At 33.2% G+C, this 139323-nt stretch overlaps 20 protein-coding genes, 1 long non-coding RNA gene and 1 pseudogene across 25 annotated transcripts in view; 10 read left to right on the top strand and 12 right to left on the bottom strand.

Annotated features, from left to right (window-relative positions):
- The window catches only part of LOC123011199 (insulinoma-associated protein 1-like), a 1933-nt gene extending 1572 nt beyond the window's left edge, over positions 1 to 361 (bottom strand). Inside the window, exon 1 of the mRNA XM_044408538.1 lies at positions 1 to 361. This exon is cut by the window's left edge and continues 1572 nt beyond it. Coding sequence (XP_044264473.1) covers positions 1 to 330 — 330 coding nt within the window. The 5' untranslated portion in view covers positions 331 to 361.
- Positions 362 to 27740: 27379 nt separating this feature from the next.
- On the bottom strand, positions 27741 to 31881 carry LOC123010810 (claspin-like). Its single transcript, XM_044407945.1, has 11 exons — positions 31425 to 31881; positions 31239 to 31376; positions 30969 to 31192; positions 30409 to 30918; positions 29984 to 30356; positions 29526 to 29936; positions 29374 to 29469; positions 28611 to 29323; positions 28450 to 28565; positions 28135 to 28403; positions 27741 to 28087 (listed from the first exon to the last, which is right to left on the bottom strand). The coding sequence occupies exons 1-11, from the start codon at positions 31830 to 31832 to the stop codon at positions 27809 to 27811; spliced, it is 3537 nt and encodes a 1178-aa protein (XP_044263880.1). The 5' UTR covers positions 31833 to 31881; the 3' UTR covers positions 27741 to 27808.
- Positions 31882 to 32033: 152 nt separating this feature from the next.
- LOC123010812 (serine/threonine-protein phosphatase 5) lies at positions 32034 to 34308 on the bottom strand. The gene is made up of 9 exons (XM_044407947.1): positions 34125 to 34308; positions 33719 to 33960; positions 33522 to 33669; positions 33352 to 33473; positions 33030 to 33300; positions 32840 to 32982; positions 32486 to 32793; positions 32358 to 32439; positions 32034 to 32305 (listed from the first exon to the last, which is right to left on the bottom strand). Exons 1-9 carry the CDS (start codon positions 34216 to 34218, stop codon positions 32246 to 32248), a joined length of 1470 nt encoding a protein of 489 aa, XP_044263882.1. The 5' UTR covers positions 34219 to 34308; the 3' UTR covers positions 32034 to 32245.
- Positions 34309 to 34366: 58 nt separating this feature from the next.
- Positions 34367 to 37097, bottom strand: LOC123010811 (dihydroxyacetone phosphate acyltransferase). The gene is made up of 8 exons (XM_044407946.1): positions 36702 to 37097; positions 36479 to 36655; positions 36294 to 36423; positions 35254 to 36243; positions 35093 to 35172; positions 34867 to 35028; positions 34653 to 34822; positions 34367 to 34604 (listed from the first exon to the last, which is right to left on the bottom strand). Exons 1-8 carry the CDS (start codon positions 36885 to 36887, stop codon positions 34466 to 34468), a joined length of 2034 nt encoding a protein of 677 aa, XP_044263881.1. The 5' UTR covers positions 36888 to 37097; the 3' UTR covers positions 34367 to 34465.
- A 782-nt stretch (positions 37098 to 37879) lies between these two features.
- On the top strand, positions 37880 to 38788 carry LOC123011384. The gene is made up of 4 exons (XM_044408786.1): positions 37880 to 38075; positions 38128 to 38313; positions 38360 to 38470; positions 38513 to 38788. The coding sequence occupies exons 1-4, from the start codon at positions 37926 to 37928 to the stop codon at positions 38660 to 38662; spliced, it is 597 nt and encodes a 198-aa protein (XP_044264721.1). The 5' UTR covers positions 37880 to 37925; the 3' UTR covers positions 38663 to 38788.
- A 294-nt stretch (positions 38789 to 39082) lies between these two features.
- LOC123011237 lies at positions 39083 to 40185 on the top strand. Of its 2 annotated transcripts, XM_044408592.1 has the most exons (3): positions 39130 to 39177; positions 39230 to 39385; positions 39442 to 40185. In XM_044408592.1, the coding sequence occupies exon 3, from the start codon at positions 39457 to 39459 to the stop codon at positions 39994 to 39996; it is 540 nt and encodes a 179-aa protein (XP_044264527.1). In that variant the 5' UTR covers positions 39130 to 39177; positions 39230 to 39385; positions 39442 to 39456; the 3' UTR covers positions 39997 to 40185. The 2 variants fall into 2 exon arrangements, with proteins under 2 accessions (XP_044264526.1, XP_044264527.1); XM_044408591.1 differs by having other exon boundaries at positions 39083 to 39381.
- A 78-nt stretch (positions 40186 to 40263) lies between these two features.
- On the bottom strand, positions 40264 to 42015 carry LOC123010958 (DNA polymerase iota). The gene has a single exon (XM_044408178.1). The coding sequence runs from the start codon at positions 41935 to 41937 to the stop codon at positions 40318 to 40320; it is 1620 nt and encodes a 539-aa protein (XP_044264113.1). The 5' UTR covers positions 41938 to 42015; the 3' UTR covers positions 40264 to 40317.
- Positions 42016 to 43744: 1729 nt separating this feature from the next.
- LOC123011383 (pheromone-processing carboxypeptidase KEX1-like) lies at positions 43745 to 44933 on the bottom strand. The gene is made up of 2 exons (XM_044408785.1): positions 44823 to 44933; positions 43745 to 44737 (listed from the first exon to the last, which is right to left on the bottom strand). Exon 2 carries the CDS (start codon positions 44696 to 44698, stop codon positions 43871 to 43873), a length of 828 nt encoding a protein of 275 aa, XP_044264720.1. The 5' UTR covers positions 44699 to 44737; positions 44823 to 44933; the 3' UTR covers positions 43745 to 43870.
- A 665-nt stretch (positions 44934 to 45598) lies between these two features.
- On the bottom strand, positions 45599 to 46626 carry LOC123011780 (annotated as a pseudogene).
- A 364-nt stretch (positions 46627 to 46990) lies between these two features.
- LOC123011252 (protein mono-ADP-ribosyltransferase TIPARP-like) lies at positions 46991 to 48442 on the bottom strand. The gene is made up of 2 exons (XM_044408610.1): positions 48302 to 48442; positions 46991 to 48246 (listed from the first exon to the last, which is right to left on the bottom strand). The coding sequence occupies exon 2, from the start codon at positions 48233 to 48235 to the stop codon at positions 47330 to 47332; it is 906 nt and encodes a 301-aa protein (XP_044264545.1). The 5' UTR covers positions 48236 to 48246; positions 48302 to 48442; the 3' UTR covers positions 46991 to 47329.
- Positions 48443 to 48836: 394 nt separating this feature from the next.
- On the top strand, positions 48837 to 50648 carry LOC123011335. Its single transcript, XM_044408722.1, has 4 exons — positions 48837 to 48991; positions 49040 to 50038; positions 50083 to 50249; positions 50294 to 50648. Exons 1-4 carry the CDS (start codon positions 48955 to 48957, stop codon positions 50456 to 50458), a joined length of 1368 nt encoding a protein of 455 aa, XP_044264657.1. The 5' UTR covers positions 48837 to 48954; the 3' UTR covers positions 50459 to 50648.
- On the top strand, positions 50601 to 55827 carry LOC123011332 (beta-mannosidase-like). The gene is made up of 11 exons (XM_044408719.1): positions 50601 to 50792; positions 50836 to 50982; positions 51030 to 51178; positions 51230 to 51435; positions 51483 to 51747; positions 51793 to 52226; positions 52272 to 52570; positions 54568 to 54993; positions 55040 to 55251; positions 55301 to 55507; positions 55553 to 55827. The coding sequence occupies exons 1-11, from the start codon at positions 50684 to 50686 to the stop codon at positions 55793 to 55795; spliced, it is 2697 nt and encodes an 898-aa protein (XP_044264654.1). The 5' UTR covers positions 50601 to 50683; the 3' UTR covers positions 55796 to 55827.
- LOC123011331 lies at positions 55817 to 61953 on the bottom strand. Its single transcript, XM_044408718.1, has 7 exons — positions 61612 to 61953; positions 61313 to 61555; positions 61070 to 61262; positions 60809 to 61007; positions 60654 to 60763; positions 59633 to 60227; positions 55817 to 59580 (listed from the first exon to the last, which is right to left on the bottom strand). Exons 1-7 carry the CDS (start codon positions 61779 to 61781, stop codon positions 58082 to 58084), a joined length of 3009 nt encoding a protein of 1002 aa, XP_044264653.1. The 5' UTR covers positions 61782 to 61953; the 3' UTR covers positions 55817 to 58081.
- On the top strand, positions 61732 to 63265 carry LOC123011339 (probable 28S ribosomal protein S16, mitochondrial). The gene is made up of 3 exons (XM_044408725.1): positions 61732 to 62817; positions 62870 to 63029; positions 63077 to 63265. The coding sequence occupies exons 1-3, from the start codon at positions 62704 to 62706 to the stop codon at positions 63208 to 63210; spliced, it is 408 nt and encodes a 135-aa protein (XP_044264660.1). The 5' UTR covers positions 61732 to 62703; the 3' UTR covers positions 63211 to 63265.
- On the bottom strand, positions 63249 to 64482 carry LOC123011338 (receptor expression-enhancing protein 5). The gene is made up of 4 exons (XM_044408724.1): positions 64096 to 64482; positions 63806 to 64038; positions 63621 to 63756; positions 63249 to 63571 (listed from the first exon to the last, which is right to left on the bottom strand). Exons 1-4 carry the CDS (start codon positions 64223 to 64225, stop codon positions 63543 to 63545), a joined length of 528 nt encoding a protein of 175 aa, XP_044264659.1. The 5' UTR covers positions 64226 to 64482; the 3' UTR covers positions 63249 to 63542.
- Positions 64441 to 64923, top strand: LOC123011340. The gene is made up of 2 exons (XM_044408726.1): positions 64441 to 64600; positions 64654 to 64923. The coding sequence occupies exons 1-2, from the start codon at positions 64462 to 64464 to the stop codon at positions 64851 to 64853; spliced, it is 339 nt and encodes a 112-aa protein (XP_044264661.1). The 5' UTR covers positions 64441 to 64461; the 3' UTR covers positions 64854 to 64923.
- Positions 64924 to 64937: 14 nt separating this feature from the next.
- LOC123011334 (PX domain-containing protein kinase-like protein) lies at positions 64938 to 67778 on the bottom strand. The gene is made up of 7 exons (XM_044408721.1): positions 67675 to 67778; positions 67397 to 67570; positions 67163 to 67351; positions 66547 to 67114; positions 66253 to 66492; positions 65767 to 66201; positions 64938 to 65545 (listed from the first exon to the last, which is right to left on the bottom strand). Exons 2-7 carry the CDS (start codon positions 67496 to 67498, stop codon positions 65382 to 65384), a joined length of 1698 nt encoding a protein of 565 aa, XP_044264656.1. The 5' UTR covers positions 67499 to 67570; positions 67675 to 67778; the 3' UTR covers positions 64938 to 65381.
- A 26-nt stretch (positions 67779 to 67804) lies between these two features.
- LOC123011336 (translin) lies at positions 67805 to 68746 on the top strand. Its single transcript, XM_044408723.1, has 3 exons — positions 67805 to 67983; positions 68030 to 68123; positions 68172 to 68746. Exons 1-3 carry the CDS (start codon positions 67906 to 67908, stop codon positions 68684 to 68686), a joined length of 687 nt encoding a protein of 228 aa, XP_044264658.1. The 5' UTR covers positions 67805 to 67905; the 3' UTR covers positions 68687 to 68746.
- Positions 68747 to 69813: 1067 nt separating this feature from the next.
- LOC123011333 (enhancer of polycomb homolog 1) lies at positions 69814 to 85312 on the bottom strand. The gene is made up of 7 exons (XM_044408720.1): positions 84732 to 85312; positions 84311 to 84449; positions 79525 to 80378; positions 76025 to 76572; positions 73974 to 74578; positions 71098 to 71230; positions 69814 to 70776 (listed from the first exon to the last, which is right to left on the bottom strand). Exons 1-7 carry the CDS (start codon positions 84882 to 84884, stop codon positions 70623 to 70625), a joined length of 2586 nt encoding a protein of 861 aa, XP_044264655.1. The 5' UTR covers positions 84885 to 85312; the 3' UTR covers positions 69814 to 70622.
- A 1471-nt stretch (positions 85313 to 86783) lies between these two features.
- On the top strand, positions 86784 to 87580 carry LOC123011234 (digestive cysteine proteinase 1-like). 2 transcript variants are annotated; one of them, XM_044408587.1, is made up of 3 exons: positions 86784 to 86928; positions 87117 to 87246; positions 87297 to 87580. In XM_044408587.1, exons 2-3 carry the CDS (start codon positions 87148 to 87150, stop codon positions 87501 to 87503), a joined length of 306 nt encoding a protein of 101 aa, XP_044264522.1. In that variant the 5' UTR covers positions 86784 to 86928; positions 87117 to 87147; the 3' UTR covers positions 87504 to 87580. The 2 variants fall into 2 exon arrangements, with proteins under 2 accessions (XP_044264522.1, XP_044264523.1); XM_044408588.1 differs by having other exon boundaries at positions 86811 to 86928; positions 87123 to 87246.
- Positions 87581 to 87755: 175 nt separating this feature from the next.
- Positions 87756 to 89050, top strand: LOC123011422. Its single transcript, XR_006413142.1, has 3 exons — positions 87756 to 87844; positions 88585 to 88653; positions 88706 to 89050. It is a non-coding gene; the product is annotated as an uncharacterized LOC123011422 (long non-coding RNA).
- Positions 89051 to 113042: 23992 nt separating this feature from the next.
- The window catches only part of LOC123011550 (rhophilin-2), a 29889-nt gene continuing 3608 nt past the window's right edge, over positions 113043 to 139323 (top strand). For 2 of the 3 annotated variants that reach the window (XM_044409039.1, XM_044409041.1), the window contains exons 1-4: positions 113043 to 113319; positions 129439 to 129683; positions 135752 to 136289; positions 139109 to 139323. The exon at positions 139109 to 139323 is cut by the window's right edge and continues 155 nt beyond it. In XM_044409039.1, coding sequence (XP_044264974.1) covers positions 113239 to 113319; positions 129439 to 129683; positions 135752 to 136289; positions 139109 to 139323 — 1079 coding nt within the window. In that variant the 5' untranslated portion in view covers positions 113043 to 113238. Of the gene's footprint in view, positions 113320 to 129438; positions 129684 to 135633; positions 135658 to 135731; positions 136290 to 139108 lie in introns of those variants that run through there. The other variant, XM_044409042.1, reaches the window with a different exon arrangement.

Raw genomic sequence — 139323 nt, 5'->3', positions numbered from 1 at the left:
GTCGAAGTTGAGCTTCCGCGTGGCTTTGGACTTCTTCGGCGTGGGGTTACTCGGGGCCTTCTTCTTGGGCGAGATTTCAGCGGGTGACTGCGCGCGTTTGACTCCCGGGGACGGCGTGCAGGGTGGCGTGATGGGCGTCTGGCTCTTGAGACTCAGGTCCAGGGGGTAGGCCAGCTCTAGGGGTTCCGCGTAGCGCAGGTACTGCTGCAGGTGCACGGTGGAGGACAGCAGATGGGGCTCCAGGCCCAGGCGTTGGAGGACAGTCGGCTGGCCAAAGCCGGGGCGAAAAGCGGCGAATTCCATCTCATGGTGGTGATAGACGCGAGGCATCCCTCGGGGTGTGCGGCGGCCGACTGACTACCGCGAGGTCGCATCGCTTTGTGGACTCCGGAGCCTCCGGATTGCCCCCAATCAGGGCTGACTCCCCGCCTCGAGAGCGAAGGGAGTTTGCGCGGGGTGGCGCTGGAAGCCCCTCCTCGTCTGGCCATTGGCTGGGAGAAATCTGGAAGTTCAGTTACCCGGAAAAGCTGGCACTAACGGATTTTACATGCTCGATCCGGAGACAATATAGTGGTGTAACGGTCTTCGACAACAAATCATTAGCAGGATTCCCCTGCAGATGGTCATCAACACCCTCGATGGTGCGATTTGGGGGTGGACGAGTCTTGTGGGATTTTTTGTTAATTGCTTTAACCGTCGATTTTTTCACGAGGTTTGATCGGGGGGTATTGGATGTTATTGCTTTGCCACCCCACAATTTCATGTTTTCCGTTATTTTATTCGAGATTTATTGATGTCTCATTTCCGGTGGCTTAATTAAATGGGCAATGTGCACGACTGGACACTTTTCATGGTTCTTCCCTTTTTGTTAACACATTTACACACTTTATTTCACACACTTTATTGTCATGAACACTGAAATTTAGTTAAATCAAGAAGGTATCCAACTATAAAGCTTGTATTTCTTGAAAAGAGACTTTTTTCAAGTGAAAAATGAATAAAATCATTGTAAACATAAAATAATTTTTTATTTCTGCAAACCTGAAGGAATCAAAAGAAAAGACACTTTTTTACATATTATCTGCTAATATAATCTTCTCAGCACCATGTAAATTCGGAAAATTAGCTTTTACGGTATATCAGAAGCGGTGAGTGTAACGAAGTAGGTACGACTTACCGTAAATAAGACTTTATTTACAACAGCATTTCCCATTTACAGTAAATTCAACTTTTTAACTACAGTGGAACCTCAATAAATCGAACCTCTAAATTTCGAAATTTCGATAGGTGGAAGTGATCAGACGATCCCGAGCATTTACTGATAGAAATTAATGTAATTTTCCGTCTGTTTACACAAAATTTAAGGCCTGTGAAAGCTTTTTCGAAAAATAGGAAAATTGTATCAGACAGTCTTCAATAAAAGGTTTACTTTGTCACCTCGAAGACAAATGAATAAAATCTATATTTACATACATATGCAATTTCAAATTTTTGTTGTACTTGTACTGAATTTAGGTATGTTTATTTATATTTATCATAAGAAGTATTTTTTGTATAGATTTTATAATTTTCAAATAAAACAATACATATACTTATTAGAAATCATCAATTCAACTTATTCAAATCAACAATAACACGAATAATTTTTTTGTACAGTTGCGGCCCTTGAAAACTAAGACATACACTTTTGTCATATAGGGTAAACCAGGGTGAATCGGGTGAAATGGTGACTTACGCTATTTCTTTTTCGGGCAGAGATTTCTATACTATTTGCTGTTTTCAAAATTCGTAAAATGTAAATTGGGTTTTCATTAACGATGACTATATCAGTTTCAAATTTTCGTATTCGGATGGTGTTGCAATAAAATATTAGTTATTTTTGTGTACAAAATTTAAGTTCCACTCTACGACACTGATTTGTATTATTTGAATGACATTTTAGAAACTTCAGTTTCAAGATAATTTACAACGACAAAATTCTGAATTTGTTAAAGTGTCTTAGTTTTTACCGTCCACAACTGTACATACTTCGACTTAACGAGGTTCCACTCTACAATAAAATGTGAAATCATTTTTTTTGGCAAATCTTCTTAAAACAGTATGAAACAAAATACGTTACAATATACCTACTTACAGGGTGTTTTATAAAAACACAAAAAAAAGAAAAATGCCAAGTAAAATAAGATACCAAGAAGATGAAAAACTGTTAAAAAATATTATCTATAAGCATTTTAAAATTATGGAGGTTTAGATTTTGCATTTTAACTCTATTTGTTGGAAAAATAATTTTACATGTTCTTTTGCTACAAAAAAGAAGCTAGGTATATCCTGAATTGAAACTATATGTTTAACGTTATTTGTAGCTTTTATTGACAAAGTTTTTGTACCTTTACTGAATAATTATGAAAAAACATACCTATACTGGATCATCGGGAACAATAGACATAAAAAATGTCAAATGTCAAAAAATAAATATCAAATATTTTTGACAGACTTAGGATTTTTTAAACATGTTCCTGGTATCTTATCTTAATGAGCATTTTTCTTTTCTTTATTTTTATAAAACACCCTGTATATCTGGTAAACCTCTTACAGTATATAGGTACTCATTTCGATATTATTATTTTATTAAATATCTAATTCGTCGTCTAATATTTGACTTATCGGACTTAATGATATCTAACGTAAATTCCTATTAAAAACGTAGATAAAACTTTTTGAACTTTCGCCTTGCAGGTAGATACTCTTGTATTCCACCACTTTTTCAATAAAAATAATCACTTTTCGTAGCCTTCCCTTTAATTTTCTTCATTTCAAACCCTGTCGTCGCCATGTTTCGTCACTTGTCACTTTCACTTTGCCGGTGGATGAATTTTAATGAGGTAAGCTTAAAGACTGTCTCGTTTCCCCATTGTGTCGTCGTAAATCTCTAAGAACAACCCCTCAAGTCACCGACCATTGACTGTTCAACATCCGTGTCTCCACAAGTGCAGCCCGAGCTACTTAACAACCCCTCAGTAGGTCGCCGTGATTTCAAAGGAACCCACCTTAAAGGAGGGTGTCTTATTATTCCTGAACTACATTCACATCAACAACACGACACCTGTTGCCAATACATAATTTGACACCTGTTTTACCAGCTCTTATCAGGTGTTCCAGACGTTGATAACGTCTCAGGAGAAGCCAATTACCCATTTCATAAAAATCACAATGGAAATAAGCCGACTTGACGTAACAAAAAGACCGGTATTTAATTAAACGGTTCGGTTCACGGCAGAGCTTAGTTCATTAATCGGGTGTATGCAGGTAATGCACCGGAGGGCAAAGGGGTGTGCAGACGCGTGCCCTACACCCTTTACCTTTCGCCCCTTGATCGGCACAAAGGAGCCGCAGCTGCAACTAAGACCCGGTGTGTCTGCCTTCCACCCTGTCTTCATGGCAGGGGGTCAACACTCTTACTTATCATCAGCGGTTCTCAATAAAGTGCATTTTTTACCCGAGAGGGAATCCACGGGTGGACCCCTATGAAAGAAATTACCCAACAAATTGAGCTGTTACAGCACAGAATTCCGATCCTTATTGGAGAATTTCCCCTAGCAATATTTACGTTATGGACCAACATTATCAAGTGTTCAAGAAAAAATCAACATTCCAAAAAAATTTAAGAATTACACTAGTTTACACGATTTTTATACCTTACCTGGAAGTTATAATTTCTTATAGATTTTGAGGCACTGAGTTCAAAAAAAATATTTAAAAAGTCCTCCACGACACGTTTACGAAATACAGGGTGTCCCAGCAAGTTGAAAAAGTCCATTAGTGACTAATCTAGTCCATCGCCTAAAATTATTATTTTTAACTAAGTATTCCGCCTGTCTCAAAAATAAGTTATAATACAAACTTGTGTTTTTTTAAATGAAACATCGTATGTTTCTTAGCATTTTTGGATGTAGATTTTTATGACAATGTTTCTAAGCTAAACTTTTATTTGTCGGGTTTGTTTAGTTTTAAAAATAAGACGGTTTTTTTGACGAAGACATCATTTTAAAAATTTATTACACAAAAACTAAGACATCTAGAAATATTTTTTTACTACCACAAAGAAGAAGGTACAAGCTATAAGGTTGTAACATTTTTTAGTGTGTTGCATTTGCAAAGATATAAAAAAATTAAGGCGTTTGTTAAAAGTTTAATAACTTAAAAAATTCAAATGGAATTGGTAAATCAACAGATAAGTGATCCCTGGTGGAATTACTAAGGTTGCCATAGTATCAACAATACTCGGATATTGTTAGGCATTGTTGCTACAATCTATATACAATTAATATTAAATGTTAAATATCTTTTTATTTATCAATTCTAGACATTAAAAATTAATTTTTTTAGAGAGACAATTTATCAATCTATCAGAAGCAAAAATAAAAAATAGGGTGTTTATTTAAATTTTTTAAGTTATTTAACTTTTAACAAACTTCTTAATTTATAAATCTTTACAAATGCAAAACACTAAAAAATTGCTACAACTTTAAACTCTGTACTTTCTTCTTTGCAGAAGTAAGAAAAAATTTGTTCTAACTGTCTTAGTTTTTGTGTAAATTTTTTAAAAAGTGCATGTTTTCGTCAAAAAAAACATCTTATTTCTAAAACTAAACGAAATCGACTAATAAAAGTTTAGCGTAAAAACATTGTTTTAAAAGATTAGATCCAAAAATGAAAAGAAATATACGGTGTTTCATTTAAAAAAACACAAGTTTGTATCGTAACTTTTTTTTGGGGACATGCTTTATGGTTGAAAATAATTTTAGGTGATGCACTCGATTAGTATCTATCAATGTCCTATACAATATTTTTTTTAATTTTACCATTTAATAATATTTTCATCCCAAAAACCTTTGCGCGGATCTTCGAAACCATTCAAGTCGCTCGGCTCGTCACTCATGCTGCCTAAGTTTTTAGTAATTCTTTATGTTTTATGTCCAAATACGGGTTAACAAAATGTATTTTAAGACCCATTAGACCTATCTGGTGATAATTTTATTTATTTTATTTTATTTATTAATTTTATCAGCAACAGTTTGAATTTTAAATATATTTTAAATTATTTGTACAGAAAGCAGAATAATTATCGTTAGTAACACAAATCTGTGACGTAATTAAAAAAAATTAACAAATAATTTTGTTTAATTAGAGGCATATAAACATAAAAATAATAATTTCACTAAAAGATGTATTACCTAAACAAGTTATTATTTGTAAACTAGTATCATTTAAGATGCATAGGGGGGCTGAGTCGTGTTGCTATTAGCCGATAATTACGGGCCCCTCGATGAAAATAAATTGTGAAGAATAATTTTGCACATTTTGGGTTTTCAACCGTTTCAAATTTATGCACACGGGCAATTTTCTGCGCGTCCAATAGCATCGCCGATCGTCGATTGGGGGTGAAAATTCAACAAAATTGACTCCTTAAGTGTTATCAGTTTATGAATATAAATCGATTCGCTTGAAATTTCCATAATTCGTTTAATTTTTAATTAGTTTTTTCGACCAGAAGGACAATCAAAGCACGCAAATGCCATTCGCGACACATGTGACACTGTTAATAATTCCACATCGTGGCATTTGTCTCGAAAAACTCGTTATTGAAACGGATAATTTCCGTATCTTAATATTAAAGTTTCCATTAAATTTTTAATAAACCGGGACACTTGAAATTTAATAAAGGCGATGTTTACAAGAACGAATAATTTGCCTTCGTGAAAAGTCCTCTCCTGTAAATTACTTGTTTGGTAAATTAAAATTGTTAATTTTTACAAGGGCTCGACTCGGCGGAGGAATTTCTTCGGATATTATCATGTTACGTGATAATGGGGTAGCCCCGGGTCGGAGTGCATTAAAATATCAAGTGTCTGTAACATATTTACATCAACATTTGCATTCCGGTTTCGAAACAAACAACAAATAGTTCCGTTCTAGTTTCAAATCAATAGACAACTAAAATCCCTGATGGCAAATAAAGCGGGGGATTTTCTAACGGCATGGACAGGTGTGACGACCTGATCGATAATGAATCACCCCTAATTCCCGATCTAGCTGAATCACTAGCTTTTTACCAAACGAGAAATGTAATTTTTATCGGGCGTAAACATGGTAACACTACTCGAAAAATTCTCATTTAATTTTGAACGGCTTTGAAACAAGCCATTAAAGATTAAAGAATTCAAAAATAGTAATCCAATCTTGAGAATTATTGGAACCCATTTTCCGTAGAATTATTTTAAGATCACACTTTTTCCAAAAATTTTGCAGATGTCGATTTTAAATTTTTTAAAACGTTTCCCAAAAACTGCATTGAAACCGAATTTTACACCAAAATTTACTGACAAAATTTTGATTAAAATTGAGTAAATCGCAATACAGGGTGTGTCAGAACTCACACCTTAGAGAAAAATTTCAAGTAAGATAAGATATGGAAAAAATATTTAAAAAATTATATCTGCCAAACAATTTTGACATTTATTTTTTAACGTTTCACATTTTTTTTGCAAAATAAAAGCCACAAATAACATTAAACGGAGTTACAATTTAGGATACAGCTTCCTTGTTCCGTCTTCTAATAGGATGTAGCAAAAAAACTTGGAAAATTATTTGTCCTAAAGAAATAAAAGTCAAAGTGCAAAATTTAAAGTCTCATGACTTCGGAATTTTTAAAGATAGATTTTTTTTAACATTTGTTTCATGTTTTTGGTATCTTACCTTCCCTGCTCTGGGGCGAATACAAAAAATTTGAAGGGCCATAATGCCAGAAATAAGTTTATTGTTTTTTGGTATTTTTATATTTTTTGTCGTGACTAAATCGAGTTTAAAATTTTTGCATAATGCAGTTTGGATTTGGGCATTGTGTTGGGTCTGGTTTTTTGTGCCTGGCTGTACAGCGTGCTGGTGAAGCCTTGCCCAGCAACAATGGGTCTAAGACCCATTTGCATATTTACGAAGCTGACAATATGCGTATGAAGGTGACACATACGCGCACATACGTCACGGCATGTGTGCTATAATAGTAGATGGGGTGGCTCCCCAGCCAGCTGCTGGGCACGTGGAAGCCCCCCTCTTGCCAACGCGCACCTGGTCTTCTACAACAATCACTCCGTGATTACCCAACATTCTTAATACCATCAACTGTTATAAATTTTCTAAAAAAATGTGAAATTCCGCGATTTATACTGAAATAATGAGTAAGCAACTTCAGGGGCGTATTGAGTGTCTCAAAGGCTTAATCGTCTAACATCCGGGCTAATAACAGACCCTCGGGAGGATTAAGAGAAATTTATGATTATTAAAACCAAATATTAAAGGCTTTTATTATAAGTAATTGAATTCTATTCGACTCTTCGCGTAATTGTCTTAAGTCACGTTATTTCATCTTATTAAAGTTTAAATACCCCACCAAATGGTAAAACTCAGGTGAATAGCTAGCTATACCACCATGAATGAATGACGTCACACTGACGTCAACTTCTTTATCTTGAAGGCCCTCCTTGAGACCTTGTCATAATAAAAGACAGGTGCTTTTGCTTCTTCCGATATTTAAACCTACTATTAACCGAATGAGTCACTTACAACCAAGGGGCTGTTTTTAAACTTGAAGGGTTGGCTCTGCATACCTTAAGCCACGTGCTGATTCCGGCACGTGCATTATTCTAAGGCTTTATTGTTGTTGTTCACGAACAATGTTAAAATAATTCCGCACGAGTTGTGTTGTGATTTTGTGCCAGATTTTGGGAATTCTGACAAGGAATCATCACATATGGCGAGGAAAACAGCGTGTCGCTGCGCATCAAACCATAACCAATGGGTGCATTTTTCACCAAGTAAAAACCCTAATCGAGAGACATATCAAAAATAATTTCACTTAAAAAGGGGATGGTACGGATGAGAGGCCTAATCAGGATCCATTCGGCCGTTGCTAATGGATCATTTCAGGGGACTGGGTTTTGGCACCGTGATGGGTTTGATTAATTGGGGATGATGGAAGAAACTTGTTGATTAAAAAATGGAGTTTTTCACTTGTACTTGAGAAAAATTTGCGTTCCTTTGAATTACAAAGAAAAAAAACCTGAAATCAATATATTCTTAGCCTTTTTGGCTAGTTTCATTGCGTTTACGACAATGTACCAACAATTGAAATCGTTCAACATGTTTTCCCTCTTTTTCTTCTTTTTTGAAGTTCTGAGTTTTTTTGTGGTGGTATTTATGGCACTCTCCGGTTCAGAAATAAGATCAAAAACAGGTGGTCTCTATTGATTTGTTCACACAGAATCCATTTGTATCGGTTTTACTTTTTCTTTTCAAAGCACTCTTCGCAAAAACGATTTTTTGCCAATTTTGATCAGCATGTAAGATTCGATCAGTAAAAAAAAGACTTTTCAAAAATACAAAAATCCAATATGGCGCCCATAAGAAAAACAAAAGTTAAGTGTTGTAACTCTAGCATCAACAACGCCTTGTTTCAAAAACGTGCTAGTTTAAAACGTCTAGTTCTTTTTGTTTTCGTTGAAAAATTAAAAAAACTACAAATTTACCTTTTTTTTCAATAATTAAAAACTAAAAATACCATAGGTACATTCTTTCAGCATGAAAATGCGCTACTTTGCCCTGAATAAACCAACCTCGTATTTCCTATAATATCCCCATGTTGGACCTCGAAAAACGGACACCCTGTATTAGTTTGTGAAGATTTTAAACTGAAATTCAGTTTGAATGAATGAAAAATTAGCTTTTTAACATGTTATTGCAGTAACTCATTGAATGATGACAATTTATGAAGTTCTACTTAGATCTTTTTTTTTCATAATTTGGTATTGAAAAACGTGATGTTCACAAAAAAGTATGAAAAAATCAATAGAAACCACCTACTTTTGGTCTTTTTTGAGGGAAAAGTGCAAATGAAACACTTAATAATGCCCAAAAACCATTTTCATAGTTTCAAAAACGATCTTTCCAAAATCCCTTCAAAGAATGTTACAAGGAAGTTTGAATTTTGGTGTTGTATAGTGTAATATTTTCCCTTTTATTTTACATAAAACTGCGGTTGGTATTTCTTCTTCCATTATTTTTCCCTTATTCAAGCTTTTAGTTCCCGATCACCCCTTTCGTTTTCGTGCAAATCATTCCCTATGCATGGACTTCGCTATTGTCTCCAAAACGTACATGCAACCCCCTGTAAATAATAACCGAGGCTCTTTGCCACACCATCAATATTCCATCATCGTCTTAATATTTTAAATGTTGGCGACCGTCCTGTTGTTATCAAAATAGAACTAGCTGGATATATAGGTGCTCCAAAAGACACCTGCGCTATCTTTCGACGGGTTAGAACCGAGAGTTACCTGGGCAGCTGTACATGACGTCACGCGACAGATGTGCACCCGACACGGCTGGTTTCCTACATGGGGTGGTGGATGTCCATAGATTAAGACCACTAGCACGATAACCAAAGCCACGCGAATTTATTTATATGGCCCAATGCCCATGCATTTGATTTGGCCTGGTGTGAATGTGTAAACATTTGTTTTTCCCTTTTTTTACTAAGACCACTATCACAGGGTATATTTTTTGCACTTACATAGAAAATAACTTCGTACCTAATTGTTAAAAAACAAACTACCTTCAAAATGTGTTTCAAAATTTATTGGGATTTTTTTACTTTTACTATTATTTCCTGGTGCAATTGTGATGCTCCTGTCAGAAAATAAACGTAACCACAATTTTAACAATACTTTTCTGGACATTGGTTACATTTTTGTGATTTACAACACTGTTTTTAAAATTCCTTACAGTGGACAATGTTGTCTTTGACACCCTTATTTCTCTAAACTAAAAAATCAAAGTTTAATAAAGTCTTCCAAAAGAAAAATTTGTTTGAATCACTTGATTGATTGATGAATTGATTAATGATTTTTTTTTTGGTTTCATACTTTTTATTCGTTCACCCTGTAGATGCCAGATTTCAATGAAAACATTAGAAAATAAACTCATTTGGCTTTTTTTTTATTTTTACTATTATTTCCTGTTGCAATTGTTATGCTCCTATCAAAAAAATAAACTTAATCACAATTTCAATGCTTTTCTGGACTTTGGTTACATTTTTGTGATTTACAACAATGTTTTTAAAATTCTTTACATTGAAATGTTGTCTTTAACAACCTTATCTCTCTAAAACTAAAAAATCAAATTTTAAAGGTCTTCCAAGAAATTTTTTTTTGAATCATCTGATAAATGATTTTTTTTTGATTTCATACTTTTTGTTCGTTCACCCTGTAGATGCCTGATTATAACGTTTTCTCAATGAAAACATTAGAAAACAAACTTTTTTTTTCTCTTTCTCTATTTTTACTATTATTTCCGGGTGTAATTGTCATGTTTCTATCAGAAAAATAAACAACGTCAATTTCAACAATGCGTATATCTACACTTTTCTCGACTTTTTTTAAATTTTTGTGATCTACAAATACTGTTTCTAAAATTCCTTCTAGTGAAATGTTGTCTTTGACACATTATTTCTCTAAAACTAAAAAATCAAAATGTAATGGTTTAAGAAATTGTTTTTTGAATCACTGGATTAATGTTTTTTTTTAATTTTAATTAATAGATAGTATCTATTGGTTCACCCTGTAGATGCCAGATTATGACTTTTTCTCATTAAAAACATTCGAAAATAAATTCGTTTGGCTTTTTTATTTTTACTATTATTTCCTGGTGAAATTGTCATGCTGTCAAAAAATAAACTTAACCATAATTTCAACAATGCTTTTCTGGACTTTAGTTACATTTTTGTGATTTACAACACTCTTTTTAAAATTCCTTATAGTGAAATGTAGTCTTTAACACCCTTAAAACTAAAAAATCAAAATTTAAAGGTCTTCCAAGAATTTTTTTTTTTGAATCATCTGATCAATGAATTTTTTTGGTTTCATACTTTTTGTTCGTTCACCCTGTAGATTATGACCTTTTCTCAATAAAAACATTAGAAAACAAACTCATTTGTCTTTCTCTATTTTTACTATTATTTCCGGGTATAATTCTAATCCTTCTGTCAGAAAAATAAACTTAATCACAATTTCAACAATGCGTAGCTACATTTTTTTTTGGTTGTTGGGACTTTGGTTACATTTTTGTAATCTACAAACACTGTTTGTAAAATTCCTTCTAGTGAAATGTTGTCTTTGGCACCTTATCTCTCTAACACTAAAAAATCAAAATGTAATGAAGAAATTGTATTTTGAATCACTGGTTTCATACTTTTTGTTGGTTCACCCTGTAGATGCCAGATTATGACTTTTTCTCATTAAAAACATTCGAAAATAAATTCATTTGTCTTTTTCTATTTGTACTATGATTTCCTGGTGCCAATGTCATTCTCCTGTCAAAAAAATAAACTTAACCACAATTTCAATAATGCGTAAGTACACTCTTCTCGACTTTGATTACATTTGTGATCCACAAACACTGTTTTTAAAATTCCTTCTAGAGAAATGTTGTCTTTGGCACCCTTATCTCTGTAAAACTAAAAAATCAAAATATTTTGATAAGGTTATCTTAGTCACTTGAGTGTCTCCCATTAAATTCCGGGCCCCTCAGCTCATTGAAAATTTGATTGTCTTGCGTCCTAATCGCGTACTCAACGCTGTAAAATTGCCCGCATTATAATTATCTTCGAATTTTAACACATGTCCTTCTAGTGCTGGAACAAAATAAACCCTAACAGTGCGCTATTTAAGAGCCATGCAGGTGCGTATTGGCCCTAAATGACGAATACCCGCACGACAATGATCTTGAACTTGTCGAACATTGAATAACCTCCTGTTTTATCTATATCTATGAATATTTCTGTCTGCGAAAAGTGATAGGGGCGGTGGCGGAACAAAGAATTATATTGCGAATCAGTGCCATTCCCGGCCAATTAAGCATGGTTGAAGAGGCCATATGGCCACACTGACACCATCTATTTGAATTCCCCTTCATATTTTTTGTATGGAGGTCCCTTGTAGCGGTCCATCAAACAGTTCCTAAACTGATCCGCATTGTTTGCTCGGTTATGCTGCTTGCGCGCAAGAGATCAATTTGCAAATGAGTGATTGTTTTTGTGCATTATCTAATCATTCCAGCACTGCGAATTTACACGCATTTTTGCACAAGAGCGGTAATAGTTATTTACGTGGTAACTGACATTTTACAGGGCGAAATTAATTTAACACACGATTCGCAGCGGAGCCCTGTGGATGGTTAACCCAATATTTGTATTAAAATTTTTACCGAAGACTTTTATTGAAAAATTCGAGGGGCAGTTAATTTGAAAAAAATGTGTAGGTACAACTAATTCCAATTCCAAAAAACCCACTGAAATTCCAGTTTTTTCAAAAACATTTCACATAAGTTCCAGTAATTCCATTGTTTCCAGTTTAATCTCTATAATTCCAAAGTTATTCCTGTAATTCAAACATTGTTTCCGTAACTGCAACTTTATTCCTGTAATCTCAAAAAAAAATGCGACCAAATACCTGTATTTCCATCGTAATTTCCTTCTTTCAGATTAATTCCTGTAATTCCAAATTAATTCCTAATTGACTGACTTGTATGTAAAATTGTCTGGAGAATTTACCTAAGTCGCCTAGTTTAATTTTTTTTCAAAAATTAAAAAAACAAAAATTTCTTTCCTATGCGAAACTATAACTCCGATCGACTCCGCGTTTTCGCCATTCGATAGATAATTTAAGGCAGATTCTGACAGCTTTTTTTAAACTTTTTTGTGAATCTCACAATTGTTGTAAAAATTTCGTTTCAAATTTCAAAAATACAGCTGTCCCAGCGAGTTGAAAAAGTCTATTAGTGGCCTTTAAATGGTAAAATTAAAAAAATTGTATAGCACATTGAAAGATACTAATCTAGTGCATCACCTAAAATTGTTTTCAACTATACAGCATGTCCAAAAAATAAGTTACGATATAAACTTGTGTTTTTTTTTTAATGAAACACCGTATGTTTTTTGGCATTTTTGGACATAGCCTTTTAAAATAATGTTTTTACGCTAAATTTTTATTAGTTGATTTCGCTTAGTTTTAGTAATAAGACGTTTTTTTTAACATGCACTTTTAAAAAATTTATTACACAAAAACTAAGACAGCTAGAACAATTTTTTTCTTATTTCTGCAAAGAAGAAAGTACAGAACTTAAAGCTGTAGCAATTTTTTAGTGTTTTGCATTTGTAAAGATTAATAAATTAAGAAGTTTGTTAAAAGTTAAATAACTTAAAAAATTTAAATAAACACCCTATTTTTTATTTTTGCTTCTGATAGATTGATAAATTGTCTCTCTAAAAAAATTAATTTTTAATGTCTAGAATTGATAAATAAAAAGATATTTACCATTCAATTATTACCTAATCGTAGCAACAATGCCTATCAATATCTGAGCATTCTTAACCATAGTAATTCCACCACGATCACTTATCCGGTGATTTATCTAGAGATTGTAAAAGTCCCTATAAATACTGAAATTCGAATTATTTTATTGCAAAAATTAAGAATAATGGATTCCGTTTAACACAAATGTGGTTATTACTGATTATTAAGTGATATTTCTTCCATCTCTTGTGCAACTGTGCACTTTTTGGCTACTGAAGCAATAGTAATTATTTTTTTAATGTTTACCGTTAATTTTTTTTTTGTTATTGATTATGAACACCTAAAAGTAAATAATTTTAGAAAGACAATTTAATAATCTTTTATATGCAAAAACAATAAATAGTTAATTTAATTTAATTTAATTAATTTTTTTAAGTTATTGAACTTTCAACGCCTTCATTTTTTATCTTTGCAAATGCAACAAGCCATATCTTAGTTTTTGTGCAATAACTTTTTAAGAAGTGCATGTTTTCGTCAAAAAAACCGTCTTATTTTTAAAACTAAGCTAAATCGACCAATAAAAGTTTAGCTTAAAAACATTGTTATAAAAATCTACATCCAAAAAAGCTAAGAAACATATGGTGTTTCATTTATAAAAACACAAGTTTGTATTGTAACTTATTTTTGAGACATGCTGTATAGTTAAAAATAATTTTATGCGATGGACTAGATTAGTATCTATCAATGTCCTATATATTATATTATTTTTTTAATTTCACCATTTAAAGGTCACTAATGGACTTTTTCAACTTGCTGAGACACTGTATAATTTTTGACTTTTTTGCATTTCTTTTTTTTTCTGGGTAACCACGCGTAATGATTAATTTTTTGTAAGAAGGAAAATTAAAAGTGCTTTCCAACGGTACCAAATAAAAGGGCCTATGCCAAATAATTCCGGAGTTATGGACGAAATTCCGTTCCGAGTACTGAAAATCCTGTAATTCCAAAATAATTCCTATAGTTCTAAGAAATTCGTTGTAATTTTCAAAATAAATGATCTCTGATGATTAAAAAAAAAATTTTTTTTAATAATTTCGATTGATTTTCAAAAATTTGTACAACTAATTCCAGAGTTAACGGCCCCTCGGAAAAATTAAAGTGTTTTTTGAAAATTTTGTGTGTGAAACAGGGTATGTTAATTTAGGAGGCAAAAAATACAATTTTAGAAGTCTTTTTAGATTTAGATTTGTGTTGTGTTAATTGAATACATTTTCCCTCGAGTCGCTAAACCCCTCGAATTATTTTCTATTAATTCCGGATTCGGACTTAGTCACTGATGCGTTTATCATATTTGTAATAATAGATTCGAGCAATTCCCCCTCGCATTAGACATTTATGCGTCCTTATTCCGGATTTTTGAGGTAATGATCACGCAACACAAGTAAGGTTGGTTCAGGGCAGTAAAGGGTCCTGTTAAAATATCCACGTAAATCGCTGAACTGAGGGGTAAAATGTCGTGGTGATTCACTCATTTTCCTGCAATGCAACACGCACAGAAGGTAGACGGGGGTGGACTGGAATAAATTAAGGTAGTTGCGCGTTTGAATACCCTTTTTTAAAACTCGGGTAATTAAGTTAAATATAGACGTTTATTTTTATTACGTGGACTATTTTCGTTTGAAGAAAAATTGATTTTTATCTTGTTACCGTCGCTATTGTCGGCCCAAATTCGGAAAATTGGATGTGAATTGGATTTTTCTATAAGAGGTGTGAAAAGTGGAGGAGCATCTTCTATTCACGTGGGAGTTGCTTATTGTAAAAGGAAATACTGATAACTTTTAACATCCGAGAATGTACTTTAGATATATGATAAAGCGATTTTTTGAGGCAAATCCTATTAAAATCAATTCAAAATAATGGAACGAATTTTATTTAAAAGAAAAAAATTGAATTTCTTAGTGGTTTGTGATCTGAATACCTGTATTAAAAATGTACAAGGATAAAGTATCACACTAACTAATTCTATAAGTCCTGGAAAATAGATCAGGAAATGTTGAAATTAGTAAAATTGATAGGTTTTAACTTTTTTGCGATTATTCTTTTTAAACTAGTAAAGTTGTTTATTTGACAGTAGCACAATCAATACTTGATGAAAATTGCGACTGTAAATAATTAACAGTCTTCAAGTGTATGAAATTTAATATTATGTTTCAGATATCATATCGAACACGAACGCTGAAATTAACTTAAACATTCACGTTACAATCTGATTTAAATTACAGTTTGAATAGAAATAATTATCAGCTGCAGAGGGTTGCTATAATTGGAAAATTAAATTATCAAAGCATTTATATACTTGTAACTCTATTACAAGAGATTAAATGATTTTAAAATTTTATTATTTCAGCCCCATGTAAATTTTTAATTAATTCGATGTGTGGAATTATTCAAAACGTTATAATAGCTCACACAGGAAATCCGATCAATTGTTAATCAAATATGCCAATACCTAGTTTAAAAATTATCAACAGTTGAAAAAAACGACTCAAATAGAATTGAAAGGCAAAGAGAGCGCTAGTATTTGTAATGCACAATTTTAACAAAATTGCAATAATGCATAAATTGAAAAATTTAAACAAAAAAGTTCACGTTTTAACATCTCACTCAACATTAGTTACTACTCTGTCCAATATATCTTCAATTTTTTCTCTTTTTTAGACAAGGAAATAAGGCCTCCAACCTCTATAAAATTTTTGAGTAGTTTTTTTACGCAAAAAGAATTCATAAAAAAATGCAATAAATAAAATTTTAATAATCAAGAGTCTGAATTTTTAGTCATTAATAGTTATTTATTTGACGAGTTTGAGTGTAAATCGGACTCCTTATTTGACCGAGTGGATTTTTAAACCACGAGTGTAACGAGTGGTTTACCATCCACGAGGTGGAATAAAGTGTCCGATTTATACTCAAACGAGTGGAATACAACATTTTATTGTCGAATTAGAGTCAACAAGGCTTAAACTTGCTTTAAATCTGTTAAAAATAATTTGAGAAATGCCAAACAGTTGTCAAAACTTCCTTACACGGGAGAAAAACCGTAAATTTTGACAGTGTCGAAGAATAAAAAAAATTATTCTGATCACTATAAAACACAACATTTTATTATTTGACTCGAATAAGAGTAAGTAAAAAAGAGTACAGTTGTCCAAGAAATAATTGGAAGAAATTAAAAAAAGCAGATGCGAGTGGTTAAAAAAGATACAAAAATTAACGCCACAATGTAAAAAATTCAGTGCAGTAACCAATCTATTGTAATTATACCAGTTTTTTAAACAAGAGATGAACTATTTTTATTTTTATTTTGACTTCAGTAATCCACTTGCAATATTTCGTTAACTTTTTAATTGGCGCAGTCTGTAGGTTTCGCAGTAGTATTTTGTGACGGCAAAATTCGTACGTTTAAACTGCAATTTCAAAAAATTTTAAATTTTCTATTTTGTTATATCGTTAGAGGACATAAATAAGTACTCCTCTCGACTGGAAGCAAAAAATTGTCTTAGACTTGGTTTCTATCTTTATTCGTTAAAGAGTTACAGCTTAGCAAAGCATAACAATGAGTTTTGTACAAGTCGTAATCAATTAAAAATTATGACATTTATGCAGCAATTGCTTAGCTTTAAGTCTCATTGAGGCAATGGAATTCATTTTAAGCCATTTTTGTATGTAGTTATTATGTCTTTAATTAAGTCTTAATTTTTTTCCAACATACGTTTCTGTCACATTGGTAGCATCAATTAAATGACACTTGAAACTAATCAATTTATAGTTTCATAAACTTTTTTTAGAATGACGTTTTCTATCACTGGTTGTCTTTGAGACACCCTGAATTGTAAAATATCACTGGTGTGGAGAAAAACAGGTATGGTCTTTATACCAAGAATGACATTTTTTTATTTTTTAGATGTTAAGGCCAAAAAAATTGTATCATGTTTTAGATTTAACTTTGATATCTGTGACCTATTTTAGAACTTGAATGAGTATTTTTAGTAATTTTGTAGACACAATGTAAGCAGCGTCGAGCGTCCCTTTTTCATGTTCGAAAAAATGTTGGGGGCCCTAAGGGCGAGTCAAAAAACCGCGGTTCAAAGCAAACAAGGGCGCAGTTAGGTAAATGTGTGGGAACAGCTTTGGCAGTCACCGTCCACGAAGATTACAACACTCCCGAGAGTCGGGGGCACGTGACGAACGGCGGGCGTCCCGTCGAAGGGCACGCGTGCGAGCTTACGTTATCGAATTGTACCAAAAGGCCCTTTGTACAAATTATAATAGCGATACTCCCCATCAAGGCTCGGATTCTCATGGTCGTCGGATAATAAATTTGGCTCATGAATCGATCTGTCGTCACGGCGGATTTTTCTTCTTGTCGGAGGAGGAATTTTCCAAGATTTATTTTGTGTGATCGCGCACACATCAAAGGACCAATCTGATCGGCTTTCGGAGCGAGCTCTTGATAGATATTTGATATAATTTATTCATGGGACGAGTGCAGCAGCAACAGCACCAATATGCCACATAAGAGGCTTACGACTCTAGACACATTAAAATCGTATCAAATATGCATATCGCTGGCTGCATTTACCTCAGGATTTGGACCCAGACTGACAGTTTTCACCAAAGGAGATGTTTATTTTCCACTAAGGAACATAATGGAACCAAAAGACAAATCCGGGAATCCGACGACAAACGTTCTGTTTTTTGATAAAACGATGCTCTTTTAATAGAGTCAAACAAGTACCAGAATTAACTTATCTACACTTCACCCCAAAACTATTTTTTTTTCGAACCGTAAAACCCTTTATCGGATTACCACTGAGTTTTTTTGTATTTATCAAGCATATGTTGGCTATACTTATTATTAGTTTAATATCAATAACTGTTACACATTAGTTATGTAATTTCTAATATAATGTGATTTATATGTGATAGGATTTACATATGATTAAATTATGACATTTATAAATATTTGTCGTTTTTATTAATGGTAAGCTTTGATGACAGCCAATCCATTTTATTTGAAGAGGTAACCAAAATTTTATCCTCTCATATGGCGTAGTTACATCAAATTCGTACAAAAATAAACAGAAATATTTAAACAGTATATTACATCATAAGGTAGAGAAAAGGTGCGCAGCACGGAGGGAAAAAAATGCCGGATTCCACCGTGTCTTATATAATTTTTTTTCTAGCTCATTTATTACCCAGAAATACAACGGTGAAGAATATAAGTTTACTTAGTGGGCATGTTGCCATATACGTAAAATAATGTAATTCACAACTATTATTTTTATTAATGTGTTATTACTACAGTAATTAATAGTTAATAAGGAATAATTTTAAATAATAATATTCTACATATATTTGTATCAATGTATAATACCCTCCAATTCCGGTATTTACCACCTCTAATCCAGTGGCGGATCGTCAGGTGAGACCTCACTTAGTAAATTTAAACGTATTGTTACATACCTAAATTAGTTTTGAATATTATTATCAATTATTACTTAGATTCAAATTGCTTTCAACTGCAGAGAATTTTTGTTGAAAAAATGTTCCAACGTTCCCTTTGACGTTTCAAACCCAGGAGGCCCAATTTTCAAAGCCTCAGTTAAAGCGTTTTGAGCTCTCTCAAAGCGAGAGGAAAGACACATAGATGCAAAAACTTGCATGCTTTATCTTTATGAATCAAAAAACCAAAACATTCCTTTTTTTTCCTTAGTAGATTTATCGCGATTTTGATAAAAAATTCTTTATGCATTTTTAATACAATTAAATTCTATTTATCTAAATGTTTCCGATTTGCACAGTTTAGAAAATGAGCACTCATTTATAGAGATTCTCAGTTTTCAAAAGCAATAACAGTATTGGAACCCATTCACGCCAACTTTAAAGACATTTTTTCTTTAAAACTAATTAAAATATTGTTGCGAAATTACAGAGGACCAGATCATCTTAACGATTTTGTCAATAGAAAAACTTTTATGACGAAAGCATTGACAAAGTTTCCAACCTAAAAGACCATAGAACTGATTTAATTTATAAGAAATAAATGTTTTACTTGTATGACAGTAATTTATATTTAGGGTTTTGTTTTATTTCTTTGTCTTCTTGTTTTTGTTTCTGATTTTCATTATTTTATTTTATAGTTTTTTATATTTTTTTTAATTTTATTTTAATGTCAATAAAAAAATATGACCCTAAAAAAGTCAGCGTGTCGAACTGATTGATTACCTCATGGGTGACATGGAAATATCTGAATTTTTTTTTGTTGATTCTGGATTCTCCTAGTCTCACCTGACTACGAGCCGCCACTGCTCTAATACATTATTGCTTTTGGTCAATAATGAAAATGATTATTGACCACTAGAAGAGTAAAACAACTTCACAACCAACATTTTATAACTAGTAGTGAAAAAAATACAGGGCGATTCAGATAAGGTAATGAGCCTAACGATCTGGTGATGCAACCCAAAAAACAAATTTCATTTACGCCTTTGATTCAATTTAAATTAGGATTTGCAAATTGAATTCAAGTTTTCACCTTATGTCACTCTGATCAGCGCAGAGAACGATCATTAGTTTTCGCGGAATGATAGAGAAATTAGAGAAGTCTTTTCGGTGTAAACTCAATACAAAATGTATCACCCTGTATATACACCGCTCCTTGAAGCTCAAAAACAGCAAATCTGTTAGACTTCATTCACATCACAGTTTTCAAGTTTTTTCTTATTTTATGTTTCAATTGTACGACTTTTAAAAATCAATTTCGCTGTTGTGACAAAAGGAAACTAGAAAAAACGCTACATTTATAACAATTCCTCTAGATCGTTAATAATTTGTGTTAACATTGTTTAATAAAGAATGAAAATTTTCCGAGACAAAGAGAGGACTCTGCCCGTGAAAATTTAATGGCATGGCTCGTGCCATCGAAAGCGAAATTAAAGAGCAATTCGTTCGATTGCGTTATGCAAATTACTGTAGTAGAATCGTCGATGTAGTGGTAGATAAAAGTCGGCGTCACGACGCAGGTATGAATGACGCCACACGCGATCGACGCTCCTGCATTCCCTCGTCTCGACCGAAAATCCCTATCCAGCAGCAATCTTAATGAGTGACATTAACAGCAACAAAGAGTTTAGCGCCTCGTGAAGCCTCGAGCACCCGTGATAATAAAATTCGAGAAGTATTGCACACCTTGTTTTAGCCGGCGCCTGGCGTCACCTACCTGGCGTCGTTAAGGTGAGTCATTGCGATGCCTCCCGTCGCGACGCCTTCGTCAGACGTGTGCGTATTAAATATTTCCGAAATGTCCAGTTTATCGCACAATTGTGACTATTTTATGACTTAATTTAATGCATTGGAGGGAATTTTTTGCACGTGAGGTGCCGGTTTATCCACAAGGGGGCTGCATTTTTGCATAAATAGACAGGGGGGAAAAATGTTTTTGTTTAAATTTTATTTATTTCGCAGCGAGGAGATAAAATAAGCTCCACATTCAACAAGTACTTGAATTTGGCGTTGAAAGTCTTGGCTCTGTTCGTTTTGCTACAGCTTATTAGATTCTCTCTCTCCAGACTATATCTTTTGAACACATGGGAAATTACATTAGGGGAACTTGAGATTCGCTTATGCTTTATTCTCCGGATTATTTTATAAGATTTTTGCGCACCTAGGTCATAAAAGCGTTTCATTCGATCTTAGCCAAAAAAGAAATGAAATTATTTCTTTCAATAGTTTTAATCGAACAAAAAATAAAACCCTAAGATGAACACGGAGACGCCATAATCCCTCTAAATATCTTGATCTCTTAACAAAGCCGCCAAAGAAATACAGAATCCCTTCGGTTTCTGTACACTCGGAGGCAGAAATAATGACGTGGAAACAGGAAATTTTATGGTATATGGTCATGACGCACGATTTGAAATGATTCATGAGTGAATGTGTCATAAAAAATCCAGGTACAGAGAATTAAGTATTACCTCACTCAATAAAAATTGCAAGCAAAATATAATCTAAATCAAAAACTTTTACACGTAGTGCCTCTCGTCGAAGGACTACGTTTTTCGTGTTTTTTTAATAACATTAGTACTAAATAAAGTAAGTAATTTGGGAGCAAAATATTGCGATGATAAAAGGTGAGGATTTTTTCTTTTATTTTTATTTCTCTCTTTTTATTTATTTTCTTTTATATTTATTCTTTTATAATTCAAATACTGTGTAATTTTTCATTATCGTATTATTGTCGTATAAAGTCAAAAGAAATATTTTTAAGCAGTGCCTCCTTTGTCGGCAACGGCATTGACGCTGTGGGCGGTGGCACTGGTGACAGCATTCGATCTGTCAACTACATAACATTAAAATATCAGAAGCTGGAGACAGGTTTTAAGAATTTAATACTCCTTTGGCAAATCATTTTTAAAAGCTTTTATTTAGCTTGCTTTGTCTTGTCTTTTACGAATCAAAGAAAGAGCTACTCTTTTCTCAACAAGCTGAAAGCTAAAAACTGCAAAAATACAGCTAGTGAAATTAGCTGCAAAACCTAAAAATACTAGCCGGCAACCAGTACGGGCGCCGTTGCCGGTAGCGGAGGCACTGCCTATTTTTCAACATTCTATAAGCATCAAACTTTGTTTTTATGAAAAAAGAATTCTTTTGGTAATTCTAGATCGTTTACTTAAAAAATAAATAAAAAATAACCCAGTACATAGGTAAACAATTGATTTTTTTAGGTGTTAAAACATGGCCTTGGCATAAAAATAATTCACTCATTTGAGAGATGATATAAGTCTCAAAAGTTAAAAATCAAAATAAAAGGTAGGTACACAAACATTTGTAAAAATAGAATGAATTTATAATTTTAAATAATCTTTTTTCTGATCATTAAACTGAATGCAAGATTATTTAATAGCATTGCTAAAGACGCAATATAGAAAAAAAACTTTCTGTAACACCAAAAATATAGGTATACAGGGTGACTCAGGGGCACGTTTCTATTCAAGTTATCGACTTGATTTTTTTTAATGGTAGGTCCGATAATGAAGCACATTTAAAAAATATTTCTATTTAATCCTGGGTGTTCCAAAATAAGATACACAATTAAGTTCGTTTTTTTTTTTTAATGAAAACCGCCAATTTTTGTTACATTTTTGAATTCGCCACTAAATTGTCTAAACAACGCACTCAGTTTCTTAGAATTATCTGCAATAGTTTAAGTTGACTTATGTCAATTTATGTGTCAAAATAGCGTCGTGCATAGATCCAGAGAAAAATTCATAACATCAGAACCATTCAAGATAACGTAACCAACCAATTTTTTTCAGTCGATTTCTCAAATTTCGCGCATCTGTTGAGCTAAAGGCGAGCTCTACAATTTTTTAAAAATAACAAATTACAAATGGCAATAACTCGACTTTTTCAAATACAACACCTTATATTTTGTTGCATCATTGCTAGGCATTTTTTATGAGCTTTTCGTCGATATAGGGATTGTGGAGTCTATTTTGTAAAATTTGTGAGATTTCTGCAAAATGAGAAATGTTAATGGTTTTTTTTTGAAAAAAAAACAAAAAGGAATCGAGTAGGCCGATGTCGTAAAATTTGACACATCCATATACAATTCTGAAAAGAATATGTTTTAACAAAATGAAATTGTAATAGAAATAGGAGTAAATCACAAAGGAAATAATTATAGTAATCTTTACAAGAACATAAAAGGATGATTGACAGGAAACAATATGAAAATTTTGAGAAAAGTCTTCTTATAGAAAATGAAACAAGCGTTACTTCATGAAAGGTTTCCGTCAAATTTTACGACAGCGGTCTACTGGATTCTTTTTTTTTATTTTGCAAAAATCTCACAAATTTTAAATATAAAGTAGATTCCACAAATTTTATATTGGCAAAAGCTTATAAAAAATGCTACGCAACGGTGCAATAAAATATAGGGTGTTGTATTTGACAAAGTCGAGTTATGGCCATTTGTAATTTGTCATTTTCAAAACATCTTAGTAGGAACATTGACTCTAATTTCGCCTTTATCTCAGAGGCTGCGCTTAAGAAATCGACTGGACAAAAGTTGGTTAAGTTCTCTTGAATTAACTAAAGTTATGAATTTTTCTGTGAATCTATGCACGACGCTACTTTGACACATAAACTGATATAAGTCAAAAACTATTGCAGATAAGTGTAAAAAACAGAATGCGTTATATTGACAATTTATTGGATGCAAAAATGTACCAAAAATTGGGGGTTTTCATTTAAAAAAACAAAACTTAGTTGTATATCTTATTTTGGGACACTCTGTATTAAATAGAAATATTTTTGAACTGTGCTTCATTATTGGACCAACCATTTAAAAAAAAATCAAGTCGATGGCTTCGAAAAAAAAAGTTATAGAGCTTGCACGCACCCCTGGGTCACAAATTCTCAATTTATTATAGTTAAGTTGAAAGCTTTGGTTTCAGAAATGGATTTTTTTGATCTTGTTTCAAATATAATTTATAAAAGTATAAAGTATATGTTTTAATTGGATGCTAATTTTCTTAAGTGCGTGTGAATAAATTTGCCGAGACCCACAACAAAGCATGTTGAACAATTTTGTTAAAGCTTTGTAATAACACTATTCTCAAAAAAAAATCATCAACACCGATAGATAGTCAAGACGCGCTTCCAATAAATTCAGAGTTTTTACTTTTGTATCCAAGTGTACTCGCGTCCACTCCTAATATTCCGTCAAGGATCGAAACCGCACCGCACCTAAACAAAGTCCTTTCAGGACGCGGCAGGATCAGAGAGAGTGACCTGCGGACGGTTCGTATTAAGGATGTCGTTTCCATTGTCATCTTTCACAAATTTAATCAAAACTGCGGAGCGGAAATTGCATTTGGCTTGTATATGCTTCTTTAAAATGAAAGCACCGAGCTTTTGATTATTGCTTTCATCATTTTGTAATTCAGTTTGCGATGCGGCGGACATTGGATTAGACATTTGAAAGAAATTTGAATCGAAAAATTAACATCAGGCCATTTTTGTCGAATATTACCGGAAGAATCGAATAATGAAATTCCAAAAGTTTAGCGGCGCGTGCAGAGGTGTCGTAATGACTCAAAGCTTTGCTAATTGATAAAGCATTGCGTCCTGCAATATTGGCATATTTCATACTTGCGCATCGGGCGTTAATAGCACAATTATAATAAATTTGATTGCACTGAATGGCAAAGACACGTTAAAAAAATCTAAAAGCAATTCATTATTTCGCTCATTCGAGTGGACTTATCCAAGAAGCGTTGCAAAAATGGCCGCAACCACTTCAAAGCAACTCCTGCTAACGACGCGGTCAGTGTAACTGTAGATAAAATAAAAATAAGGGGCGTCTAAAGTGACGTCATTAAATGGGTGAAATCGGAACGTTGTGTATAAAGTCGTCAAATAAAAAACCATTGCCGGCGACGACAACCGGAGATTGTCTCTTGTTTGCACAGTGGCCACACTACGCCAGATTTAATAAAGCACATGTCCGATGTTTGTATTTCACATCTGCTCGTCAAAAGATCCGTTTTTGTATTGTTGATTTTTCTCGATTAATTAAAATGTGCAGTTTAGATAAGTGTTTGAGCAATTGAGGCATTCGAGGACTTGTTGCGCCCTCGAGTGTAATCAAGCGAATTGTTCGCCTGCCTCCTGTAGACCCAAATTGAGGCAGTGGCGCCCCCAAATCTCCCCCGAACAAAATCAGGCAAAATTAATTTGTAGTAAAAACTAAAATTATATTTTAGAAACAACAAACATGTTTTTACTTTTTTTATTTTGTAAACTGCGGCAAAAACTGTACCTTAAACGTTGTAATGTTTTTATGCACATGTACAGTGTTTCGAGAAATCGATTGGCATCGAGAAAAATGCAAAATTCTTGATCGTTTAGAAGTTATAGTTGAATTAATATTTTGGATATTTTTGACTTTATCAGCAATTTTCTCAATAACTACCTATTTAACGTAAAGCAATTATCTTTTTTTTATATGATAAAAAAATAAATTTGCTTTCCAACGGTACTAAACACAAAAGACTAGCGTCAATTTTGACAAAAATCGAAAAAATTAAAAACTTCAAAATTGAACAATTTGCACTCTAGAGGGTTCTAGAGATTTGATTTAAAAAAGTACAAAAACGTTGTAAAGACGCAAAAAATAAATTTTTGATAAATCTGTAAATATAACTATAGAAATTAAATATTTTTTTATTAATTATTATTATTAAAATGTAATACAAATAAATTTAAAAGAGCACCAGAGCTTTTTACATGTACATGTACATGTACACATGTACATGTTTTTTTATTTGCTGGTGAAGGTAGTGTGAAACAAGAACACGACATGACCTCCGTCTGTTTTTTTAAAATTTGACAGCTTTTGACATTTTGGTACTAAAGTCAAAAATTAAAGCTTCTCCCTGGCATTAGGATTTTTATAGGACTTGAATTACGATTATTATGATGATATAAAGGTTATAAATATTAGCTACAAAATAGTTTTCCCCATTAAAAATGAAATTACCTACAAATGACCTACGTGACAGTAAGACACACTTTTGACGTACGTCACTAGCTCTGCGTTACTTTAATCGCATTTGTTAAAATGAGATAAATAGCGTGACCGACCTTACGCAAATACGTAGCGAGAAACAAACAAGGCTATTTACAAATGCTGAAAAGAGTTAGCGATTTGGTACGTCTTTCGAATTAATTGATCCACACGCATAAATAAAAAAACGGACTTTACATTAGTAATAATAATTTCAAAGTGAAGTTATTATCCACGGCCCGTTATGCATGAAATGTCAACCGAATTACACTGCTGTTCCATTTTTCCGGACACCTTTAAAATTAGTCAAATCCTTTTTTTTTTTTAATTTGGTCGCAAATTTAGTAGGGACACGGAATTTTTGACATCAAATTTATGTCAGTTCAAAAAATGTCAATCTAAGCCATTATGATTGACGTTTGAAACTAAAATTTGAAAGTTTTAGTTGAAATTTATTGTTGGCGTCGATTTTCCGAAACAATAATACCAGCAATATGTGTTTTTATATAAGTTTAATAAATTATTTTGACTTGTTCTCATTTTTTCTCTAGCTATCAGGACAAAAATTACAAAAACGTAAGTCATCAGGTTAGTTGCCTAAGGCCCGTTTTACATTTTTGTCAATCGAATAACAAATCGTCCAAAATTTCGGGTCCGCCACTGTGTCATTTCAAAAATTAATACCTAATAAATGAATATTAAATGATTTACATTTTCACAACGAAATTGTTTTTTTTTTATAATATAATTTGGCCTGTTAATAAATGCCAGTGTTTTGACGTTGTCTTTGTCACAATTCACAATTTCGTAATTGTCAGGCACTTTCAAACTTCTATCAAGTTTGTCATTTCAAAAATTAATAATAAATGAATATTATAAATGATTTACATTTTCACAACAAAATTGATCTGATGACAAATTAGGTACACTTGAGTGCAAAAAAACGAAAATTTCATTTTTTTATCATGTAATTTGGCCTGTTAATAAATGCCAATTTTTTGACGTTGCCTTTGTAACAATTCACAATTTCATAATTGTCACGCGCAATTTCAAACTTCTATCAAGTTTTTCCATTTCGTTTTTAACACTGACTATGACACTGCACTGGCAAGACCACCAAGTACGACATTTTTTTTGATAGTTTTTTAACCTTTTTGGAAACAACCTTTTTCACACTATATTATGTAAATCTCTGAAAAATTTGACAATTTCGTTTTTGACAATTTACGTTTTTTTGCACTCAAGTGTACCAAACTTCATGATGCCAAATAGTGTATTTTTGTAAATTTAAGTACTCTCATTTACACAGGAATAATTAATTTTGTATACCAAATGTAACAATGACGACCACTTTTTTGTATTTGACTGTACGTGTGCAACATCCTTTATAACCGTAGACATATTCATGTTATTTGTAATTAAAAACATCCGTCTTAAAGAGTTATGAGAATAAAGCCCATACCACATCGTATTTTTTAAATAATGAGTGCCCGAAATTTTTTACAAACCCTCCCCCTAAACTCTACGCCATTGAATTGAGGTCAAGACAGCACTAGTCGTCAAAACGAATTTTCGCGGAAAGTCGACACTAATCCCATTTAGCGGACAGCCCCCGCAATTATGTCAAATCCTCGGAGGACGTGAAGCCCGTTATCCACCTTTGATAATTAACTCGGCATTATTTTTCTCAAGCCTCAACAATTTCACGATAATTAAACGATTTTTTTAAGAAAAAGAAAACTTTATTTAAACTATAATTATACAAGAAATATCACCAATTTCCAAACAATTTCTTCCCTCGTGAGTTTTTCCCTTTTTTATCAACAGCCGGGCTTAAATCATCGAGTCGCAACTTTTTGATTGCAATCGGCGTACTTTCGGCCGCTTTTCTTTTGTTATTATTGACCCTAACTGTGCTAGTTTCTGCCGTTTGGAACACAAAACATTTGGAATTTTTTACCGAACTTCCTATACTTGTTGTTACTTTATTATACTCGGCTAGTCTTTGTAAAACATGGTCTTTTCGGGTTAAAAACGACCCTCTCTTGCTCTGAAATATCGTTAGTTTTTCTTAAAATAATTAACTTCGCCGCTTACCAATAATAGACCAAACGGTTCTTCAGTTTCCTTGTTAACAGGTGTGTTACTTTGAGACGTTGATGATTTAATTTTTAACATCTTTTGACCTAGATTTAAAATTTGACTATCACCTAAAATAGAGTCATCATCATCCGTATCAACTTTCTTCTTCAAAAACATTTCTCTCTTGTGGCGCATTTTTCTGAAATGTTCTTCACTTTCTTCTTCTTCGTCCAGAAATATATCGTCGTCGTCTCGTTTATCAAACTCGCCGTTGTCTTGTGAATCTACGATCGGATTTTTTTAAATAATTAAATTATAAATAATTTTTACCAAGAGTTTTCCAACGGAATTGTCTTTTTCGCCCTGTGCCATGTAACTCGCCGTCTTCTAGTAACAATTCTTGGAGCAATTTCACTTCCCGATTGTCTTCATCCAACATTTGGCGCCTAAATTAGAAATTAATTGAAAGTCTCAATTTCCTCGACACTCACATGTGAATTCTCTCTATTTCGGTCCTCATTTTCTTCTCATTGAATTTTTCTTCATCTCCTTCTTCGAAGTCTAACTCATCTAAACCTTTCTCGTCTTCATCAGCACTCCCCCACTCAGATTCCGACAATTCTGCTTCTTGATCTAGGAAGTCTTTCAGTTTGAAATTTGACGATTCTTGTGCTGCCACTTCATTTTCCAATTGTTGTTCTTCGTCGTCAATGACGTTGTCGTGCAAGTCGATTTCTTCTTCTTCCGGTTGAGGGTCAGTATCATCTGAATCTTCTTCCTCATCCGAGAAGACTAATTTCTTCTGTCTTTTCTTCTTTTTAACTTCAAGTCCTTCATTCTCGTCATCGGAATTGATGAGACCTGTGGCGTTAACTTCTTCAACATCCTCCAAAGGCTGGGTTTTACGAACAATTGGATTGATCGGCGATTCGAATTTTTTCTTAAAACGTTCAAACTCGTCTTCATCGAGCAATTGGGAAATGATTTGGTCCTGGTCTTCGTCAAGACTCTTAATTTCGGTGTTTGTGTGAATTACAATTTTTTCTGGGGGCGGTTTCTCAAACTGAGAGGCATTGTCAGTGATACCAAAATCACCAGAACAGACATTTAATAATTCCTGAGTGGTTGGGGGCAACTCCTCCCCCAGTTTTTGCGTTTCAGGAAATTTACCAGAACACAACTCGGCTAATTCTTCAATTTTGCCCTAATAAAAAATTCAACTTTCATAATTATTCAAGTTGTTTTGAGATTCACCTGTGTATCCGGTAATTCTGTAAAATTTTCCGAAAATGAATTACTTTTCTCAGATTCCAGTGATGGAGAATTTAATTCTTTGGGAGACTCTTTCGACTGAAATAAAAATGCCATCAAACCCGTGTTTAGTCTGCGGTCCGCGCATTTTTTACCTTTGAATCTGAATTTAAGTTTTGAAGGCCTGTTAAGTAAGTCACCGGCGTTAAAAATTCAAATTCGGATTTATTTTTCTCGATTTGGGGGCGCTGAGGTGTTGTTATATTTACACGTGGGAGATTTGGTGGCAAAAAATCATCGTCATCAGTCGTGTAATATTTTACAATTTTCGCCGGTTCATCCTTCTGACTAGATTCAGTTTCTTCATCATCTGAATCTTCAGTGAAGGGTTTCACAATTCTTCTCAAGACTTTCTTCCTGGGACTTTCCAAATCTTCATTATCTATAGCTTCATCATCGGCGTCGTTTTCGTCATTTTCTTCAGCAATTTCCTCATTTTCTTCAACAATATCCATACCCGTTTCTTCGTCGTCTTCATTTATTTCTTCTGGGTCATCTTCTTCCGCCTAAAAAGCACAAGAAAGGGTTTTCTAAGAATGAGTAAATATTTTACCTCCTCGTCAAGAAAAGCCGATTTCGCTTTTGGTTTCTCAGGTTTTAATTCATATTCCTCTTCATCTCCTTCGTCATCTTCGGACTCTGATTCAGTCATTTCAAATTCTTCTTCCTCATCATCTAAAATATCTTTTTCGGTGTTAGAATCCTCATCAGTTATTTTTTTCTCAGGGAGCAGAATATCGCCTTGGTCCTGTTTTTGTTTCCACATTTCTAGCCTTTTTTTAGTCATTTGAACTTGTAATTCTTCTCTCAGTCTCTGTAATTTTGCTCCGGGAGTTTCAATTAAAGCGTGCTCTTCTTCTTCATCATCCACATTCATTGAAACTGTTTCTTTAATAATTTCACCATCTTTTCCGACTCCAAGAACACTAAACAAAAAAAAAACAATAATTTACAATAAAATAATTAAGAAAAACATACTCTAAACAAACTTTGTGTTTGTGTGAAACTTTTTTCGCCGTATGTTGAAGGTATTTTTCTACTAATTTTTTAATTTCGTTAGGTTTTGTAACACCTTCTTCTAGATCAATTATATCGTCAGGAGTGCCTGATAATCTAGGTTGAAGATTAAGCTTGTCTTTCAATAGCTCCAAAGTGTTGGCTTTTTTGGGCACTTCTTCAATTTCTTTCAATACTTCGGAATTTTCGAGATTTGTTTCTTCATTTTGGTCACCTGAATGTGAACATTCCATTGGTTCTTCCTGGTCAAATAAAGAATGATTCTTATCTTGGTCTTGACTCCTTTCTCCATTGCACTCTTCAACAATCATTTTACTTTCAACTGAGTCTACAGCTTTATCAATCAAGAAATCAAGCCAGCTTCTAATTTCTTTTGCTGCATCTTTGGCATCATCTTCTTCTGCTTCTTCTTCACTCTCATCAGACTTGTAAAATTCTTCAACTTCCTTAATTCTTTCATCTAATTTTTTTCTGTAATTTTTTTTTTAACTGTTTTCTTGTTTAGTGACAAGGAAACTTACGAAACTTGCTCCAACTGATCCTTTGTCATTTTTATCGCCACAGAAGGGGGCGCTTTGGGAATTAGTGGCAAGGCAGAAGCTAACTTAGCCCTTTTTTCTAAAAACTCTCTAATACTGTAGGATTTTGGTTTGTGATAAGGTAAACTAACGTTAGATTCGCGCAACATTCGTTGTGATTCTGACTGAATCTCGATTTTTTGTTTCGCAGCTTCTTGTGCCGTCATCTGAAAAAATTTAGTTCAACAATGCAAAAATTTACAAAAGACTTGCTTTTTTTGGCTTGTCATCATTTCGTCTTGATTTCCTATAAACTCTAGGCTGTAATTCTGTTTCTTCTACATCTTCAGTAGTAATTTGGGTTGTTTCTTCCTCGGAGCTATCAGAATCGTATAATGAATAACGCGATTTCTAAAACAATTATTTTAAATAGCTTGGGGGAAATACTCGAAATGGTACTTTAATATTAGTGGTAGCAGTTTCTTGGATCAGTTCTCCTTTACTGTTGGTGGTGTAAATTAGAGCCTCAACTGCCGTTGCTTCATCTGGAAAACTCTTATTGTGAGGCGAAATTTCTTCTTCTTCTATCACTGATTCATTATTGCCACCACAGTTTTCTTCTTCTGAATCGCTGTTTAGCATTGTTATTCTCTTCAAATTCTTCTTTTTGGTAATTTCAGTATTGGGAGTTTCTTCCTGGTCATCGAAATGCTGTGCCAGTTCTGGGGGCGACTTCTTACCCAAATCTTCAGTTTCTGAGTCACTATCAATAACGTTTTTGCGAACTTTGCGCACATTGAGTGTATTCATTTCGTTTTCGTCTTCTGACTGTCCACCACTTAATTCGTTTTCTTGTGTTACTTCCATTTCCGTATTGTTTATACTCGAAAAACATTAACCCCACTTGACACAACAATTTTTCCCGCTTTTAAATTGACACACAGGCTGGCCAACCAGTAAAGAAAAATCACCAAATTTGAATTAAAATATTGGCGCCAAATTCAAAACTTGTAATAGGAAGTTGCCAGTAGAAAATACTGATTGTGATAATTAAATAAAAGTCTTGTGAAAAGTGTAGTAGAATTTTTATTGCTATTGTATAAGTCACAATGAAGGAAACTTGGTATATAATAAATAAATGTTTTATTTACTTTAAGTTCTAGAGGTATCTTTTCGATGATGATACAAAATTAAATAACAGAAACAATAAAAACTCATTTTAATACAAAAAAATTAAAAGTGATGAAATGCCTACGTTAACTACATTAAAAAGGCAGGTACTAGCACATTAAACTTAGTAAAGAGTGTGCATACGCCATTGGTTTTACGTTTGGATGGGGCTATAACAAAAATAAATGTACTTTTTATCTCACAAAAACTCAGAAAACATACCACTGCTTCATATGTAGTAAACTTAGGCTCCATATCTTTTCCTTTTAATGTAATAAAAGCACCTTGATTACCCATGGTATCACTGAAAAACCAGTTAAGTATAAAAAACATTTCAAAAGTAAATTTACCAGTAGTTGGGAGCGGAAAACACCGTGATACATTTTCCGTCATGAGCAACTTCATATCCGTTATTTTTCACTTCATGACTCCTAATAATGTAATCCAGTTTATTTAATTCCAAAAACGTCTTTGTAACGTCTGGTCCAAACTGACACCCAACTCCTCTTTTACTCGGCGCGCGTCCATTTTGGGTCTGCGGATCCGACCAAAGCAGTTCACACATGGGGCCGTCTTCGGGGGGCTGTCTGTTGCGGTCAATTTTACTAATTTCGCTCAAAGTTACATCATCTCTGGTAAACAAACCGCCATGCATGACCTACAAACACCTCATTTTACGCTAATTTTAAATTTTCGTGACTTACAAGAACTCTTTTATTCAAACAGTGAGCTAATGGTAACCAATTATAAACCTCAGTGAAGAGTTCAGCCATTTGAGCCGTGTATTTAGCCTTGACCTCACCATCGAAACCGTACATTTGGTTCATTGTGGCGCTTTCGTGGTTCCCTGAGAATTTTTTTTTTAAAAACAGTTCAAAAATTGAGTGATTGTACCTCTGGACATGAAAAAGTGGTTAGGATACAACAATTTGAATCCAAAAAGTGTAAAAATACATTCAACCGAAAATGAACCTCTGTCGACAAAGTCACCATTGAAGAGGTAGGGATTTGTTTCAGATGGCAGACCGTTCAAGTTAAAAATGTTCATAAGGTCGTAAAACTGACCATGGATATCACCACAAACAGTAAATTTATCCTCAGGACCGATTTCAACATCAATCAGTGATGGTTGTTTCATAAAATACGCTTTAACATCTAACAAGATCTAAAACAAAAAAGTTTTGATTCGTTCCCAAACAAGTTGTAGTTGTGTTACTTTGTAGGCATACTTCCTGTGCAGTTTGCCCTGATTTTTATACAATTCCATTAAATCTTTCATGAATTTTAAAGTCACCTTTCCATCCTCGAGCTCAGGGCCTGTGTACTCGTTCTCTATTGCTGTAAAAACACTCACAAAGTGCCCTCTTCGAAAAAAAAAACACTTACTCATTGCATCTAAATTAATGGTACTGGCAATATTCTTTTTGGTATCTTCCACTGAAATAGCCTTCTCAAAAGCCAATTTCTTCACTATTTTGTTACACTCCGTATATTTGGACTTGGCGTCTTTGTCATTAGGCCTCACTTTTGTCACCTAAATCCAATTTTGGGGTAGTAACACACCAGGAAGGGCTACAACTTACATATTCGTAATCCTTTAGGGCTTCTTTAAACTTGCCCAAGCTCATGTGGGCCGCAGCCCGTCTGTAAAACCCCTTAACATAGCCTTTGTCCAGCTCAATTGCCTTCGAAGCATCGGCTAAAGCGTACCCAAAGCACTCGGTTTTCAAGTAAGCGAAACTACGATTGCCATAATAGATCGCCACATTCGGATTTGCTTCTATTGCTTTAGTGTAAAGTTCTATAGCGGCGTTGTAATTTTGTTCTGCAAGTGGGGAAAAAAGTGAGGTTATGTCAAATTCACAGCAAATTTATGCAATTTTCGCGGTGAATTCCAGTGAAAACGTGAAATACAATTAAATGAATTACGTATGAGGTTATCATTTTGCAAATCATGTGGGTTTTAAGTAAATAATGAGCGGAACTTACTTTTAAAGTACTCGTTCGCTTCGGCTTTGTAGCGTTCACCAGCTTCGATTAATTCGGGAGTGAGAACACAGTTTTCTGTAACTTCTGTATTCATTTTTATTTAATTTTGTACCTTAATTTTAGAAATTGGATGAAAAAGTCTTTAAAATCCCTTCATTACTTTTCAAGGTAAAAAAATAGAGGATTTGTGTTTGCGCAATTGTTGCCAACTTAAAACACCCGCCATAATTCAAACAACTGTCATTATTCAAAACAATTTATTACAAAAATCACACCAAAATACTTAATTTCACCACCTTTGGCTTGGTTTTAACTACAGAGTAGTGTATAAACAGTCATTTTTAAAGCTTGTTTTTTAAGTGAAGCTGAACACTTTCAAATTTCTCCTGAAGCACCTGTGCTGGAGGCACAAACTCACCTAATCGATTTTTAATTAATAATACTTTGGCATTATTGATTTCATAAGTAATACTGCCGTTTCTGCAACATTTAATTAATTTTCAGGGAGAAAAATTATAAAATCCTTACTTTCTACTTTTTGTCACAACATTTTGACCCGCAAGGGCATTCAGACAATTGGTAATTGTGTCCAAACTTAGAGAATAAGGATGGATGAATCCTTTACCTTCATTCATCTTCGTTTCAACTTCTTCTTGAACTTTGGCCAAAATTGTTTTCTCTCCAATAACACGTCCCAACTGTAACACTCGTTAAAAAAATTCAAACGAACCAAGTATTTTACCTCCAAAATAACCGAACACACCACGAAATAAGTGAAAATAAAACAGTCAATACAGTTGTAAATAACTTCCTCCAAGTGTTTATTTTCACCGAGATCATAAAATTCTTGATTTTTCCGCAATAAATTTAAATTGAGTGCATGCTCTAACGCTGAAGTGAACTCCTAAAAGAAAAATTCACTGGTAAGTGTCAGTTTTCAAAAATTACAGAAAGAGAAACCCACACACCATTTTTTCCCTGGTATTAAAAGTAATGAATTCCTGGGACAACAGAGACCGCAAGAAATGGTAATGCCCGAAAAGTTCATCTGTACAGAAAGAATGCAATTACCCAACATGCTATTTAGTAGAAAATTCTGACTACTATTTTAGCCCAAAACAAAAATTACCTTGACTGGAGACTTTTTGTTGTTTTACAATCATGACCAGGATAGCCACGTCCACAAAATAATGCAAAGTCGGGTTGATATAAATTTGTAACAGAATGAATGGAACCGAGAACGTGATTGTCTTTTCGGAAAGTTCGTGAGCTTTCAATTTGGAGACATTAACTTTGCCCACGACTATTTCATCCCAGACCAGAGTGACTTTTCCCTCTTCATTGACCCTCACGAAATTGTCGTGGACTTCCAAAGCCTCCGCCACGCATTTCCGGGGGTCTTCCATGAAGACGTAAGCCCCCAAACTTTGAATAATTGTCCTGAGCCACAAAATCTCGTCAATAATCTCATCAACACTCAAAAGACTTCGTCCACTGGTTAAATTATTGTGCAAAACAATAGCCAATAAATTAAACGTTGTTATAACACAATGCTTTTGTTGTTTATAAACAATCTCATGCGCCAGCGACGGAATTAATTTCTTTTCATAGTCGGTGATTTCTTGCATGTGAATTGGTTGCAAATTATGCAAAGTGCGGTCCAAATTCGGCCCAAAGAATTTTTTCGCTGAGATCGGTTCAGCGAAATCGAAATAAATCGAACCGAATTTTTCTTTAACGATACTCAATGATTTGAAAAACCCCGAAGTTGACTCTTTCGGCTTGGGGATACCGAGTAACTCAAAAGCGAATAATTTTTCCTCCAAAATTCGGTCGTAGCTGATGTTGATTGGGACAAAAAGGACGTCGGGGACTTGAGACAGGAAAAAAGCCCTCAGAATCATCAAAATCAAGCCGTATTTGGGCATGAGCGACTTGTTTGTCCGACTTCTGGTCCCTTCAATGAAAAATTCCAGTGGCAAGTCGCCCTTCGTGACGAGTTGGTAAACATATTGCTTGAAAGTGGTCCAATATAAATTGTCGTCATTGTATGAACGTCGCATGAAGAAAGCCCCGGTGTCTCTCAACATTGTTCCCATCCCCCACATGCCATGAAAATCTATTACAAAAAATTAGCATGTTTGGATGAAGATGGGGGCTAAATTTTACCCATTCCTGCCGCTATGGCCGGTATTGCGACATCTTCAGTGAAACACACGAAGGACATGAGAATGAAATCCGCATAACTTCTATGACTAGGTACAAAAATCACAGGACAAGTTCCCATTTGAGTTTTCAGCTATCAAAATAATCATTAATCAGCACTTAACCTTTACTTTCCTTGCCCAACTTACTTGTACTACTGCGTCCTCATTTAGGTAAATCCCTGAACAAATTCTCTTGCAAATTTTTGTAAGAACTATAGCCAGGCATCTTATAACTTTCAATTTTTTGTTGTAACCAATTTCATCTAAAATACTCCTGACCTGAGCTTCTAATACTTCTTTGGCAACTCCTTCTTTCTCACTCAACTTAAATTTACAGTTATTGTCAAAAATCACTCGCAAATCGACTTACTGTGATCAGCAATTCCTGAATTTTGGGGCTTTTAACAACTTCATCTTTGTGGTATTGAGGCGACGGCTTTTGGTCTTGTTTGAATGCAATCTGGGGGTTGAGTTGCCTCGAAGCCCACATGAAATTGCTACATTCCTGTTTTCTGGGGGCCAAGATGTCCTGGTAACGTCTTGAGGAACTACACATGTCTTTAACCTTTATTTACAGAAGCATTGATACGATTGCGAACAAGTGTGGTTAAATACTACAACGCATTTTAACAAAGGTGTAATTAGAGAGATAACAGGGCTTATAAGTGTTTCCACTAACAATGAACTGTTTAATATTTATCATGACCGTGACAAGTTAGGTTAATTTAGGTCTTCTGTGCATTCGAATTAATAATAAATATTAGACGTTTGAACAGAGTAGCTCCTCTGTCTCCGAGCCTGGCGGAAAATTTGATTTTTTTATAAATAATTGAACAAAATACAAAATGGGTTTTATGAAAATGCAATTGCTTGTTTACCACTTTAAAGCTCATAGAATAAACTGCAATGTTGTTTTGCTGATGTAATTTAAGCACCTAGTAAATTTGTATTTCATTTGTCTATTTTTATCTTTAATTTCAATTGATTGTGAACACTCAAGGCTATAATTTTACTTATGGTTAATCCTACACTTAATTTGATTGAGTTTCTTTAACAATTATGCACTTTGCTTCTATTTTTAAACTTTAAACAAACAATTTGTTTTAATAAATTAATACACGATAATGTTATGTGGTATTATTGTATTATTCAATAAAATCGATTATTATGACGAATAGATTTACAGTTTATATATTACTTTACTTATGTACGTACTTACTCTAAAACTTTGTACGTAACACACGAAATTAGAAAAAAAATTAGGTACTTAATTACCTAATTTTATATTTTTATTAAGTATATCTATTGAGATATTCCAAAAGTTGAAACAAGATAAGGCAACAAAAATTGAACAGATTATTGGAAATAAAAAAATAGATACTTCTTATTTTTTGATGGACAAGAATGCCGCCAAAAATTCTGTTATACAAAACCAATTTAAAGAAAAAAAAACTGTCAGATATCAATCAGTTTTGTTTTATCGTAAAGGATCATCACACTATAATTACAAAAAACCGATAATGGTATCAGTTCATAATAGTACGAAATTTGTTCAGTTTGTTACTACTTACAGTAAAATAATGATAACAAAATTATGGCGGAACGGGCAATAAGTCAAAAAAAGCCCCAATTTTTGAATACTTTTGCCCCGAAAAAAACCTCTCTCGATGAATTAGTTAGAGATAAATTGGAACCTGGTAAATTTCTCTTAACAAAAACAGGATGGACGAAAACAATGGCTATGGTAAGTTAATTTATTTTAGCCCAAAAACTGGCCATATGTGAGAAAATTCCAGATTGTGTGTTTAGCAGCTTTGGCCTTATTTTTGCCTCAAAGTTGGGACCAGTGTTTCGACAAGCCCGACTGGTTCACTGTGGTTTTTCCTATCTGTGTTGGGTGTAATATTGTGGTACAATTTTTGTTTTATCTCATGTTTTCATGTGGGTGTACAGTGAAGTCTCCCGGAAAGTGGGTTACAGCAGTAGGTACTTTCGGGATAATGTTCATAGTCTGAAAGTTTGTCGTAGGACATCATTTCAAATTTAATATTTTCTTTCGTTGGAATTATTGGCTCGGTGATGACAGTGGCATCAAACGTGGAGTGTAAGGAAAATCCAACCATGCATAAAGTGCCAGGGGTAACAAAATTACGAAAAAAACTGTTTTTATGCCGATTTTAGTTTTTAGGAATTATTGGTGGGGTTCTCTCGGTTATGGGTTGCGCTGCTATATTTCTAATGTATCGATATGTGGAAGAAGAAGAAGACGTACCAGCTCCTCAAACGCCCTTAGAAAGAAACATAGATCTCAGAAAGTCAATACATGCCTAGTTATGTCTTTTACAATTTTTAAAACAATATTTCTATTCAGAGTGAGAATAACTCCGATTTTGAGATTAATTTATTACAAACATGCGCGAGAAGCATTATTACAATAAACAGAAAAATATCATCATATTTATTACTACTCATCTGACCTTCTATTATGTTATTACTTATTAGACTATTTTATCATTTTATCTTCAAAATTTTATATTATCAGACCACAATTGTGCTTCTTTTGTCGAGATAACAACCTTTTTTAAATATCCCAGAGATTTTTAGAGTTTTTTGTATATATAAGAGTTATACAAAAATTAAAAAAAAAACGGATTTTTCAAAATAGAAAATCATAGTTACTTGTGTATGCAACCAACAATAAGCCAGTGCATTACAGAAAAAAACTATTGCACCAAAAAATAAAACAGCAAGGTCACTTTGTTGACACATTTATAAATGTAAAACGGCCCTTAGGCAATAACCTCACTTTCAATTTTTAATGTCACTGTTGAACACGGCATTTTGAGGTTTTGAAAAGTCAAATTTGACGTTAAAGCCTGTTTTACGGTGAATTTTCAGAAACTGTCAAAAATTTGATGTAGAGTCGAAGATGTATACTAGTTTTTTTGGCGGACCATGGTACTATTGGTACTACTGAAAGTAGTGTCAGTAAAATACCAGTTTTCGAGGTGTACACATCGTAATACTTGGTGGTAGGAAAGCATACCCAGGTAGGTATGTTAATTAGTGAGAAGAAAATAACAATACCTAACTTCGAACCACGTTTTTAGATACTTAAACGAAAAATGGATGGAAAATTCGTTTTTACGTGTGATGTAACGACTAAAACAATAGATAATGACTGCACTCTCAACCCTACAGATGTCGAAAAAAGAGAACCCCCATGGTTGTGGGCAAGAAACAACAAATACAACTTGGAGGATGTGGATTATAGCAAAGTGGGAAAATGGATGTTATTTTTATCAAAGGCGGATGCAAACATGGTATGGAGCAAAATAAAGGAAGCTGTAAAATCGGGAGATCTTTGGGATGCTAAAATTTCAACATCTGAAGATTCTGATCCATTCCATGCCGTAATGATTTACACCAAGGACTACAGTGATCTTGATGATGTAATTAGTGTGCTTGATTTTCTTGAAACGTCGGGTTTAAAACCTCAAGATAAAATCATAAAGTATAAGACTGATAACCAAACAAGAGCTGGTGTTTATTCACGTTTCAAACAAAAGGCATCAATATATGACTCCCAAACAATAAGAGAACTAAAAAAGAACATACGGATTACTGATTATTTTAAGCCAATGGCGGGTTCAGGAAGCAATTAACACCAAAAAAGAAAAAAAATCCTACATTTAATGTTATTGTTCTTAATGTATTGTTTGAATTTTGACACTTTTTGAAAAGTTAGAAAACTTTGTCTTTAAAGACGCATTAAATAACACGAAACCCAATAATTGTTAACTCTTGTTATAAAATTGTATTTTTTATAGTAGCAAATAAAGTATTTTTTGTAACTACATATCTACTTACTTTCCACATCTCCGCACGACTTTCTTATAGCATAAGTGACTAGGTAGGAATAACACAAGTAGGTATTTTTTATTTTATTAAAACATATTTAATGGAAAAATATACAAAACCAAACATTAGTTATTCCTGATGAAATAATTAAGCAAGGTATTGGGTTTGGTTTTCTTCACTTGACTGCTGCAAAAATTCATTTCACTCGCCCTCCTCCTGCTATAATCGTCCCACAACTCCTTCTGCACCTCCTTCGGCAATTCCTTGAACACTTCCTTATCAGCGTCAGGGGGACACGAGACCGAATCCAGACACAAATCAGCAACCTTCAATTTCGAGGGGCTCTCGCAATCCTCGTAATAATCCTCAAAACAGCGTTTCTTCGACACCAGATTAGTCAATTTTAACTTTTTCGGTGACGGTGTGGGTGATTCCCCGCCGGCTAAAACCAAGCTTGAGGTAGAAGGAACCGGACTCTCGGCTTCCTCAACCCCATTCTGGTTTTCGATGCTGAGCACAGACTGAACTTCAAGATCCTTGCGCAAAAACGAAGCAAGAGTGTTCTTGGGGGGCTCTTGGAATTTCGTGAAGGAGAGGCCGAGCAAGGTGATGTGGTAGGGTTTCTTCACGTCGATTATTCGGTTGAAAAGGTGCATTATAGTGGTCATGATTTTGCTTTCTTTGTTTGGTTGGTTTGAGGCGAAGATTGAGGGGTTGATGTTGCATTGGCGGGTCTCTCTGTGGCTCATTTTGTTGTCTTTGTTGTACTTCCTGACTGTCAGTTTTATGGTTTTGGGGACACGGCCGTCCTCTTCCACTAGAAGCAAAAGCCGGCTTAGCAATTGTTCTAATTTTTTTCGCACTTCTTTCTCCACAGATATCGACCTACAGCTGTCTTCTAAACCAATACTTTGGGGCTTTCCTGTCGGCTTGACTACACTTTGGTCGATACCAAGACTTAACTCATAGACTAGTTTAGCTTTATCTTGTCCTAAAACCGTTTCAAGTCGCTTTAAATCAACACTTTGCAATTCTTCGATTGTTTCAATTCCGATACATTTCATTTGTTCAAACATAGCCCTGCCGATCCCTGGGATATTATTTGGTGATTTCAGGCTCAGAATTAGCTCTAAAGCGCTATTTGGGAAAACAACAGTTTGTTGGTCTGGTTTATGTCGTGCTCCTGCTATTTTTGCTAAAAGTTTGTTATGTGCGATTCCTGCACAAGACGTAAGATTGAGTTCTGATTTAATAACATCCCGGATTTCCTGTGCCACTGTTGTGCCAATTATTAGACGTTCAGTACACCCACACTCACACTTATCACTTGTGTCCCCAAATACATTCCCCACAAGTTTTAAATCACTTTTTTGCTTTAATTTCTCGTTTATTAGAGTTGTCACGTCCAGGTAATTCTCATCGAGGCCTAGGCGTTCCACTAGAGATGTGTATTTTTGCAGCAAATTGGTCACTTTGTATGAAGTTTGACGATAGTCGTGTAAATCCTCGCCGTTGACTAGGACGAGATTAGGGCACAATTTTTTCGCTTCAGAGATTAACATACACTTTTTTATACCAAATTCACGCGCTTTGTAATTGCTCGTGACGACAATGTTTTTCTGCTGAACTCCTAGTGGAACCGTTTGGAGGTTGGAGTTTTTATTCATTTCCACTTGGGCGTAAAAACAATCTAAGTCGATATGAATTATAGTACGGGAATGATCGTCCATCTCAAATGAAGACATTTTTGTTTTAAAAACTAAATACTGATAATTAAAATTTCTTCTTTGGAACCTTAATGAGGTTATATTTATTTCTACTGATTGACATTTGGAAATTGGAATAAACATTGACCAATCACGAAGCAGATGTTATGCGCCTTATTTAAAATTTGCAGGACTACCAATCCCATGACAAAACTAAAGTTTGTTTTTTTTTTAAATGGAAATTACCAAGTCAAAATTTTGGTGAAAAAATTGGTAGCAGCTTGTCTCCATAGTCACAAATTTTGTTTGCTCTTTGATTTTGCCCCTAGAAATTTTGTTAAAAAATTTTGGTTATGTGTTCAAATTGAGATTTTGTCAAAATTTTGACTTTTATGAAACTTGTGTGCCTGTTTGCTCTTTGAAAACGCCATAATTAAATACCTGAGGACAGACATCATTACCTTAGGTCTAAAGACAGAATTCAGTGCTAATAATTTTGATAGAAACACACCGCAAGTAAGCACAGTGTTGTGAACAAAAATGAGGTTCTTGCTACAAAAACTTTGAAGAAAAAGGATGTATATACAGAAAAAAGTTATTTAGCAAAAGATACAAGCAAGGTTTATGAAGACCGCCAATAAATTTTGTGTAATTTATTGAAATGAGCTCAAAGTTGATGCATTTTATAAATTTTTCTTCAGCTTCAGTTTCAAAATTGTTACTTTTACAACTCGTTCCTCAAAAACGATGCACAAGACACTGTTCTTTCCGAGGTTCTTCCTCATTCAAGTTTTTGTATTCTTGTCAATTTCTTGCTAAAAATTAAGAATGTTTAGCAAACCTGCATTGCAAATTGCGTTTACATTTTAACGGGTCCTTTTTCTAACTTCCTGCTTGCAAACTATTCGTTTCCAAAGTTCTAAAAATTGTTACCGCTACCGAATTTGTTTCTTTTTTGGTGTTTCATTTTTTGTGTTGACGTTTAATGACAAGGTTTTCAAATTAATTCGAAAAACCGGAACTGCCAACTTACTTTATTAAAATTACCATGAATGAATTTACTAGTGGTGCCAACGTTAAGACTGTTTGGCATTTCCATTAAAAAAAAAACAGACTTTATTAATATTTAAAAAAAACCTTCAGAACTGTTACATTTATTTACCTAGTTTGAGCTATTAGAAAGGCCATAACGACCGAGAGAGTGTGACAAAGGAGGGCCTTAATCCTCCCTCGGTCCTTAACAAAAATAATAGTTATTTATTGTAAAAGTGTGTTAGATAGCGTTTTATCCACGCAAGAATGTTTAAAAAAAAGAATGGTTAATTTTCTTAAGTGGATAAAACGCGACTAACACACGACTGCAATATAACGTTTTATCCACAATCACTGGCCCAAATTATTCCAAACTTAATTAAAAATTAAACTGACATTTAAACGTCACGCCAAATGTGCTTTCGGTTAAACGTAGTAAGCTGTTACGTGGTGCGCTGGTTACTAACAGTGAAATAAAGTTACTTTATTCCACTAGTGGATAAAGTGGTAGTTTATACGCATCTAAAGTGTGGAATAATGTCTCTTTATAGAGTGATTGGGGATAAAAAAATTCTATTTCAATGTCTCAATGAGCATAATCCACAACTGTTTTCAGTTCAGTTGTGACATTGTTCTTGGAAATATAATGGTCGGTATACTTTCATTCCGTCAGGAATTTCAGGTCATTAGATATCCAGCTGTGAATTGTCGGTGATTTGGGTGCACTACCCGGAATTTCATAATCTTTTTGTTTTGACCACTCGACGCAAAATTTACAAAGAAGTAATGAAAAAGGCTAAAATATGCAACAATATGGAACAACGAAAAGAAAACTTATATTTCTTAAAAATACAAAACAATTTTTATTACAAATGTCACTAGTTAAGAGAAAAGAAAGAAATTTTTAACACAAACAACAAAACCCAAAGGCTTAAAGAAATTAATTTTTATACTTATGATAGTCTTCTGAATAATCATCACTGTCGTCTTCTGAATAATCATTACTGTCCTCTTCATAATATGAGTCATCAGAATCATCATCATCATCAGAATGAGTGTAATCATCTTCATCAGAATCAGTGTAATCATCTTCATCAGAATCAGTGTAATCATCAGAATCAGTGTCATCATCTTCATCCATATGATAGTATAGTTTATAGGCTGGATAAAATTCATTATCCTCGTACTTCACGATTACACTTCCACCAGGCTTTTGGCTTGTATCAAATCCAGGAGGAGGTAAATTCATATTTTCATCACCATCGCAAACATTAGCAATCAGTACATCAGCCACAATCATTACTTTATGATAACTATCATCAGAATACCACGAAGCATATTTGGCGTTTGGAGAGAAACTTACTCCTTGACCAAATCTATGGCCTTTATTAGTACCAAACAATCGAAAATCGAAATTGTAGCGACAAATATTGTCCACATTGCACTTTTTTGTCCCATGAAACAATAATTCCTCTCGAACTGCCCCGTAAAGCGCCTGTTTTTCCTTCTTTTTCGCATGATACGCTTTTCTTAGAAACGGATTTTCAACTTTCACGATATTTTCGATCACAATCGAATCGTTCGTGATCATATTTTCAATTTCAGTATACATGAGATCATCGGGGTGCAAATTCTTACACCACACCACCTTTGATCCCAGTGTATCTATTTTTACATTTGGGTTTGTTTGGGGCCTTGACGGTTTGTGGGGGCCATTATTAGGCCCTGGTAAGTGTGAAGACGAAGGCATCTGATACTTAGTCGCCATTGTTTCGAATTTTGTTTTTATTTACAGTTCCAAGCGTCTCTGAAACAAGACATTTTTGAAGGAGATTCAAAAAACGTAAAGTGCGTAAAACTATCCGGGTTTAATAAAAACACAAGAAACTAACCTTCAAAAATGGAAAATTGTAATTTCACCAGTTATTTTTTATTACGATAATTATCAATTACATCAGCTATTGTTGCAAACACTCAAAAAAATTCTGCCTGATATAACGGATAATTATAAATTTACAGTGACACCAACCAGGCGTATAAAAGTTCCTAACTTGTATGCTTCTAATTTCAGAATTTTTGAAATGAAATTAACTTTTTTCACTCAAAAAATGATGTATTTAATAAATGATATTTCAAGAAAAGAAACTGCTCTTATCAGGACTAACAGAACATGCATTTTATCATTTCATAATAAGTTACCCAGTTGGTCACACTGTTCATAAGCATCCTGATACTTATAATTTTATTAGATATTACAACATTGAACCTTACACTCATTTTTATAAAAATAGATAACATTTATGTCACCTTTTCACAGTAGGTAAATAGAGTTATTCTTAAAAGGCTACTTTACAGCATTATGCCGTTGAAACAAATTAGAAATTACACAAAAAAACAAAATTGTTAATTGTAACAATTTATTATTATTGAATACTGCTAGAATTTAGGAAAATAAAATAGATAAGTATCAAGATTAAATGTGAATGCTTGGTTATAAATATAACTTGAAAAAGGCTAGAACATAGAACAAACTCAAATAAAAAACTTCAAAACTTAAGAAAAGTTATATTTCATAAAATCAATACAAAAAAAAACTATAAATTGAAAAAAAAATAACAGTAAACTTTTAACATAAAAAACTAACTCAAATTTTATGGCAAGATTTTAATTAATAATAATTATAGTAACCGCCGTAACCGTAGCTGCAATTGTGATAGTCATAATCTTCTGAATAATAATCATCATGGTCCTCTTCGTAATCATCATCATCATAGTCCTCTTCACAATATGAGTCTTCATAAAAATCAGTGTCATCATCGATATGATAGTACAGTTTATAGGCAGGATAAAATTCGTTATCCTCGTACTTCACGATTACACCTCCACTAGGCTTTTGGCTTGTATCAAATCCAGGAGGAGGTAAATTCATATTTTCATCACCATCGCAAACATTCGCAATCAGCACATTAGCCACAATCATTACTTTATGGTAACTATCACCAGAATAATAGGAAGCATATTTCGCGTTTGGGGAAAAACTTACTCCTTGGCCAAATCTGTGACCTTTATTCGTACCAAACAATCGAAAATCGAAATTGTAGCGACAAATATTGTCCACATTGCACTTTTTTGTCCCATGAAACAATAATTCCTCTTGAACTGTCCCGTAAAGCGCCTGTTTTTTCTTTTCGCATCATACGCTTTTCTTAGAAACGGATTTTCAACTTTCACGATATTTTCGATCACAATCGAATCGTTTGTGATCATATTCGCAATTTCAGTAAACATGTGATCATCGGGGTGCAAATTCTTACACCACACCACCTTTGATCCCAGTGTATCTATTTTTACATTTGGGCTTGTGCGGGGCCTCCGTGGTTTTGGGGGGCCATTACTAGGCCCTGGTAAGTGTGAAGATGAAGGCAAATGATAATTAGCCGACATTTTTTCAAATTATTCTACTTTGGGAACTTTGAACTGTGACCAAGTGCTTTGTTCACAGTTTCATGCGAATCTGAAACAAGCAATAACACTTTTAAAGGAGATGCAAATAATGTAAAGTAAGAAAAATTATCGGGGTTTAATAAAAATTTACCTTCAAAATGTTGAATTGTATTTTCACCAGTTGTTTTATCACGATCAACTATGCACATTAGGCATTACTGGATTATTGCAAATAGTGCAAATGCCTCAAAAAGTTCTACCTGTTAATCATAAATTTACAGTGATGCCAACCAGGCGTATAAAAGTCCCTAACTTGTACACTTTTAGTTTCAGAATTTTCGAAATAACTTACTTATTTTTTTCACTCAAAAGGTAGTGTACTTAACAAATGATGTTTCAAAGGAATTAAGGAAAAACTGCTCTGATCGGAACTAACACAACATGAATTTTATCATTTTACAATGTTTCGATGTTGGTCACACTGTTCATATAGGCATCCTTTTCTAACTTATAACTTTCATTTTGTATTTCCGAAAACTCATAAAAATTATGGAACAAAATGGCAAATTTTGCAAAATTTAAAGCATGTTTAGAAATAAAAGGGGCTCTCATTTAAAATATTTAATAGAAAAGTAAATATGAACATAGAATAAAGAATGCATACAAAAACAAAGAACATAAACAAAACTACATATAATTTTAGATTGCAATATTGAACCTTACACTAAGTTTTATAAAAGTAGGTAACATTTGTGTCACATTTTCAAAGTAAATAGTTTTAGTCTTAAAAGGCTACTTCACAGCATTATTTTATCAATTGCACACAAAACTAGATTTGTTACAATAATACCGCTGCGTTTTTAGGAACATAGATAAATCATTAACACTAAATTTAACAATTCTTTGGTTATAACTAGAAAAAACTTGAAAAAGGCTACAACAAACTCAAAAAAAATTAAAAATACCTGGTTTGAACAGTTGCATCATAGCGATCGCTATAGTAATAATTTGTGTCATAACGATAGTTGTTATAATGATAATTGTCATAACGATAATAGTCATAACGGCAGTTACCATAACGATCTTTATAACTTTGGTACAGATTGTCATAACGCCTTCTGTCCACATTATAACGATTTTTGTAATTGTAATCATAACGATAATGATTTTTACCTCTGTATTTTTCACGTAAATGGTAATGAAGAATGTAATATGGATAGAACTCATTATCCTCATACTTTACAATTACGCTCGCTTTTTGGTCTTTTTGACTTGTATCATACCCAGGAGGCGGCAGTGACATGTCTTGGTCCCCTTGGCAAATATTACCTATCAGTACTTTAGCAACAATCATAACTTTAGAGTAACTGCGAGGATCTGAGTAATTGCTTGCGTACTTGGCACTTGGGGAGAAATTCACTCCTTTGCCGAATTTGTGGCCCCTGTTGCTCCCAAAAAGCCTCCAGTCGAAATTATAAGTGCAAATACTTTCGACGTTCTCCATTCGGGTACCATGGAAAAGCAGAGCTTCATTAACCTTCCCAAAAGCGTACTTTTTCTCGCATTTTTTCATCTCGTACGCAATGTCAAGGACTGGATTGTTGACTTCAATAAGCTCGTCGATCACTAATGGCTTAAAATCTATTAAATCCTTGATCTTTAGAAACGCAGGGTCGGTGTAATGTATGCTTTTGTATGAAACGGACGAGGCCCCAAAGTGGTACTTGATTGTCTCGTAATTGGGGTTCACTTTGGGGCGCTTTATGCGGTGTCTCGGTGAAGGCGAAGCGCTGGTGCCGTCATTGGACTGCAGTCCGTTGCAAAAATCGTCATATTCATCATCTTCTCGGGCCCTTTTCATTTTCGATGTTACTGAATTTTAAATTTTGTCAGCTACCAACTAGTATTTTAAAAAGTTCAAACTTACCTCAATACTACACTTAAAAACTAAAGCAATAACAAATTCTACGACTTCTAAAAACAAATCTTAAAAACTAACGACTTAACAACACTTCAAAACTGTACTGAGTAAAAAATCCCCACTGGCAAGTTCAAAAGAAATTTCTATTACACCAATCACAATCAAGAATTCCGTGGCGCCAAACTTAAAGAAGCGAATGAGCGGTCGAGATTTATGCACTACTTTTGTCCAATGTTAGACTGGTAAAGGTGAAACCAAATGCGAACAATTCTTAGGACTGGTTCATTTATAAAAATTAAAACAAAAAATATTATTTATAATTTAATTTAACATTATTTGGACATAAGAAGCAACATCAATTTTAATTTCGCAATGTTTCAAAGAAAAACGTAAATTATTAAATAGTCATTGTTGTAGGTGTTATTTAACTGTGGTATTAATTATTAAAAATTAAGCGATCAACTTTATATTTCATAGGTGAAATATTTTATTTTGATTCAGGGGTTGTAATTACCCAGAGCTGTAACTCCCGCCAAAACACCCAAAACAGATGTCAAATGTCAAAATATCAACTTAACCTCGAATCCTCGAAAAATGAATTGAAATTTGCTAACATTTATTATATTTTACAATTCCTGTGTTGTTGTTGAAACTAAACCATGGATTTTCAGAACAATTTCAAGGATTTTCTTAAAGGTTCACTTTGTTTGGTTTGATTTTTTTCCATTTTAAAATCTTCACTAGCCGCAGATTCAGAACAAGACAGAGAGTTTAGGGAGTTGCAAGAAGCGATTGATAGGTCGAAGGAAACAGCAAAAGATGAGAAATTGCAAAGAGAGTTTGACCGGCAATCTGTGGAGATACGGAATTTTTACAAGAAAAGTGAAAAGTCTGATGACGCAGTTCCCAGAGGAAAAAAAATCATTCGAAGACAGAGGTCGCACCAAAAATTGCCCACTTTACATAAAGGGTTTTTGGAAATTGTGCACCATGACCCCGTGTTTCAGCTCCCAATTCCCACAAATCCCAAATTCAGGAAATACTCCATCTCGCAGCGGGCGAATTTACTATCAGAATCCTTTACACAGATTGATAAGTGTGTCACGAAATTGGCGCTAGAGTCTCTTGTCAGAGCGCCTTTTCCTTCCCCTATTCATCCTTCAAACAACTACAAAAACCCTGAAACAAGCAACGGAACTAGTAGCAACTTTGAAGAATTAGTGGACCAAATTCCAGTTGAAAATCTTTACGTCAGTCGCTCGGGTCGCCAGGTTAAACGAAAAATTTACACGGAACAGGAGGATGCCGATAGCGAGCCTGACTTTGCCGGCGCGATGAAGAAAAATAAGCCGGAAATTGGAGATTCAAGTACAAAAATCATATTAGACACTCCCTATGTTCCTGAAGAAGGTCTCATCACCGAAGAAAAAAATACAAGCACCAAACTCGCAAAACCGAAGAAAGAGACCCCAAGAAAAAGCTACTCCTTGAGCACCAAAAAGCCCACCAGCAGGTCTGATGCGATGTATGAAAAACTTCTCCAGGACGAAGAGAAACGAAAACAGCAAGAAGCGGAAATGGAAGATTTCGAGAAAACTCTCCCCACTTTGGAGAATTCCGAAGACTTTGTGATTGAGACAAGCCCGGTTAGAGAGAATGAGGAAAACTTTCAGAGGAGGAGGGTGCCTCCACCAGTTTTTGGTAAAAAAGCCAGGAAGCCGAGAAAAGTGACAAAACAAGAAGGTGCGATTTTTTAAGTGTGAACTGCGTTTAAGACTCTGTTTCAGATCCTGGCCCAAGTAGTGAAATACTTTCCGAAAGACCAGTATTAAAACCCAGCGCAGTCCTCCCTAAAAATTCCACAAAGTCCAAACCTCCCGGAAAATCGGTGACACAAGTTGATAAAATGAATTGCCCCATTTGTGACGGGGAATTTTTAAAGTCTGAAATTGAGGTAACTGAACGAATTTATGACTTAATAATTATTTGTTTTTTAAGGATCATGCCGCGTCCTGTGGCATTGAAGACGACGTTGTCGAGAATCTCATTCCTCAAAGTGGGGTAAAAAGATTAAAATGCGAAATCTGCAACAAGGATTTTCCTGCAAACGCGGAGTTTGAAGTTCATGTGAGGCACTGTATTGCCACACATCTTGTAATGTGATATTGAGAGTTGTTACAAAGGTGTCATACTTGAGCCATTCAGAGTTAAACATTTTGCGTTTTCACTCTTGTACAGTACATATTTATCTACGAGTAGTCTAGAGTCACTTATTAGTGTTAAAAATATTTTTGTAATACTTAAATGAATATTGTTTTCTTATCTCGTTGAAAATATAAGTAATTTTTATAAACCACTTGTGTTTATCTCACTATCACTTGCATCACAATGGTGTTAAGTTGCACAAAGTTTCTTTTGTTACTATTGGCCTCTTTGGTCAATGGGGTGATCCGTCAACGTCTCCACGGCGACTGGAAAGTGACAGGGGGTCCCAATGGTAAGCCCCTTGACTTATTTCAATTTGATTTTAATCCCCGTAGATACTACTATTAACGCCATTGTCCCGGGTGGCATATTTTCCGACCTCATGAAAGCTGGCCAAATCGGTGATATTTTTCACGGTTTTGGAGACTCAAATTACACTTGGGTCGGTTTAACTAACTGGACTTACAGCACGACATTTACAGGTTTAGCTCAAGTGAAATAATTACATTTTGTAACTCTTTTTTTACAGTCAGTGAAAAACTGTTAAGTCGCAGAGTTGTTTTCGTGGTTTTTGAAGGTTTAGACACATTTGCAACAGTTTCAGTCAATGGACAAGAAGTGGGATCAAGTGAGAACATGTTTGTTCGTTACAATTTCAACATTAAAGACCAACTCCATGTAGATTTAATTATTTAACTTGAAAGTGTGCTTTTTATTCAAAATTCGTAGGTTGGTGTGAATGAAATTTCGGTGCAATTCGCCTCAGCTGTGACTAGAGCCGAAGAGCTAGCGAAGGACCCCAGTAACAAATACGTAATCCCTCCCGAATGCCCAGTTCCGGAATACAAGGGCATATGTTACGTAAATCGTATCAGGAAAATGCAAGCTTCATTCGCATGGGACTGGGGCCCGGCTTTCGCTTCTGTGGGAATTTGGTACCTCCTCCAATTGTTTTTCACCAAAAATGACACTTTTCAAACAGGGAGCGAGTAGAATTGGTTGGTTTTGACGACGCTATTATCGAGTATGTGGTGGCAACCCCGTTAAAAAACCCAGGTGATGATTTTTGGACCGTTCCTGTGTCCGTTTATTTAAACGCGGGTGAAATTGCGACAATTTCTGGGAGAGTCGATGTAACTTTGCAAACATCCAAGGATGTCGACATTAGGACCACTAGTTTATTGAAACTGAATGACACAGTGGACGAGTTTGAAATCACAGTGACCACCACCCTACTGGTGCCCTCTGTACGTATTTTTAGTGTTTGAAACGCCCACTTGCAATAATTCCAGGACGAGGTGAGCACCTGGTGGCCCAACGGCTACGGCACGCAATCCATCTACCCCCTAGAAGTGACATTTGTCGGCGAACACGAGCAAGACATGAATACTGTCCTCATCGGTTTCAGAACAGTGGAACTAGTCCAGGAAAAATTAGCTCAAGGTCTCAGCTTTTATTACAAAGTCAATCAAGTCCCGATTTTCGCAAAGGGGGCCAACGCAATCCCAATTAGCATCCTTCCGGAACGCGACCGCGACGACTTCTTCGTCCACTACTCGCTATTTGAAAGCATGAAAAGCGCCTACATGAACATGCTCCGGGTGTGGGGCGGAGGTGTCTACAATTCGGAGCTTTTCTACAGTCTTGCTGACGATAACGGGATCATGATTTGGCAGGATTTCATGTTTGCGTGTGCTTTGTACCCCACAGATGATGCGTATTTGAAGTGGGTTATTTGATTTTGGGGCCCGGTTTGATTGGTTGTTTTAAGGAATGTTATTAAGGAAGTGAGACATCAAGTGCGACGGCTCGCGAGCCACCCCAGTGTGGTGATTTGGGCCGGGAATAACGAAAATGAGGCGGTTTTGGCGCAGGATTGGTACGACACCCGTGACAATTTCACGACTTATAAAAACGACTACGTTAAGTTATATGTCGATGTTGTGCAACCCACGCTACTGGAAATCGTCCCCAATGCGACTTATTTAACATCGAGTCCTACGAACGGTTTAGAGAGCGATGGGGAAGGGCACGTGGCCCAAAATCCCGGTGATTCCTTATACGGCGACGGTACTAAATACAGAGTGTTCCGTCTAAACCCCACATTATAAGTATTGGGAGTTCGAATAATCGTATTTATTTGAAAATTGGTACATAGCCATAAACCATTAAGTCCTCCTAAATGAAAATATTTTCAAGATAGCGGCACCGGAAGTCGGTCTCAACTTTCTTATTTTAAATGGAAAGGTATATTTTTTACTGTGTTTTTGGATTAATCGGGTTATTTTAATGGAGTTTTCATCAGCTTTCCCTATACCTAAATTTAGCCGTTTTTGAAATATTTGGAGTTTTTCAAAAATTTTTGGATTTGCACCTTCCACTTTAAAAATCGGTAACTCTGCCATTTTTTAAGATTTTGAATTCGTTTTTTGGCGTTTGAAAGAGAAAGCTTAGATCCTTTTTCTGGTGTTTTCAAATTTTGAAAAACAAAATAACATATCCCAAAATTTTAAGGTTATTTTTGTAATAATTCAAACACTCATAACTCAATTTTTTCAAATGAAATACCCCAATTTTTATTTTACTAAATAGAAGAGAATACAATTATGCATTGATCTGTATAAACATTCCCTATACCTAAATTTAATAATTTTCAAGTTATGGACTTTTTTTTAAGACAACAGGAAATTTATTACTAGCGACGCCCGTTTTCACATAGTTTGCTATGGGAATCAAAAATGGCAACATTTTCTCTAAACAAACGTCAACAGTAAATTACTATTTGAGAAATAGTGCCAAAATATGAAGAATCAAAGTTATGCAAACTTAATTATTAGTGATAGGTTCTACCATGCGATCATTATTTAAAGCTAACAAGTGAGAAAAATTTATTTTAATGAACGACATCATAATTTTGTTACACTCTCCATAAATACAAAATAAATTAATTAAATCTAAGTTTGAGTAGCTTTGACTCTTCATATTTTGCACTATTTGTCAAATAATAAATTACTGTTGACGTTTATTGAGAAACAATTTTGACATTTTTGATTTCCATAACAAACTTTTCGAAAACGGATGTGGCTAGTAATAGATTTTCGGCAGTCTTAACAAAAAGTCACCATAACTTGAAAATGATTAAATTTGGGCATAGGAAATGTTAATACAGATCTATGCAGAATTAAATTCTCTTCCATTTAGTAGAATAAAAATTGGGGTATTTCATTTGGAAAATTTGAGTTATGGGTATTTGAATTATTACAAATTAAAATTTTAGGGTTTGTTAATTTTTTTCAAAATTTGAAAATTATGCTAAGATTGGGATTGAAGCAATTCTCTTTATAAAATACATTAGTTTTGAATTAATTCTGTATCAAAATCGAGCAAAATTGTATTGAAAGAGCTCAAATTGCTTTATTTTAGAAGAAAACTTATTAAAGACAGTATTTGGTTGAAATACTTTGATTTAGGTTGATTCCCAACTTAAAATTGACCCAAATCGATTCAACATATCACAAATTGAATTATTTCAGCCTAAAATTATGATTGAAGCAATTATATTTACAAAATACATTAATTTCGAATTATTTCTATATTAAAATAGAGCTAAATTGGATTGAAAACCGGAAACCGGAAGAAAGATATAAACCTTCTATTTCAAACGCCAAAAAAACGAATTCTAAATTTTAAAAAATAGCAGAGTTACCTATTTTTAAAGTGGAAGGTGCAGATCCAAATTTTTTTTTTAAAACTCCAAATATTTCAAAAACGGCTAAATTTGGGTATAGGGAAAGCTGATTGATGAAAACTCTCTTAAAATAACACAATTAATTGAAAAACGCAGTAAAAAATATACCTTTCCATTATTGAAAATAAAAATGTTGAGACCGACTTCCGGTATAACCGGTATAATCTTGAAAATATTTTCATTTAGGAGGACTTAATGCATTATGGCTATGTACCAATTTTCAAACAAATATGATTATTCGAACTCCCAATACTTTTAATGTGGGGTTTAGACGGAACAACCTGTATTTGATCCCATTTTTTCAACTACCGCCCTGTAGTTCACTTTTATAGTTACAAGGACGACAGTTGGGCCCCTGAAACATTCCCAATTCCGCGATTTGCGTCAGAATTTGGGTACCAATCAATGCCCAGTATCGAATCTTGGCTCACTGCGACCGATAATTTGGAGGATTTAAAACCCGACAGTGCTTTCATGGATTATCGCCAACACCATCCTGGCGGTAACGACGAAAATGTCAATTTAATTGAGTTGCAGATGCGATTACCTGACCCTTCGAGTGAGAATTACGTCAAAGCTTTCATTTATTTCTCCCAAATACTTCAAGCACAGTCGATGAAAGTCCAAACTGAGCACTATCGCAGTTTCAAGGGACGAGTCAATGAGAATGGGGAGGGAAACACGATGGGGGCTCTCTACTGGCAATTGAATGATGTGTGGGTGGCCCCCACGTGGTCTGGCATAGGTTCGTGTCCACTTAAATCCAAGAAAAATACTACTCCGATTGCTAGATTTTACAGGGAGGTGGAAAATGTTGCAATACTTCGCCAAAGAGTTTTTTAGTCCGATGATTGTCACAGGGAGACTCACTGACGAAAATTTGGAAGTTTATGCTATTTATGACAGTCTCGAGTTGCCTAACATAACCGTGAAAGGGTTGGTTCAAGTTTACAAGTGGGAGTCTTTGGAGTCTCTTGTTCCTGTTGAAGTTCCAGTGACTTTGGTAATCTTACTAAATCTTCCTAAACTCGGTTTTGTATAATTGGTAACAGGATCTTTACAAATCGGTCCCTGTCACCACCATCCATGCACCAACGGCTCTGCAAACTGCCGGTTGTGGTGGCGACTATGCTGTTGCAAAAACCAAGTGTTTCTTCCATCTTCAGTTGCTAGACCAGGATAATAAAAATCTGGCGCCATTTAATTACGTTTTTCCCGAAAAACTCAAAAACTGTACTCTTGCCAACCCGACAGTGAAGGTAGAGTTCAAAAATTGCGTGTTGAATGCTTTCACCCTTTTGTAGATTGAATCAGTTGGGACTGTCGACTTGTTGAATAAAATTTTTGACGTGACTGTGTCCACCGATGCGGTGGCTTTGTTTGTTTGGTTGGATAGTCATGATGTTAGAGGGGTGTTTTCCGAAAACGGCTTTTTGCAAGTGAGTCCACGCAAGACTGTTAATTTTACAGCTGACAGTGCTGTCCCTCTGAAAGAGTTGCAAGCTGCAGTGACTGTTACACATTTACGCGATCCGGCCTATCTGTAAAAATGTTGAATGAAATAAAGGTTTAAACAAGAGATACGAATATATTTATTTCATATTGATACAAATAGTATACACCAAAACATCCAAACTAATCTACGAACTGTTCAAATTACCTTTAAATAAATTTGTACTTGATAAAATAACAGCTCTTACAAGGATTTAACAATAACTTGCAAAAATAACTTGCAAGGATATCCCAAACTTTATTCACTTTACAAAATGAGCTTACCAATATTCAGACTTTTAGTCAGTTAATTTGTAAATATGTATGTACATTAGTCGTTTATTTCTTGTATCTAACCTTAATAAAAAATCATTGCGTACAACTAAGAATCTTAAAGTAATTTCACTGAAATTTGCGTAAAAAAGCTTGGACTTTTTCAAGCGAAACGGAAAGGAAGAGATCACGTATTTAACAATAAGTCAACGTAAAACTAGAGTTTGTGATGCTTGTTAATCAAGGCAAGCGTTCTCGTTTACGTTTTTTCACTATTATCAAAAATATAAGCTGCATTAAAGAAATAAGGAAGTTGTTCAAGCAGAGTGAAACTAAAAAAAAACTAGCAGAGTCAGTATAAAACTGTTATATTTTTCAGATTGTTCCTTTAAAAAACTACAAGCTATCATGGTGTAAAAGCTAGGCACAGGTAATAGGCTGGGGGTTAAAAACCGCCTCGTACTGTCAGTGCATCGAACTGTACCTCCAAAATGCACGATCACCGGTGTGAAAAAACAACTAGATGGTTCAAGCGTAGGTACAAAAATACATAATTCGGGCTTCGATAATTAAAAAGGTACTCTACAATAGTCCATAAATAATTAAGAACCACCCGCTTAGCATTTACAGCGTCCTTGCACCCACTATTCACATTGTACAACTTATAAAAAAATATAACATTTCGTAAGAACTATCGAGGGTGTCTGCGCGATTAATTATTTTTGGACTACCCTCACATTGATTACACACAAACATCGAATTCTTCACCAATTTCACGATTTTTTCGAATAAAAACAAAGGAAAAGAAAAAACAAACAACATGATTTCTAAAATCATAAAACAATCATTTAGCGCCACTATATTCCAAAAGAATAATATAAATTTATCACAGACAATCTTGTATCAATTTTTCCTCGTCCATCCATTAAACATCAGCTATTGTTTGAAAACAATTGAAAACAAAAACAAAGTAAAAAAGCCTAAAATTAGAAAGATTTTCAGTAGTTTGGAACCACTAATCGACACCAACACCAGTTCCACGGACCCAACACATTTAAAGCCGAAAATAAAACAATCAACACATATTGCACATTTTTAAGTTACGTATCCAAAATGTTACATGGTTTATGCCACATCGAAACAGCAATAATATACCTCGGTTAACATATTTAGTACACAACAGGGCTCAGAAAGTGCAAATTGTGACATTTTTAAAACTTTCCGTTGACCGTTTATTAATGATTTTTTTTGTATACGCTCCCAAAGCTATTTTGCGTACGCATTTGACTCCCTAAAATGAGTCTTTTTCGGACTCAACAAAATTGGTTATTTTAGTTTTTGCAGATTAAAAAATAAAAGTGGTTACTATGGTAACGAAATTTTTTTAATTAGTAAGAGGTATGAATTCGTGTTTTGGGAGCTTTAACAAAAAAATCTTGTATGCACCACGTACGCAAAAGGTTGTAGGTGACACCTCTCATTAAAGACTACGTCGTCTCGTCATTAATTACGATTCGTCCCCCAAAACCCTATTTTGCGTACTTGATACATAAATAACTATTTTTATTAATAAACGATTTTAGCATAGGCTACAGCTCCTATGTTGTAATATAGGCAACTAAGCATGCAACGTATCCATGGTAACCATACAAAAATCGCATATCCAAATTTACATTTTACAGTTTTTTTGATCAAGGGAAAAAACTTCAATAAACTCTGTATTAATCAGCGATTAATACACTTGTTTATTAAATAACTGTTAACGAAAATATTTCAAAAATGCTCTCCAGATAACACTACTTAAAAAACTATCATTAACAATTTCATTTAAAACGTCGCAAAAAATGTAATAAATTTTTAGTTAATAAACTTTTGATATAAGATAACGATAACATGACTTGATCACGTTAAGAGCACAATTTCACACGATCTGACTCCCATAAAACAATGCATACTTATAAAACCGATCGATTATCATAGCACCAATAAAAATTTTGTGGTCAATAAAACATCTTTTAGAAAAATAAAATCACGGATTGCAACCGCAGAAGTGGTATTAGTACGATTTGTTAATTATTAATATTCCCGTTAAAAGTCTGCTCATCAATCAAGACACCGTTTTCGTCCATTAAAGCGTTCTCGCCGAATTCGTTACCTGGCAAACTCCTCCCTATACTAAACTCATCCTCTGCCGTTAAATGCCTATCGATATTATTGTCCTCGTTCGTTTCGTTCAAATTCATGAAATACGTCAAATCATCAGTCTGATTCCGTGCCGTTCCGTTCCGTATCGGCTGTCCGTTCAACAGACAATCTCCATTAACCGCATAGTTAAACGCCGATTCGGCCACCAATGAGGGAGTCGAAGGATACGAACGCGAGCTCTGATTGGTGAAATTCTTCACCGGGGCGGGCTTATTCGTGAAGGGGAGAGGCGTACTAGGGACAGATCTGGAAGGGTTGAGATTGGTCGATTTCATATCAAAACAATTGACATCGATGCTTTGCGATCGGGCTAGGTGACGCGAACCGGGCGCAAACGCGATATTTTCGCCGAAATTATTCTGAATATCGATGTTGTTATCGACGATGAGGTTGAAACTGGGCAGGCATTGGGTGTTTTGGGGCATTTCGACATTGTACATTTCCAAATTGGTGGGATTCTCGCATGGATGATCGTCGAGGGCGTCAATGATCCGATTTACGGTCACCGTTTCGGAAATCGGATCGAAATCGTTAAAATCGGCGCTCTGATTGGGCAAATTCGGCAGGAAATGGGCGTCTTCAGCGAAATTCGACTTGATCATTTGATTCAAAGGGACCGATTGCGACCTATACGCTGTGAAATCCGGAAAACTTTCCACGTTCTCGCTTTCGAGTAAATCGACTTCGTTCACGTCCTGTTTTATGGTTGGATTGACATAATCCGGAGTGTACGCGACTTTACTGTTCGAATGCAACAATTTCTCAAGGACCGATTTTTTGCTATTGTACAACATGGGACTGGCAGGGGCCGACATGGCCATGTAATTTTTCGCTTCCGGGATTTCTACACTCAAGTCCGGTTCGCGTTTGATCTTTTTCCGGACGCCGATTCCGGCGTTTTGATGAGTAGTGTTTTTAGTACGGGGTATCGGCGTGTTCCTGGGACTCACAAAAGGACTCACGTTCGTGCTGGAACATTTGGGCGACTGGGGGCCCGGAGATATGGGAGTGAAACTGAAGTTTTTGCGGCGAGTATTGGGGCTTGGAGGGACGGTATCCTCGTGGAGAGGCGTTTCGAAACTGACGCGACGACGAGCGCTGCTGTGATTGGTCGGCAATGTGTGAAGTTGGGCCGGGATTGGATAGATATTGACGTTGGAAACGGCCAGTGGGTCGATCATGGGGTGGGTGAGGGCAACAGCGGGGCCGCTATCGATGAGGAAGTTTTTGTTGTCGGATATGCCGTTCTGTTCGAGGAGTTGTCGGAGTTGGGAGAGTTTCGTCGAGTTTTCTTGGTCCGATGTCTCGATGTTGTTGCTGAAGTATTTCGACAGTTCTTCTTCGTGTTGGCTGTTGTTTGTACCTGGATCGAGTTGGTAAATAACTGGAATGAATTGAATTGCGGTAGTACCAACCTAAATATTCGTCCATGGCGTCCTTGTCGACATTACTGATGCTTTCGAGCCTCTCCCTGGGCAGAGGAAAAACGGGAGCATCACAATCATCATCACTTGATTTTCTTTCCTTACACCTATCTACGTTGTGTAGTACACCTTGAGATCTGATATCCGCAATTGTTTGCGGGTTGTACGATGCGTTATCACATGGTTGCGGTTTGGGTTGGATGGCTTTGTACTTTGCATTCTTGACTTGCTTCTTAGGGGACGATTGGGGCGATCGTTGCTGTTGTTGAGCTTTACCGGAGGCTAGACGCGGTATCGCTACTTTCGTCGAGGTTCCGACACCGTTTTGCTGCTGCTGTTGTGGTTGTTGTTGTTCACAGACGGGCTTTTGGAAACTTTTAAAGTCAGGTAACGCTGGTAGTTGAGTGAAATCTAACGATTTATCACAGATAGATTTGCCCTGAGTGGGACTCGTGCTGGTGCTGCCGGTGCTTGTACTGGTGCTGCTTTCACCGGCTCCAGTCAACGTGGGGGAACCCTCAAGCCGAATCGATGATAACGCTCCCTTGGATTTCTTCACAGAGGGCTTCGGATCGGATTTGGGAGACTGAAGCAAACAACCAATCAAAACGGCCTATTTACGTTTCGCATTTTACTCTTATTTGAAATTTTATTATTTGTTATTTATTTCAGCAAGATTCAAAAAAACAAATCGTTATCATGAGATAAAAAACGTACAATTACGATTATTTTAAAGACAAATAAAATTATATAATTTTTCGTACGCATGTTGACGAATGTTTTTTTACACGTGCTGGACGATGATGAAGTAGAGAACTATTTGGCACCTAAATTTAAATTTAGCATTGCAACATTACAGCGTTTAAAATTCAAACCACTTGCAATAAAATAATTTTGCATCTTGGCGCATATTGGCCGTTAAATGAGAAATTTATATCGAGTTCCATAATTGTAAATAAAAGTGACGATTGTACTAAAGTTCAAGGTAAAATAGTTGAAAATAGTCGCCTACCTGTATTTTTCTTTTTCTCTCTTTGACTTCATTCTTCTGTTGGATTTTTTTCTGCAATTGCAACTGCATTTCTCTGTGTTTAGTGCCAGTTTTCCCACCACATAGCTCCCCTGCATAAAAATTGAATAAATTTGCTTAAACGAGAATTGTACTACCTTTCAACTGTGATTCTGACGCTGAAGTCAACTGGTTGGCAGCGTCAGTTCCTGCACCAACTGAATGAGAAACAACAAGAAACCGAGCTAGGGCTTGCAATGATGGAAACTGAACTCCAAAATGAAATTCAGACCATTCTTTCACAATTAACCAAGCCGCCGCTGTTAAAGTCGATTGAGTACAAGGGGCTTCAGTGCTCTGGAAAAAGAAAACGAGAATGTGATTTGGAATAGTATCTGATTTCTGATAAAACTACTTACCAAAGGCTTATCACCAAGATCGGGCAATTTTGGAGGTTTTAACTTGATGCATCTTCTTAAGCCCGAATAGCAGTATCTAGAATTTCCACGGGTGCCCAAACGTCTAGCCCTCACTTTCGGATACACTTGTTTCATGACTTTACCAAAATCGGCTTGGGAAAGTGACTTGATTTGATTTTGTGTACAATATACTCTGAAATGAGAACAATAGAAAATTGTAATTTATCGAGTGGGTTTTCCTACGTGTATTCCTCATAAACCTCCTGTTTGGGAAGAGAAGTCTCTGCATCTTCTTCTAAGTGAGTCTTGATCCATGATATGGTCCTGTTGATTTCAGAGCGACTCCCCAGTGGGTTCAAGGGTTGTCGCAAAGGGTCCACTACATTGCTGATTTGAAACAGTTTCAAATACAAGAGATATTTTTCGGCGTTTGATAATTCTTTCATCTGCTCTAAGATTAATGATATTAACTGTCTGGCTTTCTCACTAAAACACGCAAAAATCGGTAAAATAATTTAAAAGATCAGCAGGGGGCCACTGACCTGATTGTGGGGCTGTCGTTTTCGGTCCGTTTGTCGTTATCGTGCGCCCCATCACCGTTTTCTTCTTTCGCGACGTTGCCGTTCTCTCCATTGTTTAAACTATCTTGTGTGGTGTCGGTCCCGGCCCCAGATTGTTGGAATTTTGCGGGCCATTGTTGAGTTTCCATCATCGCCAGCAATTTTTTGGCCTATTTCAGTTGGTTTCGGCACGAACCGCACACTTTTTCGACACTTTACCAGCCAATACGGGCTGACAAGACCGGAACATTTTATTGTCAACTCAAATCAGCTGGTCTCCAATGGACGACAATCCTTTCGTTCTTCGAAACGTTTTTTATCTGCGTGACGTAAGAAACACATGCCCACCAACATAACGAAAATTTAGGTTTTTTGAAAACAAGTCGTCAGTGAAAAAAGTGCACTTGGGCGCTTCCCAGACGCCCTTCTAAAACAGCACAACTACAATTTTAACGTAATTCCTTAAAATTATCTAATTTTAGACGATAAAAAGTCTTTCTTAAAATCGGACATGTTGGCTAGACTGTTTGGTAGTTGAAACAATTTACCTACTCACACCACTTTTTTTATCTACTAACATAAACTAATCCCTAATTTCTTTTAAAATTCTTGACTGAAGGAAAGATTAATATTGTTCTTTTTACAAAGGTTTAGTTAACATTTAATTTTTTGAGGATTATTGTATTTTTACAATTAAACAAGCGACAAAAACAACAGCGATAATCTGTAGGTTTCAATGTCAAGGACACACTTTACATTACTACATTTTTATCAAAATTTCTATGATTTATTATTATTGTTGATACTATCAATTCATGTTATGAATTTTAAAACTGGGAACAAAAACAAGCAATAATCCAATAACCCACTTTTTTGTTACATTCTTCTAAAATTGTTTTTTGGGACTATGAACAAGTGCCAATTCAATATCCTTTTCAAAATCAATTAAAAAAAGTGTTATGTAAATTATGCAATAAATTATTAACAATAAATAAAAAAGGCGCTGTCACGTGATCTGTCAAATTTTCTAACCTCACATTTCCCTCGAGTTTTAGGTTATAAGAATTATTGAAAATGTTACCCCCTTCTAGCGGTATAGGCCAGTTTGCTGCAACATCGGCCAAAGTAATCCGTTTCGTGCGAGCAGGGTGTACAAATCGTCCGTTTTTTCACATTGTCGTTGCAGAGGTATTGATTTTTGTAAGAATTGGGTGATGTTCATGTTAAAACCTATTTTTAGCGGCGGAGGGAACAGTTTGAGCCCGTTATAGAACAACTAGGGTCGTATGATCCTATGCCAAATGAGAAAAATGAAAAACTCGTCTCTCTTAATTTAGAACGCATCAGTTACTGGATTGGAAACGGGGCACGATGTTCAACTCCCGTTGAAGAATTATTAGGTCAGTTGTTTATAGGTATTTAAATTTGTATCATTTTTTGTTTTTAGGTTTGGCCGGTTATTTCCCCATTCACCCCAGAAGTTACATGACAGCGTGGAGGAACAGAAGAAAAGCAGAAGAAGAAGCTAAAGAACCTGACGATAGTAAAGATGAAAAATCAGAAACAAGTAGTTCTGTTTAGTATAATATATTACTGGTCTGTTTAGAAATAAATAAAACAAAATTTAATTATTTAATTAGAGCAGCTAACTGGACAAAACAATTTAAAGCACATTTGAGCTTTGCAATAAACCTGTGTTTCACATGAGATCGTAAAACGGTGTGATACAAAAATAGTGGGTAACATTTATGAATTTACAAACACAAAAACCATCCCAAAAGGCACTAAAATAATTTGAAATATAATACTATATAATCTCAAAACGTAAATAAAACATTCCTGAAAGTCACTTGAAATATGAATAAAGCATTTTGAGAAATATGTTGGAAGAACGCCCCCCGTTTATGAATCATTTATTCTGTTTTATCCAAAAGTTTATGAGCTAGAAAAATTCAGTTATTCATTGATAGGAGCAACAAATTGTGAATTACCTTCATCTTTAGCCTTGGCTAAGACATCATCAACAGCGTTGTGATGTTTCAAGAAGTACGGACGCACAATTCTTCGGTACAGAATCAATGAACCGTTGAGTTCAGTGGGGATCATGAGCCACACGAAGAAGACACACTAAAATAAGAGTTAAAAAGGGCGAAAATAACACTTATTATTTATCTACCTTCATAAGCCAGTAAAGTGGAAACCAGCCAACAATAAGATCGGAGAAGAACTCAAAGATGGAAAAAATTGCAAAAACTACCCAGTAGGTCAACCACTTAGTATCATCATCCTTCTGTTTGGACTCGATGGCACGAATTGAGACATAAGCTGGATACAGGAATCCAACAGTATTGCACACTAGTTGTGCGGCATATCCAAAAACGAGCCATAGTCCAATAATAGCAATGGAACCTAAGTGAGTCAATTATCACAAATTTCACTCATCATCATTGGACCTTAACCCCTTACCTATGAAGATGTAGAGTCTGTCCACGCCGGTTTTCGCTTCGAATGTCGTCAAAAGGGAAGTCCACGGTTTTGATTTATCGTGAAGCGATTTGTTGAGCTCATCTTTGATTTCTGCAACTCTTCCTGCCATTTCTGATAATTTTTGGTGACAACACGAAAAACAAAGGCCGTTGCGACGCTTCAAGGCCGAATTTAATTTTAGAGGTTAACTGTGTCAAGCAGCCAACCAATAAAAACGAAATAAAAGGACCGGAAAGTCCCACAATAAAACTTAAATATAATAAAATGAAAAATTGCGCAAAATAAACAATTTGATAACTTATCGCCACGTGAATAGAAAAGCGCCACACAACCCTCGAAAAATAAATGTTTTCCTTATTGGTTTTTTTCTTTTTCCGGTTTAGTGGAAAATCAAAAAACACTAGACATTGGATCAAGTCGCCATTTTGCGTTTGTTACCTAATCAACAAAAGTCACGTAAATTATCCTTCGGGAAAAAAAATCGGTAAAAAGTGTTTTTAATTATTTTATTGGTGATAATTGGATTCAACTTTGTAGAAATGTTCACTGGTACTTTGGTCAGAGCTGCGCCTCAAGTGAGGTTAGCCACACGGCAAATGTCTGTAATTTCGGGCCCCCCTAGAGTCAGAATCTCGTTTGCCGAGAAAGTAATCCACGGGGTTGTTATCTGCGGGTCTATGTTGGTCGTCCCCGCTTGGGTTTTGGTAAACATCAAGAACTACAAAGCTCGTGATTAAATCTACTGCAAATTGCTTAGTCCAGTTTAATGTTTATATTTTATGTTAAATAAATTGTTTAAGGTGTAAAGAGGTGTTTTACTGGTAATTCTATAATTATTTATTACTTATGTGTTACATTGAGTAGTTATAGAAAGGGACAAATTCTGTACATTCAAACTCAAAAACACCTGACTAGTTAACAATTACATAAAATATCTGGGATTAAATGCCATCATTTACTCGAAAAGTCATACAAACTACCGTTGGCACAGTTTTCCTTCGCTTTCAACTAAAACACGAGAAACAATTTAGGGAAGGCACAGACAACATGGAAAAACACAAAACTATGCTATTTTTATATAGTGTGTGGACCCTTTTTATCTCTATAATGAATTGGTGCATTTGGAAAAATAAATGTACATCCAAAATTCGTCACCTAGATTACTTTGACGCACTATTTTTACCTGACTTCCCTAAAAATAACAATAAACAGATTACGTATCACATTATAAAACATCAATTTATTCGAACATATTTGAGACGAATTTAGTTAACTTTGGTCTTACGTAACGAAGTTTTGTTAAAGCTACAAATTGCTCCCAAAAGAGCAGACCGATCTTTTGTCATTTCTGGAAGAGGAGGCGCCGCATTTCCGTTCGACATTGTCGGCGGGGGCGGCGGCGGCGGTGGTGGCGACGGCACTTTACAACCTGAAAAATAACCCTCTTTTATCAAAGTTTTCACTGGTATTAAAAACAAACACAATTTAATTATTCAATTTTCGATAATAAATGAAAAAGTGGTACCTTCATTGTTACGAATATTTCAGGCCTAAGAGAAAGCAAGGATATATAAATTTTCAAATTTGTGCAAAAAATCCAATTAAAAACAAAATAAACGCTTAACTTCTAGATTAAATTGAATTAAATACCTGTCATTGAGGGCGGTGTTGCCGTCCCTATGGAAGTCGCTGTGCTACTATTCACACTATCAGGCCTATCACCATTATCATCCTTCTCTGATTTACTCTTTTGCCTCATTTGTTCTTTGGCAAGCTGGCGCTGCTCATGCTTCAATTTATGCCTCTGCTTCTTCTTTTCTTCTTCAGAACTCATCATTTCTTGCACTTTGACCAGTCGCTTTTGACTCCGCACCATCTTCTGTTCTTCCCTCAATCTCTCTTCCATTTGGGTAACGGCCACTTTCAGATGTTCCTTCGTCGAATTTGGTATTTTTAAATGCGCTTTATCGTCCGGCAGAAGCGTTATCGTAACCGAAGTAAAAAATTTATGACTCAGAAGAGATTCTATTGTGGGCAATCCCGATTTGCAAGCCTCTGCCGACAAAATCGATTCCAATAACGACTCTACAATTACAAAACATAACTCAAAAATAATTATTTTCATTAAAATGTTACTCAGAAGTGCAGGACATGAGGGTATGTTCTCGGCGACACTTTCATGAAGTGGGGCCCCAAACGTCATTTCATACAACGTGTGTCCAAAGCAGTACACATCGATGGCTTGCAAAGTGTTTATTTTGCGGTGTTGCATGAAATAGGGGCGGTAAAATGAAGGAACTCCCAAAACTCCATTTTCTATATCGAGCAGTTTGACTCTGTCGTTTTCCACAATCACATTTCCTGTGTGCAAATGTCCTGAAATTGAAATTAGTTATAATTATATTAGAGTCAAAGCAAAGCAATAACTACCATATGGTAGTCCTTTATCCATGAGAAATTTCAGTGCTTCTAAAATCTGCCGCCCATAAAGCGCCACTTGACTGACTTCCAGCGGTTTGTGTCCTTTAGGATTGCCGTATTTTTTCAAAAAGGACTGTCTCGGTTTGGCCCCACATAACAGGTCCCGCAACGACCCGTTTTTGTGGTTGGTTCGCACTACAAGGCCCCCCGTGTCGGTGCATAGGCACAGTTCAATGGAATGTATGAAGGGGTGTTGGATCTGATTTAAACTTTTAAATAACGCATGCATGTCCTTGTCATCGAGATATTTGTCGGGGCCATAGTCGGTCCAACCCCCTATTAAATCGTCTTTAGGCTGAGATTTGCATTTTATGTGGTAGTAGTGTTTTCGGAGTCGCCAACCCATTTCCTCCAAAGGCCCCACAACTTCCCAACCGACTTCCCCACGCAACGCCAATGAAACGTGTTGTAAGGCCAATTCGCCAAAGGGTTGGCAATAATTCGCAGGATCTACAAAAGATCTTGCTGGGAGGGATGAGACTAGAATTGGATTCATCAGTATGCTGTTTAGATATTTCTAAAAAAAATCAGAGGTAGAGTAAGTAATAAAATTTTTAAAACAGACTTGTAATCCCTGTTGCCGCTCGGTGATAAATTCCGGGTCCATATTCCCAATGAGTTTCTTAGGGGGCAACTGGAGGGAAATCCCCGACGTTTGGAAGTAAGTGTGCAACTTGTAGAAATCATTATATCGCTTATAGACACGCCAGGTCTTGTCTGAAAAGGGCCCTCGTTGCACTCTTATAACAAATTCCTGAAATATCCCCTGAATTGTGAGATTTTCCCAATGGATTCTTACTGTATGTCCATTGACGTTTCTCCAGTTCTCGATAACACAGCTAAGAGGCTCTGTATCATCTAATACAACTTTCTTGACTGTTTGTTGCTCAAATATAGCCATTGAAATGGGTACATTTGTTCACTTTCTCGTTGCAAATCCATTAGATTTTAAGATTTACTCCGATTACACCTCCTTAAACGTCAAACATTTCAATAACCTTGCCAAATGTCAATCATCGCACTAAGTTGCCAAGTTTCAAAAACACTCAACGGAAAATACATTCCTGCAATACTGACCCTTTATCCATTCATTTGTATTTAAATGTAATTATCACAACAACTCCAATAAAGATTAAGCTAAATGTAATTTTTTTATTTAATAAAAATTACTCTTTCATGGTCTGATACAGAAGTATGGCAATGTTGCACTGTCAAATGTCAAATCATTAAGCGAAGCGTCATTGACCAGTTATTTTTATTAGTGTTTTTTAAAAAATAATTAAAACAAGTATAACTTAAAGTTTAATAATGAGTTCTGATAACATAATAGAAAACATATTTACGCCGTTCCAGGAATGCATAAACAACGAGCAAGACGTCCGAGAGGTTAGCAAACGTAAACATAAACGCCTGAGATTGAATTTTTTTTTAGGAAATAAGGAACATCATGAAAGATATCGAAAAGCCGCTCAGAGAGATTGTTACAACGCTCCAAATAATTCACCGGACTCCCAACGGGGAAGAAAGTGTGTTTTTGTAATTTATGAATCGTTTTGAAATTATTTTGTGTAAAGTTTCAGCGGCCTGTTTTACAGCGCGAGAGCTCTTTGAGAGTGTGAGGGCAGGGTATGAAAAGTTGAATACCGTGGTTCCTGCTGGACAGTACTATCGGTACAACGACCATTGGCGTTTTGCCACTCAACGCTTGTGCTTCTTGGCGGCTCTTATTATATTCCTCGAGAAGGGCTTTCTTGTGGATAAGAAAACCACAGCTGAGATTTTGGGACTACATGACAAGTCTCGCCTTCACTTGGACTTAGAAGACTACTTAATGGGCCTCTTGAATCTGGCGACGGAGTTGTCGCGGTTTGCTATAAATTCGGTTACTTATGGGGACTACAACAGACCTTTACAAATCTCGAAGTTTGTGGCGGAATTGAACGCGGGTTTTCGTTTGTTGAACTTAAAAAACGATTCTTTGCGTAAAAGATTCGACGCTCTTAAGTATGACGTTAAAAAGATTGAAGAGGTCGTGTATGACTTGTCTCTGCGTGGTCTTGCGCCTAACAGAGGAGAAGTAGTGGAATAATGGCAGTATACTTTTTAATGTACGATTTACTAAAATAAATGAACGGTTTAGAATCTAAAACCTGCATGACAGATTTTATTGATCATTCATACACATAAACTAATCACATATTTACAAATATTCACATTCAGAGGACCTAATCAAAACCCAGAACGTTCATTAATAGACCCGTATATAGTAATCGCGTTATTATTTTTTTAATTTTATGTATATTATAAATTAAATACCACATTCTACAACTTATTCATACTAAAAATTCAAACATTCACATTACGTTAAAAGAAAACCTTAGTTTTTATAGTGTGAATGCTAAAATTTTAGTTGTAGTAAGTGCCACAATCAATGTTGAAGCAATTATATTTTTTTGGGATTTTCTTAACATAAAACAACATAGACAAGATCTACATTGTTGAATGTCCGGCTCTTTATTATTTTTTTCGTTTATAATAAATTAATGAATTAACAGTCATAAGAAAAATCGATAATCACATGGATGCATTTAAACCGTTAATTCAAACAATGACATACAGAAGTAGGAATGTGACTTATTATCTAATAGCTTGCACCATTGATTCTAATTTTAAATTTATACTTGTTTTAAATAATACCTTTGCCCTAAATTATGATTACTTAAACCTAAAACATAATTGACAAACTTTTGTACAAAAAATACTGCTAGTCTTGATAATTATATACAAACAAATAGTATTTATTTACAATAGTTTTTAAAAAACGAGCAAAAGTGTTATTCAAAATAGTAAAAATTTCCGAATTACTTATGAAATTAAGAGAGCATTTATACCAAATTTTTTCTAACAGCCTTTTTCTTAGTTTTGTTTATAAAACATACAATGAAATAAACAACTTGTTTCCAAATTAATTTTAAAACCGTTTTATACCGTTAACGATCTGCCAATGTAGGATTGAATAGTTAAATAGACACAGAGAAGCTTATATTGAAAGACGTAACACCACTTTTGACAAATTGTTAACTATTTAAACTGATAACGTGCCAACATTTTATACAGATAGAAGTTCACGAGACTCAGACTAACTTCTTACATTTGTTAACTTGCTTTTCCTTCCGTTTGCACATAATTATGTATTAAGAACACAAAATGTGGAAATGATGGCTAAAAAATTTAATCGATTTAAAATACAGTGGTCTAATGGTGTAAGTACATTTCACAAAATTTCATTTACAAAATGTAATAAGTTACTAATAATAGTTCAACAGCCTCATGAATTATTAACACTAGGGTTATAATTACAATAGAAAATAAATTAACAACTCCTTAAAATAGAAGTCTAGTTTATTGGTAAGATTTTGCGAAAATGCCTGCTTTCTCTACAAATTTATTCAACTAAAAACTGAGTAATTTATGATCACTTAATGAACACAATAATACTATACAAGTTAGAATATGTTCCGTCTTAAAAAAATTATAATGTTATGCAACAGTTCTGGAGATTATGCGGTATACACTGAAATTAATACATTCATACGAAATGTATACAAACAGCACGACAGATGAACAATAGGCTATGAAATATAACGATGTTACTCCAGCATGACTGTCTACACTTTAAACAAATGTATTCAATTATGCACATCTAAAAATCTGAAAATCCATTAAAATTCAACTTATAATGATAGGGACTGAATGAAATCGATCGAGGGAAAAATAACACCATTATATCCCATCGATTACGATTGAAATCGAAATTAACACAACCTGCTCATTTTTTTCCCATAATCTTTGCGACTTTTTTTTTCTTCTTATTAATACTTGTGTACAATCTGAATGATGAGAACGTAAATATTCTGACAGGCATTTCAAATCTTGAAAACGTATAACCAGCAGAAAATGAAACACCTTGTTGATAGTAAAAAGCCATCCTGCGGTTTTGACAAACCCAGGCCTGAAGATGAGCATCACGTCACTTCCATTACCAGATTGTTCTTCCGGACGATAGTTTTCGTTTTGTTGTTAGTCGTAGCTGTGCCTGGTTCGGTACATTGAGAATTCACCAGTTTGTTCGAGACGGGTTCCGTGTCGTCGGTTATCGGTATTTCTAAAATGTTGGCACTGCAAACAAAAACGCATTTAGTACAAAAAAAAAACAACTACAATCTTGAGTGCAATTAAAATTATGTAGCAATTACGATTTTGAAATGTTGCAATTTCATTCTGCATACAATAATTATTTTACGATATAGTGGGTAGTACATTCCGACGTCGTGACGCAGCGAAAACTGAAGCCTCTATAAGACTCCAAGAGTAATTCAAGCTTGAAAGATAAAAGGAACAAAGTAAAAATAAGTTTCTCCACGATGGAAATACTGAATGATACAAAAATCCGAATTAACACTCATTAAATTAGAAAAAACCCTTTTTTGTAATACTCACCTATGACTATTAAGCGTAAGAGTGTGTGCAGAAGTGTGAAGACTCAATGTGCCAGAGGAAGCATTGATGGGTGGTACAGTTTGGTAAACTCCGCCTGAGTAAGCGTAAGATATTTTATTGTTTTTTGTCCTACCTGAAACACAAAAACAACTCACGTAACACGACGCATTTTAAAACAAAGGGAATTCGCTGTAATGATATTTGTTGTTCATTAAGTTAAAAATATACAGGCTGTTTCGGCTAAACCCTATTGGGAGTTCTAACAATTTTTATCTTACTTTGTTTATTATAGCTATAATCCTGTTACACCGGAAGTGGATATCAACTTCGTTATTTTAAATCGAAAGTTATGTTTGTTATTGCGTTTTTGGATTACTCAAGTGATTTTGAGAGAGTATTCATTAGCCTTATGTTTAACCGTTTTCGAAAAAAATAAAGCCAAACCGCTTGAAAATATCACAAATTGCTTTATTTTAGCCTAAAATTGGGATTGAAGAAATTAGTTTTATCAAATACATTAATTAATGAATTCTGTATAAAAATCGAGAAAAATTGAATTGAAAATAGCTCAAATTGCTTTATTTTGAAAGAAAACTCGTATTCAAGCTTGGTTGAAATACTTTGATTCAGGTTGATCCCCGGCTTAAAATTGAGCCAAAAAGATTGAAAACATCACAAATTGGATTTGAATTTTTCTATTCAAAAATCGATAACTCTACCATTTTTTATTACGCTGAAACCGTATTTGGGTAAACGAGTACGAGAGAAAAAGGTTAGATCTTTCCTTTGGTGTATTCATAATTGGAAAAATAATTAACAAATCGCCAAAATGTAAGGTTACGTTTAGGAAACTTCAAATACCACTAACTCAATTTTTCTAAATACCTCATTTTTTTCCACTATATGGAGAAGAATTTAGTTCTGTTTCGATCTCTGTATTACCATTCCCTATACATATGTTTGATAGTTTTCAAGTTACAGTAACTTCTTTTGGTATTGTGTGAAATTCATTAGCCACAGCTACTTTAGTACAGGTTGTCATAGAATAAGAAAAAAATAGAATACAAAGTTATTCAAATTTCCATTTAAATTTAATTTGTATTTACAAGAATAACACAATTGTGAAAAAAAAATTAGAGAGAAATATTTTCATGGCAAACTAGGTGAAAAATTTCTTCCATTGTAAAAAAAAAAAGTTAAAATAACCTGGAAATCATTAAATTTGGTATAGGGAATGATACAGATCGATGCAGAATTAAATTCTCTTTCACTTAGTGAAGAAAAAATTGGGGCCTTCCATTTGAAAAAATTGAGTTACGGGTATTTGAAGTTTCCCAAACGTAACCTTAAATTTTGGGAGGTTTGTTAATTATTTCCCCAACGAAAGAAAAGATCTAACCTTTCTTTTTCAAATGCCCAAATACAATTTCAAAATAATAAAAAATGATAGAGTTATCGATTTTTAGAGAGGAAGATGCAAATAAAAAAAATTCAAAAAAGTCTAAATATTTCAAAAACGGTTAAATTTAGGTATAGATAAGACTGATAAAAACTCTTTCAAAATCACTTGAGTAATCCAAAAATGCAGTAGAAAACATAACTTTCTATTTAAAATAACAAAGTTGATACCCATTTCCGGTGTAACCGGAAGTGCTGCCATCTTAAAAATTGTTTTATTGAGCAGGATTTAAACGATTATGGCGATAATCAAAATTTTAGATAAATGTCACTGTTAGTTCTAATGTGGGGTTTAGCTGGAACAACCTGTATATCTACAAAAAAATAGTATATTAAAGTACAAGTTGCAGAAGGTATCTATCTATTCAAGCACAAATTTGAAATTCCGAAACGAGCCGCGAAGCGGCGAGTTGAGGAACAAATGAGCGCTTGAAGAACCTTCTGCAACAAGTGCTTTATACTATTTTTTCTATTTCGCCGCTTTATATCATTTTATAAATTAAAAAACGAAAATTAAATTTTTTTTCTAGAGAATTTTGAGACGGTTGGCGACATTTATGTGTGGAATAATGTTAGGCGGCTGTAAAAAATAAAAATTATTCTTATTTTCACATTTAAAAGTGAATTGTGAAGAAAGTCCGTCACTAAAATTAAATTACCGCGAACGACTTATTCCAGCACGCAAATGACGTCATTTGGGTGCTGGAATAGACTTATTCTAAAACCGAAATAGAAAAAATTAATTCCAAAATCACATTTTGTAAAAAAAAAGGTGGATCAAATGTGTTTTGGATAATTTTAATAGGGTAAATGTAGAAAAAAATTGCCTCTTTCAGCCAATTTAATTAAATATTGACCTAAATAATCTTAGTTGAATGTGAATCATAATAGTTGAAGAGATATCTCCCACATTTACCTACCGTAGCTATAAAACTTTGCAAAAACAAACCACATCGTTTATGAATGATCCTTTTTCATATGCCCAAATACGATTTCAAAATAATTAAAAATGGTAGAGTTATCGATTTTTGGAGAGGAAGATGCAAATTAAAAAATATTCAAAAGTCTAAATATTTCAAAAACGGTTAAATTTAGGTACAGAAAAGACTGATAAAAACTCTCTCAAAATCACTGGAGTAATCCAAAAACGCAATAAGAAACATAACTTTCTGTTTAAAATAACAAAGTTGATATCTATTTCCGGTGTAACCGGAAGTACTGCCATCTTGAAAATATTTTTATTGAGCAGGATCTAAATGATTATTGCTATAGTCAAAATTTTAGATAAATATCACTGTTAGAACCCTCAATACTTCTAATGTGGGGTTTAGATGGAACAATTGCACAAGAAAAAACACAAAGTGGACAAAAAACTGTAAGTGACATTTTCAATATTCTAAAACAGAGCGAAAACTTACCATCGAGCCCAAACTGCGAGAGCAGTCCGTTGGTGTTGCCCAACGGCCCTTCAGTGGCTGTACTCCTAGACACGGCGTTGACACTATTAAACTTAGGACTAGTCAAGGTACTCGTAACGGTTTGCGTTTTGGACGTTTGATTTTTCATCGTGGCGCCCAAATCCGACACGTGAAACCTCGAACATCCGATAGTCCTTTCGTCGTTTTCGTCTGACGTCGACGATGACGTCGCATCCTCGAGCTTGATACTATCAGTGAGGTTCGCGTTACTATTTGAAAAAACACTACTACTATTATCGTTAACACTAGGAGTAAGCGTATTGAGACCGACATTAACATTTAAGTTAATGCCCGTTTGCACGATTTTATCACTGGATTGCCGCGTGTCGGTTACCGGTACGTCTTCTATACTGTCCAAATTATCAAACGTGAATGGATCGGTTAAGAAAGCGGAAGTGTCCAGAAGGGTATTTGGCGTTTCCAACGACTGGACCTCGATTGAGAACGACATGTTGGCACCGGGAACGAAATAACTCTCGCTATACGGGAGCAAACTGCATGGCGGCTCCTCGTCGGGGGGCGGCGTCTTCGGCCGGAAGTGCAGCCTGAAATAAACGCATAAACATAAATTAGTTTTATCCTGAATTTGAGAACATTTTAGATATAAAAATTCAAGTATGATTTCTTTCTTATCTTCATCATTACGCACATTTTTGGGTCATGATTTGTAAACAAAATCTTTTTACTTGAGAACATAGATAATTGGAGTTTCAATAAAGATAAATAAACGCGGGAATGACAAAATTGGCTGTGACAAGATAATTTATTTGGAGATCGATCACGATTTTCAAGTCTAGGGTTGAGTATCATTAATTAATTTGACTTTTCACACAGACAGGAACAATTAATTTGAACCCTCGTATAGAAAAACTTTGGGAAACCGCTGAATACTGTGGTAAAATTGTGTTAATAACAAATAATTAAAATTTCTCAAAGACTTTCATACACGCCAAGCAGTTTTTATTAAAAATGTAACCAAGTCTAATACATAAAATCAATAGATGTTCAATTTTCAATTCAATGAAAGTCTTTAGTTACGAAAGCATCTCGATTACCAGCTTTTCTGAATACGTGGTGGCATGCCACTACGTAGACGACAATGATAAATATTTGTGAAATTTGAGTCATAAATCAAACAAAATGTTATTAGCTTTTAAAGTCTCGACAATGCAGCTTTACAATAATTGTCAGCTCTTAACCTCGGTGAAAACGCTATATTGCTTTTCTGTTGTTCACAGAAAATTCCATTTTCATTGTAAATAAATTCAATTTTACAAATATTTGGATTAGATACAAAATTATTTAATATCTGGCGATATTTGAACAATTTCAATTTACGCTCAATATTTTAGCGTCAACGCAATTTTTACACGTGTGCTTTTCGGAAATTCATAACAATGAAACGCCAACAATTCGCTAAAAAAAATCAATATCGATTGAATCAGGTTTAAACTCAGTCACGAGTAAAACAATTACAGTAGTTACTAAAGTATGTAAATACTTCGTGAAAAAGTTTAAAGATTTACGTCTAAACAAAAAAAGAACAGGTTTACAGGTTAGTGATCTTTTTATTAGGTTTATTTGAATTTCAAACGGCGAGAAATATCCAATAAAAATTTATTAGTGTCGTTAATATTGAAAAAAATCCAAATGCTTGAAAATGCATTGAATGGGAATAAAAACTGTCTCATGGCGTTTATTTGATTTTCATTTCGATTACGGAGAAAGATTGATAACAATCAAATCAATCAACAAACTGTTTGTGTTTGTAACCACCAAGAAGGCTGCATTTTTTGTCACATAATCAATAACTTTTAATGGTTATGAAACAGGAAGAAACCAAGTTGAACAATATCATAAAATATAGTTTTGGAGTGTAGCCCAAGTAGTTTTATATTACAAACCAAACATTAAATGATCAATCATCTCATAACAGCAATACCGAAAATACTTTCGTGTTAAAAAAATTCCACTTGAAAACTAAAACTCACCAATCCCTTCGAACAGACCGCAAAATTTCAACCATTTCGTCCTCGTCGCTTTTGCTGTGTGCAAAAGTTTCCGGTTGTGGTCCTCCTCCATCCTCATCGACCTCTTTTTTCACATCGATTTGGTTCCCACTTTCACTCTCACCACCGACATCATTCACATTCGTCCGTGAAAAACTGTTACTGACATAACTATACTCACTTTTAATATCAGTTCGTAAGTTATTATTTACGTTCGTATTATTATTAACAAAACTAGCGTCCATTTTAACTACAACGTCCGACGACAAATTCGTTTCGTTTTCTTGTTGTTGTTCTTGTTTTTCAGCGTTCGGCTCGACGATCGTAAAATCCAACGTTCGCCAGAAATCATCCTGGTCGGTTCCAATACGGTCCAAGATGACTCTTCCGCCTCGACCAATGCGTCTTCTGGCGAAACCGATGCAACGTCGAGGATTCGATAGCGACGTCAAAGTGAAGCGGAAACGCTTGTCCGCCAAGCCGTTTTCTTCTTTCGAACACCACGGCCAATTACCCTCAGTAGGCAACGGCTAAAAAATTAAATTAGAAATAATTGCTACAGGCTATTTGAGGAGGAATCAAGGAAGCTGTATCCTAAATTCTAACTCTAATGTTGTGGCTTGTATAGGCAAATTTTTTGTACCTTTACTAAATAAATATAAAAAAAACATACAGGGTGTCCCAGCGAGTTGAAAAAGTCCATTAGTGACCTTTAAATGGTAAAATTTGATTGATAGTGCAACTATTAAATTATTTTCAACCATACAGCATGTCCCAAAAATAAGTTGTATCGTAAAAAAATTTAAATAACCCTATTTTTACTTTCCTTATCCTATAAGGAAAGTATTGCAATCGGCTGAAATTTGACCTTTCTGGACGAATTATAGCTTCAAGATACCAAAAAAGCATATCTCGAGTACGACAAGAGCTAGAAACTTGAAATTTGGTATGTAAGTTACTTGTAGGAAGGGGAAGCAGCACGAAACAATTGGTAAAAATCGGACGCACCGTTCGGCCGCAAAGACCAAAAATCAAAATTATACGTTTGGAGATACAATAAATAAATCCATGGGGATAAAAATTATTTATTATTTATTAATATATATATAAAAAAATATACCTTATTAAACAGTAGAATGTGATTAAATGAAAATAATAATGGGTACCGAACTAAAAAAAAAATTGCTGGGCAAAATTGCCCAGACTCGAACCCGCGGCAACTATGATCTACTTCGCGTGTAATCCGGCAAGTGGCACTAACGCAAACGTTAGGTTTGCTACTCGGATTTCCTCCAACACTAAATTATTGTCCTAAGGATGTTTTCCAAATAAGTTGGATAAGGAAAGTCGTGTGATGTTCACACCAGGTTTTTTATTTTTGCTTCTAATAGATTGATAAAGGTTTTAATGTCTAGAATTGATAAATGAAAAGATATTTAACGTTCAATATTAATTGGAGCAACAATGCCTATGAATATCTGGGCATTGTTAATACTATGCCAGCCATAGTAATTCCACTGATCACTTATCCGTTGATTTAGCCAGAGATTGTAAAAGCAGCAGATATGTTAGACACTTATTACTGCGCGCTGTGAGGTTTCGTTGACCTTGAACAAGTTTATAAGTGAATGAAGTAGTGAATGGTCACATTTACTGCAACGATAAAAATATTTTTATGTCTCAAAAAATAAAGATTTTTTGAAAATATGAATCAGTGTTATTTCTAACGTGTATTTTATAAAAATATATTTTTTATTTAAAGTATAAAGCCATGTAAGCTTTACAATGGGCTAACTTCACACCAACCCCACTTAAAAAAATTGTAATTCCAACATTAAAAAAAGATAAATTTTTGTACATTATTATTTAACATTTCTATATCACCTATTTCTAAAAATTTTAGAATAAAAAAAGGAAGATGGATTTTCAGATATTAGGCGTTTTCTTAAAGATAAGTATTAATATCACTTTTTAACTTACCTGGTCCTTATTTATTCATTTTTAGTAGGTATAACGATCTAAATAAAAGCAGCGGCTACCAATGAAAACAGTTTCGTCCAACAAAATTGTAATCAAATTTAAATGAAGGCAACTTTTACCTTAACCATTTACTAGGAGCTATTTTAAAAGCAGCAAATTTCGTTTTAGTTATTCTAATAGTGTAATTAAACACTTATGAACACATTTTATAATAAACAATTTTAAGGTTATGTTACACATTTTACTATCATAGTACGCACGTAGTAAAGGTTTAGGGGATTCGGTTGGCAATATATGCAATAGTACCAACAATCTCACTAAATAATCTAATCCAAATCATTCGTAAATACGCCATAGTCTGGTTTAGCCAATCACAGTCGACCCACCGAGGTAACGGCGACGCGGATTTTATTTTCATCCATAAATGGAAAAGAGTACCATCTGGTAGAACTAGTTAATCTGTGGTAAAAGTCGTTATAAGTACTGAAATTCAAATTATTTTATTGTAAAAATAAAGAATAATGGATTCAGTTTAATACAAATGTGATTATTAAGTGTTATTTCTTCCATCACTTGTGCAACTGTACACTTTTTGGCTACTGAAACAATAGTAATTATTTTTTTTAATGTATAACGTTAAATATCTTTTTAGTTATTGATTATAAACACCAAAAAGTAAATAATTTTAGAAAGACCATTTAATAATCTCTTAAATGCAAAAACAATAAATAGGGTGTTCCATTTAAATTTTGTAAGTTATTGAACTTTCAACAAACGCCTTCATTTTTTTATCTTTGCAAATGCAACACACTAAAAAATGTTAAAATCTTATAGCTTGTACCTTCTTCTTTACGGTAGTAAAAAAATATTTCTAGATGTCTTAGTTTTTGTGCAATAAATTTTTAAAAAGTGCATGTTTTCGTCAAAAAACCGTCTTATTTTTAAAACTAGGCAAAATCGCCCAATAAAAGTTTAGCGTAAAAACATTGGTATAAAAGGCTACATCTAAAAATGCTAAGAAACATTTCGTGTTTCATTTAAAAAAAACATAAGTTTGTATTGTAACTTATTTTTGAGACACGCTGTATAGTTGAAAATCATTTTAGGCGATGGACTAGATTAGTATCTATCAATGTCCTATATATTTTTTTTAATTTTCCATTTAAAGGACTTTTTCAACTCGCTGGGGACACCCTGTATACAGGATGACCAGTATCATTAAATAGACATAAAAAATGTGAAATTTCAAAAAATAAATATCAAAATTTGTTGACCGATAGAATTTTAAAATTATTCTCTAGGGCGCGAATACTGACACATCCTGTATACAGGTTGTGCTAGAACTCGCGCGTATATTTTACAAGAATTTTGTTAAGATTGCTGTGTAATTAATTAATTAAACACTCGATTAAATATAATTTTGCACAATTGTGAAAATAGAGTTCATTGCTCGTCAACATTAACATGTTGACCTGACCTGACCGACGTATAGATTGACTTACCATATGGTAAGAACACAGCTTATTCCTACGGAAAGCGAACTGTCCTTCATCTTCGACCTCTTCCGGTTCGGGTGAAAGCTGCGGCATGGTGTCTTCATCGGAAGACAGCGCCCCCAACCCATCCAATCCCGCCGATCCGATTCCACCGCTCCGAGTATGCCCCAGTGATTTATGTTTCCTCTTTTTGTACTGTCTTTTCTCTTTTCTGGGTATAACTTCGTCTTTGAGTATCGCCTTATTTGACCAACTCTGGTTCGGATAGTGATTGTGAAAGATCGGTGTGAAGGCCGGTCTCGTCGTCTTAATCGCCGCCGCTTCCGCATAGATGGCACCACTAAAGTCTCTCGCATGGAATCTCTTCTCGAATATCTCCACTGTAAGATGGACGTGTTCGCGCTTCATCTTTTCTCGCTTTTTGATGAGTTCGAGTAGCGTTACGGCCCGATGGAGATCCCTACGAAGTTTCAGCATTTTTTCATAAGACGTTTCATCGTTTTTGCGGTTTTTGCGAGTCTGCATCTTTTCCGTTCGTCGTCTGAACGCCAGGTACGGGTTGTTGGGGGCGGCGCCGGCTCTCTGTTCCGTTTTCACGGTTAGAATTAGAGGATGTTGGGTGTTTAGGCGTTTGTTTAACCAATAATCGAATACTGCGATTATGAGATCGTCATCCTCCTTCAATAGAGCTTTGGCCTCGTTCAGGTTCACCACGGTCTGACCGCTGCTCTTCTCCAAACGGTCCATCATCTCCTCGAATTTCAGAGGAGTCAGATCCAACCTCTGCGCCTGCGATTGCAACCAACGTTCGTCTTCCGAGTCCATGTCGTAGTCGGGGATGTCTTGTTCCATCGTGAAGGCTAATAAAAAATAATAAATAAATAAACCACAATAAAATGACTAATGTTCGTTTGTCGTATGTCCGTTTTTATCTCACTCGCCTTCGCCTCGTTAAAATATTCATACTGGTAATTCAAAAACGTCACTTTCATTTTTTTTACGTTTTTCGAATCAATTATTTTTTACAAAATCTAAACAAAATCTAGTAATTTGCGTTTAAGTCCGTTAAGTCAAATACTACAGTATGAGTGAGATGAGAGAAATAAGTATGTAATAAGAGGCTTGCCGGATGCATATCATAACGTATTTTATTTCATACTGTTTCAAGAAAATTTGCTATTTTTGAAATTTGACATTTGAATCCGGTAAGTGTTGCTTGGCTACACTTCTTGGCTCTAATACCGTAATAGCACAATTACCAGACTCTTACGTACTTACGGCGCTGATACCGTAATACCTCACTTCCCGGACTCTTAAACGAAGCCGGTAATTTTTATTCGACGGATTAACGATCTTCATTCCAGTGACACATACAAAACTTTCCTCCAGACCAAATTAATAATAAATAACATAAGAAAATGATAAATTTGTCAAATAATGTCAAATAATTTAGTTCATTCCATTGCAATTTTATTAAGAGTAAAAATCGGTATTTGAATTATTTTATTCCCAAGGGAATAAAATAATAAAAGCGTTACTACTTAATTTCCCATTGGGAGGAAAAAAATAACACATAGAAACACATAATCTAAATTTAAATCAATATAAATTAATAACATTCTGACTTAATAAAAACAAATCATAATCTTCCATAAATTTTCTTGTATTTAAATCCGCCAAATCGAAATAATTAAGTTTCCATAAAAAAGTAATGAAGTTCGATGAAGGTTACAAAAACTTTACACAACAAAATGATTAAAATTTTAAATTAATCATTTCCCTTTTATTATACGAGTGTGATAAGTTTAAAAAACAAAGGGTAGTAAGAAAGCATTCAGTAATCAATTCGATTTTCTTTGGTATAAAATAATAAATGATCAGTGTTTAATTAATTTTTGCACGGTAAAAAACTAGAAATGATCAGTATCCAGGGTGCGCCAGAACTCGCGCCCCAGAGAAAATTTTCAAGCAAAGTAAGATACCAGGAACATGAAAAAAATGTTTAAAAAGTTCTATCTGTCAAAAAATTTTGACATTGGACAAAAAAATTTCTAGTAAAAGCCACAAATAACATTGAACAGAGTTACAATTTAGGATACAGCTTTAATGTTTTCTCTTTTAATAGCCTATAGCAAAAAAACTTGGAAAATTATGCTTGCAACAGACATAAATAGAGACAAAGTGCAAACTTTAAACCCTCATAACTTCGAAATTTTTATAGACAAATTTTTTTAACATTTTTTCCATGTTCCTGGTATCTTACCTTATATGGCATTTTTCTCTGGGGCGCGAGTTCTGGCGCACCCTGTATTAATATATTTTGCACAATAAAAGTAACAAACGTTTGGTAACTTTAATCAAAATTAGTAAAATAACATAAAATTTAGGAAACACATTTATTTTCAGTCTTGGTATTTTTCTATAAACACCTTATTTTCCACTGTGCATTTATTATTTTTAATGAATATCTATTACTTAACTGAACGTATATTACTTTTATTGAACAAAAATTCTTGACGTTTAAATAAAATATTGTGCATTTAATTCTCCAGAAAAACAAATCTAAAAATATAATGTAAAAAATTCAAAGACGGTTTAAAATTAATTAGTTTTAAAACTGAAAAACAAAATTTCATTAGATGAGTAGTCGTACTTTTTTGGTATTTATTTTTTGTTTTTATTGGTGTAATGAAAAGAATAATTAATTGTGGAGATTTCAAGAAAATTACTTGTTGATTTTAAATAAAACTCCCATTTTCTTTATCAACAATAACTCACTCCGTAAATATGTATTACATTGTCTAGGCAAACTTTAATAATTAATCTTCACATCTTGTTTTCTTTATCAAACAAAGGCTTTAATGCGATTTAACCTTTCTACTTTTAAAATGTACGTAAGAAAAATACTTATAAACTTTTAAGGTGTGTACATTTGATAAAAAAGTATTATTGTACCCTTCAGTATCGATTACGATATTTCCAAAATGTTAATCTACAGTTAATTTCGTAAATATCGTATCAAAAATTCCTTTTAACTTGAGAATATTTTATCAACTACGGGGCAAACAAAGACAAAAAATTTCAAGCTGACTAAAACCGTAAACTGTATAGCTTCCACCAAAAACCAAAAAAGCACGATGTGAGAAATCCGTTTGAAACCACGTGTTCAATTAGAGCTTATTGTGATGAAAAGCAAAGATGATGAGTGAATCAGTCATGAGCGATAAATTTTATAAACCTAAATTAAAAAATGTATGTAATGTGAGGAATCATAAAATATGTACAAAAATGTCACATAAAAGTTCAGTAAATGCAAAGTATTAAAAACAAAACGCTATTACATGATGAAATTGTAAAAACGTAAAAATTATGATGCCGTCTTATTTAAGCTGCAACAAAATTTATCAACGCAAGTTGTCTACAAAACCTGACACTAGAAATAGATATAAATAAACTACAGGAAGGTGAAAATAAAGAAAAAAATAAAGAGGAAATAAAGGAAAAAACACTCAAATATTCAATTATTCTTCAAGATCGATTTTTTAAATACCTACATATAAGTACAGTAGATTACATGCGAAGTGGAAAATGGAAAACTATTTGATTCACAATTATCTGCTTTTCTATCAAAGTTGATGCATTGGCATAGTTGTTTTGTAAACAAATTGATGGTCTCGTAACTTTAGTAATCCTTTATAAAATATTTCCCGACCACGGAATGTAACGACAAATTTCCCCACCTCCAAAAGGTTAGGAAATGGCATAATAATGCTATAGTGATTGTGAATAAAATATCTTACTAATTTTTATGAATCATTCAATTAATAAATTGTTACTTACATTACATAATTCTTCTATCTTAATTTCAAGTGCAATTGTAAATTGTGGGGTTGTTTACTTATGATTAGAATGTTTTTCTTTTGATAATTACGATTTCACCATTTCGTGCAATTATTTAATTTTTTTATTCTCCACAATTCTTGTATTATTTCTAATATTTTTTTTGTTATATTGATAAGATGTATACAGGGTGCACCAGAACTCGCGCCCCAGAGAAAAATGACATATAACGTAAGAGCATAAAAAAAAACTAAAAAATAATCTATAAAAATTTTGAAGTTATGAGAGTTAAATTTTGCAATTTGGCTCTATTTATTTCTGTTGAAAAAAATTATTTTCCAATTTTTTTTGCTACAGGCTATGTATTTCAGTTGGAAAAATATTTTTCCAATTTTTTTTGCTATAGGCTATTAAAAGAGGAAACAAGGAAGCTGTTTCTCTCTGTTTAATATTATTTGTGGCTTTTATTGGCAAATATTTGTACCTTTATTAATAATTGTAAAAAAAACATACAAGATCATCAGTATGATTAAATAGACAAAAAATGTCAAATGTCAAAAAATAAACGTCAAAATTTTTTGACAGTTAGAATTTTGTAACATTATTTCCATGCTCCTGGTATCTTATCTTACTTGAAATATTTCTCTGGGACGCCAGTTCTGGCGCACCCTGTATAACAAGTGTTTTTTTAAATTTGGAGTCAAATCTATCCATGAAAATTCGATTGTGAACGAACCATCGTATTGAAAATTATTAATCTGACATTTGAGATCTCTCCGGGCGTATTAAAAATTGTGGTCCGTTCACAACACACTCATATCATCGCCAACTACGACGACAAATTTAAATAAACACATTTTATAAACATCAATAATAAGCATTTATGTTTTTTGGAGCGCTTTGGCCAAGTATTAAAAAAATGTGTAAATTGTGTTGTGTGTGGGGGCCTTACGTTGCATGTGGATGAGCTGCCGGGGCTGTTTATAGTTGGCGGGATAAACCTTGTCGTAGAATTCCTTGTCTGGCATGTCCGAAACTTCCGGTGTGGGAATGATGAGCCCCGCACATATCGCCCTTTGCAGATGGTGCTCCTGAAAGGGCCCCAAATACGATTAACGCGCCTCAGAAAAAGGGATACAATTGATGCGTATGAGGATGCAAAAACGGCAATGACAGCTCGAGTTGGGGGCGGCAAAGGGGCCAAAGGGCCGAATTGGGTGGAAATTGTGGGGTTCGCGTGTGAAAAAAGCGTTGTTTTGGTGTAAAATTGTTTTGAAATGTTGTTTTGCCGGGCGCGCATGGGAGCTCGACCGCGAGGCAATATGGCGGCAAGATGGTGGGTAACCGCCTGGCCGCAGTCCAGGCAAACTTACGCATTCCTCCTCTTTTTCCATGCCTGAGGGCATTTGGGGGACCGCTCGGTTGATCGCCGAGTAGTCCGGGAGGTCCGGGAGCTCCTCCGCCATGTATATGGGCATGGGCTTGCTGGCGTCCAGGGCCCTCGCCCTGAACGAAAGCTTGGACATATTTGTTGACAGCACAAAACACACGACAGGGCCAACATAAAACGCGCCCGAAAACGGCCTTCCCGCGTCTCGGACCGTCCGAGACGGACACTAAACGGTACTTCGCGGTCCTTAGTTTGTTCCCATTGTTTTTGTTTACACGCACTCAGTCACAAATACAGTAAAACAACTTTGAAACTTTGCATGTTGAGCGTGTTATACAGAAAGCCATCATGGCGGCTCTGTCATGGAACCATAGAAATTTACTACCAACATGCAGTGCGCGGGAACCATTTACGCACTAGTCTGGAGGGTGGTTCATTCATGCCGAACTCGATCAGCACACTCAAATCGACATAACAACTCCAAATTTTGCATCGAATACACCCTTAATTCCCTCAAATTACATCCAACAACGAATTACACGATCTACAATCGTAAAACACGCAGAAAACGTCATTTCAAAACACCAGACAGTTGCTGATTTGACTCATCCGCAGCCGAAGTTGCTGTCGCGCGCTGTGTCAGCGATGACAGCCGAACTCAAAAATTTGCAGAAATCTTCCAATACACTTTACCTCTGACGGAGGCTCATAGGCCTTTTGCTAAAAATGATCAAAAAGGCGATTTTAATCAGACTTGAAATATCTAAAAATGACCACTTTTGTTATAAAGTTATTGGTAGGTAGAGCCATCTGTGATTTCTAAACCTAAGTATAAACAAGCTAGCAAGAAACCTATAACATGGTATGTCAACTTTACTTCAAATATAACAGATGGCATTAAATTATGAGGAACTGACAAGAATGTGTCACGTGTCAGTTATATGTCATATGTCAGTTTATATAATGAGCATCACAAAAATATTATTTCTCTAAATACTTTTGGAAACAACTTCCGGGCTAATAAAACATATTTCCCACACAATCTCTCTTTTTGTTCTATGCACATAATCGACATTTTTGTGATAAAGTTTTGCTCTGTGAGGTTTTGGGGCCCAATATGAGATTAGGCTTTAATTACTCAATTAAAGGTAACACGCTTTAGTGGCTAACGCCCCATGAAACCCCGTCTTCGTCTGGCACCTCGTCGTGGTGAAGGGGCCCAGTACCTTGGGACTCGAGGGCTCAGCGTGTGGGTTCTTGGGTACAAAGGGAATCAAAGAACAGCCCGGAATCACCCCGGGGTTTGTCTGCAGTCGTGAGACACTGGAACCACCATAAATGGGACCCTAAATCTCACAGAAAAGGAGGGCTCAACGGGCTCGGCTTCTCGCGGCTGGGCTCTCTTTAGAGGGCTGAAGCTGGGTCTGGGGGCCGCTTAACACCGTGGTGATGCCACAACGCTTCCATGCAGAAGCTTGCACGAGATACTTGCCACCTCTTCGGTGTGACTTTCGGGGGCACTGAGCTTTGTCAGAGGCACAAAAATAATGAATAAAAAAAAACATGAAAGATCGTCTTGCCGTTATGTTGTCTTATAAAATCGCACTTGTAGCGTTTATACGTATCATAATAGATAATCTCTTTTCGTCACAATTTTTTGTCCACAAATTTAAATAAAACATTACTTTAAATTTAAAGTTACTGTTTTTCATTTTCCACCTTGCACATTGTGCCTACACTCGTATTATTCCATAAAAATGTCAGAAGATTCTTTTTATTTATCTTTTTATTGTTAAACTTAATTTCATGTTTTTATCTCATTATTTCTAAAAAACAAGTTTTTAAATGGGAGAATTTTATTGTTTGCATAATTTCTCTAAAAGCAAAATTTCCATATTTATAAATTTTTTCTAATCTGCAAATAGGATGTTTCTAATTATACAAAAAATGTACACAAATGCATAAGTACTAGCGTAATCCATTAGGTTAAGCACATTTAGGTGTTGTTATTTAAACCCACAATGACTTAAAATTCTATCTAATATTTGCAGATCGTCACTAAAAAAATATTATTCAACGTGTTTATGATAATTTCGATTTAATGTTCACTGCAAAACTATATAAACGAACAATTGCTGGCCTTGTATCATCACTGGTTGTTCCGCATTAGCACCTAACAGGTAAGTCCCCAAAAAGTGAAATCTAAGATTATGTAAACCACAGATCTAAAGTGTGTCTAGAGTATTCTACTCTATCTGAAATCAAAAGATACTTATGATTCATTTGTTTTTTTAACTTGTAACATCTGCTAATGTCACGTATGCGTAACTTTGATACTTTATAGATATTGTTATCTGTATTTCTACAGTTTCAGTTTTATACAACACACCCACATAACCATGAAGCTACTGTTGTTGTTTATTGTCGCAATGTCTGCCTACACCGCTAACTGCGCGCTTACAGACGCTGAAGTTTCACAAAAATTCAACGAATTTAAAGTAAGTAGCAACAGAATTATGTCAATGCCCTCATTGTTAATCATTTGTAGTCCAAATATGGGAAAACATACGCTGATGCGAATGAAGAAAATTTTAGAAAGCAGCTATTTGCAAAGAATCTAGAGAAGATTGAAGAACACAATAAAAAGTATGAGCAAGGGCAAGTCACTTATACCATGGGTGTTAATCAGTTTTCTGATTTAACTCCTGAGGAAATGAGACCTTACACACATGGAGTTCTTCGTCCTCAGAATTAAAGTAGACCGCATTTTATTCTTTATATATTATGTACTTGTTACAATGGAAATAATCAAATAAAGCTATTGTCAACAAATGTTGTTTATTTATCGATTAGTGATGCAATAAATAATTTCCACTTGTTTAGGTATGCAACCAACTTTACAGAAAAAAAAACATTAATGCGAGAATAAGATCGAAATTGCGAAAATGCAAATTATACGAGTGGGAGAAGTGTAAAGTTTAAATATAGGATTTATCTCCATGATGTGCTCCAGTAGGAATTACAAATCGAGTTAGTTTTTCTGAAGGACGCTAGGCGTTGCGACGCATAACAGTGCATTTAACGATTTAAGAGCAAGTAAGAGAATCTCTAATACCACCTGGGCACAAAGCACAAAATTAATCAAGGCGCAGCTTTTTAAAGCTTCCTACAACAATTAAACAATTTGCATGTTGCTCTTAATTTTTTACACAACGGCAAAAAATCACAATTTTACAAAATTGTAATAAAACATTTAGAAAAAAAAAATGTATGCATAAAAATAGTTAAACTAAAAATAGATAAAATTTGTGAGTCAGGTGTGGCAAATCGAAAACATCTTAAGATCGAAGATCTCATATTATTTTTTATTTACTGAAATTAATTGAATTCACATAGGAAGTGGAAAAATTTTGGGAATACTTTGCTGTATTTGTTTTTATAGTTTAAAGATAAATAAAAATAAAAGATTGTTGACTATTTAGTTATGATTGCCGGTAAATTTTTATTTTAAACAAAAATTCGACTATGTGTATCTTAAAAAGTTAAGCAATTGACTGAAATTAATAAATAAAACTGCATTTTAAAGCCAATACGTTTATTGTACGTCGATTTTATTTTGAACCACACTGTATATAATTTTTTGTGTGTGAAGGTAGGCAACTAAAATAACAGAAGCGTGTATTTCTGGTTGCGGACATTTCACACAATTAATATTTAAAAAACTAATATTTTTGTTCTTAGAAATATCAGCTATTTTTATTTAACAAAAAATACAAAAGTTATCAACATTTTATCTTCTTTTTCTTGAAAATATCAAATATTCATTATTTTTTTAGTTCACCACAGCCATAATGTCAACAGAATTAACTGAAGACGTAATTGAAGAAAAATGGAATGAATTTAAAGTAACTTTCGTTTGTACAAACTTGCATTTTCATTATATTTGAATATTTTCAGGCAAAATTTCGCAAAAACTACTCCGATGCTGAAGAAGAAAGTTATAGAAAAAGTCTCTTCGTTGTAAATTTGCAAATGGTAGAAAGTCACAATGAAAAATACGAAAATGGATTGGTCAATTACAAGATGGGAATCAACCAATTTGCAGATTACTCCAAAGAAGAAATGCCATGTCGACATAAATAAAAAAATATTAAATGTGTTTCAATTTTACATGATGTAATGTTAATTTTTTACCAAAATTTATTTGTCTTTACTTAATTGACCAATTTCGATATATTTGATAAACTGTATTGTATTCGTATTGTATTGGTGATGTAATAACATTAAACGTATCTTCTCAATCATAAAGTAAAGTTCATCTTATTTCTCCACAAAACAAGTCTTCACAATGATTACTCAAGAAATACCTACCTATTTATTTATTTTATACGCTATACAATTGTGCTTGTTCTTTGGTGGCGCAATCTTGTTATTATTGTTGTTATTAAGAGTTGAAAGAAATGTTGTTTTCATTCTTTTACACTTTTCCCTCATATTCCAAAAGTTAAAATCGTAGGTACATGATGAGAAAAATTTCTGATACAATAATTGAACAAAATTGTTCATAAAATTAGTAAAAAATAGAAAAATCTTCTTCAATTAAAATTAAAATGTGGTAAACACAATAAAATCAGTCAAAGTAAACAGAAAGAGATTGGGTTTTCGCAATTTTATATCTATATTAAATCCACGAGTGATTTCAATATCGAAAACGCAAAATTCAATTTCTTCGAGTTTATTTTTGATTTAAATCCTTTAAAAAGTTAAGTTTTCGGTGTAATGTTTTTATTTATTTCAAAAATTTGCTCTTAGCTTCTATAAACATTTTGTTCTCAATTTAGCTAATGTTTATACAAGTAGTTAAAAACTATAAATTGAATTATAATTTTTTTGCAACTGGAGAAGCAATTTAGTTACCACCTTCAATCCTTTCAATTTAACCTAATGTCCTTCGAGAAAATGGGTGAAATTCATCGTTTAAAAAGATATATAACAAATGTAGATAGTTTTTCTTGTAATATAAAAATTAATGAATTGTGCATCTTCATTGTCTTTTTATTGTCGGATGTTTTATATTATTACCAAAAAAATACCATTCACCTTCTATTTATTTCATCATTTAGTCTTTAAAAAGTCAAATATATCTCTGGAAAATTGATAAACAAACTTTTTGTTATCATTTCATATCATATTACTATAAAAAATGTGTTACCCATTTGGGAATTTTTAAACAACTTACTTTACATTAAATTTATATTTATTTAAATTATATTTATTTTGTTAATATATTTTTGGATTTCGGTGCAAAATACAATTGAAAAAATAATAACTTAAATGAGCATAAAACATGTAAAATACCATCTTCAATTTTTTTTAATGAATTAAGAAACAATCCGAATTATTTAAAAAAAGCAGTTCACATAGAAAAAAAACATACAACTGGCGCTAAACTAGAATGGCAATACAATTTGTTTATACTGTACTACTCTCTATTCTACATATACAATGTGAGACATAATTAACTGTCAAAATTTGTACCTAAGCTTCTTCAAACTAAAACAAAGCAATTATTTTAATACATCTTGGAACCAAAATGCTTTCTTAAAAAGATACAGAAAATTAATAAAAACATTTTTATTTCTATACCTAAATTGGAAACTAATTATTTGATTAATTTGAAAATACATTATAATAAACACAAAACTTACAATAACGAATAAAAACAATAGATCACTATAGGAAATCTTCAAAGTGCTATCCTTAGAACTTAGAAGCTTTAGTTATAATTTTTTACACCTAATTATGACTCACACTGTATACTTTACTTATGTATACCTACTTAAAAAACGCAATTATACAAACAACAAATCATGAGCATAAAACATTTAAAACACTATAAACAAAAATGTAATTATTATTTTTTGTTCATTAAAATTTAGAAATGATCACAACCCGGAAACTTAAAGAAAAAATAAGAAATTGGTATCAACTCAAAATTTGTATATTCATGTATCTGTAACTTTATTTCTACAATTACTTTTAAATACGTAACAGAAAAATCAGATAATTCTCTTCTTTGTATTCTGTATTTAATCATATTATGAGATGAATGGCAGCTTACAATAATGTTGTGTGAGAGAGTGAAGGGTTGTGTTAGATTACTGTACATATTCACAGTGTTTCATAATAATCAGCGCCGGTTTCACTTTACAAATACAGTAGAGCTCGGAACAATTTTTTTTCAAACTCCCTTTAATCCGGAATTGGCCTTACCTCTTTTGTTGATATTCTTAGAAGTGATAAAAATCTATTTTTTCTTCGTGCTTGGAGTATTGTGAGTAGTCTGTCAACGTACGTAAAAGACATACAAGGTGTCCCACCAAATTGAAAAAGTCCATTAGTGACCTTTAAATGGGACAATTTAAAAAGAATTTGTATAAATTGTATAGGACATTGATAGATACTAATCTAGTCCATCGCCTAAAATTATTTTCAACTATACAGCGTGTCTCAAAAATAAGTTACAATACAAACTTGTGTTTTTTTAAATGAAAAACCATATGTTTCTTAGCGTTCTTGGATGTAGACTTTTGTAACAATGTTTTTAAGCTAAACTTTTATTGGTCGATTTTGCTTAGTTTTAAAAATAAGACGGTTTTTTGACGAAAACGTGCACTTTAAAAAAAAAAAAAATACACAAAAACTAAGACATCTAGAAATATTTTTTTACTACCTCAAAGAAGAAGGTACAAGGTCTCAGGCTGTAACATTTATTTTTTAGTGTGTTGCATTTGCAAAGATAAAAAAATGAAAACGTTTGTTAAAATTTCAATAACTTAAAAAAATTAAATGGAACACCCTATTTATTGTTTTTCCAAAATTATTTACTTTTAGGTGTTTAAATCCATAACTAAAAAGGTATTTAACGTTAAACATTAAAAAAAATAATTAGTATTATTATTATTTTTATTTTTACTATAAAATAATTAAAATTTCAGTATTTATAACGACTTTTACAATCTTTGGATAAATCAATGAATAAGTGATGGAATTACTATTACATAGCATCAACAGTGGAAGAAAGTTTTGATAACAGATAAAGTTTATAATTTTTTTAACATAAATTGTAATCTTTTCAAAAAATATTTTTGTACATTTATGAAATGCATGAACATATCTTTGTAAAACAATAAACAAGAAACCGTTTTTATTTAAGAAAATAATTATTAGTATAAAAATCTCAAAAGTTTAAACAATTAATTAAAATAAAAATTATTTTGGCATCGCTCCTTTACAACCTTCAAACATTTATTAATTTATTTCCAAAAAACCTCTTAGTTTACTCAAAAAAAAATCTTTAATTCTTGTAAGACAAACATTTTTTTTAACAAAAAAGTGTGAGGCTTACAGAAAAAAATTTTGCACAGCAACAATTCTTGTAACAAGTTCGTTGTCTAAAAAAAAATGTGGTAGGTTTTCATTAAAAAAAATTGTTACTATGTTTATCTCGTAAGTATAAAAATTAATTAATAATCAATTATTTTTTTAATAGCATTTTTATGGCCATTGCACACCTATAAATTTATTTGTTAAATAAATTGATAGTTTCGCCAGAATAAAATCGTTTCTAGACTTTTGAACCACCCAGTACAGTTTTTTTTTATTTTACCATTTCAAGGTTACTAATAGAATGTTTCAACTCGCTGAGACACCCTGTATCATTGAAATCGTGAGTAAAATCGAAGAATAAACGTTGTTTTCTTGGAAAAAAAGCTTGAAGCCATCCATCAATCGGATGAACGAAAGAGAATCCCTTAAAAAAATAGCGTCGTATGTAACTCAATAAATGTTACCTAATATGAAAATTATCAATTCTTGGCATTAAAATTTTTGAATTATCCGAAATTTTGGCTTATCCGGAAAAGGACCGGTCCACAAATCGGATGAACAAAAGAAAATCCCTTTAAAAATTTGCGTCGTATGTACATGTAACTCGATAAATGTTAATATGAAAATTATCAATTCTTTGCATTGAAGTTTTTCAATTATCCGGAATTTTGGCTTATCCGGAAAGGGACCGGTCCACATTAGGTCGGATAATCGGGGTTCTACTGTACTTATGACTAAAACTCCCCCATCTCTATTAAAAATTCAAATAAATTCATAATTTTAACCCCGCGTTGCATTCCCAAGACCGCATATGTCCCAGAAGCTTGGCTAAGATTTTTATCATCAACAACAACAGCACATGTTTTACGATTGTATAGTAGGTGCAATATAGGTAGGTAGGTGATTGCGACATTGTTGGGTATTGTTTATCCTTCGTGCGCACTCACCTCTAGCCTTAGGTGGGGGATGAACGAGCATTGTCGTTCACGTTGTTCACCTCTACGGACACGCTTCTGATATTTCCGCGCCGCTTTTCGAACTAGGTCGCGAAGAAAACAAACATCCTCCGAAATCCTGACAGTGCGATTAAAAAAAGTGAGAAGGGAAACAATGTGAAGATGTGCGAGAGTGATGCCAATTTGCGAATAGAGGAGTTCGGCGATTTGCCGAAGAAACCCTTCGTTCGAGTGAGTAGGAGTTTTTTGTGTCTTTTATCACTTTAGAAATTCTCGCGGATAAGAAACAAGGCTGTAATTAGTCGCGACAATGGCTGAGTTTATTCGCGCGATATTTAAGTGGAACACTTGTAAACATTAAAGACAAAACAAATCACGGGAAATTTGGTTAAACGAAACAACTTCATCTCGAACAATTTCTGATCTATTCTGTGGAATCTCGCAGTAAAAATCGACCACATTTGTTTATAGTCGAATGCTCCTTCTGTTCGCATAATGAGAGTGCTTCCGTGATGTTAAATCGTGATGGGCAACGAGATGCTCTGATGCATTTGACACAGATAACATCCTGTGTTGCCAAAACTTGAATAATTTTTTTACTTTTTCTTGATTTATCTTCCAGCCTCAACCCAATTATATAAGAGTCGATCTCTAGAATTTTTAGCCGCCAGTGAAAGTGGTACTGTTATTAAGGTTGGGTAAAATAATAAGTTCACTATGTCAGTCTGATTTTTGCATGACCCAATCACTTGGTATACATTCAAGAATGCGCCTTTTAATAACCTTCGTTAAAATAATGATTTTCTCGCACTTCACGCTCGATAGAACTCTTATTAATGTTGTTGGTATGTTTGAGATCAACAAGAATGACGCTTTCTTATTATTTTTATCAACGTTGCGGAAGATAAGGAGCAAAGTCATTCATTAAAAATAATTAATTAGTAAGAGATAAATTCGTAGTAATAAATATTTATTGAGAAAATATCTATACATAAAATTTTAATTACATGATTGATTGATGTTAAATATTACGCCCACATCAAGATTTTGCATGGTTAAAATATTAATGTCACCACTCCTTACGAATATTGTTGTTTCTGTTATTCCAAATTTACATTTAAATGAGTGATTACAAACTTTTGAATAAATTAAACAAAAAAAAAAATAACAAAGGTAATTTGGCGAATCCTTAAAGCAATAAATGTCTACTAATATTCACGTTGGCATTAGTTCCAGTTGAAATTAATTAATTAGGTATATAAAGTTGCGAAATATATTAAACATACATATTTTGGTAATACTTGAGCAATATTTCTATAATTATCAAGGTAAATTTTAAATTAAATGATAAATGTGTTTTTATGTACCTAATTAAAATAAGTAAGGTATATATAATAATTTATCTTATTTCTGATGTTTATGAGTTTGTCTAGCAAACTGGTTCAGTAAAATTTAAACTACCACATTTACGTATATTGCTACACTTGTTTGTATCACAAGATTTTTTTTATTGAGTTTCATTTTTAGTTACTATTTAGTACTATCTCCAGAATATTCTAATGATGAGTTCTCTAACAGGAATTTTTATTATGGATTTATAAGTATTTTATCAAAAAACAAATAAGACTTTAAAGTTGGTGTTCCTTACAACACTGATATTTTTCTTAATATACAGGGTGCGCCAGAACTCGCGCCCCAGAGAAAATTTTCAAGTAAGGTAAGATACCAGGAACATGAAAAAAATTCTCTGTCAAAAAATTTTGACATTTATTTCTTGATATATGACATTTTTTTATGTCTATTTAATGATACTATGATCTTGTATATGTTTTTTTACAATTATTTGGTAAAGGTACAAAAATTTTGCCAATGAAAGCCACAAGTAATATTGAACAGAGTTACAATTTAGGACACCGCTTCCTTGTTTCCTCTTTTAATAGCCTATACCAAAAAAACTTGTAAAATTATTTTCCCAACAGAAATAAATAGAGTCAAAGTGCAAGCTTTAAACCTTCATAACTTCGAAATTTTTATAGATAAAATTTTTTTAACATTTTTTCCATGTTCCTGGTATCTTATCTTATATGACATCTGGGGCGCAAGTTCTGGCGCATCCTGTACACATGTCAAAACGTAAAATATACTACCACTTTTTTGGAAATTTAGCAAAATTGAAGTGTGCTTTAAAAAATCACAATGTTGTTGATATAATTTATATTTACTTGTACAGTCGTTTACAAAAACCATCTATACTGTGTAGCGATCTGAAGATAAAAGTAAAATTTTACAGGTTATTGGAATTCAAAGGATTTTGATACTTTTGTAAAATTTCTGATACTTTTGGAATTTTCAAGGATTTGTTAGTAATTCCTGAGATATCTGATCTCTAAAGGTTTTGAGACAATGAAAATATGTAATATTTGTTTTTATGGCACTTTGAAGTTTGATAGATTTTTTTTTTAGGTTTATTACATTTTCAAATGATTTTTCGCGGTTTTGTAGCGATTTCGAGAAAATTTTGAAAGACTCACTTTTATTTTGAGCTTTTTGTGGTCAAGATACAAGAATTTCCACTCAGGAAAGATCTGAAAGTTTTCTGAGTTCTTTCAGATTTTATAATTTTTTCGAAAATCTTTTTCATCTTGATCTTGGTTTGTTTTCTTGAGATTATTGAAAGTAGGAACACATACTCGTAGGTAGTAAAAAAAACACGATTTTTTTTGCAATCGTCTACAAAAACCATCAATACTGCTATAGCGATCTGAAGATAATAGTAAAATTTTACATCCAAACGATTTTGATAATTTTGTAAAATTTACATTTACAATTTTTACATGACAGGTTTTGGAATTTTCAGGGGTTTTTTAATAATTTCTGTGATGTACCATATTTTTTCCAAGCTCGAGAGATTTCGAGAAACATTTAAAACATTGGAAATAAATATGTGGATATTTGGAATAAATATTTTTATATGGCAAACTCTGGAAGATTTTTTTGGGTTTATACATTTTCCGACTGATTTTTTGCAATGCTTTTTTGTTTTTTTCATAGATTCTCGAAAAAATTTTGAAGACTAACAAATATATCACTCGCATGTTGAGCTTTTTTTAGTTAAGGTATAAGAATTTCCACTCAAGAGAGACCAGAAATTTTTTTGGGTTCTTTTAGATGTCTTAAAATTTCCGCAAAACTTTTGAATTTTGATCTTGGTTTGTTTCGTTACAATTATTGAAGATAGGAACACATAGGTAGTAAAGAAAATGATTTTTTTTGCAGTACAAATTCTCTCTCATAAATATTCTCATAAACCCTCATTGATAATAATAAATGATGAAATGTTGAAATTGAAATCTAGAATTAGAGTTCGACTTTACTAGTATTTTTTGTCAGATCTGATATTGATCTAGAACAATGCCATTGTGTCCAAAAACTTTCTTCCCTACTTTTCCCCCATAAAAACCGCTCAATATTCCATGATTCACCATTGCACTCTGATCAATATCCACGTCAGGAACTGCAAGGTAGATGCACTCACTCTGTGCTTTACTCCTCACGTTGTCCTCACCCAGCCAAAGCCGTTTTGAATTACGAATCGCTTCCTTCAACATGTCCCTTAAAACGCCATTTCCTTGCACACTAACAACGCAAAAATCCCACAACTCATTTATGCAAATGCCTAATACAACAAATAATTGTTTATTAATGCAGGAGATGCATCATCCGTGTTATTACCATCACCAGATGGTAGTTCGTATATAGTTATGTAAACTATCCCCGTGGGCTTCGTTTTTGTTCCTATCAATGCCAACATACCTAATTAAGGCGATTAGTTTCCTCTCGTTTCGCGAAACCCTGCCAAGGTGGACTGAATACTCAAAGGCTTCCGTGTGATTTCCACATAATGAGAGAAGAGCCTCTGGATGATCACAAAAATAAAAAAAATCAAGATTTGAATATTCCATGGTGCGTGTGTTGTGAAAAACACGAGTTCTTGTATTTTACCTATGAAATTTTAATTTGTAGACGAGACAATGGCCTATTGTCGGGAATAATTGAGTGTACGTTGCATTGTCTATAGATTTGTGTTGTAACTGTACTCTTGGACAATTTTGACAAAACGATTCAAATTTGTAAACAATGAAACTTGAGATAAGGGCATCTACATCATGTCGTTATTTTTCTGACGCAATGACGCATAAATCTTGTTATTGCAAAGAGGTTTTTTCGATTTATTGTGATTTCATCGTGGTCAGACTTGGCCACCATGCGGAATCGTGCTATACAAGTTTTTGCTTGGTTCGTATCAAGTGTACAGTTATTCCGGGGAAATAATCGAAATTTTCCAAGTTCGCTAAAAAGTGGGTTACGGGTTTTGTGATAAAATAAAACAAAGCAAATTGACGATAAAGTATTAAAACTTTCGAAAGTCCACACATTTGTTTTCTGATCAAGGCTAACACAACCACAAAGAATTGAAATGAAAAAAGTTGCTGGATATAGTAGGATGTCAATAAAAAGCCTTTGATTTACATAATTAAAGAGTTACGACTCAAATACTCAAAAAACAGTGCCATGACCGATTTTTCTCCTACATTTTCAGTGACTCACTAATCTGTTTTCATCTGAGTATTAGATCCGTGAGACAAGCAGTCAGACACTCGTGTGGGCAGATATTCAAAAACGACCTCACACTGGCCACTATTAATGAGAGAAACTAACCAGTTTGCATTTATTCGATAAATCATTGGTTGTGATTTTTACGTGCTCCGCTTCTAAACAATTCACTTTCTGATCCGCTTTTATTCCGCAAATTTATGCCGAGTGTAAAATTTGTCGTTTGTAATGCATAAATCGTGTCGCAAACATAATGATAGACCACATAAAGGAATCCTGTCACTTTCGCACCATTTTTAGCGCTTTGTTCTTTAATTTATAACGAGATTTCTTGAAAGGACCATTTTGGGACTTGAGAATTTCTCAAAGAAGTTTTTTTTGGGATGCAGGAAGCGACACTCATCCTGATCCACTTTGCAAGAAAATTGATTAAGTGTAGAGTAATTTACAGTACAGGAAGCGATTTACATATTTGCATCTATTAGAATTTTTACACCGGACTCAATTATATGGAACTTCTTTTATATCTCTTTGATTTATGCAATGATCGCGGAAACGTTGCTGCAGTCTAATACAATCAACTTTTTAATCTTTCTGCATTTCTCTCCAGTAGCTGCAAGCCTTCATTCATTTTAGTAAAATGGATTATTTCTTTCTTGATTTCAAGCGAATTATAGGTTTGTGGCACGTAAAACCCACACAATGCTGTAAAATTCAACTTCTCTTTGTTTTTCTGCAGATAAGGAGCAAAAATTGCGTTACCTTTCTAGATTGTCGATAAAAATTACAAATGCAAAATATTTTTAGAAATTACACGGTTTTCCCGAAAACTAAGAATTTGATGGCGTCATCGTGTAATTTTTTGCATACCTATGAATTATCTATGGGAAAGTTGTGTAACTTATTAATCAAGATAGGGCTAATAAACCAAAGCAATGTTGCGAGTAATTAATCATGTGTTAGGAGGAGTTATTTTGACAGGCTGGAATTCTTGAAGTATTATATCATTTTTGATTTGTTTATTGTAATATCTATTGCGTGTTTTAAAAACGATTAAGACTCGTGTTTAGTTGGTAAATATATAAGTTTCAACTGATTTTGCAACAATAGTAAAACAATAGGTGTAGTTTCTGGTGTCGAGTTTTGTATCTTATTGTTTCAAGTTACATTATTATAATGTTTTAAGACTGATCTTGCCCTCGAAAAAGTTACGTCAGAATGGCAAAAAATTATTTGTAAATGTGTCTTTTCATGCCGAGAAAAACACTTCACCACAAATTCCAGGGTCATTTTTGGAAAAAAATTCGCAACCAAAATCAACAATAAACAATCTTTGATGAACACCATCTCGAAATATAATAACAAAGGAAAGGTCAACACTATTCCACCTGCGACCTTTTCAACAACACATGACCTCACATAGTTAGAATCGAACGTTTTAAGTGCGAAAATGTCGAATCAACTATGACCCCCTACAGCCTATTTATTTCCAAGCCGAAGCAGAAACAAAGCTTACTGAACAATGAACTTAGTTTTGAAGTTCATGGGCATTGATAGCTTTTGCATAAATTATGTAAATTTTTGACAAGTTTAGTGTGGAAAAATGATATAGTCCACGTCGCGTAATAATTGTTTCTATTCGTAATAATGTCAAGCTTTCTTTGGTTAATCTACGATTTTTTAAGACATGCTGCGATTTTAATGACACAAATGGGAGAAAGTCTACGCGTTCTGATTTATTTAACATTGCTATTTATAATTCACGGTCATGGGCACCGATAAAAAACGAATTTTTATTATTATTGTTACTTTTTATTTATAATGATTGTTGGTTAACTTTATTATTAGTTATGGTAACCCAGTTTTTACATTAATGAATAAGAAGAATTAAATTTAAGAACGTTTACACGTTTCTACTAAAGCAACTTACAGTAATAAATCTGAAAAACTGTTGCTGCTACTGTTGTATTGTATTTAAATTTATCTATGCTAAATTGTCAGTGAGATAAGACTTTAATATAGCGGTTTCTTCGAAAGTATGTGCATTCAACATTCAAGTAAATTTTGTAAGAAGAGATTTATTATTATTCAAATAAAAAATAACAATTTCTTGTTCTTCGAAATAAATATAAAAGTTTTCCTAACTACGATTTGCTGGGCCAATTATGACATTTTTCAATGCAGAAATTAAAATCAGAGTAATCATAATCATAGTACCTAATTAAGTATCAAAAAATAAAAAATTCGTGCAAACATGTTTGTTTGTTTTGAAAAAATCTTCATGAAAGACGTTATTGGAAAATATAGAATTAATATTTATTTTCTTCGGAGGATTTATCTTGGCAATAATAAATAGAACGGTGTCTAAAAGTACACATTAGAAGGTTTTGTTCTACAATATATCGAAAAAACGGTAATATTCTTTGTACTGACAAAGACTTTTGAGGAAAATAGACTAAAATATACTGTATTTGAAGATTTTCTTCGTATTCTTTAAAAAATATCTACAAAATTCCTTTTTTCCGTTTAATACATAGTGTACAGGGTGAACAAAAAGTATGGAACCAAGCATTTTTTAAATTATTTGCCATCAGAAAACAAAAATTAATAAAAATCAGAGTAGCATAAAAAATATGATCCTGTTTTGAGAATGCAATTTTGTTTAGTTTTGGAGTTTTAGATTTTTTTTCAAAATGGCAAATTATATAAAAATTTTTTTAGACAAAAATTGAATGACAGATGTAATCCTTATTGGATCACAGAGTTTGTGAAAAAAAGGTTTTATAGCGGGTTGCCATTAAAAAAAAACTCAAAAATTAAAAGAAGTTTCGAAAAAAATTATTCTTGAAAAACGATCTAATATGTGTCGTACCCACTTGATAAAGTACTAATTATTTTTTTCGTAAAGTAATTAGTTTATGCAACAAACGTTAGGTTCTATACTTTTTGTTCACCATGTTTGTACAGGGTGTTAAATCGCTTTAATTTGACTTGGGAAATTTCAAGTTACTGTTTGTACTGTTTGCAACCTGTATAATATAAAATATTTAAAAAATTTGTATACCTGAATACAAAAAAAAAACACAGAAAACTATTTTCAAGGATACAGGATGTTTCAGAAATTTGTTACAATAGAAAGTTATGTTTATTTAATAAGAAACCCTGTATTTTGCTCGATTTTGTATTGAAATAATTTGATTTCTTTGACAGAAACACCATTTTGAAAAATATGTTACATAAGAACTAAGATTTCTAGAAAAATAAAATTTTCATTACTTTAAAGAAACTTGTATTTCAACTACTCCATATTCCAGACTTATTTGCTTACTATTTTTTAACTATTACAAACCTAACATCGCAAAATATATACAGGGTGTTTTATTAATATTGCAAAAAATTGCAACCACATATCCTGCAGCAAAAAATAATTAAAATTAAAAAATAGAACTATAAAGCTTTGTTGCGGGTAAAGAGGGTGATAAAGTTTCATGATAAAAATTAAAATCTTCTGGTTTCTCTGAAACCACTTGAGTTATTTTCATAAAATTTTACAGGCTTTGTGGACTGTGAGCCATTGAAAGCGTTTATTTTCCGACAGTTTACTCTGACTATTATATTTTTTCAATTAGTGTTATTTCTCGATGTAGAATATGGTTTCACCCTGCATATGTAGTTATTTTTTAAATTATATTTGTTAAGAAAATCCGTTAGTGGACCCACAAAAACAAAAACCATAACAGCTACTTAACCATTTGTGCAAATGTACTTGCAAATAAACATTACGTTACTAATTTGCCAATTTATATTAACAACATCGTTAAATCCAAGAAGCATCAGAAGCCGGCGTTCGTTCGCTGATTATCACTTGAAAATAAATCGTTTGACCGTTACACATGTTGCACTCTTAATTAAAATAAGACCGGCAATTTGGAGTCATTAAAGTTCATTGATACGACCTGGCTGAATAAAAACAGCATAGCTTCTGTACATAATAAATATTTCATACTACGACGTCTACGTCATTACGTTACTTTCGTGTCGTTCGACTCGCCGATTCAACAAATTGATCGCTACTTAACCACGTGTTCCATCATTTAATCCATCGTCCAGTGAATGGTAACGGAGGATGTAATACGGCTCTAATTGCTCCTGATGCTCTTAGACCGAACGCCCACAAAAAACTTAAATACTGTTATAGAAGGTTATTTCTGGGACGTAATTAGTACTCGAACATCCTCCGCAAGGCCAGGATCTGAAGAGTACGATGGACACGCCCGATGGTGGTATATATGGCAAAGAAAACGCCACAACTGGCAGAAATGTCACAAAAAATATAATCACGAGCGAAAGCGAATGTTTCTTTGAGACATTATTAAATAATTGCTCAAAGAAAGGTAAAATGAGTATTTTTTGTTCATATGTAGGTACCTGAATCAGCATCAAATACAACTAGCTGTCCATTAGAGCATGTTGAAACTGTACTTTACCTATTTGCAATTTATAATTGAACTGTTTGGTTAGTCTCATCCAAAAGACGTTAAGCTGCCGTTTTACCCGTTACAAATTTATAATTTCAACACTTCACAACGGTTGTTCGTTCACATTAAACTTGGATAAACATAATAAATAAATCATAGGACAAAAGTGCTAACAGAACTTGATAAAAATACCAGTGCAGTATACTCGTAAAATAAATGTGTTATCTGGAAAAAGAATTCGAAATCACGAAATTTTCTGCTTCTACTTTACAGGATGAATAAAAAGTATGGCACTAAACGTTTTTTGTTTAAACTATTTATTTTTTGGAAAAACTGATGAATGATAATTTGTATGTACTACTAGTTTTGAAAGTCATACGAATTTGCAGTTGAATGAAAAAAAGGACTTTCAAAACGAGTTCTACTTTGAGCAACATTTTTCCCAAGAACCCCAAAGACCAAAAAGATATCAATTTGATAAATCAAATCAAATCTCTATAGACACTATAGAAATAATTATAGAAATGTAACTATAGAAATCGTTTAAAAAAGTATAAATTTCTAAACGATTAATCGTGATGAAAATTCAACTTTTATAATCACTATGCAAAAAAGTACTATAAAAATGTAGGTAATGTTTTATCAAGAATAAATTTTTTCGAAATTTTCTTTTGTTTTTGAATTCTACACTACACTATAAAAGTTCTACACTATAAAACCATCTTTCTCATGAAGGTTATGATCTAAGGATTATAACTATCTACTTTATATTTAATTTTTTCAAAGAAAAATTTTCGTCAAGTTTATGGTGACCAACTTCAGCAAATTGAAAATCGGGACATTATTAAAGATAATAATTATAGCTGTGTTCCAGATTACAAAATAACAAATTAAATAGGTCTTATCAATGTAACTGTATAGAAATTTAAATATAATAAGAATACGTATAGAACGCAAAATATAAATAAAAAAAAATTGGACCCTAATCTAATAATTAACATTATTAATTTATTGTTTAGCGTTAATTTCAATCTTTTTTCTGTATGAATTGCTTTGAAAGTCCCTTTATTTTCTGCAATTTTTTTTTAAATCTATACAATCTAAATTAATATTTCATTTGCTCATTATAAGCGATTTTTAACCGTTTCTACTTTCAGTAAGGTGATTTTTTTTTACAATGACCACATTTGAAATGACGTTAAAAAGAAAACTTTTTAACTTGAAAGACACTTTGTTTTTTCAAAAACTGCACACTTAGGTTTACTTATCCTTAAATCAGGACAAATCAGGACATAAACGTAAAACAGGACAACACAATAAAAGTCTAAACATGTCCTTGCTAAATCAGGGCGGTTGGTCACCTCACATAAATTGCAATTTTGACAAAAAAAAAGCATAGGTAACTCAAAAACAAGACGAAATTTCGTTCTCAAAATACGATCACATTTTTTTGTTACTTTAATTTATATTAATTATTATTTTCTGGAAAATGATTTAAAAAAACGCTTAGTTCCATATCTTATATTCATTCTGTAGATATAGTTCTGATCTTCGAATTAGAACTTTGTATTTAGAAGAATTTCAATTATTTGCAAACAAAACTGATTTCGGTCTTTGAAAATAAAGTCGTTTTTTTCAAACTTCAACATTGATACCGCTAGTAAATTAGCTTATTTTGGCAGCTCTAGTTTTTGATTTATCTTTATTATCATTAAAATGCATCAAATAAAGTATCCAATATAATTTGGAATAAAACGCGAAAACGAGGATAAATTTGGTAAAATGTGGACAAACGTTGTAAATAACCAGAAAGAAGATGCAATGACAAAACTTACAATTAAATGATAATGAAAAGTTGTATATTTTAGAATTATATAAGAAAACTTAACAGATTCTTCAAACACTTTTGTATGCTGAGTAAGTTGCAGGTAATGAAACTACAAAAAAAAAAACAATTTGTTCCGGACTCCACTGTCTTGGTGCAGAGAGCACAATTTTCGCACAATTTGAGCAAATTGCACCGCTGAATTATGAGAAAAACGCAGCTTTGATCCGTACAATAACATTCTGAAGAGATTTTCTTCCATTACGCAAGCTGTATCTAATATTTGTGAGACCGACATGAGACTGACTACTAAGTAGATTTTTTGCTACAGCTTCATAAAGGAGCGTCGAAAAAAATTAATTAATCATTAAAAGCGTGACGTTTTTTCGTGATCAAAAACCCTCCTTATATCATCGGGTCAATAAAATTGATTTTATTTGTAAAATAAATTAACTGTCAATCTAGTGAAAAAAAAATCGGCCTTGATCTCGGTTCTACCAACCTTACGGTCTTGTAATATCCGGTTTCAAGCCACCATTCACATATTTCCGGTCATATTGTCACGATCGCGTACAAATTGATCAAAACAGGATTCGCAATTGATTACTTCGTGGACGATGATAAGTGAATGCGGCTTAAGTCGCTCAAATTATCTTAAGTGTTGCTTGGACTTGAGTAATTTGCTGGGATTTAATAGATTTTATAACAAGTGGGAAGTTTGAAAGTAATAAAAGCGCGAAAAATTGGTTTCTCGGCAATTTGCATAACTGGGAGATTTTTTGACGCGATCATTTGCACCCGATCACTCTCACTTTCTCTCAAATTTCTATCAACCAGAAAATAAAAAACTTATTAGGAAGAGCTTTGCGGTTTCGATGAAATCTCCTCTTTTAATCTTATTAGAATTCAGGCTTTCTCTATAATTGTTTTGACCAATTCTGTATCAGTGAGCCACAAACAAATGATCGGATTATGTCAAGTGCCTTGCCCACATTAGAAACCAGAGAAAGTCACCTGTTCTTGACTCTTCAGATACGTCAATGATCTCATGAACGGATGCAAAAGAAACGTCACACAATTAACGCAATTACTGGAAATAAATCCGCCAATTACACTGGGAATGGTTTAATAAAATAGTGTTGTTTTCTTCACTTTTCGTGGTTATAATAATGTCTTATTTTTCTCGTGACTGCGTTTCAATTGGTCTAAATGCTTGATTAACGGAGAGAAAGCACTCGCCGGATTTTCTTCACACTTGAACCTGAACTTTATGTAAATTACTGAAGCTGTGGGTGATGAGGATTGGGTAATCACTTTCGATTTTATTACCGGATATTTGAGCGTATTTACAACTAGAAAAGGTGGTCAAGATGGTCAAAATTTCTTTCCTATAATTTTTTTGATGGTAATAATTTTATCCGGTGTATTTGAACCACCTGTCATACACCTGTAAGCGATTTATAACTAAATTAGTGTTTTTGTTTCATTAAGGTACTTTGATGTTAAATCACTTAATGTTTACAACTTGTACTAATCCTTAATTGATATAAATAGTCTCACTGAGTATGTTTATATTGCTATAAAAGAACTATCAAATAAATGTACCGTTGATAAGAATCAACTATGCCATTTTATAAACACAAGTGCCCATGTCTAAAAGGCACAGCTTTTGATGACTCTATTAAAACCGTACTATTTTTACTTGAAAAACTTTTTTTATCTTGACTATCTAATAAATATTGTTATCAGGTAAAGTCAAGTTATCAACTAATACAGGGTGTTTAGAGTATAAGGGTATTGTAAAAATTTCATGAAAATATGTAGTTACAGTAGTCTCGCTAATCCGGATTGCCGGTTAATCCGGACTAAGGCCACTGTAGATAATAAAATCGGCTCTCACTCTGTTTTTTATAAACACCTTGTATTTGTTACAGTTGAGTGAATATCGATAATATTTCAAAATATTTAAATAAATATTTTTATCCGCAAATGTCAGAAAAATGACTCTTTTATGACTAAATGTCACAAGGAGCATGGAGTAAAAACTCAGTATTTTGCTGTTTTTGCTTTTACCATGACATTTACCAATGTTGTCTCTTTCGCTGCTTCAGCATTTTCTGGAAAGGTGCCTTGTAGATTATCAGCAGTCAACATTCATTTTGCACTACCAACTGCACTAGTCATCCACTAGTTAAATTGCAAAGTGTCCTGATTATTTTGTTCATTTACTTGCTAATTATAGTGTTGCTCTTTACTCTCGATTTGAATATGTTTGCAATGTTTGCAGATAAAATAGTATATGTTATTCGGAGTAAAAATGAGTTTATGTGGCTCAGCTGAAACGTTTAGCTTCGCCAGATAAACATAAATTTTACTCCTAATAACATAATATACTATTATTATTTTATTTCATTTTATTTAATACTACAGAGTGGGCCAGAACTGGCGCTCCAGAGAAAAATGCCATGTAAGGTAAGATACCAGGAACATGCAAAAAGATGTTAAAAAAAATTCTATCTATAAAAATTCCGAAGGTATGAGAGTTTAAATTTTGCATTATGACTCAATTTATTTTTGTTGGAAAAATAATTTTCCAAGTTTTTTTGCTACAGGCTATTAGAAGAGGAGAAACAATAAGGAAGTTGTAACTCTGTTTAATGTTATTTGTGGGTTTTATTGGCAAAATTTTTGTACCTTTACTAAATAATTATAACAAAACTGCAAGATCATCAGTATCACTAAATAGACATAAAAAATGTCAAATCTCAAAAAATAAATGGCACAATTTTTTGAAGATTGAATTTTTTTCATGTTTCTGTTATCTTATCTAACTTGAAATTTTTCTCTGGGGCGCGAGTTCTGGCGCACCCTGTATATGCAGGTTGTTCAAAAGTATAATAATAATTTTTTTCGATAAAATATTTATTTAAAATGGATGTCAATCGTAATTTTTTTTTTGGAGAAGTTTTTCATAAAAATTGTGACTGTGAAAGAAATTTAAATAAAAATTTGATACTTCTACTTAATAAATATGTAGATTTTTCAATTTTGGAAAATATCTTTTCAAAAGTATAACTGACGTTTTAAAACTACGATTCTTAAGATTAAAATCATTAGTGGTGGATTTAAATTTTTTAGATTGTTTATAAGATCTATGTTCTAAGTTCTACCTGTAACTTTTCATTTCCTACATATTGAAATCAATTTAACAAAAATCGGGAAAACATTTTGTGTTAACTTATTGAAAAAGCCGATTTTCTACTGTACAACAGTTATTTTCTAGAAGAAAAAGTATTATAAAAACAAGCATTTTTTAAATTAGTTATTTATTAATTAATACAAATTAAATTCGATAAAAAATGTGATCGTGTTTTGAGAATGAAATTTTATTTTCTTTTTGAGGTGTGCGATTTTTTTGTAAAAATGACAAGTTTTTAGTGGCTTGTCATTAGAAGAAATTAAAATTTTGTAGAATTCAAAAACCAAAAAAATCTAATAATTTTATTGTTGAGAAACGTCATATTTTTATAGTATTTTATCATTTATCAATTAGTTTTTTCAAAAAATAAGTACTTAAGCAAAAAACGTTTATTGATTCCATACTTTCTGTTTATTTAGTAAATATGTTGAAAAAAACATTTTTATACAATTGTAACAAAGTGGGCACTTGCTTTATTAGACCTTTAGTTGAATAAAAAGGAATAAGTTCTTCGAACTTGATGTAAATGTTTGAATCATTTTACAAAATGGGATGTAAGAGCAATAAAATTCCACTCCATGGGCGATTTGAATCATCTAACAACTTGCCCATCTCCTAGAAAACGAAGAGTGTTTCCCATAAATCTTCGTCAGAATAGTCTAGAAAAAGGCAATTCCGGAGCCACGGACATAATTTTCAAGTAGCTAAAAGCGTGAGTTTCACGATTATGGGCAATTGTGCAATTTCTTCGAGTTAATCGACTGAAAGTAAAAGAGCATTATCCCCTCATCTATCCCTCGCCAACCTCCAATTTTCTCTTATCCAAACTCTGGCAAGACAGGAAGAACGACACTTGAATTTCCGGCTGAATTCTCCAAGTACGAGAAGTGCGTTCGTTGATCGCGAGCGAACGGACGTTCACTCGAATACATTACAAGTGAACTTTATAAACACTGAGATGAATTAAAGCACGCACCATCACCAAGTCCAAGACATAAATAACGCCATAACTGTTATTTAACATCTCTAATATCCAATCGACGCTAATTTTCGGCGAAACCAAACAACAAATATTTTAACTGGCGCTCTGCATTTGCATAATTCCGTGGAATGGGTCAATTCGCTCCAATTATTTGGTAATTAAATTTAGTAAGTTTACGTGCTTCCCATGATACCAGACGAAAAAACGACTTTTTTGCCAACGCTAATTAATTCCTCAGGAAGTTTACTGTTTTTGTACCGTTAAGCGAACGCTCGGACCGTGAGTAGCCACCCTTTGGGACAGAATATGCTAGTTCAGGGAAACTTTAGAAAAAAAACAATAAATTTATTGTTCCAATTAAAATGTGTCGTATTTAACTTTTTAAGTATCTTAATACCTGTATAAGTAACGTGATTTTGAAGATAAGATCTAGATTGGTGGTGTAACAGTTTAAAAGATTTATTCTATCAATTATTTATTATAGGCAGAGAACGGCTGATACATAAAAAATATAATAAACATGAATTTGCTAATTATAGTTTTGTGTTACTAGTATAAGCAAACCAAAATTTACATATGTAAATAAATATTCTTGCTGTAGATGATTTATACGAGAAAAATGTCATGTAAGGTAAGATACATGGAAAAAAATGTTTAAAAAATTCTATTCATAAAAATTTTGAGTTATGGTAATACAAATTTTGCAATTTCTGTTGGAAAAATAATTTCCCAATTTTTTTTTTGCTACAGGCTATTGGCAAAGGAAATAAGGAAGCGGAAAATCATTAGTAACATTAAATCGACATAATAAAATGTCAAATATCAAAAAATAAATGTTAAAATTTATTTTTCCATGTTCCTGGTCTCTTATCTTACTTGAAAATTTTCTCTGGAGCACGAGTTCTGAAAGACCCTGTATAGTAAAACAAATTTTATGTGAGTTTCTCATGACAAATGTAAATAAAATAAAAACATGTTAAATGTGGTTATTAACGATTATTATTAAAAATAATATGCTTATAAATAAAAAAAATTCAAGGCTATATCTTGCTTATTTTTGATTTGATTTAAATAAATGACTTATTACTTAAAACTTACTTTTACTAATATCACTATTCAAGAATGAAAAAATTATATTGTAGACCATACAAATTATAAAAGAGAGAAGTAAATAATTTGAGAAACTTTTTTCCTTCTAACAGTGAATAAACTGATGCTTTATTCCCTCGGAAATAAAATCAATCTGTTGGAATAAATCCCTGGAATAAACATCGTTAATTCCTCGAATGATTCTTTCGATGCATACAGATGGAGCAGTAGAGAATTGTTATTTTTTTACTTGAATTCTGAAGTTTTCGAACCTTCTGTTTTGGAACTTTTTTAATCTTTTCAAAACCCTGCTTTATATTTATTAAATGAAATGATTGTGACTTTTTTTTAACATACCTGTAAAATATTTCAAAGACGTTTGTATAAAGATTAAATTAGAAAGATTAGTATTTTTTTTTAAATCATTGTTCGACAAAACTAAAACGTGGGAAGTTTGAGCTTAGCTCTCAATAAATTGCCGGTTATTTATCAAAATGTACCGTAGAGAGTTGAAAAAAGAGGATGCGACTACTTACCAGAAAATCTACTCTAATTTGTCATATTTATGAATGATTTATTAATTTCAGTCACGGTTCTTATCTAAAATTGCGACGGAATGTAAAAAAACTTGAGTAATTAATTTGCATAATATTCGAGATTGATTATTTGATCGAAAAAGGGAAAATCGCTCTGGAGCATTTGTATGCTGGTCGTTTATTTATCGAAGAGAAAGGAAGTGATTTGATGCACGTTTTGCGTATACAACGAATAAACCTGTCATGGATATTAATTCGCTGTACTTTCAATGAGATTGTCGGCGACTTTTTCAATGTTCTAACATATTCTCATGTCGCTTTTGACGAAGAGTTCGCAAGTTCAAAGTTATTTTTATCCAATTATCCAGCCGCCAACGTCTCGCAACGCCGGTTTATCCACTAATTGCCGATTTAACCGAAACCAGAGATTTGTATTTAAGTCACTAATGCTTGTTATAGGACGTTTCTGTTAAAAGAAAATGATATGATTTTAGTTAGTTTCATGCTCGGGTTGGGGGTCCCGCCTAGGAGGTATGTCTTGCAGAGATGTGGCACTTAATTAATTTGGTTCGCTTAAACGGAGCTTGAGATGTACAAACACGTTTACAAAACGAAAATTATGCTTGATTAGCCAACTTACAAAGTCCAAACTCACACCTGATGCGAGGTACGGAGAAAAAATATACGCCATAAATGCCTAGATGAAAGCTACACTCCTAATGAAAAACTTAATGAACACATGATATAGCTATCCTAAATTTTCAGAAATCAACACTATCAAACCATAAATGTCTAATAGTAAAATTGCCATCATTAAAAATGTCATTTGTTGATTTTTATTACTTGTGTTGGCGTAATTTTTATAAAGAGTCTGTAATAAGAATACCTAATCTGACATAAAAAGATTTTATCATAAATGAAACTCTCATGTGGCATGATTGTAAAAATAGTTCTCATTTTTATATCTTCTATTTACTTTTGATAAGTATCTCCATAAAATGTTTATTGCACAATGCTTACAAAACTTAAGTAGGTACTTACACAAATCGAAAAATTAAAATTGAGTTTCGGAATCTCCCAAGCAAAAAATATGAAATAATTTGTTTATTGGAATTTGTAATACATCAAAAGATTCAAACTTCTTAGGATATTCCAACTTGTACAACGAGATTTCCTAATTTAATCAAAAACGTTTTATGTAGATCCGACAATAACGGAATTGTGAAATCTTAAAATGATAACTTTTTTCCATGACCCTAACAGAAAGTAAGTTTTTTCACCCTAATTTCAGAAAGGAAAAATTTACTCCCTCCTCTGTCAAGATTACATAAAAATACACTACTCCAAAAAAATTAAAAAAACAAAAAAAATTCCTGAATGTTGATTTTTTCAGTAGATTAAAAAAAACATTTTGGAGCTTCAGTTTCTAGTTTTGAGATCTTTTACTAAAAAAAAATTCTGTGCTACGGTTATCACCCAATCTTAATAAGAAATAACGCGAGAAAAAAAGATATTTTGTTTGTTTTTGGTCCACGACAGTAACTCAGTTCTATGTTCTCAATGACAATTGAAAGAACATGGGGACTTTTATAACTTTTATGTCCAGTTTTTAAAATAACCACGAAATATGGGTTTCAGCTCTTTATTTTCATCGTTAATCACTTGATTAGGGCTTTGGAAAATGGTCAATAATATAATTTTTGCACTTCCGGGACTAAAGTTGATACTTTAGTCCCTGTTTACAGGGATCAACTACAAATTTGTCACATTGACACGAACAAATTTGGAATTATTTTACATATAAAATAAATGCTATGGAAGTGCAAAAAATAGCGAATATACCTCGGGACTAAAGTGCCTAAATCCCTTGAGTGGTTGTTGCCCTCGAGGCAACAAACTCCACTCGCGGGATTAAATGGTGCATTTTAGTCCCTATTTACTATTTCAATTTGGCTGATTCTAAAAAAAAAGTTGAAAGATTTTTATCGCATACAAAATTTTAAAGCCGGACCTAAATTGAAAAGTGATTAATTAGTAGGAGTATTTTTTTTAATTTTTAAACTATTGTATTAGAGTTTTGTAGAATATTTTATGCAAAATATACTAAAAATAAATTAAAAACTGAAAAAACACAAACATGGAAAATTGGAATAATATGACAATAAAAATAATAAAGATAAATAAAACAGTCATTTTTGTTCTTATTTTCTTTCTCTTTTTTTACAGTGAGCTTATTGACGTACTAAAATAACGTTCACTTATTCTTTAGTATGTTTTCTTATAGATAACTTAGATAATGTGTTTTTATATTTTCGCTTGAAAAGTTTTACTTTGAAGTGATTGTAAAACCTGAAAATCCAAAATCTACTAATGGCTGGAATTTTAAAACTGAGATTTTTGGACCCCAAGTGAAAAAAATGGCCAATCTGGCCCTGTTTATAGACGAACTTGATTTCATACACCCAATTCTCTTGAAAAAATGATCAATTTATTCGTAGATATTGTTTCCAAAGTATCAGAATTCATCTAGTCTTTCAAAATAAGAAAAAGTGTGGAATAGGTATTATTTTTTTCAAATCAAAAATTAGTTATTTTGCCAAAACAAGGTAATTTACTGGCTGTGTAACCCCCAAAAGTAGTTTCAGGTTTGTAAGTTTAAACAGTTAACAAAGTTTGAGAACTCAAGATTAGAAAGTTGTTGCATGAATAATGTCATCTTGAGCTTTTTTGGTTTGATAAATGCAAAAAAGTGTTAAACGGTCATCTACTTGAAGGCTAGAAACAATGCAAAATTTTGTATTCTGAAAAAGTTTTCATTCTTGAGAAGAGCTAATTCCATCGTCTCACCTCAGCAACCCATTGATTTACGGCCCTCCTGCCCGTTGGGCTTCACCAGAAGCGACTGCTTGATCAAATTCGTGCAGACAGCGTGTTAACAAATTCCTAATCACTTCGTGTTCGTTCCGCTTTGAAAATCTCCGAGTGTTTCGTTCAAGCTGACCCGTTTCGTAACCGAGCACCCTGTGATTATTTCCTCAAAATCGGCGATTGACCAATGGTTAACCTTGTCCTCGACATCATCGCCGTCAATTGTTTCTTCATTGCGTGCGTTTGTTTTGAATAATTGACACGCCAATTGCACATATCCCCTTCTCTAGGCTTTGTGTTCACGAGGCGAAACCTCTTCCTGAGCAACCTCATTTCTATATCTTGAAGAGAGTACCGTTGCAGTTCTTCGGCGGCAGCATCGCAGATGCCCATGCTCACGATATTGCTCAGCATTTGTTTTGTGTGGTATTGTTTCTTTACGCCCACTTGACTTTATTTATTTATCGCTTTATTTCATTGATCGGCGGAGTGAAGTGATGATTGGTGTGATTTTTCCTAATTGCCATTGCCGGATTTAATTGTGTGGAAAAAGAATGAATAAAATTTGTACTTTTATGAAAAGTGATTACGAAAAACAGAAAATGTTGCTTTTGCCGGACATTTCCATTCCTCAGGTATTTATCTTATTTTTTGATTTATTTTTAGCGAGACGATATAATCAATCATTCCTCTAAGCAGTCATCCGAGACGAAAAATTCTGTTTACTACTTTCACGATTTTCTTATTTACCATAATGGAATGGTTTGTTTGAACACCAAGCAACAATTTGACCGGATATCCGTCTTAATTTTCCCTTAGTCGAAAATAGAATAGCACATAGATTGTAAAATTCGCCTCCACCAGAGCCAATTTTTTTCGTTTCGGGTCATTTCTCTCGCTGTGATAATTAATAAACATAACAACTTTCATTCGAACACATAATTTGGTTGTAAATTCATGTAACTAATTACAGTGTTTACTAGTGGCGTTTCAGCCTTTCTAAAAATAAAAACAGGTGTGTTTCTATCAATGGTACGTTTATTGATACAGTTTACGACATAAACAATGTTTTAATGAGAAAGTCATCGAATATAAATTAATTAAAAAGTTATTTTCTTGCTGTAATAAATTTTCTACACAAGTCGTAAAACGCGATTTTTCTAAATAATTAGCGTCACCAGGTGTTCAAATTTCCAAAAAAAATTTTTTTGTTACGACATTAGTTGACCAGAATTGTTATTTTATTGGCGTTTTTATTATTTTTATTTCATAATGAGATCCTACAAATGTAGACAAATGACGACCAAAAATGGTTACATAAATTTGCAATAACGAGAAAATAAAAAATAAACATTTCAGTTCTATTTCTTTAGAGTTCACTGTACTGAAAGAAAACTTCATCTACAATTACAACTATTTATTTTATAATAATTTACGAGAATTTTACGACTTGTATGTAGTAAATAACATAATGCTTCTACATGACATCTGGTCGTACAACAAGAAACTGATACTTGCAAAGGCTTGCGTTAATAAAATGGACATAACATAGAGAGGGTGAATTATTATTTGACAAAAATATTTCAAAATTTTCCAATTCCCAATGAAATCAAGATCATAATCTCTAACAGAAAGTCTAAATATTTAAAAATGTTTGTTTAACATAGACCTACTTTTGGGACAATTCGTCTGCATTCCTATTAACCTGAATCCATAATTGTCGAAGCAAATCTCCTTTATTTCTTGGGATGTTGCGAAAAGCATCCTCGGACGTGCCCATAAAAAATAATAATAACTAATTTAGCAGCTTTTAATTTCCGAAATTGCATCACTTTGCCATATGCCGAGCTTGACGCTAATTGAAGTTATTATCTAACTAGAATGAGACTTAATTTCAATTATTTCTAAACCGTTATGTTGATTGGTCACGTGCGCCGGCCAATAATAAGGCGAGAAAATTCCCGAAATTTTTGCATAAAAGCGCATCAAAGTCAATTCCGGGCTCGTAAACATGTGAACATCTCTAGCGTTAATGCATGACTGTTATCACGTGATCTTGACTGTTAAATCGCTGAAATATTTGCTTGGGTTTGTTGTAGAGTGGCTGTCAAGCGCATTCCTTTTTACTGAATTAAATGTAATTTATATTACACGCTTGAGAAATCTTATCTTGAGTATAGATAAAATTTAAATCAGTTTGTCGGGTCGAGGCACTAAATCGCTTCATTCATGGAAGGTGTTCCGGCAAGAACGGCGGATTTTCAGGAAAAATGCGCTTCAGGTTGTGGATGCATTTTCTCACATATTCCACTTACTTCCTTCCCAAGTTCTCAAAGCACATTTCTAATTCTTAACAATAATTAAACACAAATCTGAGATTTTGGAAATTTTCGATGGTTGTCCAGGCTGACCTACCTAAGACTTTTTTTGAATCATTTTTTTTAAACATGGCTGCTCAAATTTTTCAAAAAAAAACATCTATGTCTAGAATTAATTGATGTCAATTTGTTTCTTCTTTTCCTCTTTTAAACTGAAGATAAAATATTTAAAAAACACGAGAGACGGTCATGACTTTTATGAGATTAAAAAGAAAATAAAAATTGTAAGTTGGCAACATTACGAAATAAAGACGCAGAAAACATGAAAATTGACAAACTTCTATCTCCACTTTATTCAATGTTGCCTACTTAATTTTAATTAGAAATTTCATTGAATACTTACTTGGTGTCTGGAAAAAGGCAAATCTGAACAGCTTTTCGCATTTTTTGCAATCAATTAGGTCAAATATAAACATTGTGACAAAAAAATAAAAAGCAAGAGAATTCTTACAAAAAAAGTCCATAAAGAGTAGCTCCGAAAATTAACAATTTAGAAAATGTCAAGATTCTGCAATAAAATTTAGTAAATTTGTCATTTAGATACTTTTGCGTACGTTTTTTATCAACTTTTAACGGAGAAACGTCAGAGTTTGTTAAATTCTTGTTAATTTAAATTTTTACATGTGACTTATTAATTTAATTAATTAATGAATTAACGCAAAAAAGATAAATAATGTGTTTCTTAATTATGTTAAAAGTTCTTACGAATCACCAAAAGCATTTCTTTTTGGAAAAAATCAAATAATTAGGTATAAAAAATAGGTCATAAATATTTGGTATCTGTGTGAAATATGTAATGTTATAAAGTAACTACACATTGTGATAAAAGAAAAAAAATATGAAATAAAAATAATAAATGCACAATAAAAATAATAAGTGCACAGTAAAAATAATAAATGCACAGTAAAAATAATAAATGCAAAATAACATAATAAATGCACAGTAGAGACAATGAATGATTGTCCAGTAAAACTACTTCATTTAATATTCACTTATTTAATTTTCAGACAAAATGTTTTCGAGCAAAACCGGATTATTCTTGCGCAGGGGTCCTTGCTAATACATATACCACCCTCCAATTATAATAAATATTCAGTAAAACAAAAATAAGTTCCAATAATAAATAACATTCTTGAACAGGAACAGACTGAAAATTCCTTAAATTTTATGTTATTTTACTAATTTTGATTAAAGGTAGGTAAGTACTGAACGTTTATTATTTTCACTGTGCAATTTGTTTTTTTTACGGAACAAATTACAATAAAATACTGTGCGTGCTTTACTTGACATTTATTATTTTTACTGTGCAAAATATTATAATATATTATACTGGTCAATTTTTATTTTTTACCGTGCAAAAATTAATTAAATAGTGATCAAAATTGAATTATTTACTGATCGCTTTATTACTATCCTTTTAATAATACCAAAATTTGGCAAAAAATGTAGTGACTGATATTTGGGTACTTTGGTGCTAGAAAAGATGAAATTGAAAAAAAATAAGCACGTAGGTTTTTTATCAACTTTTAACAGAGAAACGTTCGAGTTTTAACAAATTTTTCTTAATAAAAATTTTTGCATTTTACTACAGGGCAAAATATTAACTAATTAATTAATTTCTAATAATTAGTTAATTATTAGTCATTAATTGATTATATTAATTATCATTAATGAATTAATACAAAAAGCTAAATAATGTGTTTCTTATGTTAAAAAAGTTATCAAGAATCACTAATAAAGATCACTAAAAGAATGTAAAATAATCGAATAACTAACTATAAAAGAAATCTGCTAAAATCATAGAAAAAAGTATGTTTTGATTTTGCTCAACATACATTCTTTAAAAAGTTCCAGTTTTTTGTAGATACACAATTTGTACTAAATGGGCCCTGAGGCTCTTTGCTTTTAGTTGTGTAAAAAGGCAATGGTATAAAACAGTAAAAATAAATCAGCAAGTCTAATTAATTTAATTATTTATCCATTTAAGCTATCATTTAAATCTCCTATCCTCATTATAATAATTTCCCAAGACAGTGCAACGCGATGCCAAGAGAGCGGTAAAATTATTCAAGTTTTATCTGAAGCTCAACTGCAGTCATCAAATTAAACCCATGATTCATTTACGTTATATTTGACCCATATGGTCAGTAATTAAAAATAAGGACTGAATCCAGGTCGCTGCTGAAATTCTTGGGTCACCGGAGAAGAGGTCAACTTCCGCTGAAATACATTTCAAAATTCTCATGAATTACATCGAAACAATGTTGAAAATATGACAATTTCTCGCTAAGAAACACTTTAATATGTTGTGTCACGACAGGAAGTCCCTCCGTGTCGATAAAATATCGATGTTATCCGTATTCACTTTCAGATACGCAATACAAATCACATTCGACATCTATCCGTGTTGTCGGTAATAATTTAGAGGAAAACGGCGAGTTCTCGGCAATTTAAAAGTTACAGTTAGTCAATAATTTTATGAGTGTGTTGAACACGTGAGGTCTCCGCTGAAACATTGGAAATGTTCATGTGAGTTTACGATGTTGTCGACTGTGTTGAATCACACGATTCGGCCGATTTTGGCCGAAATAACGTCTAGAGATCGTGATTTAGTATAGTGGAAAGGTTCATACATAATTTCATGACAAATTATTTATATGCCGACCGTGTTAGGTATTTATGATTATTACGGTCGTAAATCTGGTAATGGTGTCTCCTTACACGACGAGAAAAATCTAGCTGAAGGAACAACGAATTATGATTTTAATAATATTTCACGTTTATTACGAAACTCTCAAGATGTAATGTGATACCTTTCACAGTGAAAAATGAACGAGGTAGAGGAAACATTTTCGAAGAATTTACTTGGTATCGTTTTGCGGTTGGACACTAAACACCACTTAACACAAACGAAATGCACAATCAGATCGATAAATAAGAGGCAATTTGTGGCCACCAAACTCGCCACACCTGGAACCCATATGTTAAAAGTTTTAAAGGTTTAAAAGTTTTTTGAGCGAAAACAGAAGAAGAAATGTTTTTCTTTTCGCAGCAAATTAGCATTTCCCGCTTCAGTAACTAAGTATAACTTCAAAACAATTCACTTACTCTCATTAAACTTTAATTTAATGAAGTCAACTTTACTAGATAACGAGAGTAAAGGTTTGTGTTTTTTGTCAGACTTTCAGTTGCGTTATTGGAAAGCACTGAAAAAAATTCAGCGAGCTTGATACAGAACAAATTCAGTTTTCTTTTGACAAAAGTAAAAAAATCAATATGTTTCAGAACATATTTTCCAGTATCTCTTGAACATTTACGATTAGTTGGTCGTGTTCCAGCTGTTTTTAGCCGTAACATGAAATAAAAATTTGTTAATAAATATCCCAACGTGCGAAAATTTCCAATAACATTTTGAAAATCATAACCAATCGCAATAAATTCCAATAAAATTACCATAAAACTCCACGTTTGCCATTCTGAATTTATAACGACACTGAAAATTACATAATTAGCCTGAAATACAACCACATACAAGCGTTTTCTCTAACCATTCAAATTTTTAAGTTGTTGTAATGATACTTTTTGTATTTTTATTTTCAAATGGTAACACAGTTGTGACCTGAGAATTTCTGCGTCAGTTGTTCATTGTCACTCTTCGTACGTGCCTGAAATAAGTAAAGGTAAAAGAATGTTGGCGCCATATGGCACCCTTTTACACGAAAGTTTTCTTGCAATAATTGGATTTTATCGGCCAAAATTTTCGTTTTTTAAGTCCAGCTGATGACATGGGATCGCAAGTCGCATTATTTGCTTCATAAATCAGTGAAGAAAGTAATGCCCGACTTCCGAGTATAAAATTGAAATCGTCCATTATTTAAAGAGTGGAGAAAAATGGTTTTGCCGTTATCTGCGCTTGATTGCACCAACTAGGAAATCTCTGATGAGATGAACCCGTTCTATTCTATCGTCTCCTAGCGTGTTCACTTTTACACATGTAGAACGGTTCACGACTCAAATATTTATGCGGTTTTCAATTACCTCGACGTGCAGGATAAAGAACCGAGTTATTAGATTCTAGATCGAAGAGTATGGAGGAAATACGAAGCTTTTTTTCGTGACTTGCAGCGTCTAAGTAGACGAAGATGGAAAAAACGGATCAAAATCGAGATTATTTGCGGTCACTGACGCGAATGTGAGGGCAAAAAGACCAAGAAAGCAAATACGAGCTTTTTGCGGTCTTGAGAATTTTTTGCATTTCGCACTTTTTTACGTCAAATCCCAACTATTAACTCAGTTTGTCGTAATTAATCAACATCTATGTATATTAATCAAAATTTAGATCTAGAGTTCTACTTGGATCAAAGAAGGATATTTTGCAAATAGTTATTTCGATTGAGATTTTTTTTTTGAAGATAACCGTTTTATTTTCCAAGTAAGTTGTTTTTTTTCAAAACCGACTGATTTCTGTATTTCCTCCGATTTTTGGGTTCCAAGATTTTAACATTGAAAATTATGTTTATTTGTTTTCAAATTGTTTGATATTTTGATTTCAAGAACTCTATTTCTCAAGATATAAAAATTTTTGGTTGTAATATTATCAAAATGGTTACCTTCAATTCTGAGCTTTCAAATTATTATTTTCTCAAAATTTTGAATACTTTTCGGTGCCTCATATTCTTGACCCAAGTTCTTTTTATTTTCTCAAGATCTTTGTGTTTCAAGAGTTTACCATTTCTTCTTCAGGTCTCATACTGGACATTTTTTCTTCAGTTCTCAAATTTCGAATTTCGAAGTTATTATTTTTACTTAAAAAAAAAATTAAAATCTTAATTGTAAATTTCAAAAATTTATAGTTTGTTATTAACAATCTAGACTGAAGATGGGACTAGTTAGTGCCCGAAACATGTTTCAACACTTTCATAAGCTTTAATTTTTGTGCCTCCTGTACCTCGTTTGAACCACATAAACTTGCACTTTGCACCAACTATGGATGGAGTCGTTTTATTATAAAGAAGTTATTATTGTAGCAGTTTTATTTTCAGAGATTCACAAAAAAATTAACTCATAAACATGTATTTTTTTTAATCCAAATTTGACTACATCTTTGCATTTTCTCCGGTTTTTGGGTTCCAAGATTTTAAACATTGAATATTATTTTTTTTTCAGGCCTTTACTATGTTTTTCGTTTTTTGATATTTTGATTTCAAGTACTCTATTTCTCAGGATTTAAAATTAAGATTTATAATTTTTGGTTATGAAATCAAACTACCTAGTTTAAATTCTCATTAATTTACCCTGAATTCTGAGCTTTCTTTTAAAATTTTGAAAAGTGTTTTCGTTTCGTTGCCTCGTATTCTTAACCCAAGTTCTCTTTTTTATTTTGTCAAGTTCTTTATTTTCAAAAGTTTGCCATTTCTTCTTCAGGTCTCATACTGGAATTTCCAAGTAGTTTCCAAACAGCGGTTTTATTTTCCAAAGTTCAAAAAAATTATTCAAAAAATTTGTATTTTTTGTTTAAATTCAAATTTGGCTACATCTTTTTAATTACTTCGGTTTTTGGGTTCCAAGATTTGAACATTAAAATTATGTTAATTTTTTTCAGATTTATAATTTTTAGTTGTCATTCTATCAAAATACATAGTTCAAATTCTCACTAATTTCCCCTCAATTCTAGGCTTTCAAATCATTATTTTCTCTCGAATTCTGTTTATTTTCTCAAAACCTTTGTTTCATTTTTTCTTCAGGGCACAAATTTTGAATTTCCAAGTAGGTTATTATTGTAAAACAGCATTTTTATTTTCCAAGATTTACAAAATTTGTATTTTTTAAATTCAAATTTGATTATTATTATCTTTGCAATTCCTTCGGTTTTTGGGTTTCAAGATTTTAATATTGAAAATTATCTTTTTTTGTTTATCGTTTTTATAATTTGATTTCAAGAACTCTTTATTTCCCAAGATTTCAAATTAAGATTTATAATTCTTGGTTGCAACACTATAAAAAATTGTTAAAATTGTCACTAATTTCATTTGAGCTTTCAAATTTTCTTGATTTATTAGTTTTCTTTTGTTTTTATTTATAACTCGTTAACCTCAGTTATTTTTAATAAAAAACTTAACACAAAAATAGTTTCTTTAAATTTGGCACCACTACCGTAATTATCGGCCCTCGAAAGTATGCTTTTTGTCAAAGAAACTGCTGTGAGCTTTCAGCAAAATGAGTTGGTGAATGTATAATTTTTAAAAAAATTGATATAATTAAGGTAACTTTACACTGTTTTTTATCAAGCCGTCATTCATAAAAGATGTCTGTCTCTGTTTCTTATGAATGCAGCTCATCCTGTCGCTAATTAGCGTCGTCTCCTAACTGTTGGTCGCTTCCTGAGAAAGCCGCCAGAAACGTTTAATCAGTCAATGTATATTCTAGACAATCCGGAGCCCCGCAGCATAACCGGTGTCGAAATTGCAATTCGCCGACCCGAACCCAATTTAAAACTACATATACGGCTACATCTCCGGATTCTTGTATACATTTACTCCGGCGGTGCGCTTTGACCAACTACCGCTTTCGAAATTTGGCTCGCTGCATTTAGCACAGTTCACCTGTCTTCGTGATGCATCGAGGACCCTCCCACTTTCTCGACAAGAATCCGCAGAGGTGTATGAACACGGTCAAAAACGAACGGATGTGTTTCTCTTAAATCACCGGAGAGATTTCCAGTGCAAAAAATGCGACCGACACAATTCAACTGTTTCTAACTTGATGAGGCATTCTTGTGTGGGTTTGGTCCATTCAACACCTGATCGTTTGGAATGAAATATGAATAAGTCAATAATCGATCTTTGTCGATGTTTTCACGTCACTTGGAGGACAAACGTTCGGTCATAAATCTATGTCCAACGTTTCGAAACGATGATTAATATTCAAAGCTATTATGGACGTCTCAATTCCGTCAAACGTTTTAATTTGGATAATTTTACGGAGAGTTTGCCACATACATACGCTTGAGTAAAAAATAAACAATGTCATTAAAGTGTCAAAAGGATGATATCTTCATCAATTACCGGGACTAACGATGGGGCCATTTATTGGCTAAAGATGATACAAACAAATTTAATTAAATAAACTGCAAAAATCATAAGTTTTTCAAAAAATTTTTCAGAGTATTTTAGAATTTTATTTGAAAACTCTTTTCCATCCTTTGTGAGTATACAAAGACACAAAAACATTGCCCAGTAATCATTTTTCGAAAAACTTTTAGTTAAAGTTATTTTTTACATTTTTTTCTACGACCTTAACAGAAAGAAAGTTTTTCCACCGTAATTTCAAATAACTATTTCGAGTTCAGTAAATCAGTCTTGTTGCCACTTTTGATATTTTTTTACAAAACCAATTATTGTCTTTTAGTCTTTTAATTGGGGCAGTCAGTAGGATTCGCAAAAAATCATAGGTATTATTTGGTATTGTATTTTGCACCTTTGTTGGGTTTTGTACATTTTAACATTTAATCTGAAACTTCAAGAAATTTTGAACACTCCAGAATATCGACAATAATGAAAGTTTTATTCACGGCCTATTTTGAAATTTTAGAACTATAAAAAAATCGTTTTCCTAAGATCTACAAAAAATTTTATAACATATTATAAGGGATTAAGCTAACAATGGCTTGAATTTGTAACCCTCCATAAATGGCACGTTCCTTTGCAAGTGTTGCTGCACCCACCAGAACAAAACAGGGCCGTATTTAAAGCCAAAGTAGTGGTAGAGTTTTACCAAGCTATTATTAAAAAAAAGCAGCTTTATTTAATATAGCTTGTTAATAACCACCTGGCGTTTTCAAATTTCTTAAAATACTTGACTTTAAAAACAACTACATCAAAAACTATTAAAATATTTCAAGTATTTTAAACAAAAAGAAAGTAAGTAATCCGGCCCTGTTTAAAATGACCTGTTTCCTTGGTTTCTGGGTCCACTAATTTATTATTTGTTTACCCTCTGGTTTACTCTTAACAAAACCGCATTTAACTTAAAAGTAATATAATTTTTAGTAGGTCTTAGGAAAACGATTTTTCTATAATAAAATTTTTATTAGGTCTTAGAAAAACGATTTTTCTATAGACGGACTAAAATGTTTTCTGTTTTTGTTTTGTTTTTGTAAACTTTCCACATAATTGGTGTTTTTTGAGCGATTTTTTGCATTGTGGGTATAATACCCACTGATTCCTATAATATGCATTTACACTTGGTTCAACTAATGTTTTTAATGTTTTTAAAGCCCGCTATATTTAGAGCATACCTGATTAATGAAAATAGACGCAGTGGCCCGGCGCAATTAATTCCTTAAGCCTCTGTACCGTTTTATTTCGTTCTAAATCCATAAATTATGATGAACTTGTTAAATCAAACATCAACTGGTGCAAAATCAACATACGAACCCAAACAGAAATTAGTTACACCTCCATTAGTGAGTTCAGTGGCGTGTCAAGCCGAAATCTCTGATAACAATCGTCTTACTCATACCAAATTGCTGTTGTTTTCTCAAAAAGAACAAAAGATTTGCATAGGAAACGGAAGCGTGAAGTGTTGGTCGTTCACCTGACAATTTTTGTTTTTAAAAGAAAAGAATTTGGGCAGGCCACAGTATTTGAAACCATCCATGAAGAGACCAACGGTTACCACGATTCATTGCAAAACTATACTTGTACGCAAATAAATTGTAATATATGGCGCTTCAGAGTAAATTACACGGGAACATGAATGTTGAAGATGTTAATGTGTACACATCCATTTGTTCGAGAGCACTCAAAGTGAGTGTGGCGACAGAAGAATAGAGATAATCCCAGGATTAATGGAGTTCAAATAGATAGAGAATTGCAGTAGCAATAAGCAGTTTAAAAAATACTTGTTTTTACAAGTTGTTAAATTGAAAAACAAAATTAGTGTTTGTTCTTTTTTTTCTTAAATAAAGAAGAGTTTTCGCTCAAAATCTGCTAATTTCTGGTATTTTGTACCTTCAAAGATTCTACTTTATGCTCAGATTTCTGTTTTAAAAGCATTGCCATTTTTTATAATTCTTGGGGGTTTTAGCAACGTTTTTCTTCTTTTTTTGTAGAACTAACTTTTAAATGAAATCATAGATAGAAAAGTTTGGAATTAGTCTTGAATTAAAAATGAGTAAGTAGAAACAGTGGTCAAAATCTATCAGATAGATTTATCTCGATAAATTAGGTGATATATTTTAAAACTGTAGTAGAAATACAAAAAATACTACGAAAAATACAAAATTTGTTTACGTTTTATTAATATAAAAAAAGACGAAATGAGTAAGGAATGGCAGAAATAGTTTTAGTACTTTGCGAGCTTATTTTTTCTAATTTTCTTTAATTTGTTTTAATACATTTTTGTCATTATGATGCTAAATGAATAAAGCTACAGGAATGACAAGAATAATAAACTATTCGAATCTGAAATGCTAGCACAAGAAATTATAAAAATTTTGAAGAAGAAGAAGAAGAATAACTTCTACAAAGTTTTAGAAGCAGAATAGTAAGATCTATTAAATTAATTCCAAAAATTATAGAAAAGAATAGAAGAAAAGTTTTGAAGCAAATGAGAGAGTTTCTTTTAAAATGTTGATTATTGAAGAAAAACTGTAGAAAAGTAGAAATGTGAACTAAATGTATTCGAAAAAACAGATATCTGTGAAAATTTTTAAAATCTGCTAAATCCGAATACCACTGAGATCCCACACGTTTTCAATTGGTGTCAAATCTGGAAAGCGACAAGGCCGAACGAAATCAGTCGCGCTTGTCATTCTCCTCTGCTGATTGGCAACAATTGTGTATACAAAAAACTCGACATTAACCACGTGATACCTCCAACTGTTTACAATTTGAATACAATGCCAAAGAAAATTAATTTTTTAATAGAGTTAGATCCGCCTCTCTACACTTCCCATGACTAATGCTACGAAAAAGATTTTCAATTAGCCAACAATTATTAAAGTCGCTTGTTTCACATCGCACATTTAGAGACTGAATTAATTGGGAAAAGCTCGAAATACTGAATCATCTGATTTTATTTTAGAAACCGCAAAGCAACCTTAAAGTTTTCTGTTTCGTAAGTTTTGAATTTTTTGGTATTGTCCTCATGACGAAATTAACCAGCTTTCCTGGTGTTTTGTTCTTGAAACTATTACGTGCTACAAAAAAACTTCAACATGATTCTAATTACTTTCCATATATTAAACATTTTATGCACCATTGAACAGTACATTAAGCGAATGCTTTACAGGCTGAAAAATTGTGAGGAATGCGTGAACAGCTAACTCACTTTTTTCTTCTTCGGTTCGCCTTCAGGCAAACAAACCGTTTTTGCTTGATATGTCAACATATTTGGTCTTTTCCGGTGTGGTGACACTTGAATCAAGATCTGACCTACCCTACCGTCCTGAATGAATCGTTTCAAAATCGGTACAAATTTCCAAATGCTGGAAAAAACGTGGTAACGGTCCCAGAGGACACTTTCTAGCCAGAACTGGGCCAGCAGCAGTCGCATCTGACATATGTTTACATTCGCTTAAGTAACAGCACCTTAATTATGCAGAGCTCATCAAAGCCTTGCGAAATGGTATCGATAAAGAAAAATGCTTCCCTCATTATACCGCAGTACCGTAGCGACCGCTAGTCAGATATTTGAATTGAGGAAACGACATGTGCAACTAAACAAATAACTTGTTGTAGTCGATCAAGTGGTATTCTCGTGGTCATACTGTATCCAAGTTCCGCGACTTTTTTCCGATCCGTCAACTCCGGAACAATCTGATTCATCACGCAAAACTCGGGAGTTATTTTTATGACCTGCTATGATAATCCGTGGTTACAGTTACGATTATACTGCAACTGTGCTCATATATAGGTCTCCTTACTATAATATTGTATTTACAATAATGCCTCGACACGCTTAATGACTGTATTAGAATCCGAACGGTGACTAAAGTCACTTATCTGCAATTTGTCGGAGAGATAACACGTACGACGACGCTATTCTAGCAAAAATCGCGGAATTATGGTCAGTGACGTGCGGGGTGCGAAATGCTAAAGTGGGTGCAGAGACACAATTTCAAGTGCCCTGCCGAGGAGGATTTTGTCATCATTCCGGTAAGGCAGACCAAGAAATGAACCACAAAAATTGCAAAATTTTTGATCTCAGGAAAAGTACATTTAATACCAATAAAGATTTTATTGGTTCTAACTTTCGGTATATTGAATATTAAAAAAAATGGTAATGTTTTCAAAACTTTTTAATTTTTGCGTCATAATTGGCAAAAGTATGAATGTTTGTTTCAATGCCGTTACAAATAAGGGAAAAGGCTTCTAGAGGTGCTAAATGGAACGTCAGAAGTGATTTAGTTCAAAAACTCGTTTTTAAACTTTTCCTTATCTTGCACAAACAAATCGTGAATTAGCTATGTTAAGTTGATTACAAATGGCATAAAGCAAAACTATTATTTTAATTACTTTTGTGTGCAACAAAAATCTAAAATTGCGCTTTCTTCTAAAGTGGGCGCAGAGACACAATTTCAAGTGCCCTGCCGAGGAGGATTTTGTCATTATTCCGGTAAGGCAGACCAAGAAATGAACCATAAAAATTGCAAATTTTTTAATCTCAGGAAAAGTACATTTAAACAATAAAGATTTTATTGGTTCTAACTTTCGCTATATTGAATATTTAAAAAAATGGCAATGTTTTCAAAACTTTTTGAAATATTGCGTCATATAATTGGCAAAAGTGTGAATGTTTGTTTCAATGGCGTTACGAATAAGGGAAAAGGCTTTTAGAGGTGCTAAATGAAACCTCAGAAGTGATTTAGTTCAAAAACTCGTTTTTAAACTTTTCCTTATCTTGCACAAACAAATCGTGAATTAGCTATGTTTAGTTGATTACAAATAGCATAAAGCAAAACTATTATTTTAATTACTTTTGTGTGCAACAAAAATCTAAAATTGCGTTTTCTTCTAAAGTGGGCGCAGAGACACAATTTCAAGTGCCCTTCCGAGGAGGTTTTGTCATCATTCCGGAAAGGCGGACCAAGAAATGAACCACAAAAAATTTTTGATCTCAGGAAAAGTACATTTAAACAATAAAGATTTTATTGGTTCTAACTTTCGGTATATTGAATATTAAAAAAATGGCAATGTTTTCAAAACTTTTTGAAATTTTGCGTCATATAATTGGCAAAAGTGTGAATGTTTGTTTCAATGGCGTTACGAATAAGGGAAAAGGCTTTTAGAGGTGCTAAATGGAACGTCAGAAGTGATTTAGTTCAAAAACTCGCTTTTAAACTTTTCCTTATCTTGCACAAACAAATCGAGATGTTTAGTTGATTACAAATCGCGTAAAGCAAAATTACTATTTTAATTACTTTTGTGTGCAACAAAAATCTAAAATTGCGTTTTCTTGCGATAAAATTAGCAATTTCGTCTTGGACGTCCACCCGCATATTACTTCTACTCGTCACACTGTAGATCGTGACTTCTCCGTGCATGACCCTTTAGGTAAACGTGACCGGGTCCAGACTAGTAAAATCGATTTGCAACGAGTCCCAATAATTTATAGATTGTGTTGCAAATTATAGCAACAATTTGGAAAATCCCCTTTGAGATCACAATAGCGTCGACAATAGTGATAAGGAATGTATAATTTATAAAGTGTTTCCGAAACATGCCAACAATGTTGATAATGTGTTGGGAACAAAATAAACAGTCATTAGATACTCTTAGTATTTACTAATTGAAACCACAGAATTGATTAGATCTTGGAATTTTCGGTAAATTGGTTGTAATGCAATTCCAGTAACCTTGGATTAACAGGCATTCATGATGTAAATTAATCGTATCTGAATGGAAACTAGTTTTTCCTTCAATTCCGGAACTTTTCCTTTTTAATTTCCTTTCTCTTAATTGATTTAAAATGGTATTTGTTTCCTCGCATTGCAAAACCGAAGTTCTCAATAAGGAATTTTGAGAAAAGAAAATGAAAAGTTAGCGCTCCCTTTTTCACCGGAAATGCTAGACAAAAGGTCAAAGCTGTTCAGAAAAGAATTAACTGTAGAAAGTCAAATTTACCACAAGAAAATTATAAACCTTTCATTAAATTTCAATTGTATAAGCTTTTAGCACTTGCAAAAAAATCACAACAAACAGATAATAAAATTATAATTGATAATTCTCTCTATCCTCATTTTTTTTCAAAGCTATTCTATATTTTTTACTTTCATGTCAAGTTTTATCGCTTACCTTTACTTCTCGTAATAATGCTTTTCATAAATTATTATTAATTTTTGTCCAGATGCTGATTTTAACAGTAGCTATGTGCTGATATTTGAAAAGAAATAACTTATTTTTAGTAAAATTTTTGAGTAAATTACGCTTTTTCTTGTACTCTTACTAATTTTAACTCATGTTCATAAAAATAAGGTAATGGATTTTGAAAAGTTTATTTATTTGGTTTTTTAGAACTCTTTAACTATCAACACAGCCATCACCCTGCATGCGAAGTGGTAATTTAATTCACTCCTCTGTTTTATTATAATTTTTTTATTCATTCATCTTTTGTACCGTTGTTGCTTTAAGAATTTTTTTGTGTATTCTAAAACTAATAAATGTTAGATTAATTAAAATAATTTATGAATGATGGCGAAGTTTGTTTTTGAAAAAAGTGATTAACGGTCCCAGCAAATTTTCCACATAATTCTTCGAATGTTTGACTCTTGGAGATTCTCACTGTAATAAAATCAAATATTCATGACTGTAAATTTATAGCCTTTTCAAAGTAGTTCAGATGCAAGACGAATCTGTTTTTATTTCATATTTGCCAAATATTTTGATTAAATGCTGAGGAAGTAAAGGTCGAACAATTATAATCAATATTAGCGCCATGATTAGCATTCCTAAGTGTTTCAAAAGCGCTTGTTCAGCGATTAGCCGATGACAAGTTTAGCGTAACAATTACCAAACGCCTCGGGTACAGTTACCGTGACCAAACTATCATAACTGTCACCAAAAAATCAATATTTCGTTTAACAGTCGACGTAGCAAACCAAATAAATGTAAAATCGCGTTCTACTACCGAAAAAACGATTAGTTCGACTTCCTCCGGAAAAATCGTACAAATTGTAGCAATTTTCAGAATTACGACCATAACTAGAATAACTTCCTCGTGTAGTGCGGTTTATTTTCTTGACTGTTGTCACGCTCCATCATCATCTCCGAGCATTTCATTACGTCTTTTATGGATAATAAGCGGTTGAGGCCCCGCATTACAACAATAATTCTACCCACATTCTTGTAAAATAATTTATTGATTGTGTTGCAGGGATCCGATCCCCGGGTGGCAACATGTCGTGGAAAGCTCCAAAACCGCCGTTCGAAGCTCAATCAGGAGATTAACAAGGAGTTGAGGCTGAGAGCAGGAGCGGAGAATCTCTTCAAAGCGACGACAAATCGGAAGTTGAAGGAAACGGTGGCTTTGGAGCTCAGTTTCGTCAATTCCAATCTGCAGCTGCTGAAGGAGCAGTTGGCTGAGTTGAATTCGTCGGTGGAATTGTATCAGAGTGACAGGTAAAGCAAAAATTTTAATAATTTTATCTAATGAATTCTAACAAACCGTTGCATATTCATGAAAATCGATATGCAAAAAGTGTGATTAAAAAAAGTTAAAAGCATTTGTAAGACCGAATTCCTTTTCAATACTCTTCCTAAAATGGAAGCCGAACACGCAAGCTAATGAAGCAATTTTAAATTTTTACAGTTTTGGGAACTCGGATCAACGGAACTGTTATGAATGAATAGTTTGTAAACCAAAACAAATTGCATCGAAAAACATTTACTTTTTCCGTAGAGTCGTGTTACTGATTTTGTGAAATGAAAGACCACACACTTCAGACTATTCACACAGGAAAACTAATTTGTAAATTTAATTTGAATAAACGCTTCACATTCATATATGTATTGAGTTGTATTTAGAAATTTAATTAAGTATTGTTTAAAAACTGCTTGCTGTTACATTAATGTTGCTGTCAAAATAGTCTCGAATAATTATAGAGAAGTTGCAATTAGTCACGACGATGCTTTCTTCCACTTAATTAGACACGAAATTTTAAGTCCAGCAAAATGCCAATAAGTGAAGAGCGATTTGGAGTTAATTATTAAACTCACGGTTTTTTAAATAATTTTTAACATTTTGTAATAACAATACTTCGTTTAAATAGTTTGGACAATGTTACCTACAACTCTAAAAAATTATAAACTTTATGTAATCTGATCAATTCTGGTACGTATTGTTTTTCTATAGTAAAAGTAAAAATTGTTTTGGCATAAATTATGTTGATAACCGGTATTTCAAGTGAAAATAAAAAAAAATTATGTTTCTTTTCCTATATTTTTTGGATAAAAAAGTCTAGCGAGTATATCTAAAATGGTGAATGTTTTAAAACCATACAATGTAGAATGTTCTGAGGAGTTGATTGGCGTCGATGAAACTGTAAAAGTCGCAATAGTTTACAAATTATAGTCGAGTATTTACTTTGGATATTTTTGGCTTTACAGGTTAAAATGTTCTACGATCAATAGTTTTTGGGATATTAAGTAATACATATATTAATAATAAGCAAATAAATATACGATTGTAATTAAAAAATAAAAAAAATATATATCTTATTAAAAACTGATACAATATGTAAAATTACACGTAGAATTTGTCTGTAGAAACCGTTTTGACCTAATGCATGCATCAACAAGTTAAAATGCTCTACGACCAGTGGGGCAGCGAGAACAAAGTCAGGCAAAATTATTTTGTAGTGGTAATAATAATAATACTAAAATTATATTTTTTAAAACAACCAAATTAAACATTCTAATTTTGTATACAATTATTTTCGATGTTGTCATAACTTCACAAGCTTCACAAATTTTTACTTTTCTTATTTTGTAAATTGCGGCAAAAGCAAACGTTATAATGTCTTGAAATATCGATGTGTAAAATGTCCCGAGAAATCACTTGGCGCTGAGAAAACTGCAAAATTCTTGATGGTTTAAAAGTTATAATGTAGTTGAATTAATATTTTGGATATTTTTGGTTTTATCGGCAATCTCTTATTATCTCTTTTTATACTATAATAGAAAATTAAATTTGCTTTCCATCGGTACCAAACAAAAAGAACTAGCGTTAATAATTCCGAAGTTATAAGCAATAAACCGCTCCGGGTACCGAAAATCGCCCAAAATTTCTACAAAAATCGAAAAAACTGAAAAAATTAAAATTGAACCATTTGCACTCTTGATAGAAATAAATTTTTGGAAAATAATAAAGTACCTAAATTTTTTCCAAATTATCACTCACGATGACTCATAAATAGAATAGATTCAATAGTATGGAACCAAACGTTTTTTGCTTAAATTATTTATTGTTTGAAAAAACTAATTAATGTATCAGTAAAGTACTATAAAAATGGGACTTTTTATCAAGAATAAATTTTCTCGAAATGTTCTTTCGTTTGTTTTGCACAATTTTTATTTTTTTTTAAATGGCAACCTACTACAAAACCACTTTTTTCATAAAGGCTACGATTTAAGGATTAAAGTTATCTACTTTATATTCAATTTTTATCAAAAAAAAATTTCACATGCATTTTGACAAAAAAATCATATCATATAAACGAAATTTTATTCTCAAAAAACGCACTTTAATTTTTATTAATCATTATTTTCTGTAAGCAAAAGTTTAAAAAAAACTCGCTTGGGTTCATATTTTTTATTCAGCCTGTATGTATTCTTTTTACAAAAATTTACATTTATTTTGTACTCAATGTTAAAGAGTGCTTTGATTAACTAATTTCAGTAGACAAAGTAGTCTTTTATCGTCTAGAGAAATAAAGTAATTTTTATCTACTGTTTATATTTAAGAAATTCTGGTAGGTGAGTACAAAATAAAACGAAATATTATACATGAGGATAAAGATTGTTTATCTACGAGTGAAAAGGTTAAGTTTATGAGTGACGAAGTCACGAGTGGACTTTTTTCACGATCTTTATCGTCTTGTATAATAAATAACTATACAGGGAGTTCGTTTTTCGAGCTTTGTTTTTGATTACAACGATGATTTGATCACACGATATGATCAAATTTTACATGCTGATCAAAATTAAGAATAAGCGTTTTTGCTAAGAGTGCTTTGGAAAAAATGCCACCAATTTTAATTAACAAACTAAATTTTGAAGGTGAGCATCTTTTATAACTTTTTGTTGATTTGTTTTGGGAAGAATAAATTCTAGTTTATCACGTTGTTCCTATTTCAAAATCTTAGTTTTTAAGAAGGTAAGCTTGGCGGAAATGTGACTTCCAGATGCAAAGTCAACTGAACTATCAAAATCTAGTTTGTTAATTAAAATTGTTGGTGTTTTTTCCAAAGCACTCTTCGCAAAAACGCTTTTTTTTAAATTTTGATTAGCATGTAAAATTGATCATATTGTGTGATACATCGTTGTAATCAGGAACAAAAATACTTTTCAAAAATACAGAAATCAAATATGGCGTCCATAACAAAATTCAAAGTTGAGTGTTGTTGATATCAAGAGCGCCTTGGAAAATACGATAACACATTTAGACTCCTTGTGAAAAAGTGCCTTAAAAATTTCCTAGTTAAAAACGTCTGGGTCTTTTAGTTTTCGCTTGAAGAAATAAAAACAAAAGTTACAAATTTCCGTTTTTTACCAATAATTCAAAAACTATAAATGACACATTAAATTTTCTCTCAGATTGTTTTTCAGCATAAAAATGCGCAATTTTGCCCTAATTTAACCGACCTCGTATCTCTTATAATAACTCATGGTGGAGCTCGAAAAACGAACACCCTGTAACACATAGGTTCGCTAATATTTCATGAATAATACTCGTAAATGATCTCTATTTAAGAAATGAAGAAACAACAATTTAATCAGAAATTATTCTTTAATACGTTTCACAACTTATCAGAAAAATTTTACACAATATTCAGTTGCTTTAACAATTTTTGTATGATATTTTTTTCAAAATTTAGTCTAATGAAATATCAGTGAAAAAGTGTCTCCAATGCGAGTACCCATATCTCATTATTTCAAGTACTGTTTCAAAAGAACATTTTTACGTTTTTTAATGATTACAACCAGTGTCATTATTTTAATAAGTCATTCAACTACACCTCTTCGTGCCCAACGATTCCGTTCAATTGACCATATCTAAAGAAAACAAGTAACTTATCACTGTGTCTAATGCCATTCAGACCAGTTCTATGTAATAGCACAGCCCCGCTGAGCGATTTACTTCTTCAACGACTTCATTATATTTTTTTCTTATTAAATATCATTGAGATTCTTTCACCCGCGCCATCATCAACACCGACACTTACATAATGAGGAGTGCCATTGTACGGTGTCGATGTGATGTCGGTAACAGTTACGCGAGATGATCGGATGTGGGTCAGGCTAGCTAGACCCCCAGGCAAGATGAGAAGAAATATGTTAATAGAGCCGGTGCACAGCACACCGATCGACCTACAACCACAAACAAGAGGCCGTTCTCTCAACCCGCCGCGTCCTCGACATTCCGCAAACAAAAACAAAAAGACTTTTCACCACATGACACACTTTTCCGAATTTAAACTGGTTCCACGCTAAATTTTCCAGCTTTTTTCACACGATCTAAAGTCTGTTTTTTTTCAAGTGGAAATACCAAACAGTCTTAACGTTGCCATCACTAGTAAATTCGTTCATGGTAATTTTAATAAAGGAAGTTGGCAGTTCCGGTTTCTTGAATTAATTTGAAAATGTCAACACAAAAAATCGTCTAAGAAAATTTAGAGACGAAACACCAAAAAAGAAACAAATTCGGTACACTAACAGTTTTTCGAAATTTGGAAACGAATAGTTCGCAAGCAAGAAGTTGGAAAAAGGGCCCGTTAAAATGTAGACGCAATTTGTAATGCAGGTTTGCTAAATATTCTTAATTTTTAGCAAAAAATCGACAAGAATACAAAATAAACATGAATGAGAAAGAACCTCGGAAAGAACGCAATTAAATTGTGTCTTGTGCATCGTTTTTTGAGGAACGAGTTGAAAAAGTAACAATTTTGAAACTAAAACTGAAGAAGAATTTATGAAATGCATCAACTTTGAGCTCATTTTAATCAATTACACAAAATTTATTGCCAATCATCATAATACCTACTTGAATCTTTTGCTAAATAACTTTTTTCTGTATATACATCCTTTTTCTTCAAAGTTTTTGTAGCAAGAATCTAATTTTTGTCCACAACATTGTACTTACTTGCGGTGTTTTTCTGTCAACATTGTTTATCTACGAGTGAAAAGGTTAAGTTTACGAGTGACGAAGTCACGAGTGGTCTTCTTTCACGAGTAGATAAACAATCTTTATCGTCGTGTATAATATTTCGTTTTGTACTCACCTACCAGAATTTCTTAAATATAAACAGCAGATAAAAAATACTTTATTTCACAAAACGATAAAATACTACTTTATCTACTGAAATTAATTGATAAATTATAAACAGTAGATAAAAATTATTTTATTTCACTAGACGATGAAAGACTACTTTATCTTATGAAATTAGTTGGTAAAAGCGCTCTTTAATATTGAGTACAAAATAAATAAATTAATTACTTAATCTGATCGTTTTCCAAAAATATTTTGTTTGTAATTTCTTTTAAAAGAATTTAAAAAACCCATTACTCTTTTTTTGGGGATGATCTTACATAATTATGTAGTTTATGTTTAGAGAAAACTTTTTTCTAAAATTCTATCACCTGAAATTAATCAATTTATGAATCTGATAGTTTTCCAAAAATATTTTTTTCGAAATTTCTTTTAGTTTTAGTTTTGCAAAATTTTTAATTCTTTTAAATTTATTCAGTTTTTATCGAAAAACTTTTACCATTAGTCATTATCAATACTCTGATGAAATTTGTCTGATTCAGTTATTATGACCTAAACCACGATTTCAGAACTTGTTTTGTCAAAATATGTCAATTTAAAACAATTTTTTGAACTAAAGCGACGGTTTTTATGCTTTTTTAGTCAAAAATCTCTCGATTTGAGTCGACTTTTGGTTCCAAAACTTGCTGAATCCCTCAAAAATTACAAAATGTATTATTATTATTTCTGACTTATTATTTCCAGATTTTTTAATGTAATTTTATTTTGCACAAGTATGAGTAGGTATAAATAATAAACAAATAGCATATAGTATATATTTCGATTTGTATCGTACACATCACTTATAAATATAATATACAAACAAAATAACAATATAAATCTCTAGTACCTACATAAATAATAAAAATTATGTTGTACATTACCGACTATAAATAATAATGCAATAACGCAGTGTTGTTGTCCACATTATGACATATCAATCATTCATTTTACTTAATTAATTTTTTGAACTAAAACGACGGTTTTTATACGTTTTTATTAAAAAATCTCTCGATTTGAGTCGACTTTTGGCTCCAAAACGTTCTGAATCGCTCAAAAATGGCAAAAGTACTATTTTTTCTATTTCTGATTTATTATTTCCCGATTTTTTAACGTAATTTTATTTTGCACAACTAAAATAGTTTTTCTCTTTCTCTTGCAGTACCGATGCTGTCATGCCCATGATCCCACTCGGCCTCAAAGAAACTAAAGAGATCGACTTCCGGGACCCCTTCAAGGACTTCATCCTGGAGCACTACAGCGAAGACGCCAACCAATACGAAGATGCCATAGCCGACTTCATGGACACACGACAAGCCATAAGGACACCCCTGAGGGACACCGCCGGCATTTCCTTGCTGTTTCGCTATTATAATCAGTTATATTTCGTGGAGAGACGATTTTTTCCGCCCGATCGATCCCTAGGGATATATTTCGAGTGGTTCGATTCGTTAACCGGTGTGCCATCGTGTCAAAGGACTGTAGCTTTCGAAAAAGCGTGTGTTTTGTTCAATATGGGCGCGATTTATACGCAAATTGGTGCTAAACAAGATCGCTCCACGGCGAAGGGATTGGATGCTGCTGTTGATAGTTTTCTAAGGGCTGCGGGGACGTTTAGGTATATTCACGAAAATTTCACTAATGCGCCTTCGATGGATTTGGGGCCGGAAATGTTGGAAATGCTCGTGCAACTCATGCTGGTAAGTTTTGTTTTAAATTGCCTTTTTTATTGTTTTTTATCGAAACGTTTTCATTGTGCCGATGATAATTACACACGCGTGCTTTGGGCGACGATGGGGGTCCGTCACGCGTCAATTCTTGAGATAATTCCCCGTGGATTCGTCAGGTTTCCACCATTAATATTAGTAAATATTGAATTTTGAGATTAGTGAAATTGATCATTAATAATATTTCAAAATAAGAATTTACTCTTTTGATAATTAGGCTAAAAAAATGAAAAACTGAAACTGACGACGCAATTTTAAAACAGTTGTAGGTGACAAGATGCTAAATGTAAAACCTAAAAATTCTTGCATTTTTTAAACTTTAATAAGAATAAAATTTTCTACACATTTACCATAAAAATTCATTGGCCTAGAAATAAAGAGCAGAAATTTTTTTATCTCATGATTTGCCTTTAATGAAAAAAGGTTTTACAATAATTTATTGGCATTTTAGTTTGAAAGTCCTGATTGTGGTTATATTTTGAATTTAAAATTACAATGCAAACACAGTTTTTTTTATATATATAACAAAATACTTCAAGTGGTCGAAAATTGCGCCTTTGTGTATCTCTATAAAAACGGTTGAAGTGATTTTTTTGGTAACCTAAGTTAAAATACTTCAACTCCTAGGAGTTGAAATGTCCACAGGGGCGGCTCGTCCAAATCAACTATTCATTAGAAGCCTTTTACACGGTGAAATCAAGATTTATTTACCAATGAATTATGAATTATTTAATAAAAAAAAGCAAAATAGCCTCGTTTCACTCGGCCTTCAATCTCTGGGCTTCACTTCTATTCCTAGTGATATAATCTACTAGTTTTGTATACGCTACCAAAATCGGTATTTTACAGACTCACATTTAAGTTTCAAAAATAAGTTTTTTTCGGATTCAATTAAATAGTACATGAAATTGTTACCTATTTTAGATATAATATTATAATAACAATTTTAGGTCCTATTTTTTATTTTTAGCCACTATTTTTTTGAGAAATTAATCATTCATACATAATAATTAAAAGGTTTGAATGTGTTTTTGGGAGCTAACACGTAGATACTTAAAAGTTTTTACGAACTCATTCGGTATTCAGGAAAACAGAAACGGTTCGTCCGCAAAAATTGTATTATTTTAGTTTTTGGCTTTTAACAATTTTTTTTTGAAAAGATAACTACGAAAATAAATAAGTAGATAATAAAAATAGTTAGGAATGTACAAAAAAGTGAAATATCCTTGGAACACGGGTCTGTAAAGAGTTAGTTGTTATACTTATTTACGAGGTTGTTTACGAGTTTACATATTTCGTTTAATATGGTATTTGTAACTATTGTTAAAATTGTGAACAAACCTCTGCTAAGAAGCAAAGACAGTTCAAAATCTAATGCTAATCAATTAGTATCCTCAGTAATTACAAATCGCAAATTTTTATTCTTTTTAAACGATATACAGGGTGCGCCAGAACTCGCGCCCCAGAGAAAAATGCCATATAAGGTAAGATACCAGGAACATGGAAAAAATGTTACAAAAATTTTATCTATAAAAATTTCGAAGTTATGAGGGTTTAAAGTTTGCACTTTGACTCTATTTATTTCTGTTGGAAAAATAATTTTCTAAGTTTTTTTGCTATAGGCTATTAAAAGAGGAAACAAGGAAGCTGTATCCTAAATTGTAACTCTGTTCAATGTTATTTGTGGCTTTTATTGTCAAAATTTTTGTCCCTTTACTAAATAATTGTAAAAAAACATATACAAAATCATCAATATCATTAAATATATATAAAAAATGTCAAATGTCAAAAAATAAATGTCAACATTTTTTTCATGTTCCTGATACCTTACTTGAAAATTTTCTCTTGGGCGCGAGTTCTGGCGCACCTTGTATTTTATAAGGAGAGTCGAAAGCATTTCACACTTTTTTTTTTGTTTTTGTTCAATTGTCAGGGAGAGTGGGGGCTATATTTTCGAAATGTTAATCACCATTCGTGATGTTTTTCAAGGTTTTATTTCGTCACTCGTAGGTCTCATCTCAATTCCGAGTTTTGCCTTTTTTCCTGTTTAGAGCGTCCAAAATTGCCTAAAATGTGCAACAAAGACAGACTGATGGCGACAAGAATAGACTTAAAGTGACGTCTTTGAAACAGACATCACATTTTAATAGTTCGGTGCAATTTATGTACTAACATGGTTATTACATACTACTAGCCATAAAGAGTGTTCACAATATGTATATTAACCCGACTATGCTGGCAGATTTGATACATTTATTGTTTGATCATTCATTTTGAAAAAAAAGTATAGTTTTTTGCTTAAGTTTTCAAGTGTAAAAAACCAACAGAAAGTTATTTAACTTTGAAATAGAAAAATAATATAGAGATACAAAAAATAATATAAAAATAAACTGAAACCCAAAAATTGCCAAGAAGATTACCAGAAAATAAACTTCTTTTACTCAAAAAGACACAAAAAAGGCAAAACCTACACAAATATAAAAATAGTAAAAAACGTAAAAAAATAAGATATAAAAAACAATATAAAAAGAATCTGTGATGAGAAATTGCCAAAATGATTACCAGAAAGCAAACTTCTTTTACTCAAAAATACAAAAAGACACACGATTGATCATTTGGATTTAAAATAAAAAATACTTGTTACGATATACTGATTTTATATTTATTTTAATTATTTTTTACAAATTTCAGATTTTTTTGATATGACAAAAAATGATTCTTTTGAGTAGCTTGTATATGAATAGTTTCAGTTTTTTCAAAATGTTGACAAGAGCATGTTTTCCGCATTACAGGCCCAAGCTCGCGAATGCCTCCTCGAGAAGCTCGACCTGCAATCAAAAGAAAACCGCTCGATCGACATCTGCCTCGACCTTGCCCAAGAAGCCGCCCATCTGGCCGACTGTTACAGCCAAGTCTACCAACTCATAATGACCGAATCCGTCCACGATTACGTCCCTTACAGTTGGATCTCTTTGGTCCAAGTAAAAAAAGAATACTACACCGGCAT

The sequence above is a fragment of the Tribolium madens genome, unplaced genomic scaffold (genome assembly GCF_015345945.1).
Source record: "Tribolium madens isolate multiple individuals breed KSU strain unplaced genomic scaffold, Tmad_KSU_1.1 Scaffold_91;HRSCAF=231;Tcas5.2_LG7, whole genome shotgun sequence".
Classification (NCBI taxonomy): Eukaryota; Metazoa; Arthropoda; class Insecta; order Coleoptera; family Tenebrionidae; genus Tribolium; species Tribolium madens.
Note: the sequence above shows the minus strand (reverse complement) of the source record. Positions and strands in the feature narration are given on the sequence as shown.

Bases quoted from the DNA above. Each gene is read 5' to 3' on its own strand.
- LOC123010958 (XM_044408178.1), bottom strand. From the start codon at position 41,937: ATGTCTTCATTTGAGATGGACGATCATTCCCGTACTATAATTCATATC.
- LOC123011384 (XM_044408786.1), top strand. From the start codon at position 37,926: ATGGCGGAACGGGCAATAAGTCAAAAAAAGCCCCAATTTTTGAATACT. The intron at 38,076-38,127 runs GTAAGTTAATTT...AGAAAATTCCAG, and splicing joins GGACGAAAACAATGGCTATG to ATTGTGTGTTTAGCAGCTTT. The intron at 38,314-38,359 runs GTAGGTACTTTC...AGTTTGTCGTAG, and splicing joins CCGGAAAGTGGGTTACAGCA to GACATCATTTCAAATTTAAT.
- LOC123011252 (XM_044408610.1), bottom strand. From the start codon at position 48,235: ATGAAAAGGGCCCGAGAAGATGATGAATATGACGATTTTTGCAACGGA.
- LOC123010811 (XM_044407946.1), bottom strand. From the start codon at position 36,887: ATGTGTAGTTCCTCAAGACGTTACCAGGACATCTTGGCCCCCAGAAAA. The intron at 35,173-35,253 runs GTAATTTTTGTT...CTTTCTGTACAG, and splicing joins ACAAAAAGTCTCCAGTCAAG to ATGAACTTTTCGGGCATTAC. The intron at 34,823-34,866 runs GTAAAATACTTG...CGAGTGTTACAG, and splicing joins TGTGTTCGGTTATTTTGGAG to TTGGGACGTGTTATTGGAGA.
- LOC123011334 (XM_044408721.1), bottom strand. From the start codon at position 67,498: ATGGCTATATTTGAGCAACAAACAGTCAAGAAAGTTGTATTAGATGAT. The intron at 67,115-67,162 runs GTCTGTTTTAAA...GATTTTTTTTAG, and splicing joins AGCGGCAACAGGGATTACAA to AAATATCTAAACAGCATACT. The intron at 66,493-66,546 runs GTAGTTATTGCT...TTTCAATTTCAG, and splicing joins GGATAAAGGACTACCATATG to GACATTTGCACACAGGAAAT.
- LOC123011333 (XM_044408720.1), bottom strand. From the start codon at position 84,884: ATGTCCAAGCTTTCGTTCAGGGCGAGGGCCCTGGACGCCAGCAAGCCC. The intron at 80,379-84,310 runs GTAAGGCCCCCA...ATTTTTTATTAG, and splicing joins GCAGCTCATCCACATGCAAC to CCTTCACGATGGAACAAGAC. The intron at 74,579-76,024 runs GTGAGTTTTAGT...CGTTTATTTCAG, and splicing joins CGGTCTGTTCGAAGGGATTG to GCTGCACTTCCGGCCGAAGA.
- LOC123011335 (XM_044408722.1), top strand. From the start codon at position 48,955: ATGGATTTTCAGAACAATTTCAAGGATTTTCTTAAAG. The intron at 48,992-49,039 runs GTTCACTTTGTT...AATCTTCACTAG, and splicing joins TTTCAAGGATTTTCTTAAAG to CCGCAGATTCAGAACAAGAC. The intron at 50,250-50,293 runs GTAACTGAACGA...TTGTTTTTTAAG, and splicing joins TTTTAAAGTCTGAAATTGAG to GATCATGCCGCGTCCTGTGG.
- LOC123011339 (XM_044408725.1), top strand. From the start codon at position 62,704: ATGTTACCCCCTTCTAGCGGTATAGGCCAGTTTGCTGCAACATCGGCC. The intron at 62,818-62,869 runs GTATTGATTTTT...ACCTATTTTTAG, and splicing joins TTCACATTGTCGTTGCAGAG to CGGCGGAGGGAACAGTTTGA. The intron at 63,030-63,076 runs GTCAGTTGTTTA...TTTTGTTTTTAG, and splicing joins TCCCGTTGAAGAATTATTAG to GTTTGGCCGGTTATTTCCCC.
- LOC123010812 (XM_044407947.1), bottom strand. From the start codon at position 34,218: ATGAATACAGAAGTTACAGAAAACTGTGTTCTCACTCCCGAATTAATC. The intron at 33,961-34,124 runs GTAAGTTCCGCT...CCCCACTTGCAG, and splicing joins AGCGAACGAGTACTTTAAAA to AACAAAATTACAACGCCGCT. The intron at 32,306-32,357 runs GTATGTTTTCTG...TTTTTGTTATAG, and splicing joins TTACTACATATGAAGCAGTG to CCCCATCCAAACGTAAAACC.
- LOC123011332 (XM_044408719.1), top strand. From the start codon at position 50,684: ATGGTGTTAAGTTGCACAAAGTTTCTTTTGTTACTATTGGCCTCTTTG. The intron at 50,983-51,029 runs GTTTAGCTCAAG...CTTTTTTTACAG, and splicing joins TTACAGCACGACATTTACAG to TCAGTGAAAAACTGTTAAGT. The intron at 55,252-55,300 runs GTAATCTTACTA...AATTGGTAACAG, and splicing joins TTGAAGTTCCAGTGACTTTG to GATCTTTACAAATCGGTCCC.
- LOC123011383 (XM_044408785.1), bottom strand. From the start codon at position 44,698: ATGGCGACTAAGTATCAGATGCCTTCGTCTTCACACTTACCAGGGCCT.
- LOC123011237 (XM_044408591.1), top strand. From the start codon at position 39,457: ATGGATGGAAAATTCGTTTTTACGTGTGATGTAACGACTAAAACAATA.
- LOC123011331 (XM_044408718.1), bottom strand. From the start codon at position 61,781: ATGATGGAAACTCAACAATGGCCCGCAAAATTCCAACAATCTGGGGCC. The intron at 61,556-61,611 runs GTCAGTGGCCCC...TGCGTGTTTTAG, and splicing joins AACGACAGCCCCACAATCAG to TGAGAAAGCCAGACAGTTAA. The intron at 61,008-61,069 runs GTAAGTAGTTTT...TTCTTTTTCCAG, and splicing joins ATCTTGGTGATAAGCCTTTG to AGCACTGAAGCCCCTTGTAC.
- LOC123011338 (XM_044408724.1), bottom strand. From the start codon at position 64,225: ATGGCAGGAAGAGTTGCAGAAATCAAAGATGAGCTCAACAAATCGCTT. The intron at 64,039-64,095 runs GTAAGGGGTTAA...TGACTCACTTAG, and splicing joins CAGACTCTACATCTTCATAG to GTTCCATTGCTATTATTGGA. The intron at 63,757-63,805 runs GTAGATAAATAA...CTCTTATTTTAG, and splicing joins CACTTTACTGGCTTATGAAG to TGTGTCTTCTTCGTGTGGCT.
- LOC123011340 (XM_044408726.1), top strand. From the start codon at position 64,462: ATGTTTTCCTTATTGGTTTTTTTCTTTTTCCGGTTTAGTGGAAAATCA. The intron at 64,601-64,653 runs GTAAAAAGTGTT...TCAACTTTGTAG, and splicing joins TCCTTCGGGAAAAAAAATCG to AAATGTTCACTGGTACTTTG.
- LOC123010810 (XM_044407945.1), bottom strand. From the start codon at position 31,832: ATGGAAGTAACACAAGAAAACGAATTAAGTGGTGGACAGTCAGAAGAC. The intron at 29,937-29,983 runs GTAAAATATTTA...TGTGCTTTTTAG, and splicing joins CGGCTTTTCTTGACGAGGAG to GCGGAAGAAGATGACCCAGA. The intron at 28,404-28,449 runs GTAAAAATTATT...ATCCGATCGTAG, and splicing joins ATTCCGTTGGAAAACTCTTG to ATTCACAAGACAACGGCGAG.
- LOC123011336 (XM_044408723.1), top strand. From the start codon at position 67,906: ATGAGTTCTGATAACATAATAGAAAACATATTTACGCCGTTCCAGGAA. The intron at 67,984-68,029 runs GTTAGCAAACGT...ATTTTTTTTTAG, and splicing joins ACGAGCAAGACGTCCGAGAG to GAAATAAGGAACATCATGAA. The intron at 68,124-68,171 runs GTGTGTTTTTGT...TTTTGTGTAAAG, and splicing joins GACTCCCAACGGGGAAGAAA to TTTCAGCGGCCTGTTTTACA.
- LOC123011234 (XM_044408587.1), top strand. From the start codon at position 87,148: ATGAAGCTACTGTTGTTGTTTATTGTCGCAATGTCTGCCTACACCGCT. The intron at 87,247-87,296 runs GTAAGTAGCAAC...AATCATTTGTAG, and splicing joins AAAAATTCAACGAATTTAAA to TCCAAATATGGGAAAACATA.